Genomic DNA, 144179 nt, shown 5'->3' on the forward strand with positions numbered 1-144179 from the left:
CACAATTTAACGTCAAGACATCACACTGGGGTTATTAGGGCCTTTCTGTGGCCCCAGTCCTATAAACTCATGCATGTGCCTAACTTTACCAAGGTGAGTAGTCCCATGGGAGTCAAAGGGCAGAAAGTTAAGCACTAAAGTGTTCGCAGGATCAGGGCCTTGGATAATTAGCACCACTCTCCCAGGCAAAATCTTACTGTCAGAGGCCCAGTTTAATCCAATTTTCCTTTTCTTTTTTCTTTATGCCACAGTAACTTCATTTGTTTCCACAGCTGGTTGGTGGATTTTGCAGCAACTTTGCTTTTGATGCAAAACTTCTCACAGCTCCATAGGCTTTGAGATGGGGCAAGGAACCAGACTATATATCTGTCTTGCAGTCAAGAGTGTCCTGGATGCCTCAGACATACAAGGAAAACATGTCCCTGACCAAAATGGTTACAGCATACATGGGAACACACAGGAAAGGTCAGCTGGGCTACCTTTCCCTGCCCCTCCCTTTCTCCTGTCCCCATGTTATGTTCATCTCTCTGTCTTGTTAGCAAACCTTAGCTGTTTTCTTATCTTCCCTACTCTCCAACCCCAGTAGAAACTTTTATCATTCCCTCAAACTTACCCACCTCATGCCCTGAACCTTCCTCCCAGCAAATCCCCTTCCTCAGAGTCATTGTCTTCAACTCCCAGACTGTGCAGTTTCCATGAGAAAGTCACAAATTCCATACAGGGAACAAGGAAAGCAATCTGTGACTGCAAGCCACTGCTGCATTAGCTTCCTCAATGCATTTGCTAAAACTTAAGCCCATCACAGGGCCTAATAACATCAGCCACACTATCAGAGGCTTGTTCACCTGCACATCCACCAATGTGATATATGCCATCATGTGCCAGCAATGCCCCTCTGCCATGTACATTGGTCAAACTGGACCGTCTCTACATAAAAGAATAAATGGACACAAATCAGATGTCAAGAATTATAACATTCATAAACCAGTAAGAGAACACTTCAATCTCTCTGGTCACACGATTACAGACATGAAAGTTGCGATATTACAACAGAAAAACTTCAAATTCAGACTCCAGCGAGAGACTGTTGAATTGGAATTCATTTGCAAATTGGATACAATTAACTTAGGCTTGAATAGAGACTGGGAGTGGCTAAGTCATTATGCAAGGTAACCTATTTCCCCTTGTTTTTTCCTACCCCCCCCCCCCAGACGTTCTTGTTAAACCCTGGATTTGTACTGGAAATGGCCCACCTTGATTATCATACACATTGTAAGGAGAGTGATCACTTTAGATAAGCTATTACCAGCAGGAGAGTGGGGTGGGGAGAGAGAAAACCTTTTGTAGTGGTAAACACCCATTTTTTCATGGTTTGTGTGTATAAAAAGATCTTCTGTACTTTCCACAGTATGCATCCGATGAAGTGAGCTGTAGCTCATGAAAGCTTATGCTCAAATAAATTGGTTAGTCTCTAAGGTGCCACAAGTACTCCTTTTCTTTTTAAGCCCTTATGTTTGCCAAGTTGTAGTGGTGACAGATACTGGGAATGGGGGCTGTTAATGTGTGCTGGACATTTGCATGAACAGTAGATGCAAGCAGGGTGATAATGGTGGTGACCACTGGTCATATTTGGAATATTGCTTGCCTCTGTTGGCTCTTAGTAAAATATCTAATGATTAGCGTCTTTGAGCAGGAGACATTTGGCTCAGTATCTGCTAATTTAATTTTCTGGGAATTAAGAAATGGATAGATTTCCTATTTAGTGCTAATTTAGCTAGCTCAGGGGGATTTGGTATTCTACTATTGGCTTGATGGTATAGCAGGGACTATTGTCACAGCTATATTCAAATAGGTGACTCACTCAGCTTTAAAATAACAGAAAAGAAAAACGACAGGGTAAAGCATTACACTAGCACGTCCTCAAAAATGCTGGGAGCTCGGATATTTGAAGACAACTTGATTAGCATCCCCTGGGATTCTGCAAATAGAGGCACAGTATATCAGAGGCTGATAAGGATGAGCCAAGTTTGAGTGTCATCACACAGTCAGAAGTATCCTATCCTTATAATTCAATGGGTAGATGAGACTCATTCAAATGCTCAGCTCATTACTAGTACATCTGCCTGGCTCCATATTACTCACAGGACAAAATGTGAGCCTCAGCTGCCAAGTCATTTGGGCCTAACGGTTTCCTTCTGCGCCAGATAAGTAAGGTCTCGATGTTCATGGTAAATACATAGAGAGGTCAGTTTACTGAACACTGTATACAAGAAGCTGAGCAACCTTATTAAACAGGGGCAATTGGTGCCATTTAGGCACTGGAATTTGATTCTCAGAGGAGACAAAGGGCACCCAAAGGCCACTGAATTTCACGGGGTGCCTAACTCTCTTAGGTTCCTTGGAAAATCCCAGCCCGGCTGTCTTGGGAGCGGTGTGGAGCTGCCCTACTACAGCAGAAGCCAGAGAAATCAACTCCCACCCTGAGCATCACAGTGGGCAGCAGGCGGGACTGCACAAACTGAGCCATGCTTTACCTCTTTGGGGCAGGGACTGCCTTTGTTCGGCACCTAGCGCAACAAGGCCCTGACCCTGACTGGGGCGGTGAGGTGCTAACCCAACAACAATAATAACCCTGTGGGCTGAGGCTGCCTGCTCCCAGCTAATGTCATAGACTGGTGTGGAGGTGGGGGCCATGGATTTGCCTTTCCCCCAGGGGCGCTGGAACAATTTGTATGGTGGGGGTGCTGAGAGCCATGGAACCAAACTGGAAACCCTGCGTGTAATGGAAACCACTTCAAGCCAGGGGATGCAGCAGCACCCCTAGTTCCAGCACCTATGCTCTCCCCAAACCCCTTGTGCCCTTATTCACACAAAGATAGGGACTGCAGTCATGGCAGGAGGTTGTGTGGTCCCACCCTCAGTGCACCTCACCAGAACCAGTCACACTATAGCCTATTATCTGTGCATACTCTGGGGCAAATCTTCATACGGGCAGGGGGAAACCCAATGACTGCACTGTGCTCTGTTGCCCTTTACATGAATCTCCAATGGGGCTAGGATGGAAGGATCTGTGCAGTAACAGATCCCCAGCCATTTCTCCGGTGCATCCATGCCTTGTCCCCCTTGCACAGACATGCAGGGGGACCCTAACTCCATACCCCACAGGGGATGGGTATCCTTTGTGTGGCCTAGGGGACTCATGCAGCAGAACCACACCTGTCCCTCTGCAAAGAGAATCCCTGCAGCCTTGGAAACAGGGCAGGATTTGCCTCCAGGTGGCAGCATGGTTCAGAGAGGTGTAGTTGGCACACAGGACTCAGGAGCAGGTACAAGCCTCTAAAGCAGGGGTCTCAAACTCAATTTACCTTAGGGCCAGTGCCAGTCCTCAAATCCTCCCAGCAGGCCAATAATGTCACTCATGCCACTCAGAACCCGCCCCCCCCAACTCTACCCCCCCAAAACCCCCACCCCCCACCTGCCTAAGGCTCTGGGAAGGAGTTTGGGTGGGGGAGGAGGTCTGGGGTAGGGCATTGGGGTGCAGGCTCTGGGAGGAAGTTTGGGTGCTGGGTGCAGGCTCTGAGCTGGGGCGGGAGGGGTGGTGGTGCAGGAAGAGGGGGTGGGGTTGCAGGCTCTGGGAGGGAGTTTGGGGGCAGGAGGGAGTGTGTGGGAAGGGGGAGGGGGTGCAGGCTCTTGGAGGGAGTTTGGGGGCTGGGGGTGTGTAGGGAGGGTGTGCAGGCTCTGGGAGGGAGTTGGGGGTGGGAGGAGTATGCGGGGAGGGGGTGAGGGTGCGGCGCTTACCTGGGGCTCCAAGGCGGGGCAGGCCAGGGGGGCATCTGCACGCTGCTGCTCCCAGGCACCACCCCCACAGCTTCCCATTGGCTGCAGGGGCGCTTGGGGTGGGGGCAGTGTGCAGAGGCACAGCCCCACCCCGCCCCGGGGTCGCAGGGTGGGGCCGGCAGCCACTGGAGTGAGCAGGCTGACGTCGCTCAGCTCCGCTGCGCTGCCTGGACCCCTGGGTGGGAGCACCCAGGGGCGGCAGGTGGGGCCAAGAGAAAGACCCGATCCCAAAACTGCTGAAGCCCCGCGGGCCACATTGGGGAGGTTAGCGGGCTACAATGGCCCGCAGGCCGGGAGTTTGAGACCCCTGCTCTAAAGTGTCTTTTCCCTTCTGCAGCTTGAACCCATATACACAATCTACACAGCAATCTATAAACGTATCTGCCTCCCCATTAATTTCATGCATATTGACAAATGGATTTGCACAATTCCGTTTGAGAAGACATGAATCTTCTCCCCCAAACAATAAGCCCCATTTTAGAAAGTCTCCCACTGAGCATAATTTTCCTATAAATGCATTAGCATGTAAAGATTGTGGCAGAGGAGAAATGGAAGCTGATGATATTAAAAAAGTGATTATGAAAGAATCTAAAGGGGATCAGTGCCTCTTCAGAGACATCCTAGTGTTAGACTTTTCACTTTGACATTCACTTTATAACCTTCTTCTAAAGATTACTATCCACATACACACACTTATTTATAACTGCATCCATTAATCACTGTTAAACACGGCATGCAGCTCAAATCATGGGCACATAAAGTTCTGTCTCTGCTCTCACAGATGGTTGTTAACCAGCGGGAAGCAAGCTTTTAGTTAAACAAGTGATGCTCATAATATGTAACATGATGAAGTAATAGTAGACACTCCATTTAAAGTCACATTTAACATTTTAATTAGCCTCACCTCAGGTGGCAAATGCTCATTTACATTATTCATGGGAACGGTCTGATATAAAGAGAACTGATCGGAGGAGGAAAAACCCCACGTTTTGTTTCGTAAAATACAGAGGCAGCTGGTAGATTTTTTGGTGCAAATATTTTTTCTTGCAGGCTATGTATGTTTTACCCCTTTTATTTAAAACATAACTTGAGGGGGTTTCTTGCTTATGTGTTAACCATCTCCAGAGCTAAATAAACTCCACCCAGCTGCCCACAACCTGGGACTATGTCGGGATTCCCACCATCCCACCCTCCACCCCATATTTGCCTCATGCCCTTGAACCTTTCTGTGAAGATCTGAGCTCTCTGATGACCTACTTGTGACTGCTGCTTTTCTGCTAAACTCTTTTCATTTTACAGTTACTTCATCTTCCCAACTACCCCTTCACCTTTCAGGCACCTGCTATGTTGTGTTTGCCATGCAGACCGGGAGCTCTGGGGACAGACTTCTTTGTTATTTGCCCCACGTGTGGCTCTGAAGCAGGATTAGGGTTCTTAGGCCAAGACTATAACAAATGATACCAATCATGATGACTAGCAGTCCATTGAGGATGGGTTGGTGGAATGCATGGGTATGTTTACACTAGGCGCTGAGGATGTGATCCCAGCTCAAGGAGGTATCCTCCTCGCACTAGCTCTCAGTGTTTAGTGCACTGAAAAAATAGAGCACAGCTGGGCCACCACAGGAGGTGAGACGACAGGCTAGCTGTCTCGATTGCTTAGCCTTGGAGTCTATAGGGCCCTACTTGAGGTAGCTAGTGCATTCCACTGCCACAGCTACACTTTAGCATGCTAGCTTGATGACAGTGAGTGTGAGTATGTCTCCAGCTCCAAGTGTAAACGTACCCTTCATGTTCAGGAGCCTTCGGTACCTAAAGCCCTACACCACTGCAGAGGCCGAAGATCAGCACTGCCTCTCAGTCTCCATGACGATACACAATACATCTCAGCTAATTGGACTTCCACAATATTCTGATCAGAGAGCGAATCTCACGAAAAAATCTCCAGGAAGGAAATCTGGTCCTGTTGTTAAGAGCACAAGGGACTTAGGCAACGTGGGTTCAATTCCTGGCTCTGCCACAGATTCCTTGTGTGATCCTGGGAATGTCAGTAAATCTTCCTGTGTTCCCCTGCTGTAAAATGGGAATAATACTTCCCTAACACCATGAGTTGTTGCGAAGACAAGGATTCTATGGTGATGGGACCTGGATAGAAATATTCTCATGCTACACACACGTGTGTCAATGAACACTGACCATGGGACTGCAATGGAAGTGATTTCAAGAGACACAGGGCCAAACCCTCATTCTGTTGGTGGCATGAACATAGTCTGAGCTCAACAGTGTGGCCGGAAGCATCAACTGTGGAATCCTGAGGGGGAAGTCACCCCCTCAGCATAGAAGTTGATGGTTGACCTGGTCAACATTTTTTTTTACAAGTCTTTTCTCCCCTTTGAGAACATAGCTTGTGAGAAAAGATTTAATTCATTTTGACTTTTCAAAAAATGCAAAGTTTTGAAAATAATCAAAAACGTGCACTTAACTTTTTGTCCCCCCCGCCCGGCCCCCCACTGGGAAAGTGTGAAAGTTAAAAAAAACCCAACAAATTAAGAGTAAGAAAATAAATGTTAAACCCTTTCCCACACTCTGGGTGTGTGTGTGTGTGCACACGTACTTGTACGTGTGTACTACAGAGGAGACTACCCCAAAATTCAAAACAAAATGTTTCTAAACAAAGGTTTTCAATTTGAAAAATAATTGTTTCAAGTTTTCTCTTCATAAAATGTGAAAATTATCTAATGTGGTGAAGACTTTTCCCAGTAAGTCTTCAGGGAAAAACGATTGTCCTTTTAACAAGCTTGGTACAGCCTCCAAGATAAGGGACCTGGGGTGAAACCTGGACACTTAAGTCAATGGAAGTTTTGTGCTAGACTTCAACAGGGCCAGGATTTCACCTCAGGTCCTTTACCTCAAGCAGTCCCATGTTCAATTCCACAAATGAGCCAAGGACCTGGGTTCAGTACCCATAAGTGATCTTCCCCTCCCCAAGGACAATGTGTATGTGTGTGTGTGTGTGTATACACACACACACAATACCCTTGAAATTCATTTGCACATCACAGAATCTGGCAGTCTGACTGCTCCAAGACCTTGAAAACCTGGTGATTCCAATGCCCCACAAACCTGTTATTCAATGAGTGCACTTCAGCATCTCTCTATTGGTGTAGTAGTAAAGATATGAAAGAGGCTGAAAACTTAAATACAAGTACAAGCCCTTGTCTAGATTAAGGAACTCAATATTGTTAACCCCAAGCATTTAAAAATCATGTCAGGCCTCAAGAAATCATGAGACTGGACTAAACTCCATGCGATTATTTTAAAATGGTACGTTTGGGGTTGTTTGTGTTTATCTGCTGGTTTCTGAGCCTCTAGAGTGCATTCAGGTCACATTTTCAAGCTTCTTTGCAGCCTCGAGGGCTAACATTTAAAAAAAATTAAAGCTGAGATTCTCAGAGAAACTGCACTGATGTAGTTATATCTCTGCAACCCCCTACTGTAGGTGTGCTGTACTGGTGCAGAAGAGGGTTTCCATCAGTTACTTGATTACACTGTGACAGTGTAAGCCCGCACATTAGTTTGGCATACCCCCTTCCTAGCTCCTCAGTTTTCCTTCTTTCTACCAAACCACTGCCACCCAACTAGTGCCTCCAACTAAATCTCCCCTTCGGAGTCCAGTTTATTTACATGTTTACAGTTCCACTCAACGTAAATCATCCAGCCCTCTCCCCATGCCTTCACGGTCCTTCCAAACCTCCGTGTATATGGGGGCCAGACCAGACCACATTCTCTGCACCAACTTCTTTGGCTAAGTCCCTCCCCGGATCCATTCACAGGCCTCCTACTGAGCCACTGGGGAGAGCCACTTCTAATGCCTTACCCCAACATTGATCTCTCCCAGGCAAAGCCAAGAACTTTGCCTTAGATAGTTGTGACACAGAGGTATAGGAAAACTAGTAACTCACTGATCATTAATATTCTCACATGATGTATGTACAGTAAACCCACAAAGAACTATAGACTGTAGTGTGTGTAGAGATGTGCTGGAAAGATGTTCCTAAAATGTATTTGGCAAGGAGTGTCTAAATCATGCCTGTGGCTTGCTCCAGACAAAGAAAGGAGGTTCCACCTGCTTGAATGTGTTTTTGATGTAAGTTAGGCAAGGTGTGACCACATAAAGAAAAGCATATTTACAGACAAGGTAAACAAAACCATCAGGAGAGCAAGTAGGAAAGGTGGCTACTTAATCTCGACAGGGGATGGAGACTGCCCCCCCAGGAAGCCCTCTAGAAGCAGGGTCAATGAACTTTGGGACAAGATAAGCAGAGAGGAAAAGCCATTTTGACATACAACTCTGGAGGGACTACAGGGGCCAGAGCTCTTGAAATCACAGAACATTCCATTCTTCAGTCAAGGGATTTTAGGTCTCTGGGAACTGAATATAGGTGAGAAATCTGCTTAGACAGATTGTAACTTGCTGAAATTAAGTTTTAGTCTTAGGGTATGTCTACACTACAAAATTAGGTCTAATTTATAGAAGTCAGTTTTTTAGAAATCGTTTTTATATAGTCGATTGTGTGTGTCCTCACACAAAATGCTCTAAGTGCATTAACTCAGCAGAGTGCTTCCACAGTACTGAGGCTAGCGTCAACTTCTGGAGCATTGCACTGTGGGTAGCTATCCCACAGTTCCCGCAGTCTCCGCCGCCCACTGGAATTCTGGGTTGAGATCCCAATGCCTAATGGGGCAAAAACATTGTTGTGGGTGGTTCTGGGTACGTGTCGTCAGGCCCTCCCTCTCTCCCTCTGTGAAAGCAAAGGCAGACAATCGTTTCGCGCCTTTTTTCCTGGGTTACCTGTGCAGATGCCATAACACGGCAAGCATGGATCCCGCTCAGCTCACTGTCACCGTACGTCTCCTGGGTGCTGGCAGACGTGGTACTGCATTGCTACACAGCAGCAACCCATTGCATTGTGGCAGCAGACAGTGCAATAGGCCTGATAACCATCGTCATCATGTCCTAGGTGCTCTTGGCCACCTCAGTAAGGTCGGTGAGGAGCGCCTGGGCAGACATGGGTGCAGGGACTGAAATAGGAGTCACTCAACCAGGTCATTCTCTTTAGTCCTGCCGGCAGTCGTATTGCACCGTCTTCTGGCGAGCAGCCAGGAGATGAGGATGGCTAGCAGTCCTACTGCACCATCTGCTGCCAGCCAAAGATGTAAAAGATAGATGGAGTGCATCAAAACAAGAAATAGACCAGATTTGTTTTCTATTCATTTGCTCCCCCCCCCTCCCTCCGTGAAATCAATGGCTGACAATCATTTAGATTAAGTCTGTCAGGGACACCTTGAAAAGTTTAATGGAGATTCAGTCCTACTTGGACTACCAGGAGGAGGGATAGCACAGTGGGTTGAGCATTGGCCTGCTAAACCCAGGGTTTTGAGTTCAATCCTTGAGGGGGCCATTCTGTGTGACAGTTGTTTTTGTTTCTCCTTGATGTAAAGCCACCCCCCCTTTGTTGATTTTAATTCCCTGTAAGCCAACCCTGTAAGCCATGTCGTCAGTCACCCCTCCCTCCATCAGAGATTCAATGGCAGACAATCGTTCCATGCCTTTTTTCTGTACAGACGTCATACCAAGCATGGAGCCTGCTCAGATCACTTTGGCAATTAGGAGCACATTAAACACCACACGCATTATCCAGCCATATATGCAGCACCAGAACCTGCCAAAGCAAAACCGGGCGAGTAGGTGACATCAGCAATGAGGACATGGACACAGATTTCTCTCCAAGTACAGGCCCTGGCAATTTGGACATCCTGGTGGCAAGGGGGCAGGCTCATGCCATGAAATGCCGATTCTGGGCCTGGAAAACAAGCACAGACTGATGGGACCGCATAGTGTTGCGGGTCTGGGATGATTCCCAGTAGCTGCGAAAATTTCGCATGCGTAAGGGCACTTTCATGGAACTTTGTGACTTGCTTTCCCCTGCCCTGAAGCACCAGAATACCAAGATGAGAGCAGCCCTCACAGTTGAGAAGTGAGTGGCAATAGCCCTGTTGTAGCTTGCAACGCCAGACAGCTACCAGTCAGTTGGGAATCAATTTGGAGTGGGTACATGACGCTCGCATCTTCAGGAACTCTGGTCTGTTTCAAAAGCTGCAGGAAGGGACTTTCTTTCCAGACCAGAAAATAAGCATTGGGGATGTTGAAATGCCTATAGTTATCCTTGGGGACCCAGCCTACCCCTTAATGCCATGGCTCATGAAGCCATACAAAGGCAGCCTGGACAGTAGTTAGGAGTAGTTCAACTATAGGCTGAGCAAGTGCAGAATGGTGGTAGAATGTGCATTTGGACATTTAAAAGTGCACTGGCGCAGTTTACTGACCCACTTAGACCTCAGCGAAACCAATATTCCCATTCTTATTACTGCTTGCTGTGTGCTCCACAATATCTATGTTAGGGGGCTGTGCTGCATTGGAATAACTATATCAGTAAAGTTCCTTAATGCAGATAGGACATTGGAAGGGTCAGTTGTTCCCTAATGGATTATGCCCACTCCTTATTGGTATTTACAGAAAGCCAATAGCTGCCTTTAAAGTTGGCTGGAGCGTGTGTATATGGAGGCAGCATTTTTGATCTGACTGCAGGAACATGGCAAAACAGCCAGAGCACTGTGAAAGGGAGGAGGTGAAGGCAGTCACAGGAGTTGGGACAGGACTTTATGTGACACAAACTGCTAGCTAGATAACTGTTCAAGTACAACTGCTTGCAACTTCTGAACAGTAAACTTTGCTGCTCCTCTAGCTGTTGAGCATCCAGTCCCATTCATAGGAGGAGCTATGTCTATATTGTAAGGATTAGGAGGCAGACAGATTCAGTGATTTGCTGGAAGGTCTGTGACAGAACTGGGAATGGAGTCCGGAGTCACAGTCAAGGCCTTAAACATAACACCAGCCTTCTCAGTCCTAACCCATGAGGAGGTGAGGAAGAAAGATTTTTCCCATTAGATGGTTACACTGCAGGCCAGACTCTGGTCTCACCTACACCCATCTACATCCCAGCTGATTCCATCACTTGTCTTACACAGAAGTGGGAGAGCAGATTTTATGCCTGATGATGCTGGAATGCTCTTCTCATTAACCTATGCCAAAGTGAGTCTTGTGATACAGTACAAGATTTAATTATATTTTTAATTCTGCTCTTGGGGTACTTGGTTTTTTAATGGTATGTTTTTGAGCGAATTACTAGCTAAATTGGAAAAGATGGGGATCAATATGAAAACTGAAAGGTGGATAAGGAACTGGCCGTTAGGAGTGGCCATCACGGACTGCACCAGACCCCTGCCAAAAGGGGTTAGACTTTGGGGTATGGTTGGCCACTTGCGGCGAAGAGAAGAACTGCTGATAACACCCGCCCCCCCCAAAGGAGGGGGAGCGTGGACTAGGGGGCACTGCTGAACAGCAGTGTCCTGAAGAGGACCCTGCGAGAAGGGAGCAATGTGGGTCCAGATGCCAGAGGGTGAGAGATGGATGGGACACCACCAGCGGAGGGCGCTCCACATGGACTGAGCTAATTCCCAGAGTGACCAACAGGAGGCACTGCGGTGGTGAGTCCCAACCCTGTCACAGCTGGCAAAATATAAATTCATTTTCTATACAAAAAACACATTAAAAGACTGAAGTTGCAAACTCAAGTGAGGAAATGCTGGAAGTAAGGTTGCCTTCTACATATGCATTATGTTACCCTCTTTAATTACATGATCACATTGTCTCTTTACTACTCAACTCCTAGCTCATCCTGAGCACAGGATGGATGGTACATACTTACTAAGCAGGTATTCAGTATTGGCAACTACCATAATGTGGTACACAGGAGGGCTGAATTAAGTTACACTTATGTCCACACTCAGTCTCTACTCCTCAGACTTCTCATCCCAATCCCAGTCTACTTGCCCAGTTAGTCTGTCTTTCCAAGCCATGATTCCTTGCCCTCGTCTCCTTGTTCAGCCAGACGCGCCTGTCCCTTTCCCCCAGATCCTCATCCAATTTCAGTGTTCTCTCCATCCAGTCTCCTTGCCCAGCCTCTCCTCCCCACCCCCCAATCACAGTTTCTCTTCCTCCTTCATTCCCACTCTTACACACATACACACCTTTGGTCCAGCTCTTGTCCCCTCTGCATTTGAGTCATAAATCGTCCTCCTCCTTGCTGCTTGGGTGCCATCGGAGGGTCACTGAGAGCACAGGAGAGCCAGGCTCCTTGATCTCACTTCCAGTGCCTGCCCCAATCCTAGCCTGGAGCAGCTGAGAACTGCAGTTGCAGGGAAAGCCCAGCTTTTCTTCCATATCCCTGGCCTGGAACATGCTCAGTCACTCTGTGAGGATAGTGCATCCCAGTCCAGTCAGCACTAGGAGCTGTGAGAGACTCGGGCATACCCACTGAAGAGGAAATCTTCTCATATTTTAGCTCTAAAGTCCCAAAGGTATCTACTGAATGTGTGTGACCTACGATTCCCTTCCCCTCCCCACCCCCATCCCCCACAAAGGCTTAGAACTTTCCAAAATAATTCAGGCTGAAGCTCAGACATGCAGTGTGGAAAATTTCAGCCCAAACAGTTAGTTTAGCAAAGTTATAAGCAACTGAATGTTGGTAACAATTATCGACTATTGGCCAGAAGCCTGTGCCCCAGCCAGGGTCATCTGCAGGCTAGCCTACCAATGCATGCTAGTTGCTATACGTGAGGCGGATCATGAAAGCCCTCCTGGAAACTGAAGCATCTATTTCATGGAGCAAACTATCAGACCATTGAGATTGCCTTGCACCATTGCGTCATGCTGCAGTGGTCTCTGCCCGCTTCCAAGTTCAGAACAAAGGCCTTGTCTGTCTTTACAATTCCCTAAGTAGGCTGGGCCCTGGCTACCCCACTGTGCTCCCTGGAACGGCAACTTTGTTCAAACCAGACACGTCGGAAGGCGGAGCTTTGGACCTCGACTGACATTCCCTTCCCCTGTATGTTGTCTGCTTAGGGTATTGATTTCTTGGGGCAAGTACCTTGTTGTCTGAACATGCCCATGGCGTTCTATAATATGCCAGGCAAAGGAGGAGGTGGAATACAGCTGTGGGTCTGTAAAATCCACCTGATATTAGGCAGTCTTCATATAGTCAGAGCTCAATGCAAGACTCATCTTTTTCTTTAGGTGTTTTTCTCAGCATAGGCCTGACAATCAATATTAAATTCCAAAGAAAGGCCATTGCTCTGTTCAAGCAAAAAGACTCATCTGCCACCAGACCTGCAAAAGGATTCCAGTCAAGTTAACATTTATCAAAGGAGTGTCTTTTCTTGACTACAGTTAATGCTCTATTATAATGGCTGTTCAAGAGCCTTATCCTCAACAACAGTACCCCATATTTTCCTTAATGCTGCAGGTGATACCTGAGCCAGGCTCAGGGCAATTGAAATCCCCACTAAAATAATGTTAACCACATTAAAACAGTGTTAACTTATACATTCTACCATGTGCCTTTCCATGCTGGGTGGAAGAAGATAGTCACCCTTACACAGTCTCTCTAGAGACAGACCTGAACCTAAATTCCAGACCCTTCAATTTCTTTTGGTAGAGGAAGGGAGAGACTTGGGAATTTAAGATCTGGATTGCAATCTGTTTGCCAATACAGAGAGGGACCAGGATATCATACAGGAAGATCTGGATGACCTTGTAAACTGGAGTAATAGTAATAGGATGAAATTTAATAGTGAAAAGTCATGCATTTAGGGATTAACAACAAGAATTTTTGTTATAAACTGGGGACGCATCACTTGGAAGTAACAGAGGATGACGACCTCGGAGTATTGGTTGATCACAGGATGACTATGAGCTGCCAATATGATATGGCTGTGAGAAAAGCTAATGTGGTCTTGGGATACGTCAGGTGAGGTATTGCCAGTAGAGATAAGGAGGTGCTAGTACAGTTATACAAGGCACTGGTGAGACCTCATCTGGAATATTGTGTGCAGTTCTGGTCTCCCATGTTTAAGAAGGATGAATTCAAACTGGAACAGGTACAGAGAAGGGCTACTAGGATGCAGGGCCGTCCCTAGCTATTTTGGTGCCCTATGCAGCCCCCCCATGGGGGGTGGGGGGAGAGGCCCAGGCCTCCACAGGGGACAGTGGGGGGGAGGGGGCTGGCCCCAGGCCTCCGTGGGGGACAGGGGCTGGCCACTTCCTGTGGGAAGTGGAGTGACCCAGACCCAGCCTGCTCCGCTCCCCTGGCTCCCAGCTGCACTGCGCAGCTAGCGAGTGCTGTGGGGCAGTTCCCCCCTGCCCCCAAGCCTGGGAGCCAGGGGAGCAGAGCAGGCTGGGGCCAGGTCACTCCATTTCCCACAGGAAGTGGCCAGCCCCCCTGCTCCTGCAGAGGCCTGGGGCCAGCTCCCCCCCACTCCCACCCACAGAGGCCTGGGGCCCCAGGCTTCTCTGCTCCCCTGGCTCCCAGGCTTGGGTGGGAGGAGGGAATCTTTATTAGCACATTCCCACTTTTTGTGCCAAGGTCAGTGTGACAGGGTTGGGACTCACCACTGCAGCACCTCCTTCTGTTCACTCTGGGAATTAGCTCAGTTCATATGGAGCGCCCTCTGCAGTGGTGTCCCATCTGTCTCTCGCCCTAGATTGGCATCTCAACACTCATTGCTCCCAGCATCCTTTTCAGGACACTGCCCTCCAGCAATGCCCACTGCTCCGGTCTCACCCCCTTCCAGGGGTTTGGCGTTATCAGCAGTCCTTCTCTTCACCCCAGCCACAATGGCCAGCCACACCCCAAAGTCTAACCCCATTTGGCAGGGGTCTGGTGCAGTCCGTGATGGCCACTCCAATTGGCCAGGTGGAAGTGTAAGGGGATGACCCAGGCCTGCCCTCTACTCTGGGTCCCAACCCAGGGACCCTTTGGCGGCAGCCTTCCTGCCTGCCCTCTTTCTCTTCCTTTGTCCGTCTCTGTCCCTGGGCCGTTTTCCCTTTGGCCCCTTTGCACCAGCTAGGCCCTTTTTCTCAGGGCCCACATCCCAGCAGGTACCAGGCAGGAGTTCCCTTCTGCCTGTGCTGTGCTGTGCTGTGCTGTGCTGTGCTGTGCTGTGCTGTGCTGTGCTGTGCTGTGCTGTGCTGTGCTGTGCTGTGCTGTGCTGTGCTGTGCTGTGCTGTGCTGTGCTGTGCTGCTCACACAGGAGACAGACCTTCACCCTCTGAAAGCCTAGGAGAGAGTACCTGCTCCCTTCCTGGGCAGCCTTTATATAGGGCCTAGCCTAGCCCTGATTGGCTGGCTGTAATACTGGCCCTGATTGGCTCTCTAACAGGCCCTCCCTGATTGGCTGCTGCCTTGTGCAGCTGCTCTGGTCTGTTGTAGCCCAGGTGGCACCGCCCCACCACAGACAGTCATAAAAAGATTAAATAAGATTGGTCCCAAAACCAATCTTTTGAGGAACTCCACTAGTAACCTCTTTCCAGCCTGACAGTTCACCTTTCAGTATGACCCGTTGTAATCTCCCCTTTAACCAGTTCCTTATCCACCTTTCCATTTTCATATTGATCCACATCTTTTCCAATTTAGCTAATGATTCCCCATGTGGAACCATATCAAATGCCTTATTAAAAATCTGTTACCTTCTCAAAGAAGGAGATCAGGTTGGTTTGGCAAGCTCTACCTTTTGTAAAACCATAGTGTATTTTGTCCCAATTTCCATTGACCTCAATGTCCTTAACTACTTTCTCCTTCAAATTTTTTTCCAAGATCTTGCATACTACAGATGTCAAAGTAACAGGCCTGTAGTTGCCTGGATCACTTTCCCCCACTTTTTTAAAAACAGGAACTATGTTAGCAATTCTCCAGTCATACGGTACAACCCCTGAGTTTACAGAGTCAAAAAATTCTTGCTAATGGACTTGCAATTTCATGTGCCAGTTCCTTTAATATTCTTGGATGAAGATTATCTGGGCCCCCTGATTTAGTCCCATTAAGCTGTTCGAGTTTGGCTTCTACCCCAGATGTGGTAATATCTACCTCCATATCCTCATTCCCATTTGTCATCCTACCATTATCCCTAAGCTCCTCATTAAAGACTGAGGCAAAGCTCTAGTTCCTCCATTTTGTTACCTAGGCTCCTTGTGTTGGTATACAAACATCTTAATTTTTGCTGTTTGGCTTCGCTCACATTCTTTACCCAATTAGGCACAGACATTCTACCGCCAGTATCACCTATTAGACTGGTATCCACGCTTCCCTTCCTCCTTATGTAGATTCTCCTACCCACGGCAGTATCCTTTCTTACTTTGTTTTCTTCCCTCTCAATGTTAAAATCCGGTGTGGAGATTACCTGGACATCTCCCAACCATCTCCCTCAAATTCCTAGTTTAAAGCTCTCTTAATCAGTTGTGCCAGTCTCCAGGAGGCTAAGGAAAAGCCAGCGGTGCTTCTGCTGTCATGCCAATTCATTTTCCAGTGCTGCTAGTTAAGCACCTTCATCAAATCTGGTGCCCAATACAAAGCCTCCCATTGATGTCAAAGAGGGTTGGACCAGGACTCAAATTCACTAAGAATCAGTGTAAAAGGATAACAACAACATTCATTAATGGATTGTCTTCATGAGGATTCCTCCTTTCTTAATTAGATTCCTTTGTATAGTGTCAGGGCAGCACGTAGCAGAGCTTTCTGTAATTAGATACAAGCAGAGAACATGTGTCAGTTTTTACTCTGTAAAATATATGAATTTCTTATGACAATGCTGTAAGAACTGGATATTCCTTTTTTTTTTTTAAAGCTGGTTATTTTGGAATAAAAGAACAGAATATTTTTCCTTTTAGATAAATGTATCCGAAGGTACAAACCCTGCTGAAAGCTATCAAGTCCTGCCAACACACTCAAACCAATTACTGATAAAGCTAGAATGAAGTAGTATGGATTAGTGAAAGCTTGGAGAAACCTGCTTGGTGCCTAAACTCTCCCTTTTTTTCCTCTTTCAAAGTTTGCCAAGCAAATGAAACCACAGAGATGCAATTAAAAGCAATAGAAAAATCTTCAAGAAAAAAAAGCATTTAAATCTGCCGTTTTGCCCAAGTTTTAAAAGTCGACTGGTCTCACTCTCAGATAAACAACTGAATCAAAAGTAGGTTTCAGAGTAACAGCCGTGTTAGTCTGTATTCGCAAAAAGAAAAGGAGTACTTGTGGTACCTTAGAGACTAACCAATTTATTTGAGCATAAGCTTTCGTGAGCTACAGCTCACTTCATCGGATGCATACTGTGGAAAATACAGATGATGTTTTTATACACACAAACCATGAAAAAATGGGTGTTTATCACTACAAAAGGTTTTCTCTCTCCCCACCCCACTCTCCTGCTGGTAATAGCTTATCTAAAGTGATCACTCTCCTTACAATGTGTATGATAATCAAGGTGGGCCATTTCCAGTACAAATCCAGGGTTTAACAAGAACGTCTGGGGGGGGTAGGAAAAAACAAGGGGAAATAGGTTACCTTGCATAATGACTTAGCCACTCCCAGTCTCTATTCAAGCCTAAGTTAATTGTATCCAATTTGCAAATGAATTCCAATTCAGCAGGCTCCCTCTGGAGTCTGGTTTTGAAGTTTTTCTGTTGTGATATCGCAACTTTCATGTCTGTAATCGTGTGACCAGAGAGATTGAAGTGTTCTCTTACTGGTTTATGAATGTTATAATTCTTGACATCTGATTTGTGTCCATTTATTCTTTTACGTAGAGACTGTCCAGTTTGACCAATGTACATGGCAGAGGGGCATTGCTGGCACATGTTGGCATATATCACATTGGTAGATGTGCAGGTGAACGAGCCTCTGATAGTGTGGCTGATGTTATTAGGCCCTGTGATGGTGTGCCCTGAATAGATATGTGGGCACAGTTGGCAACGGGCTTTGTTGCAAGGTTAGGTTCCTGGGTTAGTGCTTCTGTTGTGTGGTAGAAATATCAGCAGTTTTCAGATTTGTATTTCATTCCAAAGTTCAAGAGACGAATGACTTCATAAGATTTTCCGTGCCAGTCTAAAGAGGTTTATTCACCATTTTGAATCTCTGCTTAATAACTTGCTGGAGATCTATAAAAAATATGACTTTCCCATTTTTCAAATGGCATCAGGCATTTAATTCTAGCACTGGCAGGTGACGTTAGAATAGAGCTTAAAATCATATATCTGATTTCCATATATTGTTTTAGTCTCATAAGTTTAGTTAGTGATTGTTCCCTTGAGCTCTGCTAGAGTTAGCAACTAATGCTTTATATCATCTGAAAATTTGGGATCTTGGCATAACATTTATCCCTCAGTCTAGTGGTACATGATCTATTAGCTGATAAATTCATATTAGAATTGAAATGAGAGAAAAAAAGCAAGGTGGTAATCAGAATGATATGATTGTAAGATTTGATATCTCCTGCCTATATATACCAAGAGCTGTAGAAACACAGTACACTTCTGCAGATCTGTACAAAAGCTTTCAGGATGCCGATATTTTATAAATGCTAGTCCTGAAACAGTGATCAGAAAAACAAAGCAAACAATGTTGCTGTCTGCACTACATATATCTGGATTGGTGTATGCAGTGTTGTTGTAGCCATGTTGGTCCCAGGATATTAGAGACAATGAGATAATGTCTTGTATTGGACCAACTCCTGTTGGTTAGAGAGACATGCTTTGGAGCTTACACAGAGCTGGGAAACTCACATAGCTTACCCACACTCACACAGCTTACACAGGTCTGGGAAACTCAAAGCGTCACTGCTAAATACAAGATTTGAAGAGATTGTTTAGCATAAGTAGTTAACACATATTTCAAGGGACCATTCAACGTGAAGTGGCCTGTTAACACCCCTCCAGTCATAGGGAAGAAAGGAGGAGAGGAAACAGCAGGGGTGGAGGGGTGGGGGTGAAGAAGGGGCGGGCATTGTTAGTTGGTTACAGATTGTCCTAACAAGCCATAAATCCCGGCTCTATATTCAGTCCGTGATTTTAGTTTTCACCCACAGGTGACAGGGTGTTTCTGTCTTTTATCATTTTCCTGTGAGAGTTCATTCAAAGCATAGTGATTGTCTGGTTTCACCCACATAGTTATTAGAGTTGTATACTCGATGGGGACCCCATCCTGAAAGAAATCTTTCCTCAACCCCCTCTTCTGGCCTTCAAACAACCATCCAACCTCTCCAAGCTCCCCACAGATCAAGACACAATTCAAACAGCACCAGACCCTGCCAGAACAACAGATGCAAAACCTGCAGACCTATCTCCACTGCTGCAATGATCAACACCCCCCCACGATACAGCTTTCAAGATCCATGGGTCCTACACATGTCTATCACAACATGTAGTGTACCTCCTCCAGTGCACTAAATGCCCCAGTAACAACTATGTGGGTGATTCTGGTATTTGAAGGCAGGTTCATCCCTGCCTCATTCACTACCATCCATCCTGACCACTGAGGACCAAATTCTACTGGTGTAAGTTCCACGTAATTGTCAGTGACAATGAATTTACTCCTGACTTACACTGTTGCATGGAGCCCAGAGATGAGGGCAGCAAAGGGCTAGGCAGGGATTTGATGTTCCAAATTTTGCAATCAAGGGACATATTCCAGAATAAAATTGCCATCAATAAAGTAAAAGGCTGCAGGACTGCAATCTTATTTCACCTGATAACATAGTTATATAGGTCTCCGCAGCAGGGGCCATTAGACCAAGGTTAGTGGGCAATTGAACATCAGTGTTCGATGCATCACTTGCTGGGTGCCTAAAGGAGAGCAGTAGAAATCAGCTAATTATTACAAACATCTGTCTGCTGAACACTTACACACAGCAGGGTGCCTGCAGAACAGGCTGAAGTGCCATCTGGAGCAAGCAAATGCAAATAAAGTGTTGGAGTGGGTACCCAGGGTGGGCGAATGCACTGCTACCTTGGTTTGCTATGTACTCAAGAGAATGAATCCACATTCCTTCTGTCACGCATAAAAGGTTAATCTTTGCTGTAAGTCACACAGAGTTATCATCTATAGAAATAACTGCACATGTAAAAATGGGGTTGATGGGGTCATAATGTGGGTGATTTAAAATTTTTTACATATCTGTATTTTTTTTCAGTTTGTTCATTATAAACACACATGTAGATCCACACATCTCCAGTGAAATCTGAATTTTCATGCTCAAGCTCATCTCAGATGCAGGTGGATGAAAGCACTACCTGTTGACAGCCCAGAATACATAGATGTGGAAGGAGGGCAGGGGATTATGTTAAATCATCTGGTTTACTGGTGTTGGTTTATTTCAAATTGCACTTTGGATGTATATCTAAGGGCTTGTCCACATGTGGACACTCAGGAAAATTAATCTGAATTAGCTACTGTTGTGAATTGGAAAATCTACTTTATGAGAAAAGACTCAGAGAGCTTGGCTTGTTTAGCCTAACCAAAAGAAGGCTGAGCGGAGATAAGATTTCTCTTTATAAATACATAAGAGGGTGTCACAGAGCATACTCACCACTGATGGCACCTCCTACTGGACATCCTGGGATTAGTTCTGGCCAGGCGTTGTGCCCTCCTCTGCGGTATCTCTCCCATCCTTCTCACATCCTGTGGCCCCTCTTGCTCCAGGAACCACATTCTCCTTTTTGTGACTCAGCCCTCTGGCCACTTCACAATGTGGTTTCCCCTCCAGGGGAGAAGGGGGGCAGGGGGAGTGCAACAAAGTCTTTCCCAGACCAAATCATCCCAGGCAGTCCACTGTCCTCTGCCTGGTATTTGCCAAATCCCCAGGGGCTGATAGGGGAACCTGGGCCTGCCCTCTACTCTGGGTTCCAGCTCAGGGGCCCTCTGGTTAGCAGCCAAGGCCTGCATTGCTATTCTCCTGAGCCTTCTCCTATCTTCCTGGCTCCCTGGGACTAGGGAGCTGGGCAGCTAGCAAACCCAGGTTTCAGAGTAACAGCCGTGTTAGTCTGTATTCGCAAAAAGAAAAGGAGTACTTGTGGCACCTTAGAGACTAACCAATTTATTTGAGCATAAGCTTTCGTGAGCTACAGCTCACTTCATCGGATGCACAGTATGCATCCGATGAAGTGAGCTGTAGCTCACGAAAGCTTATGCTCAAATAAATTGGTTAGTCTCTAAGGTGCCACAAGTACTCCTTTAGCAAACCCAGGGAGCAACAGTGCATTATCCTCTGTAGTCCCAACACACCTCCTTATCACCCCCTTCTGTTGCCCACTTCCTGGTTTATATACACCCCGCCTGTCCCTGCCCAGCTGAGCCTCATGTCTAATTAATGAATCCCTGCTCCCTGGCTCCTCCTCCAGGTGCAGCCTGGGCAGTTATTGGGCCTAATTTACCCTCTCAGGGCCAGTGTGGGGAGTACACCCCATCACAGAGGGATAAATACTAGGGAGGGAGAGGAGTTATTTAAGTTAAGCACCAATGCAGACACAAGAACAAATGGCTATAAACTGGCCATCAACAAGTTTAGGCTTGACATTAGATGAAGGTTTCTAACCTTCAGAAGGGTGAAGTTCTGGAACAGCCTTCCTAGGGGAGCAGTGGGGGGCCAAAAACCTAACTGGCTTCAAGAGTGAGCCTTTTAAGTTTATACAGGGAATGGCACATAGCTGATCTGTGACTGCTTGCAGCAAATATTTCCAAAGGCTGGTAATGGGACATTAAATGGGGAGGACTCTAAGTTACTACAGAGAATTCTTTCCCAGGTGTCTGGCTGGTGGGTCTTGCCCACATGCTTAGGGTCTAACTGATTGCCATATTTGGGGTCAGGAAGGAATTTTCCCCCAGGTCAGATTGGCAGAGACAATAGGGCTTTTCTGCCTTCTCTGCAGCATGGGGCACAGGTCACTTGCAGATTTAAACAAAAGTAAATGGAGGATTCTCGCTTTCTTGAAGTTTTTAAATCATGATTTGAGGTCTTCAGTAACTTAGCCAGAGGTTAGGTGTCCAATACAGGAGTGAGTGATTGCGGTTCTGTGACCTGCAATGTGCAGGAGATCAGACTAGATGATCATGGTGGTCCCTTCTGGCCTAAAAGTCTGAGTCTATGAATTTAAAGTGGTTTGGTTAAACTGCATTAAGCCTCTGCATTAAAGCTCTTACTTAGGGCTTATCTTCATGTACAGTGCTATAGCACTTTAGTGAAGATGCTCCTACATTGATGCAAGAGTTTCTCCTGCTGGAGTAGTTAATCCACCTCCCCAAGTGGCGGTAGCTATGTCGATTAGAGAAACTCATCCATTGACTTTGCACTGGCTACACAAGGGGTTAGGTCGGTATAACTACGTCGCTCAGGCACTGGAAATTTTCACACCCCTTAACAACATAGTTATACTGATATAGGTCTGTAGTGTAGACCTGACCTCACAATTAAAGTGGCCTTAATTCAGTTAAGATTAAGAGCTTGGCTACACTTGCAGATGTAGAGCTCTGGGAGTTAAACCAGCCTTCGGAGACCGCAGCAGGGAAAATGCTGCCATATGTTTACACTGTCAGCTGCAAGTGTAGCCAAGCCAAATTAGCAGCTCTTGCAATCCCACAAAGAGCAGTGCATTGTGGTAGCTATCACAGCATGCAAGTGGCTGCAACATGCTTTTCAAATGGGGGGTGGTGGAGTGTGACAGGGAGTGTAATGTGTGTATGTGGGGGGAGAGACAGCATGTTTTGAGGGGGGCTGAGTGTGTGTCAGCATGCTGTCTTGTAAGTTCAGACAGCGGCAGACTACCCTCCCCCAACCCTCTCTCACACACACTCACAACAACAGCATGCCACATTAATGGTTTGCTTTGTCCTGGAGCAGATAAGCATGCCGGCTGTCAGAAATGGAGCTTTGAAAGGGGATATCCACACGCCTGTAGCTGAGTTCAAAACAATGAGAAGAGTGGCCGCTTGACTTCAGGGGATTATGGGATGTTTCCGGACACCAATCACAGCGCAGTAATGCAACACCTCATCCACACTGATGCCTGGGCGTTTCAGCAGGGGCGCAGCAAGCTTTATGCTTCTCATGGAGGTGGATTACCAGGAGAGCTCCAGCTCCAGAGTCCAGGCGCTCTACGTGCCTTGCCAGTGAGGACACTTTAGGAGTTAGGGCGCCCGGGGCTGTTTTAATGCGCTCTAACTTGCAAGTGTAGCCAAGCCCTTTTTCACTTTCAGAGTGAATTAAAATAAACTGAATTAAGGCCACTTTAATTCTGAATAAGAGCATCCACACAGGTGTTTAAATGTGGTTTTACTAATCCACTTTGATCAGTAATTCAGATTAATTATCCTGAGTATCCCTGGGTAGAAAAGCCCTTAGTTATGTCAAGTATAGCTGGAGTATATAGACAGGTGCCTTTTTTTTAAAAGCACTTCTACATGTCTAAATACTGACCCTTAAACATGCAAGGAAAAAATGCATACTTCATTTTTATTACATTTACTTTATTGCACCTGTACACATTTTTGTAACTCGAAATATATTCATCTCTGTTATCGTATGTGCCCAAATGGGACAAGAAGAAACTAGATACTGTTGAGTTTTAATAAAATTAGCAGTAATAATAGATAATTAACACCTAGCACATCTTCCACTTATTGTTCACAACACTCTATTATATAGTAACATTTGAACTGATCAAAAATGATCCAATGGAACTTTATTTTAGTCAAAAAATGCCATTTTGTCGAAACCGAGAAGCTTTCTGTGGGAACATGTCTATTTCTACAAAATTTTGTAAAGGATAAACCCATGACATGAAGCATGTTGATGATACTGACATGTCCTGTTTTGACATTTCTGGTGAAACATTTTGATTAACCCAAAGTGAAATTAAGAAAATGTTGGTTTCATTCCAATTTGTAACAAAACCAAATTTTGAAATCGTAAAGTTTCTCGTAAAACAGAAGTTTTGGCTCCCACACACCCCTGATCAATATGTGGGCAACATGGTGGCCTCAGCTGAGTGGGGCTCATTTAAAAAATGGTTACTGTTTTAGGCCCTGGTTCAGCAAAGCCCTTAAGCCAAATTCAGGTACTTTAGCACAAGTTTAAATTTAAGCAAGTATGAGCTAAGTGCTTTGCTGAATAGAGATGGACATAAGCACATTCAAGTTAAACCTGTATACACATGCTTTGCTGAATTGAAGTTTATGATCTGATCCAGAGCCCAGTGAAGTCAATGGGAGTTTTTTTTCCAGTGAATTTTGGATCAAGCCTTAAAGCAAGCAACTATCTTTCATTCCCTTCAGAAATTGTTCCCTTTTTCTCATTAAGGATGGTATAAAGTATTAGCACCATAATTATTATGTTTAAGAAGCAATATAATATACTTTCTTAGTATTTTTCATATTAGGCATCTATTGGGTTTTTTAATTAAAATTATCTACATTCAGAATGTCCATAGAGGATAAGAAGCAATTGAGTCAAAATGATAAGTTATGAAATGTAAATTTTAATTAAAAAATCGCTTTTGTTCACGAAAACAGCAAAGTAATTACATAACTCAGTCTATCGCCTATTTAGCCAACCTATTCCTTTTTGGTTCCCAACAGGTTTCACAAACTGTACACTGAAGGAATCACATGGTCCTTCCAAAAAGTAGTTAATGCCCAATTCAGCAGCATATGCTAATACTCCACAGCAAGAGAAAGACTGAGAACAAGAGTTTCCCAGTGATAGTAGTGTTGGTGTTAGAGACAATACAGTAAGCACCAGGCCAGAAGTGTGCCTAAATCAGGTGTGAGTCTGTGAGATCAGAAAGGTTATTTTGCCCTATTAATCTGATGATGAAGTCATCATAAACATACACAAATGCGTATGGAGAAATAGAGTAATAGAAGATCTTATGGAAGCATGAAGATTATCGACTGCCCAGGAAGGAGGTATAATTTAAAATGGTTTTGATAGCTACATTTTGTGAGTAGCAGTGTTGTTGTCACTTCTTTACATCATATAGGTATAACAAATCTTTCTGGATATTAAGAAATTATGGATAGTTAACCATAAGTAACTCTGAATTACAAATTACATATACCTGGACAACAGTTATTGCTGATACACAGTAACAACTGCACTAATCAGGACTGTTAGAACAATAAATTGTAGAGAAAACACACAAGAATCTAATCAGTATTGAGTGATTGAGGGTCTTCAAACCCATATAATATATTAATAATCCACTGGCAATATTGGCTAGCAACCCTCTAACATCTTTTAGTTAGAACCTGCTGACTCTACTTAAGCATTAATATCAAGGCATGTGAAAAAAAATTGGGGAATGAGGCCATATGATCAAAAGTAGATAAAAATGAACTATTGGAACAGTTGAGTCATCTCCTGTATCTCACCACCCTTCAATGATCTATAATTTTCTCTTAGAGTACAGAATGAAAGTGCCCATTCTGTTAAAGAACACAGTATAAATGACATTTTCAATACTGCTTAGCATTGGCTTAACTCTGCACCCATTAATGTCAATGCTAACGGCCATCCTATATGGAGAAAAATCCTGCAATTCAGTGGTTCAGATGAGGAGTGTACCTACAGATACAGAGCAAGCTACATGGCTACATTAGCAAGTTACATAGCTATTTTACCTCCAATTGTTATGGTTTATTCTAAACAGTTACACTGGATACCAGTATAATTTATTAAATTAAGAGAATAAGATTGAGAGAGAATAGTCTGCTGAAGGAGAATAGGACACACAGGCACATATTCCGGAGTTGCCCAAGATCTATAAAATTCATAATTAATACCATAACAACAATACATTTTATAGATCTTAAAGGCCAGAACGGACTGTTATGATAATCTAATCTGAGTTCCTGCATAACACAGGCCATAGAATTTAATCTGGTGATATCATAAAGTTGTCAAACTAAATATTCGATCATTTTACACTATGCTGGTAGGTTTCAGAGTAGCAGCCGTGTTAGTCTGTATTCGCAAAAAGAAAAGGAGTACTTGTGGCACTTTAGAGACTAACAAATTTATTTGAGCATAAGCTTTCAGGAGCTACAGCTCACTTCGTCGGATGCATACTATGCTGGTAGACTACTCTGTATCTTCAGACTTGATATGCAAAATCCAAAGGGATTTCACTGAATTCAGAGACGGCAATAAATTATCCTGTCAACAGGAAAGATATACCAGAAACAGCAGCAAAGGAAGGCATCTCTGATCTCACTCCAGTCACATGTAATAGGAAAGCAATAAAAGATATGAGTGTCAAATGGAACATTTCAATGGGAGTCACTCTGATGTTAGTCAAGAGAAGAGGGTGAATATAGACAAAATAAACTACCATATATTTGAGAAACAGGCATGCAGATAAAACAGTTGTTTACTTTATAGTAATTATGGTTCTTTGCACTGCTCCAGGAAGGACTTGTTTGTCCAGATCCAAGGCAGGTCTCATGCATTTATCTAAAAGAAAGAGTTCCAGGCAAGCTTCCCTCACTTTGTGCATTTGTTTTGAAAATGACCTGAAGGAGAACACTTCAGTGATATGCCTCTCACCCAGACAAAATAAATATCTGTCATGCCCATCAGTGAGGGACATGGCCACCTCACAGGAGGGCTAATAGTTAAAGCCAGGGCATGTGTGCTTAGTCATTATGGCTGTAGGGGTATAAAAAGGGAAATACCCAGATAAAAACCTACAAAAAAACTCTATCAAGGAAGTACTTTCCACTAATCAATTACTATGTACGCTAAGATAAGCTATATACAAACAAAGCTAGCCAAGTGCAAGAGATAAAGATACTGCTCACAGTTCCATCTCACAGGTGTGGGTGATAAGAAGGAATGGTTGGCCTCATTCTGCCCTTTATGCCCTTGGCATGGGCAGGCATGAAGGCAAACAGGGGACAGGTGCAGCCTACTGGGCACTGCTGGCTAAAGGATATTGCATGCGCTCCAAGAGTGGAGTACATATGGACAGGTTTCAGAGTAGCAGCTGTGTTAGTCTGTATCAGCAAAAAGACCAGGAGTACTTGTGGCATCTTAGAGACTAATAAATTTATCTGAGCATAAACTTTCATGGGCTACAGCCCACTTCATCGGGTGCATAGAATGGAACATATAGTAAGAAGATATTTATACATACAGAGAACATGAAAAGGTGGAAGTACCCATACCAACTGTAAGAGGCTAATTAATTAAGAGGAGCTATTATCAGCAGGGGGAAAAAAACTTTTGAAGTGATAATCAAGATGGCCCATTTCGGACCATTGACATGAAGGTGTGAGGATACTTAACATGCGGATTCAAATACTGTAATGACCGAGCCATTCCCAGTCTCTGTTCAAACCTAAGTTAATGGTATCTAGTTTGCATATTAATTCAAGTTCAGCAGCTTCTCGTTGAAGTCTGTTTTTGAAGCTTTTCTGTTGCAAAATTGCCACCTTTAAGTCTGCCACTGAGTGATTAGAGAAGTTGAAGTGTTCTCCTACTGCTTTTTCAATGTTATGATTCCTGATGTCAGATTTGTGTCCATTTATTTTTTTGAGTAGAGACTGTCTGATTTGGCCAATGTACATGGCAGAGGGGCATTGCTGGCACATGATGGCACATATCACATGGGTAGATGTGCAGGTGAACGAGCCCCTGATGGCGTGGCTTATGTGATTAGGTCCTATGATGGTGTCACTTGAATAGATATCTGGACACAGTTGGCATCCATCCTCTTACAGTTGGTACGGGTACTTAAAAACCTTTTCATGTTCTCTGTATGCATAAATATCTTCTTACTATATGTTCCATTCTATGCATCCGATGAAGTGGGCTGTAGCCCATGAAAGCTTATGCTCAAATACATTTGTTAGTCTCTAAGGTGCAACAAGTACTCCTGTTCTTTTTGTACATATGGACAGTCACTTCAAGAACATCCAGTTCCTTGTCACTGCCTCTTTCCTATATTTTAAAGTTAAATCAAATTAAAAAAAAGTGTAATATTTTTGGTATTATCTTAACATTTCAATATCAACCAACCCCCCAAACATTTTATGAGATCTATCTACTCTCTCTGATAAATAGGTACAATATTTTTTAATGTTAACTGGGAGATACAAGAGTGAATTATAGAAAAAAATAGACCCTGATGATTAAACCAAATAGGAAAAAGGTAAGTTAAAATTTAGAGCAATTTCAGAAGCAGACAAACCCTCTTTTGTGACAAGTATGACAGTGTAATATTAGAGAAGCATGAAAGAAACACAGTAGGTGTTGAAATACAGGATCTCTTTATACAGGGCCATAGCTTTCCCTGTAGCAGTCAGTGCTGTCCTTAGGGTTTCTGGTGCCCAAGGTGAAATGGAAGATATATACCTCTCACAGGCCATATCAACTCACCTAAATAAAAGCATATTTTGCTGTTCTTGCAATACCTACCTGTTCTATTCATATGTTAGAGTTGGCGTTCAGTACAGTGAAGGACCCAATCACTATACAGGCTCAAAGGTCCTCTGTCTGCATTGTTACAAATTCCCACCTCACTTCTTAGATCAGCTTTATTCAAAGAGTTGCACTTCTATGATTCAGTGAACAGCTGAAAACAAAGACTAGTGAAGGCAAGAGCAGTGTTCCAGAGGGAGCAATTTCAATGGGATGACAGATGGAAGAACAAAGTGGGGATTTGGGTGACTGACTGAAAATAAACACTAGCTTTAGAGTGGTGGTTCTGTACGTGCTCAGGATCTCTGTGTGAGGGCTTGGTGTGTAGCAGGGAACAGCAAACCAGAACTGAGAAGTGAAGGGGTGGACCTGAGGCTGGCATAAGCTGCGACTCAGTGTGAAATATGAACAGCAAACCACATACTGTAAGAATTCCTGAAGAAGTTCTGAGAGGAAGAGGCCAACACTGACAAGTCCCAACAAGTGAACAGAATATGATATGAAATGGATACCAAGGAAACCAGAGTCCTTTGATGTGGAAGGTGTGAAATGTTAGCTGTTCTGAATGAAGTCCAGAGGGCAGCAGTATAATACTTGATAAAATCTCCAGGAACATCTAATACCAAAGATTGAAGGGTCATATGCAACTGTGATAATGAGAGTGCATGCCCACAACTAGGCAGAGTTAAGGCTGCACATTAACCATTAACTTTGGTGGTTCCCAACATCAGAGTGCTTCACTGGGCAACTTCAATGCTGGTCTTAATGAAATTTTTTGTATGGATTTGTGTCAAGCTGATGGCCTTTCTGGGGGGAAATATACAAGGCCTTTAGTTGCTTATGAAATGGGTGGGAGAAAGCAAGCAAGCAAAATCAATTGGAACACAGAGGAAGGACTCAGACATATCACAAGTTAAAACGGTAGATAGTATAGTTGTAGAGAAGCAAGAAAGTTAGATGTGGCAAGTAGGCACAGTAGAACAAGGAGTGTAGGGAAGGGCAGTGACCTTTCCAACCCTTGGCAGTCACCAGCAGTAAATATTCTTCCCCGGAGGAGCCAGCAGATGAGGAATAGAATGAGAACAGGTCAAGACAGAAGCTCCTCAGAACAGTGAACAAGATGGAAGAAGAGCAAAGGGAGCTGCCAGTATTCCTGATCAGTGATACCATGATGACCAAGGAACCAAGACTCTGTATTCTAGACTGTTCTTTTCTGAAGCACAACCCTTCTTGGTATTCCCACTGGGTCAGTTCAGTGCAGTTCCTACCGCAGAAGCAAACTTTAATGGCACAAAATACTCCCACAGCCATATTAGCCTGTGCAATCATCTCCCAGGGAAAGTGGAGGGAGAACTCTCCTTGGTACATTTTTAAAACAGAATGGAGAAAAGTCCCACTAAAATCCATATAGTAGAGAATAAACCTCCTTTGGATAGAGTGGATGACCTAATAGGCCTTTTCCTCTTATCATTTCTGCAGGTCTATGGTTCTTATCTTGATGGAAGACCCAGAGGAAGCCAAGCAAGGGTAGTGTCAGGAAACAATCAAAGGAGCAGGGGGCATCTCCATAATTCCTAGTGTCGTTTTTAAAATTAAAACTATTACACAAGCTTTCCTCCTCCCCGTCCTCTATCACTTGTTAAGGTGCATTTGGCCTATTTAGTGTTCATATCGGTGTGCCAATAGGATTCAGCAGCTGGGCTCAAGACTGAAAGAGGCATTTCAAGTCATAGAATCATAGAATATTAGGATTGGAAGAGACCTCAGGAGGTCATCTAGTCCAATCCCCTGCTCAAAGCAGGACCGACACCAACTGAATCATCCCAGCCAGGGCTTTGTCAAGCCGGGCCTTAAAAACCTCTAAGGATGGAGATTCCACCACTTCCCTAGGTAACCCATTCCAGTGCTTCACCACCCTCCTAGTGAAATAGTGTTTCCTAATATCCAACCTAGACCTCCCCCACTGCAACTTGAGACCATTGCTCCTTGTTCTGTCATCTGCCACCACTGAGAACAGCCGAGCTCCATCCTCTTTGGACCCCCCCTTCAGGTAGTTGAAGGCTGCTATCAAATGTCAGGCCTTATAAGGAAGAGAGATATTAAACCTGAAAGAAAATATGTAAGAAGCCTTTTCCACCCTTACTTCACTGAGAGAAGAAAGGAGCAAATAGCTCTAAAACATGTTGTCTTTATCTGTAATTTCATTCCTCTAAAGTCTAAAGGAAACAGCACTGGGAGTTCAAGGAGTTGTTTTTCAAATGTGCATAGGAATGTTTCTTGTGATATCTTGGCAGCATCCATTTTGTTCTAAGTGTACATTCTTTGAATGCAGAAACTTTACATGGGGCTACTCATTGTATTTCTGTGTTGTGAGCTCTGCATTTTTAGTGATCTGTTAGGGAACACACGCAGTCAATAGGAACAAAGAAACTTGTTTTGGAACATACTGAAGCTGCAACTTTCAAAGCTGCCTAAGGGATGCTCAATTCCTATTAAAAATTAACAGGAACGATCAGGGCTGGCTCTAGGTTTTTTGCCGCCCCAGGGAAAAATCCTCAGGGCTGTACATCCCGCCCGTGGGCCCTCAGCCCGATCTCAGACCTGGCTCCACCCCCGCAAAGGGGACAGTAACCAACAGAGTGGCTGGGGGGCAGGTCAGCCGCAGGGAGGGGGGCGGACCAGGGGCGCCTGCCCAGCGCCGAGCCGCCCGGGGCAGTGGGTCCCTTACTGGCCGCGGGTCCTGCCACGATCCCAGGCTCCACTCTGCTCAGCTCTGGCTCCTCCGCCGCTTGTGACACGTGTGGCAGGGGCGGACAGGGGGGAGGAGCCGCATCGCCTCGGTCCCCCAGCGGCGGGGGGCCAGAGCAGGGATTGCCCCCAGGCCAGGACCCCCGCGCTAAGCACACTGCCCCACCCCACGCAGGGGCTCATTGGTTGACTGAGCAGGGCCGGAGGGGGAAAAAGGATGGCCGGAATGCCACCCCTGGAAATGTGCCGCCCCAAGCATGTGCTTGCTTTGCTGGTGCTTAGAGCCGGTCCTGGGAACTAGATGCCCAATTCCAGTTAAAATTAATTGAAACTGGGTGTCCAAATCTCCTATGGAGATTTGAAAATCCCATACAGTACTTAATATCTTAGTGAAATCTATCAGTATTGTGCAATACTTTTGCTGACCAAACCCGACTTGGCATGGTTTGAGGTTCACAGGAAAGTCAGAGAGAGAAGGATTATCTACCCATCTCTGTACAAAACTATTGCCTTGGATTTGGAAACGTGTACACGAATAGCATCCCACTCTCTCGCCCATGGTTTTGTTGGCTCTGCAGTGCTGCGTAAAAAGAAGTAAATACATGTTGGACATTAGCGGCAGATGTTGCTGCAAACACACATAGGGAGCAAGCAGATCTGCTGATTAAAGACATGCCATATTTACACAGTAAAAGGTGCCTATTTGGCAGGGTGTAGCCACTCCTAAAGGCCCTTGGATTTCCAGTTACTAATATTTCTTCACAGCTTTGTTTTCTCCTGGATCTTTTATCATATTAGTAACTCACTGGTTTCCTCTAAATGTTAATTGCATTTAGTGCTTCCAAGTTTCCAGCTTGTAGACTGGTAGACACAAAGGACTTCAAAGAGGTACAACAAGCATCTCTCACTGCCCTGGGAAAATGCTTCAATCCTGATTTCTAAAAACCACTGCTTAGGGGGAAAGCTCAATTTGCAGGCCCATTCAAGTCCATTTTTCTGTCTCCAGCCCATTCACTACTTTTCCACTCTGCTGATGCTCATATTTTTGGCCCTCTTCTGAATGGCAACAGATTCTGGGACCTTGTGAAGGTTCGTTTTGTGTTGGGAGTGAAATCCCAGTATTTTCTTACGGCTATTACATTAGATACACCAGTTCTTGAACAGAGGGGGTGACAAACACGAGACAGGCAATCTCTTCTTTCAGAAATCAAAGCCCAAACACCAATGCACAGTTCTCAGGAAGCAACTATGCCTCAAGAATTGACTAAGTCAGAGGGCAACTCACCTTAAAGAATCTGCACCACAAAAACTAACACCACTATATATAGCATCTCCTCAAAGACCATATAATGCTCACACACTAAAGAGAAGGACTTTTAAGACTGAGTGTAACAACATTATTTGGTGACTCCTGCCATAACTATATCTTTCTTCTGTGACAAAGTTCCTGCTCTACCTGGGTGGGTTTTGCGCTTATTGGCGGATTTGCTCGCCTTGGAGCTTCACGGCAGCACTCAGCTTCGCCGTTTTTCTGAACCCACAGTCCAGGTCGACTCCTCCTGTGTCAGATCAGGAGTTGGGAGGATTTGGGGGGAACCCAGGCCCGCCCTCTACTCCGGGTTCCAGCCCAGGGCCCTGTGGAATGCAGCTGTCTAGAGTGCCTCCTGGAACAGCGACAGCTACAACTCCCTGGGCTACTTCCCCATGGCCTCCTCCCAACACCTTCTTTATCCTCACCATAGGACCTTCCTCCTGGTGTCTGATAATGCTTGTACACCTCAGTCCTCCAACAGTATGCGTTCTCAGTCTCAGCTCCTAGTGCCTCTTGCTCCCAGCTCCTCACACGCACCACAAACTGAAGTGAGCTCCTTTTTAAACCCAGGTGCCCTGATTAGCCTGCTTTAATTGATTCTAGCAGCTTCTTGATTGGCTGCAGGTGTTCCAATCAGCCTGTCTTAATTGTCTCCAGAAGGTTCCTGATTGTTCTGGAACCTTCCCGTTACCTTACCCAGGGAAAAGGGACCTACTTAGCCTGGGGCTAATATATCTGCCTTCTATTACTCGCCTATAGCCATCTGGCCTGACCCTGTCACACTTCTTTTAAAATGAACACCGTGGGCAACATGTAGTAATGGCCATGTACAATGTGGTATTACGCTTTACTGTAGTATTTATGATTTCCCCTAGTCTTGGAATCATGAATACTGCTATTATAGTAAATAGCATGTCAACTTGTAGAACTTGTTGCCAGGACATGCTGTGAAGGCCAAAACTATAACTGGGCTCAAAAAGAATTAGATAAGTTCATGGAGGATAGGTCCATGAATGGCCATTAGCCAAGATGGTCAGGGATTCAGCCCCATGCTCTAAGCCTCTGACTGCAGAAGCTGGGACTGGATCACTTGATAATTGCCATGTTCTGTTCATTCCTGCTGAAGCATCTGGCACCAGCCACTGTTGGAAGACAGGATACTGGGCTAGATGGCCCTTCTTATGTTTAAAATACAGTAACTCCTCACTTAATGTCATCTCGGTTAACGTTATTTTGTTGTTACGTTGCTGATCAATTAGGGAACATGCTCGTTTAAAGTTACACAATGCTCCCTTATAATGTTGTTTGGCAGCAGCCTGCTTTGTCCACTGCTTGCAGGAAGAGCAGCCCATTGGAGCTAGTTGGTGGGTGCTTGGAATTAGGGTAGACCGGCAGCTGCTGTCTCAACTTGCTGATCTACTTAAAAAGGCAATGTACTTAGAGTGGTGTCAGCGTACTTAAAGGGGCAATGCGCGTCTCTCTCTCTCACACACAGGGTGTGTGTCTCTGTTTCTGTCTGTCATGCTGTCTCCCCTCCTTCCATTTATGCTGCCTTGTAGAGTGCGAGGCTACATTAACAACGTGTTAATCCTTGAGGGCTCAGCCGAGTGCTAGTTCATCATTTAGCAGTAAGGCATTCCCTGGGGAATATCCCATCCTCTTCCACCCTCTGACTCTACCACCTCAACCAAGCATCATAATCATCATTGCTGTGTATAGTATTACATTGTTTGTTTAAAACTTATACTGTGTATACACACACACACATAAATATAGTCTTTTGTCTGGTGAAAAACATTTTCCTGGAACCTCCCCCCCCCCATTTACATTAACTCTTATGGGGAAATTGGATTCGCTTAACATCGTTTCGCTTAAAGTCACATTTTTCAGGAACATAACTACAACGTTAAACGAGGAGTTACTGTACTGTAACTTTACTAGGACTTGAAAATGTCCATGGTACACATTTAAAAAAAACCCATCTCCCTCATTTAAGCACATTTTCTCCTTTTATAATATATGTAGATTTTATTTTGTGTGGGCTCAGACATATTCAGTTCCATCAAATAAAGGGTAATTCATGAATGGAAGTTAAAAAAATCCAGTAAGAAAGGTAAACCAGTAATTTTAAAAGGCAATAGCTTACCAAATAAATACATAAAATAAAGCACCCTAGCTAGAGAAGAAAGCAGATAGAAAATCTTCAAGATCCTCTTTTCTATTCCAGGAGTTCCAAAGTCTCTACATATTGAGCTTGTCTCTCTCAACTCCCAACTGAAACCATCCTCTGTTAGTGGGTATGAGGATGCTTTCCCAGAACTGCCTCCAAAGCCTCCTCTGAAGCATCTGGTACTCACTACCCTAGGAGACAGGACAATTGAAGAGAGAGAGACCATGGGTCAGATCCTATGTTCCTATCCTATTTGCAGTTTCATGATTCCTGTTAGGAAATATTCTCATTAAGAGGCTTCTAAGTGATGGAGACATCGATTGATTCTTTTGCAGCATATCAGTGGCAGTAAAATCAGGGAACAGCTGTGGGAACAGATTCCAGCTGGCATTCATCTTCCTCTACGAGCAGCCTTTTCCAAAGGGGACAAAACCTGGGGTCATCTGCTCTGTCATATAGGAGGAGTTGTTTGGTAGGTCTTTACTGTACTAGCCCGACAGTGTTTTTCCACTTTTCCTGGTTCTCCATTGCCTTGTATCTTATGTAGTGATTTGTCCTTGTGCAAAATGGGTGTTAAGATGCAACTGTGATGTAAACCACACTAGCACAGTGTGGGTCTTTGCCACCTCGGGGGGCTGATCCTCATCAGGGTAAATGCCTACTACAACTACAGCTAAGGGAACTACTCCTTTAGCCTATGCAGTAGAGGCTGAGTTTTAGTGCTACAGGGCCTGGGTTGAAATTCCACTGTTTGCTCAAGCAGAGTCCATTCCAAGGACATTAGTACAGGTGTTAGCTTTATAAAGGAGGTGCCCGCAAACACAGAGGAGTGAGATGAGGCTGTGTCAGCTGACTGTCATGCTAGCTCTGGTGTCGACATTACAGTAGGAGTTGCAGGCCGGGCACAAGTTCTCATGAGACCAGCACAGAGCTTTGGTCTGAGGGGGATTCGTGTGAAAAGAGATGTAATAAACTGGGCTGAAGTGTTATAACACTACATTTTCTGCATGATTAAGTTCAAATTCTTATAGTCCAGGTTGTCCCAGCCCACGTGCTTGACCATGCAGGGGGAGTAATTGGAAGCAAGCTGCCCAGACTGCAGCTCCAGCAATGGGCGGGGAGATGAGGAAGGTGCTTCCCTGCTAAGCAAGTGAGAGAGATGGAGATAGAGAGCAGTGGGGAATGGGAGAGCCTTGGCTCCACCCCTGCTTATTGCCTAGAGTAGCCAGCTGAGTGGAAGGGGAGCACCCCAGAAAGGAGTTAAGTAACATATCTCCCTCCCCCCTGCATAGGGCAAGACAGGTCATGGGAGAAATTGTTACTCAGACATAATTCCTTCCCAGAGCTGCTTTGCTGTGGCTACACAGGACCTAGACCAGGTTGAAGTTTGGAATTTTCATCCCTTGGGAAATTACAATATCTTGAAATTTGGTGTCATCCCAATTTGGGATGAAATTCTAAATGTCAGAATTTTTTGCACCACAAAAATATTCCAAAAATATTTTGTTTTGATGAGGTCCAAACTGTTTGTTTAGACATTATTGTTGCAATATTTGTATTATAATAATGTTAAAATAAAGTGATTAAACATTTGATAATTTCCCATAAAAATTGACAAACATCAATCCTATCCACAAAAATGTTATGATTTTGGTGAATCAGCATTTTCCAGTGGCAAATGGTTCAATTGGAAAGTATGTGATCAATTCCAGCACTCCTCCTTGCTTTTGGGCTGAGCCTAATGACTCATCTAGCCCTAGTTAAATAACCCCAATAAGTGGGTTTCACTGAACTTGTCTGATGGGAGAATAGAGCTATTTCATCAGGGAAAAAGCCAACACTTCTAAACAGATGCTAATTTGAACATATTGCCTGCCCAGATGAATGCCCAGAAGCAGGAACAAAATCTAAACTCTGAGCTAGCAGATAATCACTTTACACATTACCAGAAAATTGTTGCTCACTTGGATTTCATTCAGCCATACCACTTTTATTCTCATGATTTATGGCACTGCAAAATCTCCACAGAGTTCTTCTCCCTATACCCTTTGGTTTAAATATAATATAGCTGAAGCTGAGCAGAGAAATTGGGAAAGCAGTTTACTTTGCTAATATTAAACCAAAGGGGAAAAAATCCATGTTTTTATTCCTGACCAAGAAAAAGAAGATCTAACTGTCCTTGCATCTCAACTGCTAACTGAATAAATCCATTCCAGGTGAGTGCTATCAACAATACGGCTATAATTTCCCAGACTTTGGGAAGGTGTAGTTGTTAGGAGAGTGGTCACAGAAACAGCAATATCCATTAGCACAAGAATATGACAGGAAAATTCCTTCTGATATTTTTTTAATTGAACAAGCAAAATATTCCAGGACAAATCTCTCCTACATAGGAATTAACTATGAGACAGAAAGCTCTGTTTCTCTTCATGGAGTTTCCTTAGCATCAGCCACCTGTGTCTAAGGGGTTGTCATGCAAAACTAGTAGATTCATTTGGGATTCACATTGTCCTTGGGGAATCCATAAAGGCTCAAGCCATCCAGATGAACCCTTTGCCTTCGTGCTGGCTCTGTGCCTCTCTCCCAATGCTCTGGCAATATGGCTCAAAGAGATCTGGGCTGCTAGGGACTCTCCCATCATCCAGTGCTCCCAAAACACTCTTAAGGGCATCCCATGGCACAGAGAAGGCAAGTGCTTAAGTGAAAGCTATCCTAGGCAGCATTAATTTGGCAGGGAAACCTCCAATTGGTAGGCTGATGATGTTCCCTCATTCCAGGCTCACACCATCTTCAGACTGTGATCCAGAGCCCCACAAAGAGTCTATATCAGGTTTAGGGGTGGGGAAGAGGATTCTAGAGAGATACCATTCCCCACTTCCATAGTCTCCCCTAACAGAGATTCACTGAGTTTTCATCCTCTCTGCCCACAGAAGGGCAATAGTAAAGTCTTATTGGAGTGAAATTCTGCATGCATGTAGAGCTTTGTATTAACTAAGAAGAGCAGGGGCAGACCTCTAGTTGATTTTGTAATAATTATTTCCTTGTACTTCTCAATATCATAGCATTCAGGGCTTGAGCCCAAGCTTACTGGGGTCAGTGGGAACAGGTTTTGGATCAAGCTATGAGAGAAAAGCAGAGAGGCAAAGTGAATTCAAATACTAATGAAGTTACACTTCAATTATCTCTTTTATTGTCTTAGTGGCAGTTAGTACTTTTAACAATATACCCTTACCCTCTGCCCATGTGATGATAGATTAATTACACCAAATCTGAGTTCCAAACAGTCCACATGTTATAAAAATCAAGGTAGAAAAAGAACAAATTCAGCTATAAAGATGTGATGCTTGTTTTTTAAAAAAGCTACTTTAGGGGAAAGCATTAGACATTTAAATGATCAAGTTTAAATTTATATAGTTAAGGCTACCTAGATCTCCCTTCCAGAGCACATTTACCCACACATGGGTATTCTGCACTGGGAAGTGGGATCAAGTTAGCCTAAATTGGGCTAAGTTTCCAATTGTGTCACTCACACAACTGGGGCCAGATTTTTAGAATAGCTCAGTTCTCATTTATACATCTAAATAAGGGTGAGATTTTACAAAACTACTCATCACCCCACAGCTTCTACTGTGATTCATAGACTTGAAGGCCAGAAGGGACCATCATGATTATTTAGTTGGACCTCCTGCACATTGCAGGCCACAGAACCTCACCCATTCACTCCTGTAATAGACCCATGGCTCAGTTACTGAAATCCTAAAATCATGATTTAAAGAACTCAAGTGACACTTATGGCTAGATTTTCCCAATGTGCTGAACTCTTTTGAAAATCTGGTGGTTTTGTGTCTTAATTTGAACATTTAAATGTCTAGCCCTATGCATGCCGTGTACAAAGATATTAGCCCTTTCAGTGACAATTATTCTAATTTTCAGCTTCCCAACATGTAGAATGTTGAGGCTCCAATCATGTGAAAAATGCATATTGGCTTGGTTTGGGGTACAGAGGATGTACAGTGTGTGCTGTGTCAGGACTTTCTCAAATCAAAATTTGATGTCTCCTTTCAGTTGCTGGGTTATTCATTTTTTTTTCATGACCGCTACTGGCTCTGAGGGGCTTGGAAAAGTTTTCTGCTCCAGAAGAGAAAGGCTAATGCAGCTGTGAATAACGCAGGTTAATAACAATGTCCATCAATCCAGCAAGCAATAGAGGCTTGATGGTTTTCTTCTGTTAAGACCTGGAGCTGTGCTTTTCAAGTGAGCAAGACAAAGCTGGCATGGTTAAGGAGGGAGAAGAGGGAGGCAGGCCAATAGCAGCATGGGCAGGGGACAAAGAACAAATATGGACAAGAAGGAGGAGATAAAAGTCAATCAATTTATCTCTGGATTTCCTCTCTAGTTCTGAGCTAGGATGGCCACCTGAATATTCTATTAATGAAAGGATTGGAGCTGAATGATACCTATGATCAAAGAGGTGTGGACACATAGTTCATTTCTCCTGGGTGCTTTGGTTCACACTTTGACATTGGCCTTACTTTGCAGTCACTATTACTGTCACCCCTCTCTACACCATTATCCTGGACACTGTGCAAGAGCACTCCCGAGCTGACTGGCTGTTGTTGCAGCCACTTCCTGGCAACAGGACTATATTCTTGAAACCCCACTAAGTGATTTAAAACAGACACAGACATGATCATAGATGTATACATTTACACTGAGGTTGATACAGGAGTAGAAGGCAGGCCTGCTAAAAGTCTCTGGGTAAGGATAAAAGGGGTAAAAAACAAGGGTGATGTCATGGTAAGGGGTCTACTACAGACCACGTAACCAAGAAGAAGAGGTGGATAAGGATTTTTTAAAACAACAAAATCATCCAAAGCACAAAGTACATCCAAAGACTTGGTGGTGATGGGGGACTTCAACCACCCAGATATCTGTTGGGAAAAGCTAGCAGGGCACAGATTATCCAACAAGTTCTCGGAATTGGAGACATGTTTTTATTGCAGAGGATAGAGAAAACAACTTGACAAATAGGAAGGAACTGGTTGAGAAGTTGAAGGTAGAAGGCAGTTTGAGTGAAAGTGATCATGAAATGGTGAGTTCATGACTCTAAATGATAGGATGGAAAACAGCAAAATAAAGTCAATGGCCTTCAAGACGACAGACTTCAGAAAATTCAGGAAATTGGTTGGGAGAGATCCCATGGGAAGCAGGTCTTAGGGAAAAGAGAGTTCAGGAGAGTTGACAGTTTTTTGTTTTTTAAAAAGAGACACTATTAATGGCACAAGAGCAAAACTATCCCAAGACATAGGAAAGATAAGAAATATGATAAGCTACCACACTGGCTTAACCAGGAGATCTTCAATGGCCTGAAACTCAAAAGAGAGTAATACAAAAAGGGGAAACTATAAAGGATGAAAATAAAAAAAAACAACAACACAGGAGCATCGGGACAAAATTAGAAAGGCCAAGGTACAAAATGAGATTAAACTAGCTAGGGACTTAAAAGGTAACAAGAAGACATTTTACAAATACATTAGAAGCAAGAGAAAGATCAAGGATAGGATAGACCCATTACGCAATGAGCAGGCAAAGACAAAGATAAAACATAACAATGGCCAAAGTATTAAATGCCTTTTTTGTTTTCAGTTTTCACCAAAAAGCTTAGCAGTGATTGTATGACTAACATAGGAATAGTGTAAATGGTGTAGGATTGGAGGCTAAAATGGGCATAAAAGTGAAGAATTAGTTAGACAAGTTAGATGTCTTCAGATTGGCAGGGCCTAACAAAATACATCCTAGAACACTTGAGGAACTGGTTGAAGAGATCTGAGCCATTAGCAAACATCTTTGAGAACTTGTGGAGGATGGGAGAGATCCCAGACGGCTGGAAAAGGGCATATTATATAGCACCTTTCTGTAAAAAGGGGAATAAGGACTACCCAGGGAATTATAGACCAGTCAACTTAACTTTTGTACCCAGAAAGATAATGGAGCAAACAATCAGTTTGTAAACACCTAGAAGATAATAAGGTGACAAGTAACAGTCAACAAGGATTTGTCAAGAATAAATCATGTCAAACCAACCTAATGTCCTTCTCTGACAGAGAAACAAGCCTTCCGTATGGTATATTTCAACTTTAGTAGGGCTTTTGATACTGTCCCACATGACCTACTTATAAGCAAACTAGGGAAATTTAGTCTAGATGAACCTACTATAAAGTGGGCGACTGGAAAGCCGCACTCAGAAAGTAGTTATCAAAAGTTATTAATTTTGTCCCTACGCTCCATGTTGTTGTTTTTATATTCTCATCCTTTATAGTTTCCCCTTTTTGTATGACTCTCTTTTGAGTTTCAGGCCATTGAAGATCTCCTGGTTAACACAGAGTATTAAACCCCAGTCAAGCTGGAAGGGCATATCGAGTGGGGTCCTGCAGGGAACTACCCTGGGTCTGGGTCTCTTCAATAGCTTCATCCATTATTTGGTTAATGGAATAGAGAGTACAGTTATAAATTTTGTGGACAATACCAAGCTGAGAGGGGTTGCAAGTGCTTTGAAGGACAAGATTAGAATCCAAAATGATCTTGATAAACTGGAGAAATGGTCTGAAGTAAATAGGATGAAATTCAATAAGGACAAATGCAAAGTACGATACTTAGGAAGGAACAATCAGTTGCACACATACAAAATGGAAAATGACTGCCTAGGAAGGCGTACTGCGGAAAGGGATTGTGATGCTGTATGGAATCTGGGGGACACTTGAGGATATTATGAATATTAATATTGTAAAATTGTAATGAGTTATGTCAGATATGCCATGTAAGGTATCTGCAAAAATGTTATAATTTGCCAGATATGATCATCTCATTTATGTATTTGTATCACCTTTGTTTTATGAGTTATAGATATGTAACCCTTGTGTCAGGTGGAGCCAGCAGGAACATGGACCTGGTTCAGTATCTAGGGGTTCCTTTTCAACAATACAACACAAAAGTGGCTTGAGCCCCCACCCAGTGACCTGGGACAATTACACACCACTCCCTGGGTGCCTCTAAGAGGCAATACTTCCCCTCTCACAAGCAAGGAGTCTCAGTGTAGCAAAAACTTTTAATAAAAGGAGGGAATTAACTCAGCATTAATTTGGGAAACCACCACCACAAGGGTTCATAAACACAAACCATGAGCAAAAGCCCCACCCCCCAAGTAAGTTGGGCAGTGTCCTTTTCCCCTCAGGGTCTTAAGTCCAGCAACCCAAAAGTCTCTTTAACATGTCTTTCCCTTCTCTGTACCCCACTCACAGTTGCTGTCCTTGGCCAGTGCAGCCCCAGAGTTCAGAGGTTCATCCACAGAGTTCACCTCCCACCCTGAGGCACCTTACATGCTGCACTGCTCGGGCACTCGCTCGCCGGCCCAACGGCTGGATTGCCACACTTCTGTGGGGCTCGGCTCTGGCCCTCTCCACCAGCTTCTCCTCTGGCCACTTGCCACGCCTCTCCACCAGCCACCCAGCTGGCCGCTCGCCCAGATGTCTTCAGCTCCCACCCCACACACACACTTAACACTTAACACTGTCAGTGATTTCAGCTCTCAGTGATTTCAGCTGTTAGTGGGAGAGCCTCACTGCTGGTGCACACTGGGTAGTCTCTTGCAATAGAGACACCATCCTTAAAGCTAGTGTGACAGGGTCGGGCCAGATGGCTACAGGAGAGTAATTTTTTTTTTAAGTAAAAGATTTTTTTTTTATTTGCATAACACACTTACAAAGTAAAAACAGCAGCATATGCAATGTGTGACACAGCAACCAATCACAATTGTTTTCTCATTAGCTTCAGGGGAGGGAAGTGTTCAAGCTTGCCTGGGCCCAGAGCGGGGGGCTTCCTCGACTCTCGTGGTCTTCCACCCTTCCGAGTTACGTGGTGGCCCAGAGCGAGGGGGCTTCATCAACTCTCGTGGTCTTCCACCCCTTCGAGTTACCTGGCACCACGCCCGAGCGTCACCAACAATTCCCTCCTCTGAAAGCACCAAACAAGAGGGGCAGGCTGTGGGGTGGACAATCCGGGGGGAGGCACATACACCCACGTGTGAAAGGACCCCTCTAAGGTGGTGGTGTCCACAGCAGCAATGGCTGGGGCTGGGGTCCCTTACTCTCTCCCCCAGTCAAAAGGTCAGACAAAGGGACCCGGACAGGGACACCGAGCAGAGAACCTCGGACAGAGCCCACCGCTCCTCAAACGCATCAAGGGAGTTGGTGGACGCCGCCCAGAGGAACTCCGCCCGGATACGTGAACGGACCGAGGATCGGAAAACGGCCCCACAGTCACAGGAAATTCCATCGGCCAACCTCCTCTCTCTGGTTTTATAGATGGCCATGTTAGCCAGGAGGAAGAGGTTAACTAGGAGATCCCGCGACTTTGTGAGGCCACGGATGGGGAGTGCATAAATAAAAAGGTGAGGGGAACGATGCAACCAAAAACATAATAGGAGATGTGTGAGGAGCTGGAACAGGGGCTGCAGCCTGGCGCACTCCAAATATACGTGTGCCAGGGTTTTCCTCACACCACAAAAGGGACAAGAATCTGGGATGGGGGTGAACCACGCCAAGTAAGTGCCCGTGCTCACAGCTCCATGAAGAAGCCGCCAACTGATGTCCCTGACGGGCCTCAGAACCAAGGTGGAATATAGGCTGGCCCACCGGGGCTGCTCACCCTCCAAAGGTGGCAGAAGGTCTCGCCACTTTGAGTCGGGGCGGGATACTAGGGTGAGGGCGTGAAGGGTGTGGAGCACGAGCGTGTATAGATGTTTCCTTGGCGCAGTTTGGAAGCGTACCGGCTGCAGTTCATGCAGCCGGCTCGCAGTGAAGGGGTGAGGGGGTCGATTGGGTCTGCAGGGCAGGGATCCAATTAAAAGGTCCGGCGGGCCTGGGGTAGAGGGAGGGCGGGGAGTGCCCTCGAGCAGGACCCGGTCGAGGTAAGCTCGAGCAGTGGGTGGCAAAGCAGCCTTCACCTCCTGAAGTACGCGCCGGGGGGTGCGAGGTCTGGAGAGCCCCATGCGCCGGGCGAGCGTCAGGGGATCCAGCCAGTCTCCCCGGTTGTAGTCCAGGAGGTCTCCGACTCTTGTGACTTCTGCCAGGATCAAGCTCTGGTGCACTGAGCGGGACTCCGCCACCTGCACACGGAGCTGGTGGTTGTGTAGCAGGGACTCTGCGAGGAGATCTACCCCCTCGGTGGCCACCACGGACCTGGTCGTTAAAAACAGTTTCCAAGTGTGGAGGAGGTCCTGGTAGAAGACCGGCAGCCCCGAGAGGTCTCGCAGAAGACCTCCCGGATGGAGATAAAAGAGCTGCCGGTCATATCGGAGCCCTCGGATGCGGCACAGGATGGCCGAACTGCCTGCACCATAGAGGAGTCTCTGTAGGGCCTGGAGGCGGAAGACACGGACCTGAGTGTGTAGACACTTCAGGCCCTGTCCTCCTTCCTTCAGGGGTAGATGAAGAACCCCTACAGGGGCCCAGTGTGTTCCTGACCAAAAGAACCCCAGAATCGATGTCCGGAGGTGGGTCAGGGAAACCCGGGGCCGGGACCAGGGTGTTGAGCCGGTACCAGAGCATGGACAGGACTAGATGATTAAGCACCAGCGCTCTCCCTTGGAGGGAGAGACATTGGAGTAGTCCCATCCATTTCCGGAGCCGCTCTATCACCCCGCCCTCTACACTTTCCCAGTTTTCTGGCGGAGAGGGATGCGTGGCAGAAAGGTAAACGCCGAGGTAGAGCAGCGGACCCGCGCTCCATCGGATGGTCTGAAGCGCGGGTGGGAGGGAGCTCGCCTGCCACCAGTCTCCTACCGCCAAGCTAGAGCTCTTGACCCAGTTGACCCGGGTGGAGGAGGCTGCCGAATAGATGGCCTGGCAAGCCTCCACCCGCGCCAAGTCACCAGTGTCCTGGATCACGAGGAGCACGTCATCAGTGTACGCTGACAGGACCAGCTGCAGCTCCGGCTCCCGCAGCACCAACCCTGTCAACCTCCTGTGGAGGAGAGAGAGGAAGGGTTCGATCGCCAGAGCGTACAGCTGGCCTGAGAGGGGGCACCCCTGCCGTACTCCTTGCCTGAAGCTGACTGGTTCAGTCCGGGTCCAGTTGAGCTTAACCAGACACTCTGCGGAAGTGTACAGCACTCGGAGAAACCCCACAAACTGGGGTCCGATGCCAAACGCCTGCAGAGTGCTCAGGAGGTACCCGTGGTCCACGCTATCGAATGCCTTCTCCTGATCTAGGGACAGGAGGGCGAACGACAGACCATCTCTACGCCCGAATTCCAAAAGGTCCCGAACCATAAATAGGTTATCAAAGATACTGCGGTCCAGGACGGTGTAGGTCTGGTCTGGGTGGATCACGTCCACCAGCACAGACCCTAGCCGCAGCGAGATTGCTTTCGCTACGATTTTGTAGTCCGTGCTGAGGAGCGAGACGGGACGCCAATTTCGTAAATTGCGGAGGTCCCCCTTCTTCGGCAATAAGACGAGCACAGCTCGCCTGCACGACAGAGGGAGGACCCCGCTCTGCAGAGACTCGGCCCAGACGGTGACTAGGTCTGGGCTGAGGACGTCCTAAAACACGCGGTAGAACTCCACGGTCAGCCCGTCCATGCCTGGAGACTTATTAGTGGGCATACGATGGAGGGCTTCTGAGAACTCGGCCAGAGTGAGAGGCAATTCTAGCCGGTCTCGGTCGCTCGCGCTGACCGTAGGGAGCTCCTCCCAAAGCACTCTGCAAGCGCTAGGTCGGTCGGATCCGGGGAGAAAAGACTTGCATAGAAGGCTCGGGCCCTCCCGCACATCTCCGCCGGTTCCGTGAGGGGGGTGCCGTCTTCTGCCAGGAGGCAGGTGACGTGTTTCTTAGCCCCCCTCGTTTTCTCCAGGGCATAGAAGAAGCGGGAGCCACAATCCATCTCCCGAAGGAGGTGGATGCGGGATCGAACAAAGGCGCCCTGGGCCCGATGGTCCTCGAGGGCCCGGAGCTCCTCCTGCTTCTCCCGGCACACTCCGCAGAGGAGCGGGTCTTCGGGGCTGGCAGCCAAATGCCTCTCCAGCTCTAAGACCTCCCATTCCAACTGGTCTATCGCTGCATTTCTCCGTCGGCTGGTGCCCTGGGTGTAGTCGCGGCAGAAAAGCCAGATGCTCACCTTCCCCAAGTCCCACCATCGCCGCGCCGAGGGAAAGGCACGCCGCTGCCCTCGCCAGGCCAGCCAGAATTCCCGGAAGGATGTCACGAAGCCTTCATCCTCCAACAGGCTGTGGTTAAAATGCCAATAGGCCGGAAGTGTCATCTGGGTGGTTTAGGGAGTGATGTTCAACTATCTCCTGGAGGGTGTCTGTGGTGGCCGGGCTCTGCTCGGTCCCCGAGCAGTCTCGCTCCTCGAGGGTGGTATTAAAATCCCCTCCCAGGACCAGGCACTTGTGAGAATCTAAGGTGCCAAGGAAGGCGGATGCCTGCTGATAAAATTGCAGCCGCTCCGGGCCCAATGTTGGGGCATAGACGTTAATGAGGTTAACCACGAGCCCCTCTATATGGACCCAGAGATGCAGCAGGCGACCCGGCATGGCCTCGGTGACCCCTAGCACCTCGGGCCGTAGGTCAGGGGAGAACAGGGTCGCCACTCCAGCCTGCCAAATCGTGGAATGGCTAAAGTAGACCCTGTCCCCCCACTCCAGCCGCCAACTGTCTTCGGCGGTCGGATCCGTATGGGTCTCCTGCAGGAAAATTACAGAGTACCCTCCCTCCCGAAGGAAGGAGAGCACCTGGGACCTGCGGAGACGCATCCTACAACCCCGGGTGTTCAACGTTACGATGGTGAGAGGTGTCATGGGGGGGGCTGGGGCGGGATCCTCCCTGGCAGGGACGCTCGCATCCCCCAGCGGGCCGTGCAACAGTCCTTGACCCATCCCGTAGGTGAGTAATTGGTCACGGAAGATGTGGACCCGCCAGTAGGCCACGGCATCCTGCTTTCCCGCCCCTTTACCTTCCCCCATGAGGGCCCTTGTGGCCCGGAGGATTTGAAAAAAATCCCCCCATCGCTGAAGAGCAAGCTGTACCTTGTTGTGGGAGCCACGGACATCCTCTAAAAACTTCCGCAGCTCTCCTAGCAGCTCATGGAGGGGTGGGGTTACGGTTTCCCGGTTGTTCCCCGGCGGGGACCTTGGTGCAGCCCCATGGTCCACTAAAACGGACAAGCAGGGTGCGGACCCCCGACGGGGTGCCTGATGGGCTGGAGCTTCTAGGCCCGCCTCAAGCTCTGGGGCGATAGGGGGCGGTGGAGGGAAGATAGCAGCTCCTAATGGGTCGGGGCAGGAGAACACAAAGGCCACTCCCTGGGGGTCATCAGTTGGGAAAGGGAAGGAGACAGCCCCGGTGGCGGCAATAACATTGCAGGAGGTAAATTGGATAGGGGTAGGGGCAGGGGCAGGGGCAGAGGCAAGGTTCTGGGTTTTGGGAGGGAAGCAGCTGGATTGTGGCGCCTCCCGATCAGACTCGAGGGTTAAGGGGGTGGGGAGGGAGCTCTCAGTGATACCAGGCGCGGGCTCTATGGTGGATTTAGCGGCCACAGCATCAGGAGGTGGATTATCTTCTGTTGGGCCCCTGCCCGGGAAGGAAATCGATTGCTCCGCACCAACGGGGGATGCCCCTGGCGACTCATGTCCCGGCCGCGTGGCGCTGGCTGTCACCTGAGCAGGTTCAGTGGTCGTCAGCGGGATGCCATCAGCGGTTGGTCGATGGAGGAGTCCAGGGGCTCCTCGGAGGTGGGAGCAGAAGCAGCAGTTATGGGGAGGGAGCATGGGGAAAAGGGGTGGAGAGAGGTCGCCCAAATCGAGGTTTGCTGGCAAAAGGTCGTCCTCCCCCTGGGCGACCGGGGTCAGATCTAGGGCCTCGATCTCCTTGAACATGGAGGAGAAGACACTTTCCGTCGCCCCGGGGTTCTCCCCGCTGGCACCCGCCACGACGGTTCCCTCGGGGTTCATGGGGGCTTTGGGTAGTGTCAGGACAGAAGGGGCTTCCTCGAGGGTCTCGGAGGGGAGGGTCTCCCGTGGAGAGGAGACACTACCTTCCGGTGCTACCACGTCTTTCCCGGCTGACATCGGTGGATGGGACGCACTCGTGGGCAAAGCGGAAGGTTCGGCATCGGTGCCCCCCTTCCTGGTCTTCCAGGGGGCCTCCGCCTTGGGTAGATGAGGTGGAGCTCGAGCCTTCCGCTTGCCTCGCTTCCCCTGGACTAGGGCCCAGACCTCCATGGCATCATCTCGGGGCTGGTTAGCAGGGGTCGTGTCAGGGGGTAAAGGCGAGGGCTCAGGGACTTGGGGGGCATAAGGGAGGGAGGATTCTCCCTGGGGCAGGCTCTCTCCCATGCCTGGTGGTATCTCTGCCACACCCTCCTCCATAGGCCTCGCCAGATTGTCAGCAGCGAGGACAGGGCTCTCCCGCTCATCTGGGCGTTGTAGGGGAGGTGCCCCTTGGGCCTGAGCGGGAGAAGTGGTGGTCCGAAGAGGAGGGGGGGTGGGTTCGGGTATCGGGCAGCCAGGGGTGTCGGCAATGATGGGGCCGATGTCCTGCCGGGTCTCGGGGATCCCAGATGCCCCTCCTTGCCGGGCTAAGGGGTAGTCCCTCCAGACATGCCCTGACGCCTGGCAGAGGTAGCACCAGGCTTCCCCCATGGAGAAATACACCTGGTAATGGGCCCCTGGTGGGGGACTAGGAAGGACCCCTCGAGCGCCTCTCTGTCACGTGCCACCGACAGCAGTAGAAGCTGCACTTGCCAGTGGAAGGAAAAGATGTGACAGAGGGTGGGGTCCTTGCAGCCCAACGGGAGAGGGCTGATGACAGAAACAGGTTTCCCCAGGGTGGAAAGGGCGGGTAACAGGGCAGCACTGGGGAGAAAAGGAGGGACAGAGGTCAGGACCAGGTGGACGCCCAGGTCCTCTAGTGGCTCTAGGGGGCCAAACACCCCACCCCCCCCACCGCCAGGCCCCTCTCCACCACCTCCTGGGCAGCAGCCTCCGATGCTAAGAAGAAGACGACCTTCCCATACATTTTGGAGGCCGCCACAATGGCCGAGGGCCCCACCACCCTCGCCAACACCCGCACGTAGGTCTCCACCTGGGGCGAGGCAGGCACCAGGAGGCATCGGACACCATGCTTCCTTGTCATGATGGGGAAGGGGCCCTGGCCGCTGTTGATGTTGATGGCAGAGGCGGTGGGCGGGAAAGATGACGAGGCGGCAGGCGGGGGGGCTGCCGCCACCTGGGCATACGCCCTGGGGGGTGAGGAAGGGACACCTGCAGAGCTGGTGAAGGGGGCAGCGGGAAGGGATGCCATGGTTGGTGGCAGGGCTGCAGCAGTGGGGGTGGCCCCTGCCACGGAGGGCCTGGTGGTTTTAGCAGGGCCCTTCCCCTTCTTCTTGCCCTGGACTTTCCCGCCAGCTGGGGGGGCTCCCCTAGAGTCTGGGGAGGCGGTGGGCATGGCAGCGGCGGAGGTCACCCCGGTGCCCTCCATTGCCGATGCCCCAGAGGGGGCGGTGGCAGGTGGTTAACAGAAGTTGGGGTCAGGTAAAAAGGGACAGGCTGTGGGATGGGCAGTTCAGGGGCGGGGGGCACATGAACCATCGTACACTTGTCCAGAGAGTCCTGTTTGGTTGGCTGGTGCTTCTGGCCCACACGATGGAATCAGGGCGAGCAGCTAAGTCCAGAGGCAGATGTTAAACAGCCAGCAATGACGGTGGAGGAGGCAGTTGTGAAGATGGTAGTGTGGGGGTTGGGAGAACACAGATGGATCGGGGGGCAGCTTCATGCCACACCCCCTGTGTCCCTACAAACACAGTCACGACACAGTCAAAGCCTACCCCGACACGAGAGCACAGTTCGAAAGTTACTCAGTCTTGGGCCCCCTCCATGGTGATTTGTAAGTTCCCCGGGCGGTGTTCCTCTGGTAGATGGCTGTTTCTCTGTTCTGGGTTTTCTTTTTTGCATTCCAGAAATGCCGGAGCAAGTGATAAGATTCCTCTCAACCGGAGATGGGTCCGCAGACAAACAGCAAGCGGCTGGGTCTGGGGGCTGGGTCCTTCCACTCCCCCACTCCGGGGAGCGGGTCAGCAGGCCCCCCCTCTCTCATGGGGGGGGGTTTCACCTGGAGCGGCAGCAGCGTCCGAGGGTGGGCGGGGGGTGGGGGCTAACAGCTGGCCGGCAGCCGGCCAGCACTCTAGCAACAGCGGAGAAAAAAAAAAACAACGAAAGAAAAGAAAGGGGGAGAGCGTCTGGCCCGGTCGGGGGCGGGGGAAGCCGAAAGCAGGGGCAAAAAGCAAGAAAAGCCCAGGCCAGAGGGTAGCAGTAGGAGAGCAGGCTAAGTAGGTCTCTTTTCCCTGGGTAAGGTAACAGGGAAGTTTTTTTTTTTTTTGAAACAGAAAAGAATTTTATTGTGTAACACTTGCAAAAAGTTACCAAAGAAAACAAAACAAACTATGCAACAAAACAACGCAAACAGAAGGTATAACACAGCAGCTTTCAGGAGGGAGAAGTGTTCAGGCTAGCCTGGGCCCAGAGCGGGGGGGCTTCCTCGACACTCGTGGTCTTCCACCCTCCTGAGTTACCTGGTGGCCTACAGCGGGGGGGCTTCCTCGACACTCATGGTCTTCCACCCCCTCGAGTTACCTAGTGCCGCGCCCAGTGTCACCGATTATCCCTCTCCTGAGAGTGCCCGGCAAGATGGGCACGGCTGCAGGGTGGGCGGTTTGGGGGTGGGGGGGGGTAGACACCCATGTATTATAGGACTCCTCCTAGATGACAGTAATGATGGTATCCACAGCGGCAACGGATGGGGTTGGTGTCTCTCGCTCTTCCCCTCAATCAAAGGGTCAGACGGAGGGAACCGGACGGGGTCACCGAGCAGAGAACCCCGGACAGCGCCCACCGCTCCTCGAAGACATCAAGGGAGTCGGTGGACGCCACCCAGAGGAACTCCGCCCGGCTACGTGAATGTACTGAGGATCGGAAAAAGGCCCTACAATCGCAGGTCGTTTCATGGGCCAACCTCCTCTCTCTGGTTTTATAAATGGCTGTTTTTGCCAAAGCTAGGAGGAGGTTAACCAGGAGATCCCGCAATTTTGTGGGGCCACGGATGGGGAGTGTATAGATAAAAAGGTGAGGGGAGAAATGAAGCCAAAAGCGCACTAGAATATTTGTGAGGAGCCGGAAAAGGAGCTGCAATCTGGCACACTCTAAATATATGTGCGCCAGGGTTTCCCTCACATTACAAAAAGGGCAAGTATCCGGGATGGGGGTAAACCGTGTCAGAAACACGCCTGCGCTCACAGTTCCGTGAAGGAGCCGCCAGCTGATGTCCCCGACAGGCCTCGGGACCAAGGTGGAATACAGGCTGGCCCACCGAGGTTGCTCACCCTCCAAAGGTGGCAGGAGGTCCCGCCACTTTATATCGGGGCGGGACACCAGGGTGTGGACGTGAAGGGTGTGAAGCGTGAGTGTGTATAAATATTTCCGTGGTGCAATTTGAAAACTGACCAGCTGCAGTTCATGCAGCCGGCTTGCAGTGAAAGGGCGAGGGGTTTGTTGGGATCGGCAGGGTAAGGGCCCAATGGAAAGGTCTGGCGGGCCTGGGGTACAGGATGGGCTGGGTGCGCCCTCGCACAAGGCTCGGTTGACATAAGCCCGAGCAGCGGGGGGTCAAGGCGGCCTTCACCTCCTGAAGTATGTGCCGGGGGGTACGAGGGCTGGAGAGCCCCATGCGCCGAGCGAGCGTCAGGGGATCCAGCCAGTCTCTCCAGTCGTAGTCCAGGAGGTCTCCGACCCTCGTGACTTCCGCCAGGACCAACCTCTGGCGCACCGAGCGGGACTCCGCCACCTGCACACGGAGTTGGGGATTGTGTAGCAGGGGCTCCGTGAGGAGATCTGCTCCCACGGTGGCCGCCACGGACCTGGTCGTTAGAAACAGTTTCCAGGTCCGGAGGAGGTCCTGGTAGAAGACCGGCAGCCCGGAGAGGTCTCGCGGAAAACCTCTCGGACAAAGATAAAAGAGCTGCCGGTCGTATCGGAGCCCTTGGAAGTGGCGCAGAAAGGCGTGCACCAATATGCTCCACGTCGAACTACATGCACAATAAAGGAGCCTCTGCAGGGTCTGGAGGCGGAAAACGCGGACCTGAGTGTACAGACACTTCAGGCCCTGCCCTCCTTCCTTCAGGGGTAAATGAAGAACTCCGACAGGGGCCCAGTGTATTCCTGACCAAAAGAACTCTAGAATCAATCTCTGGAGGTGGGTCAGGAAACCCGGGGCCGGGGCCAGGGTGTTGAGCCGGTACCAGAGCGTGGACAGGACTAGTTGGTTAAGCACCAGTGCTTTCCCTCGGAGGGAGAGACATCGGAGTAGCCTCGTCCATTTCCGGATCCACTCTATCACCCTGCCCTCTAAATTTTGCCAGTTCTCCGGCGGGGAAGGGTGCGTGGCGGAAAGGTAAACGCCGAGATAGAGCAGTGGACCCGCACTCCACCGGATGGTCTGAGCGCGGGTGGGAGGGAGCTTACCTGCCGCCAGTCCTCCACCGCCAAGCCAGAGCTCTTGACCCAGTTGACTCGGGCGGAGGAGGCTGCCGAATAGATGGCCTGGCATGCCTCCACTCGAGCCAAGTCGCCCAGGTCCTGGACCATGAGGAGTACGTCATCGGCGTACGCCGACAGGAGCAGCCGCAGCTCCGGCTCCCGCAGCACCAACCCTGTCAACCTCCTGCAGAGGAGACAGAGGAAAGGGTCGATCGCCAGAGTGTACAGCTGGCCCGAGAGGGGGCACCCCTGCCGCACTCCTCGCCCAAAGCTGACCGGTTCGGTCAGGGTCCAGTTGAGCCTAACCAAACACTCCGCGGAGGCATACAGCACCCGGAGAAAACTCACAAACTGAGGTCCGAATCCAAACGCCTGCAGAGTGCTCAGGAGGTACCCATGGTCTACTCTATCTAATCTGCTTCCCCCTCTAATAATATCAGTTGTCCCTTCCCCACCTACCCCCCCTGCCCAACGCACAGGAGGAGTTGACCTGGACTGTGGGTTCATGAAAACAGCCAAACTGAGGGCTGCCGTGAAGCTCCAAGGCGAGCAGATCCGCCAATAAGCTCAAGACTCACCAAGGTAGAGGAGGAATTTTGTCACACTAGGTATCAGTGATTTCAGCTCTGCAGCGTGTAACAAGATTCTTAACTGAGTCTAAGTTAGCTCTTTTATTATACATGGAGAGAGGAAGGGTCAAATGGTGTCTAGGATCCACACCACTAGGCAGAAGTACCTGTCCCCACCCTTTCTCAACTCACTGGGCTTGGGAACCCATGTCCCCTGCCTAGCGAGTGCTGTTCAGTTGAGGGTGAGTCACTCCATTGGGGTATGCCGGGTAAAGTTCTGCTATCCTCGGTTCACACAACAAGGATAACAAAGCTTTATTACTCCTGCACCAATAACAAGGAGACTGGGGATCCAACACCAGCCACAAGCAATGACTGGGGCAAGCAATCCCATCATGCTGAGCACCTAGGCAGGGTGGATGTGTCCATGCAAACGAGATCAGCTTCTGAAGTCTTTTTCCACAGATCAGCACTAGATATCAGGGGAGAGCAAACCCAGACTCTGCTTACAGATATGTATGTCTCTGTATTTCAAACTTGTGCTATGCTTCTGGGTGTCACCACCAGACAGTTTGACATCAGCACTGGCTAGCCTGCTTGATGGCCCACTGAGAACCATCAACTATACAACTGACCCATTGAGAGAAGGCAGATACATCTTATGACTCAGCAAGGCATAGAGGGCCATGCCTATGGACAGGACTCTAAGGCTTTCAGACCATGTGCTGGGCAGCTTCAAGTTTGAAACACGAAGCACAGGTTGCATGGCAAAAGACTATAAAAGGCAGCTGCATCTTCTCCATTTTGTCTTCAGTCCTGCTTCTTACCTCTGGATGAACTTTACTACAAACTGAAGCTCTGAACACAGCACTGAATGACCCTTCCAAACTGTAGATGTATTCCAGAGGGACTTTCAAGCCATAAAACTCACCAATACTGCTAGGAACCTGATATATGGACTTTGATGTTTTTGTATGTATGTGACTGCTTTACCATTTAGCATCTTTCTTCTTGTTCTTCCTTTTCTCTTTATAATAACCCTTTAGTTTCACAAAAAGAAAAGGAGTACTTGTGGCACCTTAGAGACCAACAAATTTATTTGAGCATAAGCTTTCGTGAGCTACAGCTCACTTCATCGGATGCACTGTATTCTTCACTGAATGCATCCGATGAAGTGAGCTGTAGCTCACAAAAGCTTATGCTCAAATACATTTGTTAGTCTCTAAGGTGCCACAAGTACTCCTTTTCTTTTTGCGGATACAGACTAACATGGCTGCTACTCTGAAACCTTTAGTTTCAGACACTAAAAGATTGGTTGGCAGCGTGGTATTTTGGGTAAAATCCAAACCTATACTGACCTGGTAATGTGGCTGACCCTTTGAGGTCAGAAGAACATTTTGTATATGTGAGCAGAGTTTAAAATAACTTCTCACTGTACCGGACGTAGCTGCTGATTTGGGGCCAGAGACTGGAATGCAACAAAGGGGGCTGTGTGATTTGTTTTTTTGCTTCTTGAGTACCAGTGTGGCAGATCAGAAGCACTGTCTGTGACTGGTTGGGAGGTTTAACTTCAGTGTTACCCACCAGTCTTGGGAGTATCTGCTCTCCCTTTTGCAGCCTGCCCTGACCTTGGCATTACCAGTGAGGGCTGCCCCAGGCACCACAGGTCACAGGGATCTGCGGGTCATACTGGATCACAAGCTAAATATGAGTCAGCAGTGTAACGCTGTTGCAAACATCAATCTGGGATGTATTAGCAGGAGTGTTGTGAGCAAGACACAAGTAGCAATTCTGCCACACTACTCAGCACTGATAAGGCATTAACTGGAGTACTGTGCCAGCTCTGTCACCACACTTTGGGAAAGATGGAGACAAACTGGAGAAAATCCAGAGGAGGGCAAAAAAATGATGAAAGGTCTAGAAAACATGATCTATGTGGAAAGATTGAAAAAATTTAGTTTAGTCTGGAGAGGAGAAAACTGAAGAGGGCCACGATAACAGTCTTCAAGTATGTAAAGGTTGTTAGAAAGAGGAGGGTAATAAATTGTTCTCCTGAAACAATGGGGACAGGACAAGAAGCACGGGGCTTAAGTTGCAACAAGGGAGATTTAGGTTGGACATTAGGAAAAACTTCCTAATTGTAAGGGTATCTAAGCAGTGGAACAAATTACCTAGGGAGGTTATGGCATCTCCATCACTAGAGATTTTTAAGAACAAGATAGTCCAAAGTGCAGGCAATGCGATGTTTATTCGCGTTAATTAAGCAAGCACATCCGTAGCTCTGTACGCCAGTAGATCTTTTCTGTGTCCTCCTCCTCTTTCTTAGCAGGCTTAATTATATCTGTAGTGCACGTCCTTAGTCCCACCCCTTACAATTTATGGTCATGTTCCATTCTGGGGGGTCGTGAGTCTGAGGGCTGCAGTACCACGTCTTTTGTACCCCGATGAGAGGGCCAGGGAATGAGGTTTCAGCCAGGGTCACCGTTTCCTGGCATTTTAGTGTTTCTTATGCCTCCCCCGACATCCCTCCTGACTGGTTCTTGACCTTGCCTTGAGAAAGGAGTCGAGGCAGTCGGGTTTTAAACTCCCACCAAAATCAGCAACACTAACTCTCTTCCTTATCTTTTCTCATTGTGCTATAAACCCCATCCGGTTGTGAGCAGATGCAACACACAGTGTCTTTGTTCTTTGTTCACACGTTAGTAAGAATATAAGAATATCATAAGTCAAACGGGCAAACAAACCCCAAGATTCTATCTCAGGCAAATATACAGGCTGGAATACTATCTTAACATCACTGACACTCCTGTCAGGAATGGTCTAGATCAGCGGTGCTCAAACTGAGGGGCACTCACCTTTTAGAGAGGGCATGGATGAACACGCAGGGGGATGCATGGTAGGGCCCAGGCCAGCCCTCACAGGGAGCAGGAGCACCACACTTCTAGCCCACTCCACCCCCAGACCAGCTCCACCCCAGGCCTGTTCTGCCCCCAGGCCCAGCGCCACTTCATCCCCGCTTCACCCCCATCCCAGTCCTGCCCTCTTTCCCTCTCTTCACCCAAACCAGCTCCACTTCTAGCCCCAGATCCTGCCGCATCCTCCATTCTTCCCCCCCGCTCCACCGTCAGCCCAAGCTCTGCTGCAGAGGAAGCCTTGGCTGTGCAATAGGAGGGGTGTAGCAGAAAGGCCTGTGCACCACTGATCTAGATAATAGTTAGAGTTGCCTCACGGTAGGGGACTGGATTAGAGGACCTATCAAGGTCCTTTCCAGTCCTACATTTCTACGATCTATGAATAAATCAAAGGCTTATAATGAACTTTGTGGTGACGGGCTGCACTAACTACATTGATATCAATAATATTGCAACGAAGTTAGATTCAATATACCAGTGAATGAAAACAGCCTCTGAGGCTTTGCTCTTATCTGCTTCTGTCATCTTCAAAAAATGATGACTTGGATACCTCTTGAACTTTGCTCTGCTATGATGGAGTCAGCACTTTCCTGTAGTCTCATCACAGTGCACTTTTCCTGGTCTGGTAGATTTGCACTAAGCAAGTTTTTAGCAGAAGAAGTGCATACTTGCCAGGCATTCCTCCCGACACTCAGGAAGATGTCTTGTTCCTGGAGTAGGTCCATATTCTGAATACCTATGTCCGGCTGAGCACGAGCTACAGCAAGCTCCAAGTCCCAGCATTAGTAATCAGATTGTTTCCATTCTATCTCAGCTGGGCAGTTAGTTCTCTCAGGCTATGTCTTCAATGGGGCTGGAGGTATAATTTCCAGCTCATGTAGACATATTCATTCGAGCTCTGATCTCAAGCTAGCCACCCAAGTATGATCCCATCTGAATCCACAGGTATGTACTCAGGCCTTCCCAATATTTATGTCAAGGCAGCTACATTTCTATTTTTAGTGCAATAGCTTCATCAAAGCTAGCGCAGACCTAGGTTCCCTGAAGCTGCATGGCCATGCAGGTCCCCTGGCCAGGCCCGTTCCCACCGCAGTCAGGGAGAGGAGCCCCTTCCCCATCCCATCCCAGCCCAGCCCTGCTGGAGTGGTCGCAGCCAGGGAGAGGCACCCTCCCCCCAGCCTGGCCCGGCTCAGCCCAGCCGGAACTGCCGCGGTTGGGGAGAGGAGCCTTTCCCCAGCCCAGCCCGGCCCAGCCACGCTGAAACTGCCATGGCAGGGAGAGGCTCCCCTCCTCCCAGCCCAGGTGCTGCTGCGCGGAGAGAGAGCTGGGGGAGTCCTCTCTCTCCACCATAGTCCCCAGGCAGCCTGCACCCCAAACACCTCATTCCCAGCCCTGCCCCAGAGCCTGCACCCCCAGCTAGAGCCCTCACCCCCTGCACCCCACCCTCTGCCCCAGCCCTGAGCCCCTCCCACACTCCAAACCCCTCCACATGAATTTTGTTTTGTGTACCAATATGTGTCACAAATCACCTCCACACTGGTGCACATAACAAAACTCATTCAGCACATGGGTGGGAAAAATTAGAGGAAACATTAGAGCAGGCAGGTCTATCTGAGCTGGAAGTTACATCTCCAGCTCCAGTGTAGACATACCCTCAGAGTACTTGGCAGATACAGGATAGGGAAGGGGATGGGAAAGGAAGCACCAGCTTTAGAAGTGGTACTTGAGCCCTGCATGAGAATTTAAAATGGATTCTTCTGATAGTTTAGCAGAGGATTGCATCACTGTAAAATTCATAAGATATACTGGTAGGTTTAGTCCTCAAAGGGAAGGCTTAGGGTTAAGGAAAGGGAGAAAAGTCTGAAAAGGAAGGGGAGAGGCAGATACCCAAAGGGAAAAAGAAGAGACTACATCAGGGAAGGGGAGACTGGGACAGTGATGTGAATGATGCTAACAACCTACAGTTCCATGAAGCCTTCTCATCCAGCACTGTCCAATAGAAATGTAGGGCTGGAAGGGACCTCGAGAGGTGATCTAGTCCAACCCCCTGCTTTGAGAGAGTTAGGACAGCACTGACAAAGACCCATCTGGTTGAAACCAAATTGAGAAGACTGAAGTAAAGGTAATAGAAGAGAGAACCACTTGGAATGGGTTGGTAAGCACCACCAACAGTCTCTCATGCAAGGGCATATTCCCTCTATACCAGATTTTCCATGCACCCCAAAGAGAACCAAGCTGCAGTGCTCTAAAAGAATCATCTTCCACCCCCTGCTCTCCATTTAAGTACATTCGGTCACATGCTTATCATCTTGGCTAGTTTACCTCAACTTTCTCTACTCTGACCAAGGTAAGAAATACATGCAGAAGTCACAGCTGATGCAATGATGTATCCCTTAAATGGCGCAAGCAGAAGAGCATATATTAGGGTTCTGCAACCTACACTGGCTTCCAGTGCCCTACTGCAACATTAATTCTGGCATTTCCTAACTCTTAAGTGCTTGACTTTGCAACTATAATAATGTTATTTTAAAATAATCTATTTTGTTTTGTACACAGAAGACTGAGCTCTAAGTACTGAGCTCACTGTAAGGCCAGTTTTCCAGACCTCAGATCATTCTTGTAGCTCTTTTCTGAACTCTTTCCAATTTTTCAGCATCCTTTATAAAGAGTGAACACTAGATAAGTAGAACACACGAGGCCTATAGTAAGTGTCTGGTGATAACGTTTCAAACCAACTCTCCTGCGTCAGTAGTTCTTAAACTTTTCCACACCTTGACACCATGTAACACCAGCAAAAAGTTGTGGGACCTCTTTCCCATCTAGCTGTAAAGGAAGGGAGGGTGGTCATGATGAGAGCTGAGTTAATAACTGATTTTTAATTATTTATTCAAAGCAGAACAGTTTCAACCGGATAGTTCAAGCAGGAGCCAGTGCAGAACAAACTGGTGGTCTAGAAAGAAAGGGACCTGGGTTCAAATCCCTGCTGCAGAGCAGCGATTAAAACCTGGATCTCCCAAGTGAATGCCCTGACCACTGAGCCACTGGGTGTAAGGTGGCAGCATCACCACCTGTTTTGTGAATGATGGCTAAATCCTCTTGTGAATCTACCCTGAAAAACTGAAACATTTTGTTTCGATAATGTTGAAATGAATCATCCTGACATTTCCAACATTTTCTTCTTTTGTGTTTCAGCTGAAACAAGTTGCTGAAATAGACATGAATTCACAAAACGTTTTGGTCAACCCATTTTGCAGAGGAAACATAGTTTTGGCCAAAAAATTTCACTCAGTCCTAGTCATGGCCCCCTGAAATCCATTTGTGATCCCCAAGTTGAGAACCTGGGATATAAATGACCTTGTGCCAATACAGTTAGTTGGCACATTCTCTTCCTCTTCCATAAATCTTATGGAAATTTGAAAAAAAGAGAGAGCAACACTTTCTATAAAGACATGTACAAAACTTACTCAGATAGTAAATTATTATAACTACTCTGTGCACTGGTAAATCTTACTAATCTCAGGAGGTTTTGAAATCTCCCTCATGTCTGGAAGGTATGTGTATTTGACAACCTGAGTGGAGATAGCTTGTCATTTTTTAACCTCTTAATTTCTGACAACAGTAGCAGCTGTGGTGGAGACAGTAATCTTATTATGCAACATTCCACTAGAAGTGGGGAAGGAACCAAATGGGTCTAGTACAGCTGGTGTGTAGGTGATTAGATATCTTTATTTTTGAAGAGGTAACAAAGAAAGCCTGTCATCTCTTTCTGAATTACCCAAGGGGTTGAATTTTCAGGGCAGATGCAAGCACGGAAGCCAGTGGAAATAGAACATCCATTATAAAGGAGAAAAGAGCCACAAGAACAAATGAGAGCATTTTATCAGTGCTTACAGTAAACTTCAAAGGAGCGCAAGTCATCTCAGCACCATGGTACTTATCGAGTCACTATGCATCCATGACTTGGAAAGGTCATCCATTTATCAAAGAATCCAAAACAGGGGCCATAAATTTCCTCTAGCATTTTATCTGTTAAGTGAAATTTAGTTGTGACTAGACACAAAATTACATAAGCATCAGATACTCAGGATTGCCCTAAGGCCTTGGGTACATTATACAGTTGCAGTTGCCATGGAAATAATGATTCTGATTTAAAAAGTGATAGACAACAACCTGTCACTGTGTCATTCTTAAATGTCCCCAGGGAAGTTAGCAATGAATGTTAGGCTGAGGGGGCCTCACGCTGATTCTTGTGAAATCTTTATCTGTCGCAATGAGTTTGCCTGCATTTTTTCAGGCCCTTGCCAGAGAATTTTGATGTGATTGCAGGTCTCTGGATAACTTTTCTGGAGCTGTTTATATTATTGTTCTGTACTGCAGTTTGCATCTGGGATTCATTGCCACATGGATCAAGAAATAAAACACACGTTGTATGCCAAACAAAACATTGCCTTATATTCTACAGTACAACTTGCACGCTTCTTTGCCGCTAGTATGGGGATGTTATCGCAAGCCTTGGTAGGTGTAGCAGTGGAAAATGCACCAGCACTTTTTTCATATAACAGTGAGGTATGATCCCTGCTTCAAGTGCAACACACAACTCTGCATTAATTATTGGCACTGCCACAATCCAATGAAATGTTAAGCATTAAGCTATTGTGGGCAGAAGTTGCTAAGATTGCTTCACCTGCCAAATTTTTATGCCCCCATTTAATGCACAAGCCCGGCATTTGTGTACTCGGGTGTCACTGCCCATTGGTTCACGCTTTTACATATCTTGGGCCTAATGCTCTGCTAGTGTAAATGGGTGCAGCTCCATTGACATTGGTCACGTTTTGGCCATTTGCAACAGCAGGGAACTTAGCTTTTTTATGAGGAAAAAACATAGGTTTTGTGCAAGCCACATTTATGGACACATTTTACTGATGCAACGTAGGTGCCAGTCTTTGAAATTTTTTTTCTTAATGTTCATTATTATTCCAGCATCCTACAGATCACTGCAAGAGCCGCAAGGATGTCCCCACTTTTTTTCTGCTATCCAATGTTCTCCCTCATTCAAGGCTCAGTACTGTACCCACCATGCTTCTAGGCAAAGCAAAGTCACATGACTCCCCTTGAGACCCTAACGCCACTCACTGACTGGCTAGAAGTTGAGACTGGGAGAAGTTTTCTCCCTCCCAAGAGCTTAGCATGCTCAATCTGTAGCACCCCCAGGACCTGTTGGTTCAGTTAAAAAAAAAAAAAAAAGAGCCTGTGGGCTTAATGTGTCCCTGCTGAACATTTTCTGAGAGAGCAAGCTATCTGCACGCCCCGGAGCTGCTTTGTTGGCGAGGGTGGAGACCAGGATACCCCAAGAGGGAGCAGAGTAGTGGTCATGCAGAAGCATAGGGGGTGCTGTAAATGGCAAGTTACTTATTCCTTGTATGACTGTGGATATTTTTTCCTTGCCATCCTAAGGCTTTATTGTATGTATTCTAGGTCAGACAGAAAGGGTTTAGGGATTTTAAGCCAAGCAGATGTCAAGTTTTTGCATCATTTCCACAACAAGCAATAATGGGCTGGATACCCCCTCCTGCACCAGCATTGCACTGCACTCTCAAAGATTATTGAGACACACTCTGCTCTAAAGAGCATGTGTTACACTATGGTCACGGCATGTGAATGAGGTGGGAGGGATAGTTCAGTGGCTTGAGCATTGGCTTGCTAAACCCAGGGTTGTGAGTTCAATCCTTGAGGGGGCCATTTAGGGATCTGGGGCAAAAATTGGGGATTGGTCCTGCTTTGAGGAGGGGATTGGACTAGATGACCTCCTGAGGTCCCTTCCAATCATGATATTCTATGAAGTTCAGTAAGGAGTAAAAGCAAAAAAAGTCATATGTGTATTAAAGATATAGACAAATAAATGGCAATGTAAGATCCCATGGGAAGATGCAAAATTGAATTTAAAAATTAAGAAAGCTTCATAAGAAATAAACATCCTTGATAAGTCCCCTCATCAAGGGTGAGAGGGTATGCACCTGAAACCCTTAACCATCAGCTCAAAGGAGCAGAGTAAGGGTTTAAAGCTAAAGCAAGCTTCTGAACTGAACTAGACTCCCAGGCTAGACTGAGATTTTAAGTTATGTCACATTCCTAGCTAATGTAGTCACTGGGCAGTAACTAAACTTCCAGACTGGAGCAAGTTTCTCACCAGACTGGACACTCAGATTCTCAGGGCTGGAGCAGGCTTTATAGTCCCGTAGTTCCACCCCTAAGAGGTTCTGGCCAATTAGCCCCCTCCATCTAATCCAAAATAGAACCTCAAAGCTAGCAGCATACATTGCAGCCTCTCTCAGAAAATATTAATACAGGTGGTATATTACCCATTCAGTCCTTTCACAAATCAGTCCTCTGTGACTCCCTGCTCTATGTCACAGACTGGCTCCATCACAGTTACTATCTAGAGGCTCACTACTCCAAGTACTTAGTACAGGGCTTGCTGCTTACCACAGTGTACCCAGCACTGTACAACAGCAAGCTTGTCTTCTGCTGACTCCATAGCTTTAAATGACTACCTTTTTGTCTGTAGGCTTGGAAGGAATTGATTTTTATTGGTAAATGTTGATTTTACGGTACACACACAAACCCACAAAAATTCTCCATCAATAACAATTAAAATTTACAGATAGGCAAAGTAAGAAAAATGCTGCTTGAGAACTTAGGAGAGTTTGATTTAAGCACACAATAGAACCTCAGAGTTACAAACACCTCAGGAATGGAGGTTCTTCGTAACTCTGAAACGTTCATAACTCTGAACAAAACATTATGTTTTTTCTTTCAAAAGTTTACAACTGAACATTGACATAATACAGCTTTGAAACTTTACTATGCAGAAGAAAAATACTGCTTTTTTTCAGTAGTTTACATTTAACACAGTACTGTTCTGTGTTTGCTTTTTTTGGTTTTGTCTCTGCTGCTGCCTGATCGCATACTTCGGGTTCCAAATGAGGTGTGTGGTTGACTGGTCAGTTTGTAACTCTCAGGTTCTACTCTATGTATTCTGTATATTTTGATATGTGATATTGTTTTAACAGCTATAAAGCTTTAACTTTTTTAATCTCAGAGTCTACTATCATTAAATAATTATTGCCTGATCCTCTCCCAGTTTCCTGCAACTGTAAACATTTAAATAGATAAAAATTTAAAAGCTTAAAACCCATAATTTTGTGCAATTGTGAAATGTAAATTGATAAAAATTGAAAAAATGCTTAAAAATAAGCATCAATATTATCAGTTGACACTATAAAAAAATAAAAAAAATCAAACTCTGCCAAGCCCATTTATTTGTAACAAGCAAGACAACTGAAAATAATATTTAAAACAGATTATAGGAAGGGATTCAAGTGTGCTACTGAAAGATCTTATAAAATATAATGCATCTTGCTTTAGTCTGCCTGGGAAATGTATAATGAATAAGATCTTGCTTCATTCTTACCCTAGGGTGAGCAAAACGAGACGACTGAACATTTCGGAAAGGAACACTATTTGTAATATCTGATGATCAAATCCCTTTCCTGTACACCTTCATAAATAAATGTAAGCCAAGCATTTCATTTTATTTTTGTTAATTTATAATCAGTTAATAATAGAACATGGTACAAATGTTCCACTTCACTGAGTGACCCAAACATTCCAGGTGTAAGAGAAAAGGCTCAGTAGAAAAATTCAGCCCTAGCAAAACAGGTATAATAGATTAAAGATATATTACTTTCATACACCACTTTTCCTGCAATGATTTCAATTTGTCACGTGAGTAAGAAGATTGTTTTATTTTATACAGTGTGTATTGCAGCCTCTGTTTTGCATATTGAAGAGGTATTTTAAGACTGAGTGAAATGTATTTTAATTTGGTGGAACTCATAGACCTACTGAATTATTCATGTAATAAGTCATTTATTTATTAATTTAGAGTCTGACAGCTCTGAAATTAATATTTCAAATAAACTTTCCATTTAGATACAACATGACTATCCTTAGTTTTATCCCAACTTCCAAGTAGTCAGGATAGAATGAGTGGGCTTCAAAACCAGTTTATTTCCTGTCTGGGGAGAGGAACAAGTTAACACAAACAGAGGATACTTTATTTCTTGTCTAACTTATTGACAAGTGTGTGCTCTATTATGCAGGGTTATTAGAGAGGAAAAGCCGAATAAAGGTTATAACTTGCAAATAGTCCTATACTTTGTCCTGACAAAAGAATACTGTATCTGTTTTAGCTTACTTGTTTAGAAATAACTTCTGCCTTTCAGACAATAGGTGAGACAATGTGGTCATGACAGCTTACATTCTGCTCCTATATATCTTTATGCATTCTGGGGAAATTCATTCCATGAACAAGACCAGCCTAAAGACCAAGTGTTGTGGCTTTTGCTCTTTACCCAGGGAACCACATGGCCACAGTGGCATCCAAATAATCAGACTTATTAATTATACATTACACAACAGGTCTAGCTACACATATCCACTGCTGTTTAGGCTATTCTTTGAGCAGTACACACACTTAGGCAGATCTCATTGTGGCAATACAAACCTCCCCACTGAGTTCAACGCATTATTATATATGTAGAACTCAAACCCAACCCAAGCCATAATTTAGTTGGGGGAAATCCTGAACTGTCTGTTTGAGATGTACCCATCACTTCCAGTCAGTAGCCTGGTGAATCAGGATACATTTCAGCCCTGATCTATGCCTTGTCCAAGTGGTTAAAATAAGGCTGCTCTTACTCAGATACTCAGCTGGCGTAATTTGATGAAAATGCACCAACGTCCATGGAATTCCACTGATTAACAGCAGCTGAGGCTCTGGCCCCATCATTAACTAGAACGAGAGTCCTGTTCTGACTTGGAGCTCTAATTGCCCTCTAAAATAGAGGACACACTGAGGCAGAATAATGCTTCTCTACCAGAAGATTTTTAACATCTCTCCCAAAATAGAACTCCGAATAATACCTTTCACAAAAACTGTAGCCTTTGGAGCTTCCTTTTCAGTTTTTGCCAATGTCGTTAATTTCAGCTTGTTGCCTTTGGAAAACTAATCATGTGTCACTGCTGTGCTAAAAACAACTTCCTCCCCTTTGCAGAGCAAACAAAGCAGTGTGTTCCTTATATTGTTACAGAGTGAAAAGACTTGGGGCTAAACTGTCAAGTTTAATTTGTACCATGAAATAAATGGGCTGTTTATATATAGGGCTCCAATTCAGGAAAGCACATGAGCACATGCTTAAATCTACCCCTATTTAGGAAAACACTTACGCACATGCTTACCTTTAAGCATGTGCTATAAATGCTTTCCTAAATAGGAATGTTTGCATCTTTGCTCTTTTCACAACTTTAAGAATATGAGGAAACCACAGGGACATGCCAGTGTTCTAAATAACCATATTTACTCACTATATATAAACCTACAAGGCCTAGCTACATATATACTTGTGCTCTGTTAGATTCTGCTGGCTTCCACACTGGAAGACAGGATCCCACTACAGAGCTTACAAACTCACTTAAAGAAAAGGTGAAGGGGTGACTTGATCACAGTCTAAAAAGCACCTACAAAAGGAAGAAAAACCTGGAAACCAAGGACTCTTCAGTTTAGCAGGAAAAGACCTAACAAGATCCAATGGCTGGAAGTTGAACCTACACAAGCTGAGACTAGAAATAAAGTGCAAACTTTAACAGTGAAGGTAATTAGCCATAGGAACAATTAACAGTGAAATCCTTGCTGATCTGAAACACAAAAAAGAACCTTACAAGAAGTGGAACATTGGACAAATGACCAGGGAGGAGTATACAAATATTGCTCAGGCATGCAGGAGTGAAATCAGGAAGGCCAAATCACACTTGGAGTTGCAGCTAGCAAGAGATGTTAAGAGGGTTTCTTCAGGTATGTTAGCAACAAGAAGAAAGTCAAGGAAAGTGTGGGCCTCTTGCAGAATGAACGAGGCAACCTAGTGACAGATGATGTGGAAAAAGCTAATGAACTCAATGCTTCTTTTGCCTCTGTCTTCACGAACAAGGTCAGCTCCCAGACTACTGCACTGGGCAGCACAGCATGGGGAGGAGGTGACCAGCCCTCTGTGGAGAAAGAAGTAGTTCAGGACTATTTAGAAAAGCTAGACTAGCACAAGTCCATGGGACCTGAGGTGCTGCATCCAAGGGTGCTAAAGGAGTTGGCGGATGTGACTGCAGAGCCATTGGCCATTATCTTTGAAAACTCATGGTGATTGGGGGAGGTCCCCGATGACTGGAAAAAGTCTAATGCAGTGCCCATCTTTAAAAAAGGGAAGAAGGAGGATCCGGGGAACTACAGGCCAGCCAGCCTCACCTCAGTCCCTGGAAAAATCATGGAGCAGGTCCTCAAGGAATCAATTCTGAAGCACGTAGAGGAGAGGAAAGTGATCAGGAACAGTCAGCATGGATTCACCAAGGGCAAGTCGTGCCTGACTAACCTAATTGCCGTCTATGATGAGATAACTGGCTCTGTGGATGAGGGGAAAGCAGTGGATGTGATATATCTTGACTTTAGCAAAGCTTTTGACATGGTCTCCCACAGTATTCTTATCAGCAAGTTAAAGAAGTATGGGCTGGATGAATGGACTTTAAGGTGGATAGAAAACTGGCTAGATCGTCGGGCTCAACAGGTAGTGATCAATGGCTCCATGTCTAGTTGGCAGCCAGTATCAAGTGGAGTGCCCCAAGGGTTGGTCCTGGGGCCGGTTTTGTTCAATATCTTCATTAATGATCTGGAGGATGGCGTGGACTGCACCCTCAGCAAGTTTGCAGATGACACTAAACTGGGAGGAGTGGTAGATATGCTGGAGAGTAGGGATAGGATACAGAGGGACCTAGACAAATTAGAGGGTTGGGCCACAAGAAATCTGATGAGGTTCAACAAGGACAAGTGCAGAGTCCTGCACTTAGTACGGAAGAATCCCATGCTCTGCTACAGATGAGGGACCGAATGGCTAGGCAGCAGTTCTGCAGAAAAGGACCTAGCAGTTACAGTGGACGAGAAGCTGGATATGAGTCAACAGTGTGTCCTTGTTGCCAAGAAGGCTAACGGCATTTTGGGCTGTATAAGTAGGGGCATTGCCAGCAGATCGAGGGACGTGATCATTCCCCTCTATTTGACATTGGTGAGGACTCATCTGGAGTACTGTGTCCAGTTTTGGGCCCCACACTACAAGAAGGATGTGGAAAAATTGGAAAGAGTCCACTGGAGGGGAACAAAAATGATTTGGGGGCTGGAGCACATGACTTATGAGGAGAGGCTGAGGGAACTGGGATTGTTTAGTTTGGAGAAGAGAAGAATGAGGGGGGATTTGATTGTTGCTTTCAACTACCTGAAAGGGACTTCCAAAGAGGATGGATCTAGACTGTTCTCAGTGGTAGTAGATGACAGAACAAGGAGTGATGGTCTCAAGTTGCAGTGGGGGAGGTTTAGGTTGGATGTTAGGAGAAACTTTTTCACTAGTAGGGTGGTGAAGCACTGGAATGGGTTACCTAGGGAGGTGGTATGATTTAGTTGGGGATTGGTCCTGCTTTGAACAGGAGGTTGGACTAGATGGCCCTCTGAGGTCCCTTCCAACCCTGATATTCTGTGATTCTATGAACCAAGGGTTGTGGTGGATTCTCTATCACTGGCAATTTAAAAATCAATATTCAATGTTTTTCTAATAGAAATTAATACAGAGAAGTCCTGTGGCCTGCATTATATAGGAGGACAAACTAGTTGATGACAGTAGTTCCTTCTGGCCTTACAATCTAGGACTCTACTGACTACAATATATTACCCAGTTCCTCTTCACTACAGAGCTGCTTTCCCGAATCAAGGCCTAAATGTACAGAATATACCTGAGCAGAAATTATTAGTTATTTTAGGCATGCAATACTGCATTTGTTACCATGCCTACCTTACAGAGATTCTTTAATAATGCAAAACTCAGCAACTAACTTCCCTCGTTTACTGTTTGTTGTGTTTACAAGCAGTTTGTGATCATCCAAAAACAATTCACTGAAAATATTCCAAATTTCAAATGTGCAATGTGTTAGTTACTTACACAAGTTACTTCATATGGTCGCTCTTTTGTGTTGGATGACTTGCATAACTAACCAAAAGCAATGAGAATTTCAAATGCTATAGTCAAGTGTAAAATCTGTCATTTGAAAAACAGTCAGTTTTGGGTGCAATTCAAATCAGGATTTTTGGTTAAATTCACCAAATGCAATGGACCAGCACAATGCCTATGCATCCCTTTGTTTCACTAAAATTCTACTTTGAGGTTAAGTTGGTTTTAAGCAGGGCATAGGCCTTGCAAGGGCCTTCTGCACTGGGGAATTTACATCCTCAGGGTATGTCTTTGCTACAGAATTAACTCAGGTGATCAGCACCCAGTATTCAGCACCTGGGTTAGCCTAGCCTGGCTGTGATACAGTAGGGAGCGGTGTTGACCTGGGAATGTGGCAGGGGAGTTTCACTGGAGATGGGATACCTGAGAGCCTATAACCTGAGACAGGAGGTGGATGGGGGAGGTAACACCTCTGTCTGGGAAATTGGACAAAGGCTGCAGGAGAGAGCCTGCTGGAGGGTTTTTGGTTTCAGTTTTGTGCTGCGTGGTGAAATGCAGGGAACCCCAAGGCTGGGGTCTAAGCTCCCTGCCCCCCAGAAGGACTTGACCGAGGGGTCCTGGTTGTACCCACAAGCTCTGTTTTAGACTGTGTTCCTATTGTTCAATAAACTTTCTGTTTTACTGGCTGGCTGAGAGTCACAGTGAATCCCAGGAAGAGGGGTGCAGGGCCCGGACTCCCCCACACCCCATGACACTGGCATGAACAGCCACATGGTAAAACCCTACCCGAGTCACTGGACCCTCACTGGTGCTGTGTTCACCTGTACGAGGCACCATGGTTCTTTGGGTTGTGGTAAGCAGAGTTGCTCTGATTCTTTCCCAGCCAATTGCTGGGCACCTGGGGAGAATTGTGGGAAGGCACAAGAGGACTATCAGCACTTGAATGATTTCTCCTGCATCCTCACTGCAAAGTGGGCAAGTTAGCAGCCCAAGTGAAAGTGTCACTCAGACTCTAGTCTATATCTCAGCTGGGACAGCTAGCCCAGGTTTAAAGCACCACCAAACTCAGGTGGGAAGGTTGTGGGTAGATGGGAAGGGGAATAAAAGCAACACCAAAGAGCGTGAATTAACTCTAGAGTAAAGACAGACCCTTAGTGAATATTTGATCTTAAAATTGCCCTCTCCCAGGTATTCAGTTTAATAAAGTTTGTTCATTAAAATGTTCATGGAAACTGAACTCAAATAAGGCATGAACACAATCAATGTGAATTCATTTCATGGTCATATCCATGCAGCCCTATTTCAGATATTGAGATTATTCACCGTTGTTGGATCAAATTTGATAGTTCTCTCTGCTGGGAGACGTAACCTTCAGTGGATCTATGAAAAGTTCAGTTTTTGTGATTGTGTCTCTTTTAAATGGTTTTATTTAGATTTGTTTCCATCTATGTCCATCAAAATTCTCTAGGCACAGAACCATCTGTGCTGCTCTGAATGAGGCAAAGAGCTGAAATAAATGGGAGTAGAGGATGCTATTTGACTCACAAGAGATGCTAGCAGGACCAGGAACTTAAACTGTATAAGCAAATAAGCAATAGTTGTAATCACATTTTGACTGCCTGGATTTCTAGGTTTCTCTACCCTCTGATTTCTTGAAGACATTCTCAGGAGTGTCTCGTTAATTTCTCTCTGTTTATTCATTAAGAAGCCAGACTTACAGCCTTGAGATCTTTCAACATTATCTTGTGTCATGGACTTAGAACATCTAGCTGAGTGTCTGTAAGTAGACTTACTAAGCGCATTAAGTTTACACTCCTAAAAGATTATTAACTCAGTCCCTTTGGAATAGTTTGGAAGGACCTAATCGAAAGATCATTGAATACAATGGAAAGATTCCCATAGACCTCACTAGGTATTGGATTGGGCCTAAGGAGAGATTAGATATTTGTCCTTCGGGCCCACTAACTGGATTCACAAGTCCAGTTAGTACCTGTAGATATGATTGCTAAAGAGGGATGGGGAATGAAGGAACGCTCAATAACCAGGGGAAGAGCTCACCTCATTATTTCTGTTTTCTATTTTGTCCTCCATTTACTTCTTTTCTTCTATCCATTTTCTCTGACTTTGTTCCAGAATTAGGGCTCAATTTTGGCTTTATCACAAGCCCTGACTATGGAGCAGCATGTAGCTGTGCTGCCTCAGACTAGGAACCAGATTGGACTCAGAGCGGTGTCTGGTTGCCCCTTGCACCAAGGAGAGAAGATGTACCAGCTGCATACCTGGTGCAGGCTACTTCCCCAACTGGCTCAGCAGCCCTGGCTGGCGCAACAGGGAGGGTGGAGCCAAAACTCTGCCCATTCCCAACCTGTGCCTGCCCACTCCCTGTCTATCGCCACAGGAGGTGAAGTGGCAAAACCCTTCCCCACGCTAGTACCCATGAGATGGGTAACTAGTGCAGGGAAGTAAGTGAGCACCTCACATAAATTGCACATGCAGGTGCATTGCGAGGTTTGGAATCTTGCCCTTAATTATTGTAACTGTATAAATAGCTTGATGGAAATTTTACTCTAAATTGTGACAGGTTATATAGGCGAATGTTTGTATCCTCAAGCACATGCATCAAGATCTCAGCATCTAAATAATCTGTGCCTAGAGTACACTGAAGCTGCTAGATGATCTAAATTTACTGTCTAGTTAAAGTACATCCCATCAACATGGAAGCAAACAAAACAATACACCATTATGTTGCGTTTCCTCCCACAATGATTTAATCCTTTGGTTGCCATCAATTTTTAATCTGTCACTGATTATAGTAAACAAGTAGAAAAAAAGATGAAAAATATCAAAAGAAAGGAAATATAAACAAGGAACAAATAGGAATGGGCCAGGGGGCTGGATGGGGCCCAAGAGATCTCAGCACTGTTGCTTACAATTGGAAAGGGATTACTGAACTAAAGAGAAGAAGGTTATTAAGCAAGGTTCTGGTTATTAGTGTTTTTTGGCACATAAGGTTTAGGGCTTTCAGGAACAAAATAAAGATGCATTTGAAAAGCCACAACTGCTACTTTTTTGCATCTCTGATAACTAACAAAGCATACCACCAATTTTGTTAAATAAATAAATCTCTTCTGCGTGAATGTTTTTATGTCAAGTCTTTTCAGGATATTATATAAATCCTTGAAATCAGAGGTTTGTAATGGAAATGCGATCAGACTCTTAACTACAGCATTGTGACTGGGGCAGCTGGGAGGAAGAAATTCTATCTACTTTATATCCCTCTTGGAATGAAATAAACATCTCTCTGAGAACCTCAATGTGGAAAAGGCTATAAAAATAAAATCTGTGAATAGATTCCACAGGGAGGGTGTAGCGGGGTGAGCACCCGCTCCATCCCTGAAGGGGTCGGAAAAGCCCTGCAGAGGGCTGGGGCTGGGGAAGGGGAAGGGAGCAAAACCCCGGCTGATTGGGGAAAGTGGCGGCAGCTGGGGGCCATGCCCCAATCAGGGCCCAGCTGGCTCTATAAAGGCTTTAAGCCAGAAGCTCTAGTAGAGATTCTCTGTAGTTTAGAGAGAAAGTACCCAGATTGGGAACAGGGCTGGGGAAGGCCAAGGGAGCCTGGGCCTAGGAAAGCACCAGGCTGCAGGCCTGGGAATGCCTATTAGGTACGGGGGTTGCAGGGGCAGCTGTGGGTAGGTGGAGGCAGCAGGTCCAAACCCCCTTGCCTGTGATGAGTGGTTTATACTGTAGTCTGCCCCAGGGAGTGGGGGTAGTTGGTGGCTGGCAGTAGTCTAAGACTGAGGTGAGGTGGGGATAGTGGGTGGGGGTTCCCCTGGGAGGGGGAGACCCAGAACTGTGGGGATACTGCTAGGGGGCAGCACCCAAGACAAGGGCACCAGGGTCTGGGAGAGACACTGGGGCCAGGGGTGGTGAGGCACTGGCCTGAAGGAGGTGCTCTGGAGGCTGGATGCTAATTCCCTGAGACGACCAGCAGGAGGTGCTGTTGGGTGAGTCTGTGCCCCATGACAGAGGGCGAAGACAGAGTTAAAATGGAGGGATTACAATAGGAAAGACCTAGACTTCACAGCTATTACAAATATATATTGTGCCATGTACTGCTATTTGTATTATAGGGCGTCTCATCTTTGTTTCTTGCTCTGGGACGTGCAACAGCAAAGCTATGGTGAGTGGTTTTATTCTGGATCATCTGTGAATGGGATACTATCAAACATTCAAGGCACCATGTAGATTCGATATAAAGCAATAACGTAAGAATGAGAGATGTGTTGATGAATGGTGGTTTGGTGCCCATCGCTGCCTCCCTTCTTGAGCTATTCTGGGGGAATGCCAGATGGCCTCTCCCAGCTATGAGGTTTTTGGAGATGGGGCACTGCTAGAGAGGTCTATTACTCCCACTCCAATACTTAGGGACATATGGATGATGTGATAGGTGGCTTCCCACCTGTCTCTGCATTCACACACACAGGGCAGTAGGTACTAGCTGACTCCACTCCCTACTGCAGCAAACACTAGCTCTAACTAAGTTTTTGGGTCAAGGCAAGAACTGTACAGATGGGATGGGTTAGCTGGGACCAAGAAGGGAGGTTGGAGAAATTGAGGTCTTGGAGACTATTAGGGTAGCAGGAAGCTATGAGTAGCTGGGAGTTGGTTGGCAGAGCTGGCGAAGGAGGCTTAGGGGAATCCTGGGATTGGACGAAACTGGGCACTGGATGAGGGCAGAATGAAGAAATACTAGTAGTTGGGGCTCAGGATCACACGCAGCAAAGACAAAGTGGCAGCCAGTGCCTCCAGGGCAGTGAGCAAATCCAGCGTCTGGGTACCTAGGATTGCGGGAAGACAGGAGGGCTATCTACCCATTTGCTCCTCCAGCAGCAGGAGTGGGTGGAAAGGCATGGGGAGCTGCATGGGTGGAAAAGAGATGTGTGGGTGGCGGCATAGGGAACTTCTAGCTGGAAGGGAGGGAGCAATAGAAGGATGAGGCCTTAAAAGCTTCACTGGGAAGTCAAAAGCCAGTCAGACATGTGCGTTAAGTGATGGCAGGATCGGGGCTTCAGATAGGTACAGTGGCATCTCAGACAGCCCTTGGAGACTCTTAAGGCATCTAGTCCCCCTTAAGGGATTTTCCCCACTTGCATCTGGAAATCTGACCCAGACTCCTTTTCAGTGGCAGACTCTGGCTAGCTTCAGTCTTGTTGAAAATTATGTATAGGCTTGCATATTACATCTTATTACTCCTGTGTGCGGTTTGTGGCCCTTTTTATGGGATGTGGGTGACATGACATGTTTCTTTAATAAAAAAGAAATTTGAAATATGTTTGGAAATATTTGCAAGCACGGCAGCTCAGGCTCCCAGCTCAGTCTGTCACTAATACAGGCATAGGGGTGAAAACTGATGATTTTTGTTAGAAACACATTGTTTAACTTCACCATCAGGTTCTGCACTCTAGAAGGGCCAATTAGAAGAACACTTAATAGCCATAAAATCATGCATTCATAGAAGAAAAATCTTAACAAAGGATCATCTTTATTATAAACTAATTATAGACAGATAAATAACGAATGGATTGCCAACTAAATTGGGGCTTTGCCACAAGCCCAGTGTAAGGGGAGGTGTGTGGCTCCACTGAGCTGGGAAGGGACCTGTACCTCTAGGGGGGCACAATTCACCTCTTGCCTTCCCTCTTGTTCTCAGGGCAAACATAATAGTGCCTGCTTGCTCCTGTACACAAGATCAGGCAGCCCCAAAGAAGTGAAAGCTTTTCCCTCATGCTCCTGCAGGAATGCACAGTCCAAGGGACACCATTTCACAGGTGCCTCTTGCTGTCCCATTGCTTATTGGCATTTCTCATTTTAACTGTCCCAACATTCAATTTTAACAGATTTAGCTCATGCTAAAGCCCTGTCCAGGACTCTTTCAGAGTGCCCAGGAACTAGTTGACCTATGAAACTAAAACCAGACAATCCTCTGAACTTGCGTGGCTGCCCTCATGTCTTTTTGCCTGGTGAAGAATTTGGTGCAGTTCAGTTGTGTTCAGATTTGCAGATAACATCATAAAGGGAGGGGTAGCGAACAATGCAGTACAAAATGACCTGGAGAGATTTGAACAATGGGGGCTAGCACACACAAGCTGAGCATTCCTGAAGAGCTTCTGGGGGTTGGGTGCCCAACTCAACGTGGAACTTTAATGTGATTCGGACACCTAACTACCTTAGGCGTTAAGAATCCCAGCCAAAGTCCCCAACTCAGGAAAGCATCCCTCTTAGGTCAGTACTTCAAGCGGTGCCAGGAATGAGGGGAAACTCACTACTTGTTCAATATAAACTTCCACAACTAGGGAGAAGAACTAAATAGCCCAGGTACTCTGTGGGGAGGGGATCTAATCAAACAACCCAAACCATTCCACTCTAGTTGCTACAGGGAAGGTGAGGGATCAGGGCACAAGGGGATCCCTGTCTTATGAAGTGGCCTCCAAGAAGAATATATTTAAGTGGAGGAAGATCTATAGGGAAACACTCATTAGTAACAAGCGAGAATAGTCTCTATAAATAAGAAATGGGCTCAAACTTATACTTTCTTATTCATTTAATTGGTTTTTTAAAGATAAAATTGATTGTCTTGCTTGCCCAAGATAAATTGTTTGGGATATGAATTTCATTAATAAAGTTAATTAAAAGCTCATATCATCTGGAAAAGGTTGCACTTCTGGCTGCACTTGCACTTTATAAATAGTTGATAATTTGTTAAATGATGAAAATTATATAAGATGCTTCTTTGCAGTGTGTTACGCTTTGCTTCCCTTTAAGCAACCAGTTCAATACTGAAATTACAAACAGGGCACAGCAGTTAAAACTGCATTTGCTACACTGTTGTGTGAACGCATTTCTGCAAATGTTTACAAAGATGGAATGCATTCACCCACCCACAAAGGACCTGCTCTTGCAAACATTTAGGCATCAGCTTTAAGCATGTGAGAAGTCCCATTGAAATCAATAGGCCTACTCATGTGTTAAAGTTAAGCACATGGTTTGAGGAACAGGGTCAGAGAGCGTAAGCTTTTTGCTGGAAAATAAATAGGGTCTGGGGTTTATGGAACCCCCCCCACCCCAATCTCAAGGCAGCATATGGAGCAGCTCTGCGGCCACTACTCCAAAGCTTATGTTGCAATAAGAACAGCCATACTGGATCAGACCAAAGGTCCATCCAGCCCAGTATCCTGTCTAATGACAGTGGCCAATGCCAGGTGCCCCAGAGGGAGTGAACCTAACACGTAATGATCAAGTGATCTCTCTCCTGCCATCCGTCTCCACCCTCTGTCAAACAGAGGCTAGGGACACCATTCCTTACCCATCCTGGCTAATAGCCATTAATGGACTTAACCTCCATGAATTTATCCAGTTCTCTTTTAAACCTGTTATAGTCCTAGCCTTCACAACCTCCTCAGGCAAGGAGTTCCACAGGTTGACTGTGTGCTGAGTGAAGAACTTCCTTTTATTTGTGTTAAACCTGCTACCCATTAACTTCATTTTGTGGCCCCTAGTTCTTATATAATGGGAACAAGTAAATAACTTTTCCTTATTCACTTTCTTCACACCACTCATGATTTTATATACCTCTATCATATCCCCCCTTAGTCTCCTCTTTTCCAAGCTGAAAAGTCCTAGCCTCTTTAATCTCTCCTCATTTGGGACCCGTTCCACACTCCTCATCATTTTAGTTGCCCTTTTCTGAACCTTTTCTAATGCCAGTATATCTTTTTTGAGATGAGGGGACCACATCTGTACACAGTATTCAAGATGTGGGCATACCATGGATTTATATAAGGGCAATAAGATATTCTCCGTCTTATTCTCTATCCCTTTTTTAATGATTCCTCACATCCCGTTTGCTTTTTTGACTACCGCTGCACACTGCGTGGATGTCTTCAGAGAACTACCCATGATGACTCCAAGATCTTTCTCCTGATTAGTTGTAGATAAATTAGCCCCCATCATATTGTGTATATATAGTTGGGGTTATTTTTTCCAATGTGCATTACTTTACATTTATCCACATTAAATTTCATTTACCATTTTGTTGCCCAATCACTTAGTTTTGTGAGATCTTCTTGAAGTTCTTCAGTCTTCGGTCTTGACTATCTTGAGCAGTTTAGTATCATCTGCAAACTTTGCCACCTCACTGTTTACCCCTTTCTCCAGATCATTTATGAATAAGTTGAATAGGATTGGTCCTAGGACTGACCCTTGGGGAACACCATTAGTTACTCCTGAAAATTTACCATTTATTCCTACCCTTTATTCCTGTCTTTTAACCAGTTCTCAATCCATGAAAGAATCTTCCCTCTTATCCCATGACAACTTAATTTACGTAAGAGCCTTTGGTGAGTGACCTTGTCAAAGGCTTTCTGGAAATCTAAGTACACTATGTCAACTGGACCCCCCCCCCCCCGTCCACATGTTGACCCCCCCTCAAAGAACTCTAATAGATTAGTAAGACGTAATCTCCCTTTACAGAAACCATGTTGACTTTTGCACAACAATTTGTTCTTCTATGTGTCTGACAATTTTATTCTTTACTATTGTTTCAACTAATTTGCCTGGTACTGACAGACTTACAGGCCTATAATTGCCAGGATCACCTCTAGAGCCCTTCTTAAATATTGGCGTTACATTAGCTATCTTTACTGGGTACAGTAGCAAACAATAGTTACAAGGACAGGTTACAAACCATAGTTAATAGTTCTGCAATTTCACATTTTGAGTTCTTTCAGAACTCTTGGGTGAATGCCATCTGGTCCCGGTGACTTATTACTGTTAAGTTTCTCAATTAATTCCAAAACCTCCTTGATTGATACTTCAATCTGTGACAATTCCTCAGATTTGTCACCTACAAAAGACAGATCAGGTTTGGGAATCTCCCTGACATCCTCAGCCATGAAGACTGAAGCAAAGAATTCATTTAGTTTCTCCGCAATGACTTTATCGTTGCTTTTGTATCTCGATCGTCCAGGGGCCCCACTGGTTGTTTAGCAGGCTTCCTGCTTCTGATGTACTTAAACATTTTTTATTACCTTTTGAGTTTTTGGCTAGCTGTTCTTCAAACTCCTTTTTGGCTTTATTACATTTTTACATTTAATTTGGCAGTGTTTATACTCCTTTGTATTTACCTCACTGTTGTATCAACCAAGCAAGGTACTAACAAGCTTCAACAGGACTTTATTTTCAAAGTGGAAACTTCTTTACCAAGCTGCTGCTGCACCCTCTGTAGCTTTCTCCCAGCCTCTCAACTCCTCCCCCCTCCTTCCTTTTTCCTGTCCTTTCAGACTCCCAACAGCCAGTGCTCCCAATTTTAATAATTACAAGCAACAGCTAAACACCACACTCACTAGGATTTGACTTCCACTTTTTAAAAGATGCCTTTTTCTCTCTCACTACTTCTTTTACATGGTTGTTAAGCCACGGTGGCTCTTTTTTTTAGTTTTTACTATGTTTTTTAATTTGGGGTTTACATTTAAGTTGAGCCTCTATTATGGTGTCTTTGAAAAGTGTCCATGCAGCTTGCAGGGATTTCACTCTAGTCACTGTACCTTTTAATTTCTGTTTAACCTCCTCATTTTTGCATAGTTCCCCTTTCTGAAATTAAATGCCACAGTGTTGGGCTGTCGAGGTGTTCTTCCCACCACAGGAATGTTAAATGTTATATTATGGTCACTATTTCCAAGTGGTCCTGTTATAATTACCTCTTGGACCAGATCCTGCCCTCCACTCAGGACTAGATCGAGAGTTGTCTCTCCCCTTGTGGGTTCCTGTACCAGCTGCTCCAAGAAGCAGTCATTTAAAGTATCAAGATATTTTGTCTCTGCATTTTCATCCTGAGGTGACATGTACCCAGTCAATATGGAGATAATTGAAATGCCCCACTATTGAGTTCTTTATCTTGATAGCCTCTCTAGTCTCCCTTAGCATTTCATCGTCAGGACTACAATCCTTGTACAGTTGTGTCCCCACAGACAATTCTTTTCCCAGGCTGCCTGCAGAGCATCCAGATACTAAGCAATTAAGTATCAGAGGGGTAGCTGTGTTAGTCTGGATCCGTAAAAGCGGCAAAGAGTCCTGTGGCACCTTATAGACTAACAGACGTATTGGAGCATAAGCTTTCGTGGGTGAATACATCAGACAAAGCGGGTACTATGTCTAACCGTCTGCAATTTATACCCATGCTAGCCCAGGGGCAGTGTCTGTACCATACACACCACTGTAAATGCAAAGACCACCTGTAAGCAAGCACCTGTACTTGTGTGTATTCATCCCAGCTCGTACACAAGCAGTGGAGAAGTCAGTCCTATATTAGAAGCCATTGGCTGCCTCTGCTGTGGACCCAGATCCTGCCATGGTATTTTGTCACAGACTTTAATGGGTAGATTTCACTCATTATTAACATTGATGGTCAAATTCTGGATTAAAGTTGGTTGGGAAATGTATTGTATTTTTCAGTAGAAGTTTAAAAGAAAAAGGTTGTTTTTATCAAAAGTTTGTGGAATTTTGGGGGGAGGGGCTGTCAAAAACCCCAAAACCTTAACCCTTGTTGTTTTCATCAAAAGTTTTTCCAGGAAATTTTGGGGGCTTTGACAACCACAAGCACTGGGGATTTTTGACAGCCATCCATGCTGAATTACTAGACAGTTTATTCGGACATGTGGAAAAAATTAATAAAGTTGAGTGACAATTCTTCCCTTGAGTTTCTAATATTTGAGAGGTAGCATGTGCAAGAGGAAGGGAAGGGAAACAAAGATTTGTTTAAGGGATGCTGATCATTCAGAGCAGTGTCACTATCAACAGTTGAATAGCATCCTGCTTGACATTAAAATTACTGTATCTACCAACAGGAACTGACTCAGAGCTAGCAGGAGCAATATGTCGCCCCCAAGGCTTTAACAAATGTGGATCAGATAACTGTGGATGCTTATGCAGGTGTGAATTTTATAGTTTCCTGCTGTGAAATTGCCTTCCTCCTTCCATGAGCCACATTCTGATGCCAGGACAGAAATTAAAAGAAATAAGGGTGAAGAAAACTTTTGTGGCCTCCTCTTTCTCCTTGAAGTTATTTTAATTTAGTGAGTATGGCTAATAATGAAATTCTAAATTCCATCACTGTAAAGCTGCCCTATTCCCACTTTCTCCAGTCACAGGAGGATTAGCTACCATAGGGGACACGGCAAGGGAGAAAAAGGGCAATTCCAATCCATCGTCGTAGCCCACTGGTCACCTGCGCAAGTTAGAGCAGCCTTTGGGATTCTCTAATCTGGCACAATGCTTGTAATAATAGGTGGTCAAGAGTTCTCCTTCAGCTCAGGTTGTATAGGCCTGTGATTTTGGAGCTGAACTAGGTGCCGAGTCTTAGTTCCTTGTGCACAGAATATGTGGTTGTTGCCTGTAGCAGATTTATGTTATAGGCTGGCTCCCAAACAGTAACGCTCTTAACAATAGATGGAGATGGACTTCTTTACAGACTGGTTTCCAGCTCCAGGGAACTTAGATGCTCAGGGTGAACCTGGCCCAATGGAGAAGAAACTATGTAATACATTGGCTCAGAGTGCACGAATGAGCAGGGCTGCCTTCTAGTGGCTAGCTTACAGAAAGGCTAACAACTGCAAATGTAAGATAAATAAGTTCTCCTATAGCTCGAATGACTCATCCTTTTAGCCCAGAAGGGTCAAGCTTCAGGTCCCAACTCTGTGTGTGTAATTCATGATTATCTGCCTGCAGCACGTCAACTCACTTGTTCCTCATACCCAAGCTAACTGACTTAAAACGCATTGGCATGCATAAATAAGTACTGTTTTTGTAAACACACTTATTTTGGGTATCCAATAACTGTTTGCATGAGCAGATTTTGCAGACACAAGTTAGGCTCCTATGTTTGACAGTGTCTGGGCTCACCTATGCCTAGCTGCTTTAGTTGAAGGTACACACCCACAACTGGTCAATTCAGTCCAGAGTTTAGGAATACTCTTGGATTGTTTGTTGATGCTTAGCTCTCAGAGTGTGTTACTTGCAGATGCTGCTATCCTATCCAATTGGCGAGAAGATGCTGTCCCATCCTGGTGGATGATGACCTAGCCTCAGTTATTCACAACTTCATCACCTCTCAGCTGGACTACAGCAATGAAATATACCTGGGCATGAAGCCTTCAGCGATTAAGAAACATCGACTAGTACAGCACAACTAGCACATCTTCTCAACAACCATAGGCTACCATGAGCACATCAAAGCCGTTCTCTACAATGATTTTCCAATACTGAATCAAAGTCAAGGCACTCGCTCCATGACTGGGCCAATGATATCTAATGATCTGGATGATGGGATGGACTGCACCCTCAGCAAGTTTGCAGATGACACTAAGCTAATGGGAGAGGTAGAGATGCTGGAGGGTAGAGATAGGGTCCAGAGTGACCTAGACAAATTGGAGGATTGGGCCAAAAGAAATCTGATGAGGTTCAACAAGGACAAGTACAGAGTCTTGCACTTAGGATGAAAGAATCCCATGTATTGCTACAGACTGGGGACCAATTGGCTAAGTGGAAGTTCTGCAGAGAAGGACCTGGCGATTATAGTGGATGAGAAGCTGGATATGAGAAAAGAGTGTGCCCTTGTTGCCAAGAAGGCTAACTGCATATTAGGCTGCATTAGTAGGAGCATTGTCAGCAGATCAAGGGAAGTGATTATTCCCCTCTACTCCCAGTTTTGGGCCCCCCACTACAGAAAGGATGTGGACAAATGGGAGAGTGTCCAGTGGAGGGCAACAAAAATGATCAAGGGGCTGGGGCACATGACTTACGAGGAGAGGCTGAGGTAACTGGGGGTCTTTAGTCTGCAGAAGAGAAGATTGAGGGGGCATTTGATAGCATCCTTCAACTACCCAAAGGGGGTTTGTAGGGAGCCAGGGTGGCTTCCCTCCGAACTAGAGGGTAAAGAGCCACCCTCTCAGCCTGAGTGGGCGGGGCCAGACCAAGCTTACGCCAATCCCCAGAAGGGGAGGGGTGGGACAGGAAGTACAAAGGGCGGGGCCCTTTGCCCAGTGAGGGGAGCACCAGGGAGGGAGACAGACACAGGCTGCTCCCTCGCGATCCTGCTGCCGACCCAGGGGAGGCCCTGGGCCAGGAGGAACCTGACCGGGAGGAAGGCCTGTGGCGACCAGGACTGCCAGCCACTGAGTACCCAGAGGACCTGGAGGGGCCTGGCTGTAGCCCAGGCCAGCGTGAGTCTGACACAGAGGGGGAGCTGGAGCTGGAGCTGGAGCTGCCAGCAGCGGAATACCCGGACGAGCTGGAGGGACCGGAGAGACCCGCTTGAGAGACCGGGTAGGAAGTAGCCCAGGGGCAGAACTGCACCGTGGGGTGGGTGTGTTTGGTCAGCGGGCATGGATGGCCCCCTGCTGACCGAGCAGCGGGACCGTCACCTCCTGCCACTGTCAGGGCCCTGGGCTGGAACGCAGTGGAGCTGGGTGGGCCTGCATTCCCCTACCCTGGCCAACCTGCCTTGGGTAGCAAAACTGTGTGCTACCAACCCATACCAGCCCTCCCCCGCCTGGGGGGGGGGCGCGCTGCAGGCTCGGGCTGGGGCTCCCCCGCCTGGGGGGGGGGGGGCGCGCTGCAGGCTCGGGCCGGCACACCTTTACCGCTAATTCCCCAGTGCCCGAAAGGTGTGACTAAGGCCTGCCAGTGGAACCATAGCTCTCCATCGCCCCCTAGGGGCTCGGAGGACCAACTGAAACTTGTCACAAGGTTCCAAAAAAGGATGGAGCTAGACTGTTCTTGGTGGTGACAGATGACAAGGAGCAATGGTCTCAAGTTGCAGTGGGGGAGGTCTAGGTTGGATATTAGGAAACACTATTTCACTAGGAGGGTGGAGAAGCACTGGAATGGGTTACCTAGGGAGGTGGTAAAATCTCCATCCTTAGAGGTTTTTCAGGCCTGGCTTGACAAAGCCTTGGCTGGGATGACTTAGTTGGGGTTGGTCCTGCTTTGAGCAGTGGGTTGGACTCTACGACCTCCTGAGGTCTCTTCCAACCCAAATCTTCTATGATCTAAAAGATGCCGTGAAGCTTGGGGATGAAGATCAGGTTGATGACTTCACTCCTGTGGCACAATGGAACTCTCGACAATAAGGGTAAAGCTCATCTGTGCAAGAGACAGAATTTTCCTGGGGGCCGGTCACAAGCAATAGAATGAACTGCCCTGGGAACTAAGGGTGATCACAAACCTCACTATCTTCCACTCCAAGTGCCAGGAGCACTTCTTTGACCTGGCTTTCTCTAACATAAATACATAGCCACATGTGTGTCTATATTAAACCTGCTCCCAAACCAAGACACTTTGTTGCACACACTTCTCCCCCTGTGGAGGGGATCAGAGAACAAACAAACAATGACAGAAGTTAGTCAAGTCACTTAATGCAGTACTGGAAGACTCAGATGCTTCAGTGATGAGCATGGTTTAGAAACATGTATAGAATAGAACAGATTGCAGGGGGAAATCTCTGGGTATAACTGAGAGTAGAATCGAACATTTAAAGTGTAGTTCTACTTTGAAAAGGGACTCTAAAAATGACAATATGGGGTTCCATGTTTATTATTCCTCAATTATTTCCAGATCAAGTGTGTTCAGTTTAAAAGGTATTTTAGCCTAGCCACCAGCCCTGCAAACTCAGCCCGGGCTGAGACATAGGTTGGGTTTTTTTTTCCTCTCCCATCTCACGTACATCATCTATGATAAAAGGTTCTGCAGGCTAAACTAAGCACTCAGTTACACTTCTGCAAACCAGCGGTCTCCAGTGGCCTTGCCCGGGGTAATTGACTGGAACTTAGCAGGTTTGGTTGCTAATGTGCAAGATGGGATAGAATCCAACTCCTCTGCCTTAGCTGTGTTGTCTGTGCAGTACTCAGAGGCATAGAGACCAGTAAAAGCTTCACCACAAAGGTCAGCAGACATGTCTGATTACAGGGAGCAAATCCACTGAGTATTAAAGTGCCATTTTCACATGTAACTTACATAAAGTGCAACATTTCACAGTGTCGAGTTAGTTCATTTGAATTCCTTTTGTCTTTGGATAAATATTACCTTTTTTATGCCAAAATGCCACTTTAGGGAAGTTTTCTTCCAAGCTTTGGAGAACTATTTATGCTCAGCAATGAACTTGAACCCTAGAGTCATTAATATTTACTTTCTACATCTATTGCATGCAGAGGATGCACCAATTCAACTTTCAATTTTATTTTTCATACATTTCTCCCATTGCTCACTAGTCAGAAAGGTACAGTTCATGCCTGAGGCATGTTGACAGAAGGCTCAGATCACTGTAGGCCAGGAGACTGCTCCCAATCTTTGAAGAAATTAACCCAAACAAGTACATGTTGAAAAGCACACCAGTAGTTCAGTGCAGCCATCAGTCAGCTCAGTATATATACTGATTCTATGGGTGAAGTTATGGCACAAGAAGCGATACACACATTCTACACAGATTGCCTTACCTAGCCTGAAACTTGATGAGAGGAGAAACTTGCAAAATGTTTTCTTCCCTTTTGCTCGAGTTAAACCTTTACTATTTACAGTCAAAATCTTCACTGCTTCAGGATTCAAGCCCGCCAGCATCACAACCAGTCAGGCCGTTTCATACTTTATCTCTGGCATTCAAATGGGAGCCCTCTACATCAGTTTATTTTCCTAACATGGGTAAATCCTAACCTCAAGCTGACCAACAGTTACTTCTGAATGCCAAGCAAACAGCTTCAGTAGGAAAGCTGCTCACAATCAATCCACTGTGTCAACTGAATTGGTAAGCAGCCAGCCATGCCAAGGCCTGCTCAATCTATAGAAGACAAGTTCTGTTCTGTTCCGTATTTCAGTCTCTATGGCTCTTGCCTTCTGCTACTGCTTTCACTTGAGACCACTTCAAGAGTATCCAGCAAGACGCTAATTAGAACATTTCTCTTCATCAAACCAAAGCATGAATCTCCTAAAAATGAACACCTGATAAGTGGATAAACTTGTTAAGAATACATTTCTGGTGCAGTTAGGCCTTGATTTTCAGATGCGCTGAGCACCTGCTGAAGCAAATGAGAGTTGCAGGTGCTTGGCCGTTCTAAAAACCAGGCCCCTAAATGTTGTTAGGAATACACTGAGAAATTGGTCTGCTGGAGAAATACCATTTGTTTAGTCCACTTTTTTTTTTGTTTACCAAACCAAAATATTGATTAAAACTATGATACTCATGTAAATGAAGAGTGAAAATATTTTTGTCCAATTAGAACAAAAGTCTACTGAGAAGTTTACATTTATCAAAAGTTTTCTGCCTGTATTATCTCTGATAGCAGTGCCTTGCCTGCCCTCTGCTTACAACAGGAAAATTACTGCTGTCATTAGATGTGGTCATAGCAATTGTCTGCAATGGTTGCTTTTTCCCCTCCACGATTGTCACTGAAGTTAACATTTGTACTTTGACTCCCACCTCAACTTTTGTTATACAAAATGAACAGGCAATCTCCCAAAGACGACCTGGGGGGAAAAAGAAAACCCTTCACCTATAGGAAGTGAAGAATAGTCTATGAAAAGAAAGAATTGACAGCTTGATTCCCTATAACACCAAAGCTGTGGAGCGGAATGCAGACACCTTCCCCTTGCAGAGCAGGAGGCAACGAATGCCAGATGGAAGCTAAATAATTGGTATCAACATCAATAGCAGCTCTGTTGGTTTCAGAATGCCTTTTTCTGAATCCAGTGATAACAGTTCTTGCCTTGAGGAAGCGGACTGTCACACCTCTAACTCTGCTACGAATGCTTACAATAACAGCAGGTCTGCCACTGTCATTTTCAGTGGAAAGTATTGCAATTATTACAGACAGTCATAATGCTAGACCTTTGAAATAAGTGATGCTTAACTACACTCTGGAGCACTCCCAGCAAAAATAAGGGGCTGTCCAACATTTTCAGCTATCAACATCTTTATCAAAAGTGCTGGAAGTTCTTTGGGGCCAAAGGTGAGATGGGTGAGAGGAAAGGTGAAAATGCTGTATAATTTCAGGATCAAACATGAGAATAAGCCTACCAAGTGGTCACATTTTACCATACTTATGAGTACTCTTTTGATGAGCATATTTAACCTGAGCCTTTGTCTTATGAAACTGGAAATATTGACTTGCATCTTAGGTTACTTAAACCACTTCATAAAACTGCATTTACTTAGGCGGGAATAGCGTAGCTGAAGTTGACATATCTTAGATCGACTTAGAATCACTTACTTCGCATCCTCGCGATGAGGGATCAACAGCCGCCGCTCCCCTGTCGACTCTGCTTCTACCTCTTGCCGTGGTGGAGTTCCGGGGTCGACCGCAGAGCGATTGGGGATCGATTTATCACGTCTACACTAGACGCGATAAATTGATCCCGAATAGGTCGATCAGTACCCGCTGATCCGGCTGGTAGTGTAGACGTGGCCTTACTGTTAGAGCTGTTCGACATTTTCTGAAGCTGGCAGTTTTGATTAAATTTGATCAATGTTTTGAACTGCAGCTTTCAGTGGCAGTAATCACAAATCACAGAACTATAGGCATATAGGACTAGAAGGCAACTGCATTCACTGGGAACTACGTAATAACTAAACCATTCCTGACTGGTGTTTGTCTAACCTGTTCTTAAAAACCTCCAATGATGGAGGTCCCACAAACTCCATAGGCAATTTGCTCTAGTACTTAACTACCTTGACAGGAAGTTTTTCCTAATGTCCAACCTAAACCACCCTTGTTGCAATTTAAGTCCACTGCTTCTTGTCTTATTCTCAGGCGTTAACAAGAACAAATTTTCACTCTCCTCCTTGTAACAACCTTTTCCGTACTTGGAAACTGTTGTCATGTCCACCCTCACTTTTCTCTTCTCCAGATTAAATAAACCCAATTTTTTAAGATCTTCCCTCATAGGTCACATTTTCTTGACCTTTAATTATTTTTGTTGCTCTTCTTTGGACTTTCTCCAATTTGTCCACAACTTTCCTGAAATGTGGTGCCCAGAACAGGGCTTTAGCTGGAGTATTTTGTCCTATCTGTGCAGAGTAGAGCAGAAGAATTACTTCTCGTGTGTTGCTTACAACACTCCTGGTAATACATCCCAGAACAATGTTTACCTTTTTTGCAAAAGTATTACTCTGTTGACTCACATTTAGCTTGTGATCCACTATAACCCACAGATCCCTTTCCACAGTACTTCTTCCTAGGCAGTCATTTCCTATTTTTCATTACATTCTTTTGACCTGCTACAGAACTAGTCAACAAACAGAGAGACAATATTTTCATGAAAACTTTTGCAAAAGTTATGTACTGTTTTTCAAGCAGTTCTATTTGCCATTGAAGAGATGCATTTGGATAAATGAGGGCAGAATTGAGCACTATATAATTATGGCTGCTAAAGTATGGTATTAGCAGCCACACGTGGTTTGTTTTCTAGCACATAACTACAGTCAGACACACTGTGTAAAGATATGAGGGCATAAAAAAATTACAGTGGAAGCATTTGGTTGGGAAAATGTAAGGTTGTTTGGAAGTGGGAATACTGACCAAGGGGCTGTTGGGTCAGATATTTCAGATTACCTTCAAACTTAATATATAGAACCTGGTCCAACCCCAGTGAAGTCAATTAAAGGACTCCAGTGAGCTCTGTCCTGGGCCCAGAGTTACAAAGGTTTCTCTGAGCTGTTTGTATGCTACTCTCATGGGAGAGAGGAGTCGTCAGTTTTATTTCAATTCTCTCTCTTCCCCGGGTTCTTTCAACCTATTGTGTGACATGGCTCCGCATATGAGCCATTTGCTGTTGCTACGTAATGTAAATGGCTCCTACTGAATTCAAAGAGACTTCTATGGAGAGGTTTTTGTTCACCACTTAAGTTGGATACTCCTTACTAGGTCAGACTCTTTATCCAGGTAAGAGTTTCACTGGCCCAAGAACTGAGGAAGATAGCCATAAATCTGCCTTCTGAGGACCCCCTCAAAAGCCCTACTGTAGGAGGTGTTTGCAGGGCAGGGCCCTATCATGCAGGCTCTGGAGATACAGGGCAACCCTGTAGCCTATAAACAGCTGTGGACAGGCTGTCGCAACTTAGGGCATGTCTATACTGCAATCCTGGGATGTGACTGCCGCTTCCAAAACTAGCTCTAAATCTAGCTCACTCTGATACCAGAGCAGTGAAACTGAGCGCACATGCTTCAGCGTGGGCTGTCTGAGCCTGTCTGGAATGCTGGGTAGTTACTCACAGGACTAACCTGCATTGAAGTATTTGTTGCTCCTGCTGCAGCTTGACTCCTCCAGTACCCAAGCTAGCTAGACTAAAGCTAGCTCAGATATTAGGGTTGCCTAATGAGGATTGTCCTGGAGTCTCCAAGAATTAAAGATGTCATGTGATGAAACCTCCAGGAATACATCCAACCAAAACTGGCAATCCAATATAGATACATCAGCCTGAGCTGCAGTCACACCCCATGACTGCACTATAGACATTGTGATGGGTTCGGTCACAGAGACCCCCTTGGGACTGTCACCTGATGTGCTGGAATTACCTCTGAGCCCGTTTTCCCTGCCAGCTTGGGACTCCAGAACTGTGCCTTGTTGAGCCAGACACACTAGACTGCTGCAACACAGACCTAGGTCTGGTCTATGCCCCCAGAGCTGCAGACTTTGACCAAAAACTTCTTAGCAGGTCACCTATCTCCAGCACCCAGACACCCAGCTCCCAATGGGATCCAAACCCCAAATAAATCAGTTTTACTCTGTATAAAGCTTATACAGGGTAAATTCATAAATTGTCCATCCTCTAACACTGATAGAGAGTTATGCACAGCTGTTTGCTCCCCTAGATATTAATCACTTACTCTGGGTTTATTAATAAAAGTGATTTTATTAAGTATAAAAATAGGATTTAAGTGGTTTCAAGTAATAACAGACAGAACAAAGTACGTCACCAAGCAAAAACATGCAAGGCTAAGCCTAATACATTAAGAAACTGTTTACAGGTAAAATCTCACCCTCAGAGATGTTCAAATAAGCTTCTTTCACAGACTAGGCTTCTTCCTAGTCTGGGCCCAATCCTTTGCCCTGGTACAGTCCTTGTTAGCAGACATCTTAGGTGGCAACTAGGGGTTTTCTCATGACTGGGCGCCCCTTTGTTCTGTTCCACCCTCTTTTATAGCTTTGGCACATGGCAGGAATCTTTTGTTTCTCTACGTCCCCACCCCTCCTTCTAAATGGAAAAGTACCAGATTTAACATGGATTCCAGTACCAGGTAACATGGTTACATGTCCTGTGAGACCCCAGCCTCCATTCTTCCTGAGCTGGCCCACACATACCCAGGAAGGTTTGCAAGTAAATGGATCATTTACAACCAATTGTCCTAGTTAATGGGAGGCCATCAAGCTTCCAAACCACCATTAATGGCCCACCCTTTGCATAATTACAATAGGACCTCAGAGTTATACTTCATATTCCTGGTTTCAGATACAAGAATGATATATTCATACAAATAGGATGAACACACTCAGTAGCTTATAAGCTTTGTAATGATACCTTACAAGAGACCTTTTGCACAAAGCATATTCCAGTTACATCATATTCACACTCATAAGCATATTTCCATAAAAATTATGGAGTGCAATGTCACAGACATACTCTTAGACAGGCTCTCAGGGCAGTCTAAATTATGCTGGGAACAGCAGAGTGCAAAGGTGGCTTGAAGTCACTTTACCAACCGCTCCCTGCCTCCCAACTTCTCTGAAATTCTGTGCTATGGCTTCTTAGAGGCACAGCCCTGAATCTCACTCTTAATTCTCTGGGACATTCAATACCGAGAGCCCAGAAATATACAGCGTGGTAAAAGAGCAACTTTTTTGAACTGTCCTCAGCTTGTTGTTCCATAATTTTAAGTGGAATAAATTTTACTTTCATTGCTTTTCTAAATGACAAAGCACTAGGCTTTTTCTCCCCATGTTTCCATTTGTACTTGAAGCAGGCATCTTCCTATTTGGGACCAGAGAGACTGTGATTTCAGAATACCAGGAGAAATGCTTTGTCATGTACTGAAGTTACTTGGTGTTATCATATTGCTCTTGCAGTATGGCCTCTGTACCAAAGATTAAATGATTTATTACACTTGCAAGAGTGGTTCAGCACAAAGTTTATTCTATATATTCACTAGTGAATTAAAACGAAGGTGCTTAGCAACAGAAGGTGATATGGCAACCCATATAAAAGAGCCAATAACTACATGCAAACTTTGGCAGTCTACATCAAGGGTGTCTTTGTAAAAAAGAGTAGGTGGGCTTAAATGTGCACTCCTGCCTTGATCTTGATCATTTCCACAGGATTTTACATTCTCAGGTGTGTCCTGCTCTGTTGTTCCTGGATGAAAGGCATACGAATGTGAATCACAACCTACTAGGGCCGCGGTGCTTCATGAAGTACCCTGGATAGCAAATATTTGAGCAATATTACAAGCTGTCCTGTATTTCTAAATTGAAGATAGTGCTTGTGGAAGGTGCCCTGCTGACCAAGTCCCTATTTACCGGGTGCAGCACAGGCAGCATCAGTCAGAGGTTCCCTACACTACCCCACCAGCAGACCTCAATCCAGGAATAGCTTGAGGGCTCATGGGTGGTCAGGCCTCATACCCAGGCATTCTTTAATTTCTCTACTGAAGCTGCCTACAAGGGTGCAAATCAGACCTAGCTGTAATGTGGATACCGCTCTGTTAGGAACAAGATTCAGATTACAACTCCCTTTAGATAGCTCTTCAGATGATGACACTTTTCAGTCATTACTCATCTGCCAGGGAGATGAAAGGTATCTGATCCTTGGTTGTCTGAATATAAACATTTTAAAGGTTCAGAGGCAGTGATGCCTAGTGGATAGAGCACCAGGTTCTATTCCAAGCTTGTCTACTCCTGCTGAGTAACGTGGTGCAAGAGTCTTTGCCTTCCTGTGCCTCAGTTTCTCCCATCTGTACAATGGGCATAATGATGCTTATCTCTCCTGGGAAACGTGTTGAAGTCTCTGGCTGAAAAGTATTGATGAGAAGAGCTAGGTATTTTTATTAGAATTCCTGCGTAATTGAGAATCCATATAGGTGAGGAACACTGCAGAATGATATTTCCATCAAGAGGGTTTCTCCAGGTAAACGTCACAATGAAAAAGAAAGTCTAAAAGTCTGATCCAAAGTCCATCCCAGTCAGTGCAAAGATTTCCATTGACTAATAGGCTTTGGATCAGACCCTACTCTAGCACCAGTATAGTCAATCAATTATACAGCCATCTGCAGTACTGAACCAGAGCTGCTTTTCTTGTGTATAATTCATTAGCATTGTAATCCTTCTGAGGAGCATGACTGATTTCTGGAAACGCCCCTATTATTACTACCTCCTTTAAATGTTATTGGAGACATAGTGACTGAACAGGCTTGGGGTGCCTTGGGATTGAATTCTGAAAGTGCACCTCTTATTATAACAGTCTCAGTGACAGTGGATATATGGATACTAAATGGGCTGGGCCTCCGATGGGAAAGTGTGTTTATTAATCATGTTAGAATTAGGAGCATAATGAGGCTCAGCTTTACACTTCCAACACTCCCAGGATATGAGTGAACAGGAATTCTTCTGAGATGGTCTGGCAGCATCTCACTTTTCCTTGTGCATTTGCATTTCCAGTAGAACTGGGGAAAAATATTCACAATTCCCTCCACCCCCAAAAATATGCTTGTGCTTGAGATTGCAGAGCGGGAGGCAATGTTAGGAAAATTTGACAGTCAGTGAAAGTATATGTGTGGTTCTCCTTCACCCCAAACATAGTGGCAAAAGGTTCCCATTACTTTTTAAGTGTCTAGCTCGGTTGATTGGATTTAGTAGCATGTCACATGGTAATGGCTCTGGTTTCCTGACTGATTAGCTTTGCCTCATGCAGTTGGGACTGTTGCCACAAACCTTGCCTCATTTGCTAAGGGATGGCCAAATAAGAAAAATAGGATGATAGGAAGCAACGTTGTTCTGGCTCTTGACACACGTATTACCCTCCTGAAGGTCTCCAAAGGACAGAAAAGAGACAGCATATCTGCCTGAATACATTGAAAGAGACCAGTCCATTTACCAGTGATACCAGAGAAGACAGCAGGCCAACAGTCTTTCCCTGCAAGAACGCCAAACCTCTATGAGCCCTGTAGATTAGACCTCAGTGGATATGTTAGGGACTTGTCCAGTGGGATCATTCAAATTACAAAGCCAGAAATCATCATAGGAGGGGAGCAGTTGGCCTCATCCTCTATGTATCCCTCCCTGCACACAAATGCAGGGGGAGGTGCCCTGGCTTGCAACAACTTTTTGGCTTAGGTTTCCATCTGCCAACCCTGCAACACTGGAGCACAACTGCCTGCAACTTGATCTGAGGTATCAGACAAAAACTTGGAGCTCGTAGGCAAGCTTCACTGTATCTAGGTTCAACCAAACTCAAAGCAAAATTCAGTGGGTGCAAGAACACACTAAATTAATCACCACCTTCCCTTGAAGCTCCTGCAACATCAGCTTTTCCACAATTCCAGCCTCTCGCCCTCATCTTCAAAGTGCTGCACAACTCCACTTCTGGTGTCACCATGTTCTACATTACCTCTGAGATTGCTCTCTTCTGTATGGGCCTGATCCAAGCTTAGTGAAGTCAGTTGGAAGATTCCTATTGGCTTCAATGGCTCAGTGAGACCCTATTCTACTCAAACTGCTTCTTTTGTCCCCTTCCCAGCTTTGTGCTTTCATTTGTGGTCCCTGTTCTTCATGAGAGCTGACTGCCTTTCTGCTCCTCTTCCAAGGGCCTTTGAAACCCACTTTTTGCAGAGCTTTTCTACATTGTTCACAGCGGTGATGTCTCCATGCCTTCTTGTGTGTGTATTTGGATGGTTAACAAACCATGTATCTCTGAATTATCTTGTAGAGGCAGAGCCTTTTAAAGAGTCTTTTGTAAAACACCATGTTTGTTGGAAACTATCAATCAATTTGCATTAACTCCTACAAACCCAAATGTTGGTGTTTCACATAGTTCTAACAGATGCAAATGTTTTCTGCAGCCTTAATTTTGAAATTTAGGGGTAAATGATTTTTAAATATCCAACTACATACTTTAGATAAGTGAAAATTGATGCTAAAGATTCAGTAAGACAATCACTGGTCTGTATTTGTCCTACAGCAAACCCAAGTGTCATCTAGGGTCCTAAAGTTTTATTACAGCAATTTAGTGCTGCATTTCCTAATATGAGCCATTTATATAGGCATACTAATGACAGTTGTGCTTGGGACTTTTTTAAATGTCTCAACAATAGTATTTTTTTTTCTGCTATTAGTATTATCTGGTGGTCAAAGTGGCTTGAAAGAGGCAGTAGGGTTCTAACATGACAGGATAGAAATGCCATAAAGAGGGTCCAGAGGCCACCTTTTCCCAGGACAGTGCTTGAGTTGCAGTCTGAAAAGAATCAGAGGGGTCGCCGTGTTAGTCTGCATCTGTAAAAGCAGCAAAGAGTCCTGTGGCACATTATAGACTAACAGACGTATTGGAGCATAAGCTTTCGTGGGTGAATCCGACGAAGTGGGTATTCACCCACGAAAGCTTATGCTCCAATACATCTGTTAGTCTATAAGGTGCCACAGGACTCTTGGCCACTTTTAGTCTGAAAAGAGGATTCCTGTGAAGACTGATCTATTTTGATTACAGTGATAATGACTGAAATTTTCTGTGCTTGGCATGAAGCCTCCAACAGTTTCTGTCCAATTATCTGCACTGTGACAGAAAATGAAGTTGAGAGTCCACAGTGGCTTCACAGCATTGTGTTGAAGGTGTCAACAGCTAATTTCATTGCAGCTCGCAAAGGTCTGGGCCTTGATTCAGCAAGATACTTGAGTACATGTCTATCTTAAACATGTGAGTAGTCCTATCAGGATGTTGCTTTGAGTTAGCATATAAAAGGGTAGGCACCTATCTGAACCTTAAACCAAACATCTTTTTTTTTTTTTTTTGAGGTTTATCAAAAGTGTTTTGTTTTTTTTTAAAACCCTTCTGCAGCCCTCTGCCTGGCAACACACTGTCCCTGACTATTTGTGATAAACCCTCACTGAACCATCCCCCCATAGCTTTGGTCACCCTTCAGTAGTAGCTTCCAGTCTGTATGGTGATAGGCATGGGCCTCTCTCCCTCCAGTGCTCACAGCTCCTTCATGCATGAGACATAAATTAGTCCTCTTCTTTTATGAAAGATGCTTTCAGAGGGGCCATGAGTCACTTTGTTCCATTTAGTGACAGCAGCTGACCAGAATGCCACTGTGGCCCTATTTCAATTACCCAGTATAGTGTCATCTCTGTTAGTCATATCCTGATCTGGAGCCCTACACAACCTATTCCACTGGTTTCAATAGACATGGATCGGCGGATGAAGTTAAGGGAATAATTATGCCCACTGCACGTATTATGGTTTATGTAGTCTGACCATTACAATGAAAAACAAAGAACTACAGATTATTTCATTAATATCACAACATTATTACGTGTTCTTGCCTCCTGAGCATCTATTGCCTCGGTTTCCCTTGAGGTGTCTTCCGTGGGCTTGGGGGCTGCTGTTGTGTGCTTTTACAGGAGATTTTTTTGTGCTTTGGTGGCACTTCAGCTAAGTCACAAAGATTGCCCCTTCTGCAGTATAAAGAAAACCCAAATAAACTACCTTCCACACCAGACAATGACCTGTCCCTTCTATAGTCTTTACATTAAAATGGAGTTAAAGGTGAAAGTACATATCAGTATCTTAGTGGTAAAACACATTACAGGGCTGCCATAATTATCCTAAAACTAAGTATTATAAACACAGGAAAATCAGAGTTAAAGTTACATGAAATGTTATGGTATGAAAAAACACAGTTGAGGCACCAACCAACCTGAACTCTGCCTTGTAGCAATACCAAAAATATGAAAATCAAATGCATCTTTGACAGTCAATTTTCCTCCAATCTGAGACCACAAACATTTAAATAGCTTAATCATAATTGTGTGATTACATGGTGTCATGAATGGGCAGAATTAAGGTTGTTGATTCCTACAGTATGGGGTTGGAAATTAGTCCCCCCTCCCCCCAGAAATTTCATTAAGGGCAACAGATATCACTGTCATGCCCTTCCCAGGTATTCAGTCTTTGACATCATGTGGCTCATCTCATCAACATCTGTGAGAGACGTTATCTTATTTCTGTCTGCAAAGCTATGAAAAGGACAACAGAAGTGCCCCTCTACTATAGGTCTGATTTCGTAACTATCCAGCTTGCATCTAATGCTAGATTTAAATATAAACATTATGAGCCTGATTCTTCCATCACGTGAATTTCATACCAGGGTACTTCCAGAATTACTTCCGCATTTACACCAGATAAAATGAATGCAGAATCAGGTGCATGGTGTCTCCTCATAGCAAAACCATCTGAAGCCGAAAAATCATGAATCAATCCTTTGGGACCACTGGCCTGAGATTGTACAGTGGCTGCAGTTTAAAAGCTGAAGAGATGACTACTACTAGTGGTATGGCTAGTCTAAGTCTAATGAATACCAATCCAAAGGCAGGAAGGGGAGACACAGACTGTTAATCCAGTCCCTATGCTCGCTATTGCCTAAATCTGAAAGGCAAGATGGCCGGGAGCCTCTCAGCGCTGATGGTGATATCAACCCAGCAGCACAAAGCCTCGGAGGTCAGCACCGAGGCCAGTGCTGTGCCTCAGTGAGAGACGAAGCCTAATGCCTTTCCAGAGGGAACAGGGGATCACTGTTGGGTTTTTTTAAGGGGTGGGATAGGAGGTAATGGCACAGGTCATGTTCGGAGCTTGACTAAGTCTCCTAATGTTCCACTAAGCCTCTGCATCTCACAGCCACATTACTCAGAGCTCCCCTTCCAGCCATGACGCAGGAATTCAAGCACCTTCAACCTGAAGAGAACTATATTCTATCTGCACACAGTTATCAGACAGAGACCCTGGGGGAGTGTAAGGGACGGATCCTAGCTGAGTCCAAGCCCACAAAAAACACTGGGCGGAAGCATCCTATAGAAATTCCTAGAGTGAGTAATATTAACCTGAGCTGACAACAAAAAAATTCTGAATCGGAATCAACTATAAGCCTCACTATATTCCATGACTCTCCAAATTCTCTTGTATAAGAGACTGCAAGTAAAAATAGTAGGTAAAGGCCGAGTTTTGTGGGTAAAACCCCTCTCATACCTCATGTGAGTTATAGGTGAAGGCTTCTCACTGGGGCTAGTTGCTCTGTTGAATCTAGACAGCCAAGTTCACCCTCTATAGTGACTGTCCAGTCTGTACCAGCAAGTCCACTTTAAGGGGTGGGGAGTGAGAGCATATCCCCTTACAGAGGACAAACAGCAGTGCCTGGTCAGAGCAAGTGCCTAGGGAGTGGCCACGCTATGTATTACCAAGGTCCTAGTCCTTTGATGGCCAGGTCCCAGCAGGGCTCTTTTTCTCTAAGGGTGCCTCAGCTCAGTGCACTGAGTGGAAGAGGAGCAATATTTGTAGAAGTTGCTCCATACTCCTAGAGGGAAACACTCAAGCTATTAAATATACTCCAAAATATATATCACTTAGTAAATCACTAGTGTGGCATTGCTCTCCCCCAGCAGATCATTTCTATCTCTTTGAAACAAAACACACATCCCCAAGATTTAATAAGAAACAATGAAATGACAGTACCCTTGCAAAACTCGGAATACAGAATCCTCCTGAGAAAGTCCAGAAGACCTGGATGCATCATCTGTATAACATGCATCCAAGGCTGGAAAATCACCCATAACACTTGAATTGTCCGGTAACTTAAAGCACCCAGTGGTTACCTGGTTCCTTGACCACTCACTTGTCCATTGCTGCCCTGCACTAGTGTGAGGGGAGGGGACAAAGCTAGCAGGATTGGCCTGCGGGAAATCAGCAGTACCCCAGGAGATTCTCCTTTATGCTGGTCTCATACAGTCCCACCCCTCTCCTGCAGGGTTGGGGCCCCTGGTCCCAATGGGATGAGTTGGGATCATATGAGCAGCTGAATTCATATGGTGTGCTGTATTCAAACTGCACAGACATCCCAGTAGATGTGTATGAATTAATGCTTGTCCAGCAGCATTAATATTTACCCTGTACTTGGAATCCCAGCCACGGCAGATGCCAAATGAGAAGCCAAATGGCAGCTAACAGCCACGCCACCAAGGAAAAAAGAGATCAGGCCATGTGTATGGAGAGAAGACTGCATGTTGCAGTTTCCTATCTCTGTGGATCCCCAGGACACATAGGGACTGGAGGTAACACAACTATCTCTCTCCTCTACAGCCAAAAGAAACAGATATGAACCTTGTGGAGTTTCCTGGTCCCTCTAGCCCACTTTTATGAGTACCTGTAATGGGCTAGGATGTGGCTGTGTATTTGTACATCAAGATGAACTGATGCATCCAATTTATGGTGATTTTTTTGCTAGACTGACACTAGATACAAATAAGAATCTCATGAATGACTGAAACTTAGAGCACAGCTCCTCACCATTACTACTCAATGCAAACTGATGAATAAATTATACAATGTGAGTCCTATCTGAGCATCCTGCATGTCATTGTTCATGTTGTCCGAAGTACAATAGAATAGGATTATCTGACTGCCATCCTCCTGGGACTCTCTCAGAAATTAGATTTCTCATGCAGCTATTTCAGCGAGTAACATTTCCAATAAACAAATTCAATAACTCAGCATAGCAAAGAGTATGAAGCTAGAGAGTTTGGAAACGTGTCCTTCAACTAGCTATCAGCCTATCTGCGTCATCACCCCTGACACATGAATTTCAGTCTGAATTAGAAGTGGGTTTAAACTGCAACCCCAGCTCCAAGTACCCCTCTGAATCCTGGGGAAACGTGGATGAGCACTTTGCAGTGGGTCCCTCTTCATACTGTATTGAAGCCAAAATCCCAGATTCCAAACACTTACAATGTTTTGGGAAGTACAGAAACATATCCAAACCTTGCACCTCATCCCTCGTTGTAATCCATGTCTCGAGCACCTGAACACATTCCGGTCAGCATTGATTTACAAAATAACTCATCTAGGTAAAACACATTCATAGATCTGGAAACAGGTCACTGAAGAGTGTAGGTATTTTAGAATCATCAGCAATATGATTTCATAAGACCCCCTCACAGAACTCAGTAGATCATGTGCTTTGGCTTCCAGAAGAAAGCATGGGTTATGTCATCTACACATATGCAACATGAATATTTTCTTCAGCTGACACCTATTGGTTTCTTTTTTTTAAACTTGGAGCTTTATTTTTGTTTTCCAGCAGCTGATTATTTCCCTCCCACTGGAGCTGTTAAAACTCCAGAAATCATTCTTGCTTAAAACTAAAGAGGCCATGTTGTATCTGCGGCAGCATTTCATAACAGGAAGCAGGTAGTGAATGCATTCAAGCAAAGTGCAGAAAGCCTTGGCATGACTCTGCTCAGAAGACGGAGAGGCAAGTTTGCAAGAGGGCTGTCAGTCAGTTGGGGCTAACAGGTGAAAACTCTGACAAAAGGAAATTTGAAACAAATGAAAGTTTGACTTTGAGAATTATTTCCTCCATTTTCTGACCAGCTCCTCTTAATAGGTAATTTAATGAACACGGTGAGACCTTACCACAAATGTTCCATGCGGTACCAGTTGTGATTCATGGATCACTGGTTTGTAGAGACGGCTGGTCACATGACACAGGCTACTCCTCCTCATTCCCAGCTACTACAGATCCCTAAAACACTAGCCCATTGAATACTTTCCCCACTACCATTTTTCCATAGAAGTGATTACTGTAGTTGCCACAGGAAGATATGAGACTGAACGAGGGATAGCCTGGTCTGTGTGATCACAAATAGGAGGGAAATTTGAGACACCTGATTAAGGTGTGGCCCACACTGGATAGGTCTCTGCTGCAATAAGAGGCGTGACTGCAGCACCAGTAGACATACACAAACTAGCTTTGATCTAGCTCCAACAATAGCAGTGAAGCTGTGGTAGCATGGGCTAGCTGTCTGAGTACATATGGAGGGTACCAGGTGGCCTTGTACAGCCCATGCTGCTGCGGCTTCACTGTAATTATTATTTGAGGTAGCTAGATCAAAGCTAGCTTGGGTGTATCTGGACATGCTGTTGCAGTATAAGACATCCCTCCCTTACTGTAAACTCTATTGCTCAACCACCTTCTGACCTCATTTTTCTTTTAAAGAAAATACTTCCCCACAAGGAAAAGTGGAATATTAATGAGCACAGCATGATCAAGCTGTGATCTTTCCAACTTAACAAGGAAGTGTGCTGTCCTTAATAAACTCGCTGTCTCTGGATGCTTATTGCCTTTTATCCCTTCAAGTTATCCAGCTTTTGATGCTTAAAAGTGTCTTCAGCAACTAGGCGTATTTCGTTTCCCATTTTATTATGTTGCTGGTTTCATATATTCTCCTTTTGATTTGAATTAATATTGCAAGAGGTCCTCAGAGGAGTTGGATAAACATCCTATGCTTGCTGGAGATTCAAATTACTAATGCTAAGGCACTTTTCACACCTTGAAGGATCCTTGTTTATAAGTAGTCAGCATTTTGTTTTTTGTCCATAAACTTTTCAAATTATATTGGACAAGATAGGACAAGAATTACAAAGCCATAGCCATATGTTAGTGCATATTTGTGCAAGCCAAATTCTGCTCTCAGTTACCCCATTGTAGCCCAGCAGAATTCGGCCCACACTATCCTTGAAGTGCCTTGATCCATGCCATTACTGACACTCTCAGATGCATATACGCACAAAGAGACATACACCCATATATACGTCATGTGCCAATGAATATTTTGGTGTATTTGGGATCACAATACTTAGCAGAATTCCAAAAAAAAAAAAAAAAAATTAAGGTGATGTGAGCCCATGGAAAAAATTCTGCACCAGTCTAGTGCAGGTTACGCAGATGATCACTTCTTTTGTATGGCTGAAGATCAGCAATGTTAAATATCCAAGTCTATGACAGAGATACAATTGATTGCTTCAGAGACACAGAATGGAAGGCAGAAATATCACCAGGATATGATCATCTGGGACATTGGTTAATGAGCATTGTGTCTCAGTCCCCATTTATGCAGAAGGTAGGTATAGTAGAGAGATTTCAGAGTAACAGCCGTGTTAGTCTGTATTCGCAAAAAGAAAAGGAGTACTTGTGGCACCTTAAAGACTAACCAATTTATCTGAGCATAAGCTTTCGTGAGCTACAGCTCACTTCATCAGTATGCATCCGATGAAGTGAGCTGTAGCTCATGAAAGCTTATGCTCAAATAAATTGGTTAGTCTCTAAGGTGCCACAAGTCCTCCTTTTATTTTTATAGTAGAGAGAGCGAGCCTGGGGCCTGGTGCAACGCCTGAGTCCTGAGCCACAGTCAGCAAAGCCAGGCTATGCTATGAGCAAAAGTCAGGCCCTGTCATAAAGCAGAAGCTTGCTTACAGGTTCACTGTCTGGTATATGAACTTGGCAAAGATACAGCTAGTGTTGCTAAAACATAGGCACTCCTAAGTACTACAGGATGTTGAGTATTCATGTGGACACATTCCAGAAGGCTAGCACAGGTACACCCCAACCTAGAGTTCTCAAGTAAAGGCATGAACACAATCCTTGGAGATGGTAGCGGAACACATCTGCCCCCAGTAAGATAAGGATGGGATGACAGAATAATGAATGGGGATGTTGTGTTCAAACCAGCAGGTACAAGGTATAGGGTTGGTAGCTAATCACGTCTGTAGTGTTATAGGTAACTTGTTTGTATCAATGTATAAAAGGAGAAGTCATAGAAGAGGCACCTTTGTCCAGCCTAGGGGGCAGCAGAAACTCCACTGCTGACTGAGCTGGTCTATTGTCAGAGGCATACTTGTGTTATTGTACCTGTAACCACAGAGCCAGGGTGCTAGGACTGTGCTTTGTCAATAGTAAACCTGGCCAAGCACCTTCACCACCACATTGAGCTTGTGGTCTTTCTTTATAAGAAACATCCAGGTCTGCTGAACTAGCAGGCTGCACTCTCTGCCAGTGGTGATAACACCGGAGCTCCGAGAACAGGAGCACTGAGCAGCTGTAACAGCTTAGGAGCCTGCACAGCGCTGCCGCAGCAGCAACATTCCACAGCACTTAACAACAATAGGCACATCTGCCATGTGATGTGCAGATTTGGTTCAAAGTGGACCGTATTTCTGTGGGAGTGAAAAACAACTGGGTTCTTTGGTTGGATCCTTAATGAGGTCTTTGTTCAGGACACTGGCCTCCTTCCATTTTGCTCATCATTGATCTTCGGCAGGGGGGAAGGGAAGGACCCAGTCTTCAAACTATAGGTGATCACTGAAACTGACAGATAAAGTGCCCGCATTCGTAGATTTAGCAGCACAGGACCATACATCTGTGACTTCCTTACATATCATGCCTATAACATAGAGAAGTAAATGGAAAGCGGGAGGGATTAATTTATAGATGTCTGTTTGAGATAGCTTCTTAAGTTAAAGTGAAGCTTACAGTGATTCAGTTTAACACTTTATCAATGGAGAGTAAGGTCATCTTGTGGCAAAGGAGGAAGATACAGGTTTTAAGCAAGGCCATCTTTATTTATCTGGGGGCAGGCTGAGTTCTCTGGGTCACCCATGACACACAATTCAAGTATTTGTTCTCAAGTCAATTTTTAATATTATATGCAGGTCCAAATCCACAGAGTTTCTGACCTGATCCTGTTCACAGACCTCCCAGAGATATCAATACCATGATGTATGTGGAAGGATTACAACACTGGCCCTTCTGGCTGTAAATTATTCCTCTGACACTGTTTCTGTGGGAACAATGTAACTTTCTCCTGCTCTGATCAGACAGCTAAATTGGTTACACAGCAGTATCGCGCATCTGAAAGGCTAAAGGAGGAAGTGTTAACTTATTCAGACAAACTAGCATGAAAGGGAATTTGAGAAAGACAGCTGCTGCGTACAAACATTTATCTTCAGTAGCAATAGCATTTAGAGATGGAAATAGCAATAAGTATACAAGCCATAAATTGCCCTTGGTCCAAATCTGCTTCTAGAGTTTAGTTGTACATGATGACAGTTCATCTATAAGCATAGTTTGTATTCCAGAAATCTCTCTTTAGAGAAAAATGAAATATTCACATGGAGCTGCAATGCAGTTTTGATTATATCTAATCAGGAAGTGTATTAGAATCAATTTTGGATTCTGCTTCCTAAGTTTCTATTACTTCTGGTTATAAATCTCATTGTCCTTGTCTATACCGTGATGTCCATACAAGATAAATGAATGCAGATTTTGTCTAGAGATGCATCAGTTTCCCACCTTTCCTCCTTCTTACCCCACGGCGTGACTGATTCTACACACATTGTGAAGAGGTGAAATATTTTTAGGGTTGACCTGAAGGGATGGGATCAGATGCTCTAGAAATAAGACTTCTTTACTGTTATGAAAAGTTTAGAAGGGGAGGGGGAAGGGGTGAAACAGCAGGGCCATCAACAGCCCTGAATAAATCAGCAATGCTGCTGCTAGCACAGCCATACCTACAGCAAACAGCATGCTGTAGCCTAGAAAGGCGTAATCCAAACATGCCGGTTGTCTGTGTAGGAGCAATGATCCTGGCTTGTAAGGGTCAAGGCTGATTCCCCACTCTGGCACTTCGAGTGCAGAAGGTGGGGGCCTGAGAGGATTCTAAAAATTAATAGTGGCCACTCCAGGCTTGTATTAAACTCTCAAGATTACAGCTTCTCTCTGACCTTGGATGGGGAGATGCTGCCACCACCCAAGTGCAGAACCCCTTTGAGAGCCCAGGAAGGCGCACTCGGGAATTTCTTCCTGTGGGGTGCTCTCAAGTCCTTTCGTCGTCCCCCCCGCCACTCCGGGGAAGAGCTGAGAAAGAACAAAAAAAATCAGCTGTTGCCACCAGCTAATTAAACGACATGTGCACAAACCCCTTAGGACACCAAAAATCCAATCCTGGTCTTAGAAAAGGTAAATTTTAATAATAATAATAATAATCAAAAGAAAATACATCTGGGAATTTAGACATTTGCTAGATTAAAAAAAACAAACTACAAGGATTAAACATCAAGAATAGCTTTCTTGAGGTCCATCTTAAAGGTCACAAGCAAAACAAAAAGCACCTGGGGTTAGCACAGAGGAATCCACAAGCCATAAGGAAATAAAAGGAATAAACCTAATCACACCTTCCTAGACATTTCCTGAGCTACTTATGCATCTGGGGTTTTAAACGAGTCATTTCTAGGGATGATACTGATGATTTTTTTCATACCTGGCCCAAGCTCTTACAGCATAGCTCTGTCCTGTCTGCCTCTCCCCAGAGAACACCGGACAGACAAAAGGGGAGTCTTGTTTCAATTTTAAAAAGTTCTAGCCTTCCCATTGGCTCTTTTGGCCAGGTGCCCACTCACTTCTTTTTGCCTATGCCTGCAGTCAGACTTTTTAACCCTTTACAGGCAGAGCAATTAGAGAACAGCTACTAAGAGGGATTTTACAGCTATTGGCTGGCTGGGTGTCCATAAAAGTGAGCTCCCTCCTGCCCCCCCCCCATCACAGTAAGCAAAACGGAAATGAATTTTCTGTCCACCCCTGAGCCCTCATCTCTGCATGCAAATTCTTCTAGTCATAATTCATTACAATGAGGCAACAGGTTTCTCATTATTCTCTTTGTGCCCTCCCAGGACTCCCCCAAACATCCTTATAAGCAACTTTCAAGTAGAAATTCCAGAAGCAGATAGAACTTAGCTCCTTCAAAGTGACTGATGGCTCCAATGCGCTGTTAAGGCACCAGCTGGCACTGGCGGGGTGAGGAACTGCATCACTTGAGCCAGAGCTCCAGGTGGCGCTGCATCTGACTCAGGCACAGTGAGCTCTGGAGACCTCTGCTGCTGCACACCTCCAGGGAGTTTAACAGGTTCTCCCCCAATTGTAACACTCTAGCTTTGCTAACCCGTGCAAAAGTGGATGGGGCTCAGTGCAGTTTGGTCCTGATTTTGGCCCAGAGTCAGGGTTGGGTCTGTTGTGGGACTTTCATATAAAAGACAGACAGTGATGCATGTAGATTGTTCATATATAGAGCACCCTCAAATGGCACTTATGAACACATAGCATTGTTCTTAAGTGTGTATGACCAATAAAGTTAGTTATGCTCTGCAAATGGCTTCCTTGGTGCAGCTCTTAACAAGAAGGCAGGACTGTAAGGCAGCCTCCATACTCAGTCTAGAGAGATGAGGGAAGAGACAAAACCTGGTGTGGGGCTAATTGCAGAGTTAGCCAGAGAGGTGAAACGGGAGTCAAACCAACAGTGAAAAGGAAAGAAAAAGTTCTCATCTATTTCCTCCCCCATCCTCCACCACTTGGGGGCTTGAGGTATGTCAAAAAACAGCACTGGAAAACTCCTAGGTCAACCTAAAGAGAGATGGAGCCCCAGCAGTAAGATGAAATTAGGCAGCTTAATGAGAATGCAGTTTTACTACATCCAGGAATAATAAAACCATTTTTTGCATGGTCTAAACCCTTTAGAACTGGCAGGTGCTTCAGTTAAGTCCCAGAAGACACAGCTGTTGAGCTCATACCACAAGCCTGTTTCTTTGCAAAGTTTTAGTTAAACGTATACCACACCCTGTATATCAAATACAGAGAACAGCAGGAGAGAGACTAGAAACAGATATAGCCAAAATTCATATAATTTGTGCCATATAATTTCTGTATACACCTTCTAGTTGTTCGTCTAAGCTGATAACCTGTCTCCACCAGTGAGTTAGTTGTACCAGAAGTTTAGAAGGGGGGAGGGGAATGCAAAACAAAAAACAAAAACCCCAGCCCCCCTCCCCCACACCTTGAAACAAAACAGAACATAACATGGATGGTCAATTATGGAATGCTATATCATATGCTGAAACCTCTACCTGTCCCCAGGTGATGATCATACCATGGGCATGAGAAAGGATAGCGCCTTAATGTTTATTAGTAACTGCACATACTATCATCAGCATCATAAGTAACACACCTAATACTAGAAGGAAGTATCTAGGTGTGTAAGTATGGGGGCAACCTTCTCTCTTTTCTGTAGTTTAGTCCAAAATGTACAGACTGGCTAAAGATTGCGGTTGACCTAAAGTCTCAAACTGGACACCTGACACCCAAACACCTTCCTTCCCGCAACAGCCACATTTGAAAATATGGGCTTCAGGGAGCATGTTTCATTGTTTTGGAAATACACCAAGAATCCTTTGAAGTAGGTGGATGGCGTGCCAACTTCTTGACAGATCTACATCTCAATTTTTCCTGACTCACTTCTCAGGTAGAATGAAAACAGTGGAAGTCCTGGCTTTCCGACAGAACTGAGAGATGGTTTGGTGATGTGTGTAAATAGAGACTAAGATTCTCAATGAGCTCACTAAATTTATCTTAATTTGAGATGCAATTAGATTTAAACTTGCATCTTTAAAAGATGCCTTCCACTGAGCAACCTGAAATGCTTTCCAGACTCTTCCTCTGTTCTTTCCTCATGTGTCTATTCTTCTCGACTTTTCTCCAGACTAGAACATAAACTGTTACAGACCAACATTTCTAACACCTTGTCAAGAGTTCCAAGTGATTTACAAATCCTAACACAAATACTCGCCTTTAATTTTTTATGGTTCATTCCCAGCCATCCATTTCACTTTTCTCTGTGGGTTCTATTTTGAAAGAGTGGCTGCAGATCCATTGATTGTGCTTTGCCTCCCAGACAAAGGATACACACAAAAAAGAGCAGGCATCATCTCTGCATTTTAATTTCAGTGGTCTGTTTTCCAATGCCTGTTTGTAACTACATCCAAATACATCCTGACAAGAACATTCATTTATTCCATAGCTGCAAGTTTCATTGATATAAGTGATAATTTAGAGATTTCACAGCCACAAATCATCCAACTGGAGGCATGCGGGAAGAGCAGAATTGTCACTTTCCTGACAATACAGAAGTAGTTTGCAGAAGATAATTTGATCAGCTAAAAATAAATGTTATTTTTCTACCGATAACCCTGAGACAGCCAGGGGCAGATTTTCAAAAGAGTGGGTGGGGTTGGTTGTGCTGCTTCTCCTGTTATTAGTGGAGTCATGTGGCTGTATCCCCGCACACGGCTTTGAAAATAAAGCAGCTAGTGTGCTACTACAGGAGAGGACTAATGGTGGAAGGAAATCTCAACACCAGATGCCGCATTTCTCAAGGGCCAGAGGAGTCCTTTGATGATCAAAAACTCTATCCTGAGCCATAGAAAGGATGGAAAATTCAGACTTCTTTATAGGAGCAGGTCTAAAGCGCTTTGCCAGACCAGTCACTCAGTCCTGCTTTTAACAGCCTCATGTCTCTCAAGAAGAGTTGGGTGAAACCAAAAGAGACTGACAACTAGGGCTAGATTGTGGTAGTCAGCTCCATCCCTGAGCAGGGACCACTGCGGAGCACAGCATCCCCAAAGGCATACCGCAGCAGCTGTGCCTCAGAGAGGCACATTCCCTCCCACAGTTAGTGCATGCACATGCCAGGAGAGCCCCTGCTACATGCAGTGGAATGGAGCAGATTGCTCCCCCCTCCTTTGTGCTCCCCCTGTCCTGGGGCCAGTGCGGATGGAGGGTAGAGCTGTATTTGTACCTATTCAGCACCCTCTTTTGGGGGATTTGCCTCACCAGAAGTGGGGGGGAAATGGGGAGACTTGGGTGAGCAGTTCCTGCAAACAGAGCAGAGGTAATACCGACATGAAAAGCACCTGGGGGCAGCCCCTTAATTCCAGCATTTCCTGCTGCAATCCTCTTTTCTGGCCTCTCAGCAAGGAGGAGACTGATTCTAAGGCACTGGGATGAGGTTGAGCCATGTTACCTCAGCTGCAGCTCTGGCAGGGCTGGATTAAGGCATCTCCATACTGCGGAGGGAGCATGCAGGCTGCACCATTCAATAGGATGTTGCCACCTGTTCCTCCTGCACCCAAAGGTGCTGTGAGGAGGAGGAGCAGCAGAAGCAAGGCCGGATTAAAGCATTGGCACGAGAGACCTGTGCATAAGGCCCCAACTGCTGAGTCCCATGATGAGGCCAAAATCTTAGCTCTCATTTGAAAAATGGTGTGTAGCCTCATGGATGCAAACCAAAAGCTTGAGCACATGAGCAGAGTCTAACTGATGCCTACCTGAGTCTGCAGAGAGTCTGAAGCAATAGCTCCAAGAGATGTGAACTATCCCCTTGGTAGAACTATGGCCCCGCTTTCTCCCTAGCTCACTTGGGGTGGTTTGCTCCTCCAAGGGAGCAGTCCCTGCACTCCCAAGCCCAGGAACTGGGGCTGCTCTTGGGGTTTGTGAGAAAAAGCCTCTGGATTCACCCCTCCCAGGATACAGACTGACACAGCCGGACGCAGTGTAAACTACACTGGCAATTTAGAGTCTCTCCTTTACCAACATAAAACTTACACCACTTCACAAAGCCTCTGAATTTGTCCTCCCCCAAAATCCTATCCCAGCATGCATCAGGCTCCCTGTAAAATATGGGATGGGTTATCTGAGGGCAGCCTCTTTGGTTATACCCAAATCCTGGTCAGGAGTAGAGAAGGGTGCTACAGGGTAAGAAATCCAACAGGAAATAAAGAGGAGATGGCAGCACTGGCAAGCAGTTATTAACCTGGAAACAGTAATCGCCATGCAGATGGTAGGCACCAAGAACGTTAGAGCTGCCAACATTTATGACAACCCTGCTGATAAACTGTTCTGCTATAGGGGGGCCCCCAAGCCAATGGGACTCTGTGCAGATGCGGAGCCTGGCAACACGGCGCTCATTGCAGGATTGGGGCATGTCCTGGAAGTTACACAAGAACAGGTAGAAACATCCTATTTAGAAACCATTTTGCTTGTAAGTTAAATCTGAGTCACTGCCTGCCCCTAAATTTCTCAATTTTAAAGTCTCTACTGGATAGTAAGGAAGCAGACCAGATCAGCAACTGAATCATGAGGATGACACCTTAAGTTTCTAGTGACACCCCAATCCACTTGTCTGTCCTTAGAGAGCGTCCATCCTTATTGAGTGTTTGGAAAGTCCCTAGCACATTGCAGGTGCTGCCAGAAATAAATACAAATATGCATCAATCATTAATTACGTGGAAAAAACTCTTGGGATTTGCAGAGTCATCAGAACCAGAATGTGGATTTTTTTCATTACACCTGAGTTATATACTGTACTTAGACATACCATAAATATTCTAACAGGAAAACCCCAGCAATACTATAACACCAACTGCATAATTAAATTTTAGGCTAGATTTGTCACACTTTATGCATATAAGACTATCAAAACCAAATAAAGAGGGTGGGGATTTTCAAAACCTCTCCATGTCATCCTAACTCTGCTCCCATTGAAGACAATGGGAGTTTTACCCAGTCAATAGAAACTGAGTTAGGCCAACACAGAATAATTCACCAAAGAGGAGAAATTTAGTGGCTGCCAGAAGCTCCAAAAAGAAAGAAAATGCCCAAATGCATCACATTAAAGTGCTCTAGGAAGAGGTTTTTTCTCCCAATAAGTTAGAAGTGTTCAAACAAATGGCAGTGTAGATTGCATTAAGCATCAAACCCCAAATTCATCCATAATAACTACTTGGTATACGAACACCTAAGAACACTGTTTACATAAATACAGTAAAGACTGAGTTTTCACTGCATCCAATTTGCATTAATGAATATAATTTTACTAATACAGTCAAACTTTAACATTTACAAGTGTAAATAGCTTAACAGATCAGGTACATCTGCAGAACAGCTGCTTAATTAAAACAATATTTGGAATATATAAGTTGTTCTCAAATAAAAAAAAGGGTTGCCTCCCACAGAATTCAAGATAAGCCTTGTTAGTTTAATTGCTGACTTAATTTGCATGCTATGAGTTCCTACCTTGGCTTTGATATATTCATGTGTATAAGCTGATAATCTGAACTTGGTTAGCAATGGTTTGAAAGAAGGTCAGTTTCAATTCTTCACATTTACTGATTGTGATTATTTAGGACATAGAAATGCACTCAGACTAATGAGGAGGGGACGACAACATTCCAAAATGGAATTTTAAACATACAATACACTCTGCAAAACACCAGGCAATATATGAAACAGTTTTAGTTATGAATAGGAACTTAATGAAAAATTAACAGAGTTGAAAATGAAAAACGTAACATAATATTCATCTTAATTAAAGACAAGCTGAAACTCTGAATAACATGGAATGGGGATGCTTGCCCACCTAAACTTTTCCAGGGTAGACATTATATGGATATTTAGTTAAAAACAGCAACTGAGCACCAAATGAAGTGTATTTACTGATAGACTGCATACAAGAGGAACTGTGCTAATACATCCCCATAAGAATTATCCTGTAGTTCAAAAGCTTATACTCCCTAAAGAGGTGGATAGCACTTCAGACATCAGCCAGCCTTCATTTTTATGGAATGATGTTGCTTATTAATAACACCAAAACCAACAAGACTCACTCTGGGTCTGATGCAAAGCCCATTAAAACTCATAGGTTGTAATTGACTTCAATGGGCTTTATATCAGGCCCTCTCTGGCAAAACAACTGGCTCAGCTGTTGGCACTCAGGTGGTAGGGAGACTCAGGTGGACCAGACACCATCACTGGCAGCCTGGGTAATGCTGTCCCTCCCCATCATAAGCTAACCCGAGGCCTTCCCCAAAACAGCAATACTCATGTCCATGGCTTTCAAAGGCACTCTCATACCAGGGTGATGGGTGGTCTTCCAAAAGCCTTTAGAGACAGGGTACAAGTAATTGTGATCTTTAGGAAGAGTCAGTGGCAAACTTTTGTCATTTAGTCATCAGTTTAATTTTGTCCAAGAGTCATTTTACAATAGAAAGGGTTGGTTTTGTACACAGGAATTGGGTAGTAACAGGAAAACTATTTAGTGGTGCCCTGCAAGTCTGCCAGAGCAGCAGTCTCTCCCCATAGCTAGGCCTTGCCTGTTGTGCGTAGTTAATGCACACAGTTACCTGCACCCCACTGTGCCTGGTCCTTCATATTACATTTGTTGAGTAAAGAGCAAGAGCCACCAGCTGGAAATATACTTGTATTTTAATGAAAGTGGATATTAACATTTACATTTCTAGGAGCCCATATTGTGTGGGAGGGGGAGGAGCACAGACTTATTGGTTGCCAGCTACCCCTGGGAACCCATGAAGCAGTCATCGACAGGGCAGAGGAGGAGGATCTGGGTAAAACATTCTACAGGCTGTGGCTATCTTATTCTGCTCTGTATAGGTTCTTATATCACTCTCATGACAGTAGAATCTGAGCACCTTCCAGGAATGCATTAAGCAACATAACTAACATCTGTCACCTGTTTGTTCTTTCATCCTTCTACAGGGAAGTGCGTGCATGCAGGGGAGTGTTCTTATTTTTAAATACAAATAGTTTACGCACATTGCTAGGTTTATGTTAGCGAAGGCAGATGGTGAGGCTTGTGAAGATCCCTTAGATCCTGTGGGGAGTTCATTCTACAGCCTTGGACCAGCTCCCAAGAAAGCGCTGTGTTGATTTCCTGAGCATAAGTTGAGATGGAACAATGCATATCCATCTTGCCCTACTGATCTATCCCTTCAACTCTAGAGAGCCCTTTGAGGGTGGGAGGATAGAGGGCTGGCCTGCAGAGTCCACCCATCCCCACGTTCTGCATGGATCATGGCAGGAAAGATTGAAGTTCCTTATAAGTATTGAGATGTAGAAAAGAATGCTGCTTCACTTCTCTGTCCTGTACAAACTGATGGAGAGTGACTAACTGACCTTCGAAGAAATGGGAGAGAAGTACCAGCCCACATTCTCTGCCCGTGTAAATTACGTAGTTCAGTTGAAGTCAGTAGAGGGTTGCCAATACTAGAGCTGGTCAGGAATTTTGACAAAAGGTTTTGTCACTGGAAAATTCCAATTTGTCAAACCCAAGGCTTCCTACAGGAATGCATTGTATTTCAGGGATATTTTATTTCAAAAAACAATGGAAAAATGTGAAAACTTTAAAACAGACAATTTCAACGTATTAATTCCCTCTCCCCCATTAAAATAGAAACACATTTCAAATTTGTCACAATGAAACATTTCAATTAACCCCCAATGAAAGTTCAGATTTTCCATTTGTGAAAAATTGAGATTTTTTTTCTGTTTGTTCTAATTCAGGACAATACATTTTTAGAGTAACAGCCGTGTTAGTCTGTATTTGCAAAAAGAAAAGGAGTACTTGTGGCACCTTAGAGACTAACCAATTTATTTGAGCATGAGCTTTCGTGAGCTACAGCTCACTTCATCGGATGCATACTGTGGAAACTGCAGAAGACATTATATACACAGAGACCATGAAAGTAAGGCAAGTGGTCACTTTGGATAGGCTATTACCAGCAGGAGAGTGAGTGTGTGTGTGTATGGGGGTGGGGGGGGGTGAGAAAACCTGGATTTGTGCTGGAAATGGCCCACCTTGATTATCATGCACATTGTAGGGAGAGTGGTCACTTTGGATAAGCTATTACCAGCAGGAGAGTGAGTTTGTGTGTGTGTGTTTTTTGGAAAAAAAAGGGGGGGGGTGAGAACCTGTATTTGTGCTGGAAATGGCCCACCTTGATTTTCATGCACGTTGTAAGGAGAGTGGTCGCTTTGGATAGGCTATTACCAGCAGGAGAGTGAGTTTGTGTGTGTGGTTTTTGGAGGGGGGTGAGGGGGTTAGAGAACCTGGATTTGTGCAGGAAATGGCCCACCTTGATTATCATACACATTGTGAAGAGAGTGGTCACTTTGGATGGGCTATTACCAGCAGGAGAGTGAGTTTGTGTGTGGGGGAGCGGAGGGTGAGAAAACCTGGATTTGTGCTGGAAATGGCCCAACTTGATGATCGCTTTAGATAAGCTATTACCAGCAGGAGAGTGGGGTGGGAGGAGGTATTGTTTCATGGTCTCTGTGTATATAATGTCTTCTGCAGTTTCCACAGTATGCATCCGATGAAGTGAGCTGTAGCTCACGAAAGCTCATGCTCAAATAAATTGGTTAGTCTCTAAGGTGCCACAAGTCCTCCTTTTCTTTTTGCGAATACATTTTTAATTGGTTTTCCCACAGGACATCCATTTCCTGACCAGCTGTAGCCAATACGCATCAGCTGAGAATCTGGACCAACCTTTTTAAGATAGCCCTGAAATGATGGGTTAGAGAACATCATGTTAAAACTGCCTGGCCTCAAATATGCAAAATAGAAGTTGAATTTAAACTTGTAGTCTAACTACACTGGGTCTAAGTCTTCTCATGGTATTCAAGCGCATTGACTTCCGTGGAGTTAGAATAGGATTGAATTTGGTCAATTATATTTTAAACCTTTTTTTCTCTGAAAGGGGCAATGTTGACTGAGTCAAAAGGACATGGGTTTTATTCTGAGCTTTGACTCAACCTACTCTGTGACCTTGGCCAAGTCTCTTCATTTCTTTGCCTGTTTCCCCTCCAGCCCTTTGTCTATCTTCACTATTTAGAATGAAGGCTCTTCAGGGCAGGGACTGTCTTACTGTGTGTACATACAGGGCCTAACACAACAGGGCTCTGATTTCAGCGGGAGCTTCTTGTCTTCCCCATTTCCAATACATGTGATTAGGGAGAGTTATAAAGCAGTGGAGGTAACTATTCCTGTTTGCTCCACAGTCTGAACTTGATTAATGGTACTTCGAGTAATTACTACGCTTTTGGCTTGTACATCAGGAAAAGTCTTACAGTATAAGGATATCTCATGCCATTTAGCTGTGATAACACCTACTTATTTCCACAAAGCTTAATGATTCTGCAAGACTGAAACTCATCTATAGAGTCACAGCTTGTAAATATGAAAAATATCTAGATACAAGTTTCAGATCTACACTGATATGCAGTGTATGCATATGCAGGATAGTGTGAACAGTATATTCACATTATACAGTAGACAAACTGTGCATGCGGCACCGTATTTAAATGGATGCCTTCAAAACCATCCTGATCCCTAGATGGTTCTATTTTCCGCAGTAACAATACAATTACTGTTCATTACCTGCACAGACACCGATTCAGGGACAAAAGTTACTTCTTTTTTCAAAAGAATATATCTAAAGTTGAATAAAAATATGAATTATACTATTGTACATTGTATTTGTTTAGCATAAATTTAGAATCTGGTTCTGATCTTGTTTATACTGGTATACAGTAACAGCAGAAGTAACAAGCAAAAGTGGTGCAAGTGAAATCAGAGTCAGGGTTGAATGGAGCCTCAGGGTGGGTGTGTGTGTGTGTGTGAGAAAAAGAGATCATCCAGGAACAAAGAGAGTTCAGACATAGACCCTCTATGCAGGAAGCATCCAGGTTTATAAGGCAGGCCTCAGGACTTATTCTTGGTGGGGGAAATCAACCCAGACTTGGATCTCTCTCCCATAGTGATTTGGGTCAATGCTTTTCTGTAATTTAAGATTGTAGGTGTTGCTGTGTAATGGAAGTCAGTGAGTCAAATTCTGTCATCTGTTACACTGGTGTCAGATAGAGAATCACTCCCCTGTAGTCAATAGAGCCACTCAGGATTTAACCTATGTAACTCAGATCAGAATGCTTTCAAATCCAAATCTGGTGGGAAACAATACTGAGGCTAAGGCACTGAACTGGGACCCAGGAGATTGGGATTGTGTTCCCGACTCCAACACAGACTTCCTGCATGACTCTGGGCAAGCCACCTACTCTCTGGGCTGATCCAAAGGGGACTGAAGAAAGTGGGAAAAACTCCAACAGACTTTGGATCAGGCCTTCTGTTCCTCAGCTCCCTCGCTGTATCATGGGGCTACTACGATGATGACTAGAGAGGATAAAGGGTAAAGCGATTCACATTTGTAAGGTTCTCGGCAGCATGGGGATGAATGCCATAGAAAACTCTATAAAAAGATACTCAATAGTCTATATTTTTCTGGTTCCTTGCCTTTATAAATGGTGAAGGAATTAGATGCCTAACTGCCAGAGTACTTATATGACCCTTTCCCCACCCTTCCTGGAACCCCTCACAAAAATTGCTGGGTTGGTTTGTTTTAAAAAAAGCCATGTGGTTTCGTCTTTAGTGCTCTTGAAAATCATACGCCAACATTATCATCAACTAGTGTCGGCCATAGTACAAACCAGTGCATTGTAAGTCACCTCAGATACCTCTTCCAATACACTTCCCCTTGGCTGTTCCAGTCCTGAATATTTCTTCTATAGAGAATGTCAACAGCAATGATGCATGCAAAGAGTTTTAGGTGGTTTTGTGATAAACCAAAGTTCACTGGGGCCTAACTGCCAAACTCAATGTACCGATGACAGTCTAGCTTTGAAATCTAAGGGCAGGTGTACACTAGAAGCACTACATTGGCACAAATGCTTTAGTGCAGCTGTGGCACTGTAGTGCTTCTGGTGAAGACGCTCTATGCCAACGGGAAAGCGCTCTCCCATTACTCCATTGCTGAGAGAGGCAGAAGATGTGTCAGTCAGAGAGTGTCTTCTGACGAATCATAGAATTGTAGGACTGGAAGGGACCTCAAGAGGTCATCTAGCCCAGTCCCCTGCACTCAAGGCAGGACTAAGTATTAGCTAGACTGCCCCTCACAGGTGTTTGTCTAACCTGTTCTTAAAAATCTCCAATGATGGCGATTTCACAACCTCCGAGGCAATTTATTCCAGTGCTTAACCACACTGACAGTTAGGACTTTTTCCTAATGTCCAACCTAAACCGCCCTTGCTGCAATTTAAGCCCATGGCTTCTTATCCTATCTTCAGAGATTAAGGAGAACAAGTTTTCCTCCCTTCTCCTTGTAACAATCTTTTATGTACTTGAAAACTGTTATATCCTTCCTCAGTCTTCTCTTCTCCAGACTAAACCAAACCCAATTTTTTTCCTCAGAAGTCCTATTTTCTAGACCTTTAATCATTTTTGTTGCTCTTCTCTGGACTTTCTCCAATTTGTCCACATCTTTCCTGAAATGTGGTGCCCAGAACTGGACACAACACTCCAGTTGAGGCCTAATCAGCCCGGAGAAGAGTGGAAGAATTACTTCTCGTGTCTTGCTTACAACACTCCTGCTAATACATCACAGAAGGATGTTTGCTTTTTTTTGCAAAGTGTTACACTGTTGACTCACATTTAGCTCGGGGTCCACTATGACCCCCAGTTCCCTTTCTGCAGTACTCCTTCCTATGCAGTCATTTCCCATTTTGTATGTGTGCAACTGATTAGTGCTGGTGTAGACAGTGCTTATGTTGCTGTAACTTGCGTCACACAGGAGGGTGTGTTTTTTTCAAACCCCTGAGTGATGTAAGTTAGATCGACTTAAGCGGTAGTGTAGACCTACCCTAATAAAGGTAAGAAATGAGTACTTTAATGCACTGAGCTATATAATGATGCTTCCTAGAACTATAATTATGTTGTGTCTTCTACTCAGGTACATAAACATATCTACATGTTTTGGCATTCATAAGAATCTAGGATAGAATTTTCAAAGCTGCCTGAAGACTTTCAATGGGAGGTGGGCACCTACCTCCTTAGACAAAAACTAGGATTTTCAAGTATGCCTATCTTTAATAAAATGTTGGTAACTAAGTTTTTACTTCACTATTAAGAGAAGGGCGCCAGATGTAAGATTTAAGGGAATACAGCACAACTAAATAATTTAAATGAGACACAAAGTTTTATATTTAAATAGTGGTGTGTTGTGGTGGATGGATTGCGGATAGATGAAAATAGGTAAATGAATGCATAGAACTACAGTAGTTGCTTATTTTCCTGCTGTTGGAGAGTGTTACGTCATTGCTGCCTATCAAAACAGGTGTATGGGTCAAAATTCACCTCCACTGCTGTCTCATGTACCTAGTGAAGTGCCAGCATTTGGCAGTGCTTAAATGAAAGCTTCTACATTCTATGGAGGCTGAGCAGCTAGAGCAGAGCACAGAAGTGAAGGGGTTTGTCAAGGTTCCTCCCCCACTCTGAACTCTAGGGTACAGATGTGGGGACCTGCATGAAAAACCTCCTAAGCTTATCTTTACCAGCTTAGGTCAAAACTTCCCCAAGGTACAAAATATTCCACCCTTTTGTCCTTGGATTGGCCGCTACCACCAAACAAATACTGGTTACTGGGGAAGAGCTGTTTGGACACGTCTTTCCCCCCAAAATACTTCCCAAAAACCTTGCACCCTACTTCCTGGACAAGGTTTGGTAAAAAGACTCACCAATTTGCCTAGGTGACTACAGACCCAGACCCTTGGATCTTAAGAACAATGAACAATCCTCCCAACACTTGCACCCTCCCTTTCCTGGGAAATGTTGGATAAAAAGCCTCACCAATTTGCATAGGTGACCACAGACCCAAACCCCTGGATCTGAGAACAATGAAAAAGCATTCAGTTTTCTTACAAGAAGACTTTTAATAAAAATAGAATTAGAAATAAGAAATCCCCCCTGTAAAATCAGGATGGTAAATACCTTACAGGGTAATTAGATTCAAAACATAGAGAACCCCTCTAGGCAAAAACCTTAAGTTACAAAAAAGATACACAGACAGAAATAGTTATTCTATTCAGCACAATTCTTTTCTCAGCCATTTAAAGAAATCATAATCTAACACATACCTAGCTAGATTACTTACTAAAAGTTCTAAGGCTTCATTCCTGGTCTATCTCCGGCAAAGACAAAATGTAGACAGAAACACAAACCCTTTGTTTCTCTCCCTCCTCCCAGCTTTTGAAAGTATCTTGTCTCCTCATTGGTCATTTTGGTCAGGTGCCAGCGAGGTTACCTTTAGCTTCTTAACCCTTTACAGGTGAGAGGAGATTTCCTCTGGCCAGGAGGGATTTTAAAGGGGTTTACCCTTCCCTTTATATTTATGACACGCCCCCCAAATCTCAGCTAGGGTGAAACACTGGCTGGGATTTCTTCCTGGAGCTCTAGGAAAACAGAGTTAATAGACACATGCATCTCTAAATATACTACCAAGTACATAAAGACTAACAATATTTTCCACATCTCAAGGACGATTTTAACCAGTTGATTCTGGGAAACTTTCACGTGAGAGTGCATCAGCCACTTTGTTAGAAGCTCCTGAGATGTGTTGGATGTCGAAATCAAAATCTTGGAGAGCTAAACTCCACCGAAGAAGTTTTTTGTTAGTTTCTTTGACGGTGTGAAGCCACTTCAGTGCAGCATGGTCGGTTTGCAGGTGGAAACGCCGTCCCCAAACATATGGGCGTAGCTTTTCCAGAGCGTAGACAATGGCGTAACATTCTTTTTCAGTGATTGACCAGTTGCTTTCCCTCTCAGACAGTTTTTTGCTGAGAAACACTACAGGGTGGAATTCTTGATCAGGTCCTTTCTGCATTAAAACTGCTCCCACACCACGCTCGGACGCATCTGTGGTTACTAGGAACGGATTGTCAAATTCTGGGGCCCTTAGTACAGGGTCAGACATGAGTGTCGCTTTAAGCTTGTTAAAGGCCTTCTGACACTTTTCGGTCCACTGCACAGCATTTGGCTGTTTCTTTTTGGTTAGGTCTGTCAGTGGGGCGGCGATTTGGCTGTAGTGCGGTACAAATCGTCTGTAATAACCGGCCAAGCCTAAAAAGGATTGAACCTGTTTCTTTGACTTTGGGACAGGCCACTTTTGGATAGCATCCACTTTGGCCTGTAGGGGGCTGATAGTTCCTTGACCCACCTGGTGTCCAAGGTAAGTCACTCTGTTTAGGCCTATTTGACACTTCTTAGCCTTAACAGTTAGTCCTGCCTCCCTTATGCACTCAAGGACTTTTTGTAGATGTTCCAGGTGGTCTGCCCAGGAATCCGAAAATATGGCCACATCGTCAAGGTAGGCGACTGCATATTCTCCTAATCCCGCTAGGAGACCATCTACAAGTCTTTGGAAGGTGGCGGGTGCATTTCGCAGCCCGAAAGGGAGTACATTAAATTCATACAGCCCGAGATGTGTGGTGAAGGCTGACCTTTCCTTGGCAGACTCATCTAGCGGTACCTGCCAGTACCCCTTGGTTAAGTCCAAGGTAGAGATGAACTGGGCCCGTCCCAGTTTCTCTAATAGTTCATCTGTGCGTGGCATTGGATAGTTGTCTGGGCGAGTTACAGCATTTAGCTTACGGTAGTCCACGCAAAAACGTATTTCCCCATCTGGTTTGGGAACTAGAACCACTGGAGATGCCCATGCACTTTCAGAGGGGCGGATTACACCCATCTGTAACATATCCTGGATCTCCCGTTCTATAGCAGTTTTAGCTTGAGGAGACACTTGGTAAGGTTGGACTCTAATTGGGCGAGCATTACCTGTGTCAATGGAGTGGTATGCCCGTTCAGTCAGTCCTGGGGTGGCTGAGAACGTTGGCGCGTAGCTAGTGCACAGCTCCTGGATCTGCTGTCGCTGCATACGCCCAAGGGTCATGGAGAGGTTCACCTCTTCCACACCACCAGCACATTTCCCTTCGTAGTAGACACCTTCAGGCCACTCAGCGTCGTCTCCTCCCTGGGCTGCAAACTGACAAACCTTTAATTCTCTGGAATAAAAGGGCTTTAGAGAATTAATATGGTACACCTTAGGCTTTCGGTTGGAGGTGGGGAATGCTATGAGATAATTAACAGCTCCCAGGTGCTCCTGGACCGTGAATGGCCCTTCCCACGATGCTTCCATTTTATGGGCCTGGAGCGCCTTTAAGACCATGACCTGGTCCCCTACTTTGAAGGAACGCTCTCTGGCATGTTTATCATACCAGGCTTTTTGCTCTTTTTGAGCATCCTGTAAGTTTTCTTTAGCAAGGGCTAAAGAGGTTCGGAGGGTGTTTTGTAGGTTGGTTACAAAGTCCAGAATGTTAGTTCCTGGAGAAGGTGTAAATCCCTCCCATTGCTGCTTCACCAACTGCAATGGCCCCTTAACCTCACGGCCATATACAAGTTCAAATGGGGAAAACCCTAAACTGGGGTGTGGTACAGCTCTGTAGGCAAAGAGCAACTGCTGCAACACTAGGTCCCAATCATTGGAGTGCTCATTTACGAATTTACGTATCATGGCCCCCAAAGTTCCATTAAACTTCTCCACCATGCCATTTGTTTGATGGTGGTAAGGAGTGGCAACCAAGTGATTTACCCCATGAGCTTCCCAAAGGTTTTTCATAGTTCCTGCCAGGAAATTAGTCCCTGCATCTGTGAGGATGTCGGAGGGCCAACCTACCCTGGCAAAAATGTCTGCTAGTGCCTGGCACACACTTTTAGCCCTGGTGTTGCTTAGAGCTACTGCTTCCGGCCATCGGGTGGCAAAATCCATGAAAGTCAGTATGTACTGCTTTCCTCTGGGTGTCTTTTTCGGAAAAGGACCCAGAATATCCACAGCTACTCGCTGAAATGGAACTTCAATGATGGGGAGTGGCTGGAGAGGGGCTTTGACCTGGTCTTGGGGTTTTCCCACTCTTTGGCACACCTCACAAGACTGGACATAGGTAGAAACATCCTTGCCCATCCCCTCCCAGTGGAATGACCCCCCCAAACGGTCTTTGGTCCTGTTCACCCCAGCATGGCCACTAGGGTGATCATGGGCTAAGCTCAAGAGCTTGGCCCGGTATTTAGTTGGAACTACCAACTGTCTCTGAGGATGCCAGTCTTCCTGGTGTCCACCAGAAAGAGTTTCCTTGTATAAAAGTCCTCTTTCTACAACAAACCTGGATCGATTAGAAGAGCTGAGAGGCGGTGGGCTGCTCCGTGCTGCCGTCCAAGCTCTCTGGAGGCTTTCATCTGCTTCCTGTTCGGTCTGGAACTGTTCCCTTGATGCTGGAGACATCAGTTCCTCATTGGATTGTGGACCTAGGCTTGGTCCCTCTGGAAGCGATATAGGGGATGGAGCTGTTTCTGTTGACTGTGAACCGCTCTCCGCTGGTGCACTATGTTGGGATTCAGGCTCCGGCTGAGCCTCTTGTGTCGGGTTATCGGCTGCTGCCAGTTCAGGGTCGGTGGGGCCCTCTGGTGTTGAGGTTGCAAGTACTGGATTCAGTGCTGACAATGGGTCTGGTGTTGGTTGTTCGGCTGGTTCCGGTTCTGGGACTGGTTCCGTCTGGGTCTCTGGGACTGGATCCACTACTGCTGTTGCAGACATTGGCCTGGGGTCCGGGTCCATCACCTCTGACCGGGTCCTGATAGAAGTTTCCGGAACAGAGCTAGGCCTCACGGCTTGTTTAGCCTGGCTGCGGGTGACCGTTCCCACCCTCTTGGCCTGCTTCACATGATTGGCCAAGTCTTCCCCCAACAGCATGGGGATGGGATAATCATCATAGACTGCAAAAGTCCACATTCCTGACCAGCCCTTGTACTGCACAGGCAACTTGGCTGTAGGCAAATCGAAAGAGTTGGACTTGAAGGGTTGAATCGTCACTTGGATCTCTGGGTTGATTAAATTGGGGTCCACTAAGGAAGCATGGATAGCTGACACTTGTGCTCCGGTGTCCCTCCACGCGGTGACCTTCTTCCCGCCCACACTCACAGTTTCCCTCCGCTCCAAGGGTATCTGGGAGGTATCTGGGCCTGTGGACCTCTGGTGCGATTCCGGTGCAATGAACTGTAATCTGTTGGGGTTCTTGGGGCAGTTGGCCTTTACATGCCCCAGCTCGTTACATTTAAAACATCGTCCAGCTGACGGGTCACTGGGGCGAGGAGGGTTGCTGGAGAACGGGGTGGTGGGACGATAAGGGGTCTGGAGGGTTCTTTGGGAGGTAGGTGGGGCTTTGGGCGGCCCCCGGTAATAGGGTGTGGTCTGGGGTTGTCCCTTCTGGTCTCCGCTCCAACTGCGACCAGTTTTCTTCTTCTCTGCCACCTCCACCCATCTGGCTCCAATCTCTCCTGCCTCGATTACAGTTTTGGGCTTCCCATCTAGGATGTATCTTTCTATTTCCTCAGGAACACCCTCTAAGAATTGTTCCATTTGCATTAGGAAGGGCAAATTTACTGGAGATTCAACACTTGCTCCGGATATCCAGGCATCCCAATGTTTCACAATGTGGTAGGCATGTCGGGTAAATGACACGTCTGGTTTCCACCTTAGGGCTCTGAACCTCCGACGAGACTGCTCGGGTGTTATCCCCATTCTGACTCTCGCCTTGGATTTAAACAGTTCATACTTGTTCATGTGTTCTTTAGGCATTTCAGCTGCCACCTCAGCTAAGGGTCCACTGAGCTGCGGCCTCAGCTCTACCATGTATTGGTCAGTAGAGATGTTGTACCCAAGGCAGGCCCTTTCGAAGTTTTCTAAGGCGGCCTCAGTATCATCACCTGCCTTGTAGGTGGGGAACTTTCTGGGATGGGGAGTGGTACCTGGAGAAGGATTGCTAGGGTTTGTTGGTATATTCTGCTGAGCCTTTACCTTCTCCATCTCCAGTGCATGCTTCCTCTCTTTTTCCTTCTCCTCCTCCACATGCTTCCTCTCTTTTTCCTTCTCCTCCTCCACATGCTTCCTTGCCTCCATTTCCCTCCTGTGGGCAGCCTCCTGTACCTCCTTTTCCAGCCGCATGAGTTCTATCTGTCTTTCATGTTCCTTTTGTTTTTCCTCAGCCTGAAATCTGGCTAATTCCATCTTTTGTTGTGCTGTGGATTCTGTCATCCTAACCTCTCTGTTTTTAACTAACTTTACACCCGAGGTTTAGAAATAAACAAACAAAACTTGGCTGTAAAATTTTGCTGTGCTGGAATAGAATACCTATTCTCTGATAGTGATTGTCAGCCTACAGAAAAAGACAATTCCCTTGTCTCTGCTCTGGGCCCAAATCAAAGCAAAAACTTCCAACTACTTTGAAACCTGTTTACCCAGCCCAAAGAAAAAGCAAATGGGTAGAACACACCCCCCCTATTTACTTTTAGGGAAAAAAAAACCTCTGGGTTGGAAGACTGTGAATTTCCCTGCAGGAGTTAAGTACCCTGCCTCCAGGCAAAGAAAACCTGCAATTCACAAAGATAATCCCCTTTTGTCTCTGCTTGGCCACAAAGCAGAGAAAAAACAAGCTGCTTTCAGTTCCAGCTGCTTTTTGGACTTCCTTTCCAAAGGAAAAAAAAAATTTCCTTTTTAAAATCTGTATTTCTAGTTCAAAAAAGTCTCAACTGGATCTCAAAATGATTTCAGGTTAATCCCACCGCTATGCCACCATGTCAAGGTTCCTCCCCCACTCTGAACTCTAGGGTACAGATGTGGGGACCTGCATGAAAAACCTCCTAAGCTTATCTTTACCAGCTTAGGTCAAAACTTCCCCAAGGTACAAAATATTCCACCCTTTTGTCCTTGGATTGGCCGCTACCACCACCAAACAAATACTGGTTACTGGGGAAGAGCTGTTTGGACACGTCTTTCCCCCCAAAATACTTCCCAAAAACCTTGCACCCTACTTCCTGGACAAGGTTTGGTAAAAAGACTCACCAATTTGCCTAGGTGACTACAGACCCAGACCCTTGGATCTTAAGAACAATGAACAATCCTCCCAACACTTGCACCCTCCCTTTCCTGGGAAATGTTGGATAAAAAGCCTCACCAATTTGCATAGGTGACCACAGACCCAAACCCCTGGATCTGAGAACAATGAAAAAGCATTCAGTTTTCTTACAAGAAGACTTTTAATAAAAATAGAATTAGAAATAAGAAATCCCCCCTGTAAAATCAGGATGGTAAATACCTTACAGGGTAATTAGATTCAAAACATAGAGAACCCCTCTAGGCAAAAACCTTAAGTTACAAAAAAGATACACAGACAGAAATAGTTATTCTATTCAGCACAATTCTTTTCTCAGCCATTTAAAGAAATCATAATCTAACACATACCTAGCTAGATTACTTACTAAAAGTTCTAAGGCTTCATTCCTGGTCTATCTCCGGCAAAGACAAAATGTAGACAGAAACACAAACCCTTTGTTTCTCTCCCTCCTCCCAGCTTTTGAAAGTATCTTGTCTCCTCATTGGTCATTTTGGTCAGGTGCCAGCGAGGTTACCTTTAGCTTCTTAACCCTTTACAGGTGAGAGGAGATTTCCTCTGGCCAGGAGGGATTTTAAAGGGGTTTACCCTTCCCTTTATATTTATGACAGGGTTTAATATGCATAACATGGATTTTGTTTTTAAAAAAGTTTGCTACTCATGAATGAGGGACACACATTATTCCACATATTATATTTAAATACTTGGTTTTGGATGAATTAGAGATCTGATTTTCTGACTTCAGACAGCTGCCTAATCTTCTTACACTGATTGCCATTAAAATGACAACATTCATATTTTGACAGTAGTTAGGCCTGGTTGCTAACAGCACAGGTATCAGGAGACCTGGGTTGTACTCTTGACTCTGCCACAGACCAGCTGGGAAACCCCCAGCAAGTCACCTTGCCTCTGTCCTCCCATATAAGAACTATGTACTGTTAGAGCCAGTCAGAAAGCACTTAATGTTTTCTACTGAAAAATTCAGAAAGGACTCTAATTTTAGAGTTTTATCTGTTGTTGTTTTTATTAGAAAAAACCAGAACACTAAGATTGTATGCAGTGTTGTTGTAGCCATGTTGGTCCCAGAATATTGCCTCACCCACCTTGTGTGTCTAATATCTTTGACTGGACCAACTCCTGTTAGTGACAGACAAGCTTTCAAGCTTCTTCAGGCCTGGGAAATGTAGCTGTGACACTGAGTACCTCTCTCAGACCTGACAAAGAACTCTGCATAAGCTTGAAAACTGTCTGTCACCAACAGGAGTTGGTCCAATAAGTGATATTACTTCACCTACCCTTGTGTCTCAGAAAGTTAAGATGAAAGTTAATTACTACTGCACGCTCTGGGTGCCCCTAAACCTCTGACTGCTAGATGCTGGGACTGGACAACAGGGGATGGATCACTTGATAATTACCCTGTTCGGTGCCAGGTGCTTCAGAGGGAGCGAACAGGTCACTGTTGGAAGACAGGATACCAGGCTAGATGGACCATTGGTCTGACCTACTATGGCCGTTCTTATGTTCTTAAAGTTTTGTCTTCCTAAAAAAGCAAGACATTTTTCACCACAGTTTTCTCATCTACATCTATTACAGAAAGTAAGGCCAACACACATCACTCATATGGAGAAACCACTGGAGCAAAGAGGGGAAGGAAGAAAGAAGGATCTTTGATCCTTCATCTCTGTCTGGAGGTGGGTAATGAGATTTGGAAGGCACACCTCTTCCCAGCCCAGTGGAACTCAGACCTGCAGGGAGGGGATCTGTGGAACCTGCCCAACTGCTGCCCCCTAACATCTGGCAGCATGGTTCCAGTAAAGGGGACACTGTCCTGAGCTGCATGCTTCTGTGGCTGATCTCAATATCTGCAGCTGGCAGATATTGGCTCCCAGTCACAGAAATTCCTGAACTATTAAGAGATGGAGCTGTAGTGAACAGAAAGGCCCTGCTCCTCCACCCTCCTGCCACTCTGAACTTTACTGAGCTCTGTTCATGCATAGGCAAGGAATAAGGGACGGGGGTGATGTGGCTGAAGAAACCATACTTATCCCTCTCACACTGGTCCTGATGTGACTAGATCTTCTCCGCTCACGGATCCACATGGAAGGATCCTGCCCAAGAGTTTAAGGGTATTAAAACTGAAACAAATAACATTCAGTAATATGGAATATGGGTAATACTTATATTGGATGAAATCCATATTTTGCAGGAGCTCTTCATGTACTTTTACCCATGATTAATTAGGCATGGGGAAAACTTTTTTCAAAATTCCTCTTTTTGAAATCTGAAAATGGAAATATTGAAAATTTCTACTAACTCTATAGTTGGTGGAAAGATTCAGGGGGAGGGAGGATTTGTGAAAACTAATTTTTTCCATTAATTTCAGAATTAAAACCATCAAATTCTACTGCTAATATAGGTCTGAAGAAACAATGACTTTCGATTCACCGTCTTTTATAGGGCAGTCACAGAACAAGGCCCATGATTATATATGCAATTGTATACTGAAACCTAAGTTAAAAAAAAAAAACTTTATTAAGGTAGCAAAGTCAAGCACCCAAGAGTTAGGAAATGGAAGAATTAATGTTCCCTAGGCAACCCTAATTTGGCCCCCTTGTGTGCATGCATTAGGATCCAGTTATTAATTACATGCTATTTTTTCCCACAGGACCTCTACCTCATTCAGTGCATAGGATGGACCTGCCCTAGGTAGGCATCAGAGTTGTGCTGTCTGTGTCATTTGTTGCAGAAGTTGAAAAGCGGGCAGTAAATGAGGCAGGAGGCTGCTGAAAGGAAAAAGGGCAGTTTCACAGTTAAGGCAGTTGAATGCTGCTCTGGGGAACTGAATTCTATTCCTGCCTCCACCCAGGAGCAGCAGAAGGTCCCTAAAAGTGGGGGAGGGGGGGGCACACACGGGTGCCTGAACCATGGTCCTGTCCCTGTGCCACCCCTTCCTCCAAGGTCCCATCCCCTGCTTGATCCTCTCCACCGCTTCCCACCGGCGCTTGCCCTTACGGCTGGTAAAAAGTGTGTGTGAGGGGGCATGGCCCTCTGCCCCACCCCCATCCTGGTATCGCTGCCTCCACCACAGAGTTTGTGTGTTGTTGGGCAAGTCACTTGAACCAAACTTTTCCCAGGTGGTCACCAGTTGTGAAAGAGTGCAGAGTACTCAAAGCAGCAAAGGACGTCACTGGAAGCTGGGCTTTGAACATATGAAGTGCTATATAGTGCTAAGTACTCTGAAAAATCAGGTCCCAGATATCTCAAATTGGGCAACCAAATGAGTGGATAATTTTGGCTTATGTTTGTGCTTCTGTTCCCCATGGGGGTACCACCACCCTCCCACACCTCACAGAGATGCTGTGAAGATGGCTTCATAAGTAAGTGAATTTCTCTCATACTTTAGTGATGAGCACCATTGATAAATTCCGTGCTTCCTCCCTCCACCCCACCCCCAAACCAGAACACTGTTGACTAGTGTGCAGTAAATGAGGCCTGGGGCCATACATTGAACAATGAGGAGAAAACAAAATATTGAATAACTGCTCATTGGGTGAGCACCAGCCATCTGGTGCACTGAATGAGGCAGGGGTTCTATGGAAAAATATAGAAGGTGATCATGTAATCAGACCTAATTTGCACAAAGGGAGCAAGTTAAGGCTGCCCAGGCAACCTTAATTCTGGCATTTCCTAACTATTGAGTGCCTGACTTTGCAAGCTTAAGGGTTGGAATCTTTAGACCCACTGCACAGACCTCTGCCACTAATGGAGTAACTTTTAGCAAAAGTAGGTGTAATCCTCTATGCAGACCAGCTGTAGAGGGGGATGAGAAAGACATGCTAATAGTGGGTTTCACAGATATTTGCTGACAGAAGAGACATGGTGAGACTCGGGCATCTTGGGTTCCATTCCAGGCTCTGGATGGGAGTGTGCTCTAGTGGGCACACCATCTTCTGTCTATTCCTCCTGAAACTTGACTCCTACTTCCCAGTCTCCTATAACCTGTCCATATCCTAGTTCCATCTCTTTCCCAATCCTGGCTTTTTGTTCCAGTCTCATTCTCCTCACCTAGCCAGTCCCAGTCTTCACTCCTTGCATTTCTCATCCCAGTCTCATTGCCAAGCAAGTCCTGCTTTCAATTCTTTGGATTCCTCATACCAGCCTCACCACCCAGCCATTCTCAGTTCCCTATTCCAATAGCCATTCCCTGTTCCCACTGATTCTCAGTTCCAGTAGGTTCCCTGTTCTCAATTCAAGTGCCTGGACCTAGTACAGTAGCCCAGAGCTGCAACTGAAGGAAAAGTCCTACTTAGCACCAAGCTAGAACATGAAAAATTGAAAAGTTTAGTTGCTAAAATTTAAGAAGTCTTTACAATCTGCAATTTTTCAAAGGCCAAATTTGGGTGAATTTTCACAGGGGGCAAACAAAAGACACATCCCTGCCACAAAGGCCTTCTCCCTACCAAATTTCGTATCCGGGTTCCAGACATGGATGAGCTAGAGCTTTTCAAAGAAAACATTGCCAGAATTAAAAACAAACAAACAAAAACAAAAAACCCAACATGGGCAAGAAAAGGGTATTTTTTTCCCCTTGCCTCATTCTCAGAAATGTCTCAAATCTTTGCAAAAAACTTCAGCCTGAAGCAGATACCCAACATGGAAAGTTAAACATAAACAGCTGAAGTGTGATAAAAAGTTATAAAGCAACTAAAAATAGGGCCTTATAATGGAAAATACCAGCCATGCCTATACTATGCCACAGGGGTGAATTAGCAGGGCATTAGGAACTGTATATACTACACACATTCAGACAGATAATTCATACACACTTCAAGACACTCCTGTTCCCTCAAAAGCTTTGAATTGCTCTCGATTCTCTCTTGATAATGAAAAGACAAATGTTCTGACATCATACTGAACAAATGCACATGGAAAAAGATTTCAAATGGGTCCAAGTCATTAGGCGTCTAAGTCTTTTGAAAGTGGGAGTTGGACTATTTGAACACGTTGCCCCTACAGCACAGTTAGCCGATGCAAACTTTACATTGGCAATCAGGGAGAAAACAGCAGCAACCAGGCAGAAAACAGTAAGTTTCCCTCTGATTAAGAAAAGGAAATGAAATATTTCCCAGTTTGCTCCTTTTCCCAAGAATTATTTTAGATGCTTGCTGTTCTGTGTATGCTTTGGGGAAATTTCTAACTTTAAAGTAATGCTCTGTTGGTTCATTACTAAAGGACAGTGGAATTACATACCATGTGCATTCATATTAATACCAGATAGCTTTATTAGGGCTGTTAGTGTAATGAATACCAAATACAAAGTGTGGGTCCAGAGATCATTTTCCTAATCAGAAGTATCAGACCCCAGGAACCTTTAGAGAATAGGGCTATTAAAACATAAATAGCTTCTTTGAAATATAAATTGCCATTTTCAAAAAAACAGATGCTCCTCTTGATCATTCTCTGCTTGGATTTCCAAAAATTATATTCATGATTGCTAACTGAAAGCCACATGGATATTAGCCTCAGAAACTCTCCTTAATTTACATGAATAGTCTCATTAGACTATACTGACCAGCTCATCCAGTTCCAAAGGGCAAAACTAGACAATGGTCATGGAAGACTATGAGGCATTTTAAAAATCAAGAAATCAGAACATAATGCACATGAATGATAAATTTTCTAACTAACAGAAGGCTATATACAGTTTTGTGTGGTGGAGTAGGAAGGAGTTTGTTGCAACCTAGAAGCATTGTACAATCTCCTTAGATGAAAATTATGCCCATATCTGTTTAAAACATTGGACTGGAATAATACATGACAATCATGTTATTTGGGTCATAGACAGTCTTTGGCAAGGTGGGAGGAGTCATGCAGACACAAATTGCCCAATGATACAACAGAAACCCAGCTCAAGGTTATTGTAGAAGAGACAACATAGCTTCCCAAACACCCCCTTTCGCAGCTGAGTGCAGCTCTGCTATGGCATGCCTCAGTTTCCCCTCCTTAATAGGGAAACGAGGGGGTCACAAACAGCTTGGTGAAGAGGAAGCCAAAGCAGTCTATCTCCCTTTAATAAAGCCTTCTGAAAGCAGCACTAGAATGAGGGTTAAAGGCTCTTACCTCAGAGCCCAGGTGAAACTTAACAGTCCCAAAACAGAAGTCTCTAGGTTCCAGCAGCAGCTCTTTCTGCTGTACAGCCTCAGGCTTTGCTGCTGCCTACAAAGCTCTGTGGTCTTTCCCCTCTGTGTACAAGGTCTCCCCCAGGCCTCCCTACATAGAAACCTTGTGCCTAGTTCAGGCTCCCTAAAAACTCCTCTCTCCTCCAGAGTTCCTGTCAGTTGAGCTCTCCTAAGCCTTTTATCAGCCCTAGGTGCTCCTTACTTTATCAACTGCCTTGTAGCTATTTAGGCTATTAACTATCCCCAGGTGGAGTTGGGTTGGCTCCCTCCCTTCAGTGGAGCCCATCACAGGTAGGCTGGCTCTGACTCCTTTAAAGGGCCCAGCCCTGTGACAGTTACCATAACTGACTCACACGCTCTGTGGCTGAGGCAGGCATAACACACTGACCAATGTAGGCACCAGTTTCAGCGGGAGGTGGATTAGATGTCATGTGTTTACTAAATCTTATGACCAGATGACATATTCTTAAAATCCCAAAACACTGAACTGGGAATTGTTGCTTTAAGGAGTTCTGGAACAAGCATAAGAAGGCCTGGCTCAGGCACTCTGTAGGTCACAATGAGACCATTCACTCCTGGCTGCTCTCAGTACGTTGTCCAGCTCCTGTACATGTACTTGATCAACATCTGCACAGCAAAGCCTTTTCCAAGTTTGCAATCAGCTAGTTCCCCATCTTGCCTCTCCTTGGACACTGGTAACTATATTCACAATTTAGTGAGGCAGTTAATCAGATTTAGATTTTTATTGCTTTGCTGCTTCCAAGGGTACCAACTGAGCTTCCACCAGCCTTTCATTCAGTCCTTAATATCCCTGCTTATTACAGCATAGAGGCTTCTGCAAATCAGAGAACGGGGTCCTCACTGCATTACATTCTTTGAGGGGGAAGGGGGGGGAGGTTTCAAAAAAGCATCCATTATCCCTAGGTTTGATAGAATTCAATTTTTTTATATATATAATTTCAGTGGATAATATCAATGTTTATTTCTCAATTTTTTTTAGATTTTTATCGACTTAAATTTTTCACAGTTATACAAAATTATGGGGTTAAGGCTTTTTTAATTTTTATTAGTTACATTTTCACAGTTGTGAGAAATAATGGGGTGGGGGTGTCAGACAATTATTTAATATAGTAGACTTTGAGATCAAAACGTTAAAACATCATAACCATTAAAACACAAATAGTCAACATCACATGTCAAAATATACATATAAATATCTTTGAATCAAACACTAAGAAGTTCCCAAGCAGTATTTTTCTCATTTTGCCTATGTGGACATTTCAATTATTATCAGTGGAAGTGTATTTTCTCAGTGGTTTGTGTTTGTAGGGTGAAATTGACATTTACCAACATTTATCAATAAAATTCTAATCCTACTAAAGCCTAATGATCTCTTAGGATAACTCAAAGAAAGATTCATCTGTACCCTAAAAATAATTTGAACGCAAATCTCCATGGTAATCCATTACACCACAGAACCCTTGTAAGTTTTGGCTATTTTTACTGATGAGCTGAACAGAAACCACCATGCTCCAGTGAAATTTCTCATTACTGTTAGTCTTACACCCTCTTTAATCTTCAGCTAATGGTGTGTGGTAGATGGTGTGATGCCCACAGAGAGTTGTGTTTAAACACTCAGATCCTTCCTGTGCTTTCATATTATAGTGCTGAAAATACTAAAACCAATTCCTCTAAATCTTACATGCCATTGAAAATCTACACAGGCTTGCTTCCGACTATCATCCAGTGTTACAGATTTTAAATCAAGACTATAAATCTCCATGACTTGTTAGATTTGATGCCACCTTGCTGTTTCATATGCACAGTTGCATATGTATCAGATATATAACCAGAATGGCTAAACAAGATCTAGTTATGAGACTTGCAAGGGATCCCCAACATTAAATCCAAGTTGCATTGTTCTGAAAAACTTCATTATAATCTGGACAGCTGCCCTCCTGATTTATAACTGGCCCCTGACTACCTCATCCGAGCCTTAGGGCTGGGGCCTGGCAGACTGCGTAGCATCCTGATGATTGGCACCCAAAACATATGCCCACACCTTTGCTGCTCTTCCATACTTCTCAACATCTAGAGAGTGTCACACTGAGCAAAAATTGGCAACAAACACTGTCATCCCATTTTAGGGTTTTTGTAATGGTGGGGTTTCCCAACCCTCTCATGGGGTTGGCTCCTTCTCTCACTTTATCTCAAAGGCTCACCACTTGCCCTAGCCCTCTCTATAAATGCTTCATGTTAGAGATCTTTCCTCGAATTGGCTGGGCAATCTTTCACCTCTCAAATCAGTTATGAATGCTACTCTCACAGCAGCCAGCACTGAAAGTGGAGATCGCTCACTGTTTTCTCCCACTAGTTGCAGAACCCAAGGGCTTCACACTGACCTGCACGCTCCCGGACAGTGAAAATCTCAAAGTCATTGATCCAAAATGATTGGCCTGAATTCTATGATCTGCGCTGCCTTCTACCGAGACCAGAGAGGAGGAGTACAGTGGGTCAGTACCTACTGTTAGCTAGAACAGGCATGAAATTGTTTTAACTTGATACCCAGCTTCCCTCTTTTCCAACCATGGCCCCTTCTGTTGGAAGATGGTATAGAGGTGGTATGATAGCTCTAGGTCAACCCGGGATCCCTCCTCAGTGGGATGTATCCACCAGTTTTGCAGTTGCTCTTTGTTTCCAAAGTGGCAGAGGAAGAGGGTCTTGGGCATCCTTTTTGGAACACTAAGTATCCCCTTGTTTTGTTGCCCTTTTACACCTTTGAGGCTCTCCAGACAGAGGAGAACTGGAGAGGATTCTTTCCAGAGGCCAATTTCTCATCAGTCCAAGCAATGCACAGCAGTCTATCCCTCACTCTTTAAGTCAGATTAAGATTCACCAGGCTACTGAGCTGCAGTCTAAATCTTTTACTCCTCCAGATATAATATAAGAGCGTCTTTACTAGGAGCACACCTCAGTTGTTTCCATCATGGTTCAGAACATTTTTGACAATCTTTTATAATACAGATATCGCTCTCAGCACTTTGGAAAACTAGGAACCAAAAACGAAAGGTTGGGCTAGAGAAAGAGATGTTTCCTGTTTTTTAAATTAAATATACTATCAATAACTGCAGGTTTGAGATTTAAATGAGAAAAATATTGCTAACCCTGAAGTCACATGAGTGTAGTTAATTACTGTCATGTGTGTAAATATTAATCCATTCATGCCAATACATTTTTTCCAAGTGGCCCTCAGTGATTTTGGCTTATTTGTTATATGCTGTGCCCTGTTCTGTGCATGGCACTATGTTTCCTGCTTCTGTGGGAAGCGGCCTTCTTCCCTCAGATAGTGGAATGAAAGGACATCAGCTATCTATCCCATTCTGGGAACCTTGTACCACTACAGTCACCTTCCAGAAGGACTCTCCACAACTGAGTGCCCTGGGCCTGTGATTACACTCATGGGCAGTCTTTCGGGGAGACTAGCCCACTGGCCCCACCCCTTCTTCCCAAAGCCCCACCCCCTTCCACCAGAGCTCCGAGGTCCCCCCTGCAACCAGAGGAGCCCTGAGACACCTGCCCTGTAACCAGAGGAGCTCTAGCCTGCCAGCCCCAGTGCTGCACTGAACCATCCCCCCACACAAGTGCCAGGCCAGCCCCAGCACCAGGACAAGCCATCAGCCACCCCAAGCACTGCGTCCCCCAAGTACTGCCCCCCTCCATCATCAGGCCGGGCCATCCTCCCCAGTGCCAGGCCAAACCACCCGCCCAGCACTGGGCCAGCCCCAACACCACCCCTGGCTGATGGCAGGCTCAGGCTCCAGGCCGCCGATGGGAGCTCAGCCCCCGCCGGCTTCAAAGTAGATGGGGAGGGAGGGCAGGGCCACGGCCTGAGTCAGGGGAGGCTTAGTCTGCCCTGGCCTTTGATACCCACTTCCCATGATTGCACTGTTGTAGCCTGGAGTAAACACATCACTGCAAGTAGCCATGAGATATTTGCCCCTGGGATGAAAGCTATGGCTTATATCAGTGGTTCTCTACCTGTGGCCCATATGCTGCTTGCGGCCCAATCAGCACACAGCTGCAGCTCATGTGATATCCTCAAGGCCATACAGGTAGTATTGGATGTGGCCCACATAGCACACCGTGAGCCACATATGCGGCCCACTATGGTAAATAGGTTGAGAACCACTGGCTTATATTGATCATGAGATAGAGACTTTCAGTTGTAGATCCCCAGTTCAAGTTCAACAAAGATCTGTCAGTATGCAAAATAAATAGGTAGTTTCAGTCCAATCGATAGTGGACAGGGAGTCCAGTTTCACAATGGGAAAGCTCCTACTGACTTCAATGGTGCAGGATTAAGCCCTAACAGAATGAACCCTTTAGCTGTCAGACAGGAGATGCTACACTGGGTAACAGTTTTGGGGGGAAGGGAACTGAGATGTTCAAGATTTCCTGAGGCATCAAGAACTCTTCAAAAATGTCTAGGAGTTTTGAAAAAAAACTTAAAAAAATAAAAAACCCAGATTTTTCAACATAAAAAATGCTCGCCCTTCCATATGGAACAAACCATGCAAAGATCTATGAGACTTTACTTTCTTGAACTGTAGTGTTTGCCTATCTTGGGGTTTTTTTTTTAATATAAGCTCTCCACGACCATAGGAATATCACCATAAACATGACCATTGGACCGTGACTACCACCTTACATTGATGTTCAGTGTGCTTCTGGCTTCTGCTACTTTTTCCCCTTACGTTCTTTAGAATCTGAAACCCAGGAACTGAGTAACCAGTAGGAAAGTTTTTTTAATTTTCACCAATTAAAGCCTTCTGCAATAGCAACCAGGGGGAATTAGATGTGACATTTGTTAAGAGCATCCCTCCATGGTTAAGTTATAATGTGTGGAGAAGGGTGTGACCCTCAGAGCACCCCAATTCCTGATGGCAAGGGACACCCTGGTACATAGCAGTGGGCTTCAGCTGGTCTGTCCAGCTCAAGGTACCCCAACTGACTGTTGTCATAATCTGTATCTAAAATGGACTATGTAAGGCGTCATATGCAAACTGGTGACACACTGCTGATTAATATCATTGTGAAATGTATGTATTAACACTATTGAGTAAGTATGGATCCTCATTGATATTATATTTTAAAGTCTTTGACCAGAGGGAGGAAAACAGGTTTTCTCCCAGACAGGAGGGAAGGCAGCTATCTGCCTGTCTCCTATGTAAATTAAGCAGGGTGGAATCAAAATAATAGAAGCCCTATTACCATACTAATCAGCAGGGGGATGGGAAGCCCACAGAAAGGGGAAACCAGCATGAAGTTATCCTGAATCTTGGGACTAACAGTGAATTTGGGGACATATAAGGAGCAAGAAGAAGCCATCTTTGTATCCATCACTAGATGACACAAGGGGCCAGAACTTTTGCAAGCTGAGAAAGATGGGTCCATAGGTACTGGAGGTAGGAGTGCAGAGGGTGCTGCCGCATCCTCTGGCTTGAAGTGGTTTACAGTTTGGTTCAATGGCTCTCAGCACCCCCACTACACAAATTGTCCCAGCACCTCTGGATGGGTCCTACAACCAAGGGGACTGAAGTCTCTAGGAACTGAATATAGGTGAGAAACCTGCTCATGCAAAGATCTTCCACCTGGGAAGACACGGAAAACTAGCACCGTGTACTTCTGTGGAAGGTCCTGATTGAGAGAAGATAGCCATGGCTAGAAAGAAAGACAGGTAAGAAATCTACCTTGAACCAAGGCTGTATCTTGTTAAGTCTTAGCCACTAGAAAGGGTATTTTACTTTTATTTGCTTGTAACCATTTTGTTTTTGTCCCTTCTACTAGGTATCACTTAACCTATGTCCTTTTGTTAATAAACTTGTTTTATTTTACTATATGCTAACCCAGTGCTGGGTTTGAATTGAAAGGCTTGTTACCTCCAGTTAAAGTGATAAGATCTACTTTTGTCTCTTTAACAGAGCAACAACTGTTACTAATTCTGAGTGTTACAGGGGAGGTCTGGGCAGATGGCTCGGGGGAAAATTGGGACTGGGTATGTTGGGGTGGGTGTATGTATGGTGGGGGGGGGGAGGAGCTGTTGTGTTGTAGGCAGGCTGCTGGGGTCACAGTGCTGAACTAGAGCTGCTCAACACACAGACCCTGTGCATGCTTGTTTCCTGGCTGGCAGCATCCAGACAGGGAACTATGCCAGTAGAGCCTTTTAAGGCTCAGTGAAGGCAGTGACACAACCTCTCTCCTGCCTGGATTGCATCCCAGAACATCATAAAGGGTCGTCATATTGGTTGCAAGTATTTTAATGATGAGCAAAGTCAGTTCTACAGATCAGAATTCAATGAGTGATGGCTTACATGGTCTTCAATCTCACTGCCTCATTCATCATTTTTCAGTTATTTGGAGGTGCAGTCAAAAGGAGTGAAGAGGTGTCATTAAAGCAGATGTGTTCTATATAGTCTCTTTAATATATGTTCAGTTCATTAACTTTGATTGGTGTCCTAGTATGGGTCTGTTTCAAAGATTAATAGTCTTCTAGCATGACCCATACCCTTGTTCCCTTTTTTATATTACTGTTTATCTGACTGCAAGTTATGCATGGATGATTATTTTAAAAAATCCCCTCTTAATCTTCAACTATGATCTCTTTGTAAGAAAATGGCAGTATTTACCAAAAATGGTACATTCAATGGAATGTACCATTTCAAACTAGGCACCCGCAAGGCATTTTGATCATATTTTAAAATGAGAATTTGGCTAGAAGAATGTCCACTGGAAGTCCTAGAATGAAACTGCACCAATAAAGTCATGCTGAGTACTTTTTACGTTGGCCCACCTGCAAAGAAAACAGGCACTTCTGTGTTCTAGAAGTAGTTTCTGACACACTCCTTCTTGCCTCATTAATTTGTATAGTCAGTGGTGCAACCAGTGCCACCTTCTGTTAAGGCTACCGGATCCATTCCATTATATAAGTAGTGTTCTGAGCCTGATGAGTAGGGCTTCGTGTGTGTCACAGAGGTCACAGAAGTCATGGATTCCGTGACTTTCTGTGACCTCTGCAACTTCTGCAGAAGCCAGTGTGGCTGACCTCAGGGCCGCCCAAGCAGCTGGCCTGAGGAGCCAGCTGCTCGGGCGGCCCTGGTGCCAGCAACACCAGCCGCTGCTGAAGCAGCCCTGGGGTATACAGTAAAAGTCATGGACAGGTCAAGGGCTGTGAATTTTTGTTTATTGTCCGTGATCTGCCCATGACTTTTACTAAAAATACCTATGACTAAATCATAGCCTTATGGATGAGTCATGCCTGATCCTAATGAGTCTTATGAGACAATTACCTGGGAGTCCTAAGCATCCAGCTAATGCATAAGCAAGGGTTTAACTGGGTGACCCCAAGGCAGGTATATAGATTCCTAAAGACAGCAGCCGCTCCAGACTGCTCTATGTTGCTACCTTGCTGGGGATGCTACTGGTAGTTCTGACAGCCTACTCCTGTTCCAGTTTGCTCCTGCTCAAGTCGTCACCCCTCATTTTCAGTTACCTATAACTTTCACAAACTAACAATTCAGGGTGAAATTTTCCATATTGGGTCTACGTCAGGTAAAAATTTTTGGCAAGTTTTTTCAGAAAGGGCTTAGCACTCTGCAAGAATTAATTCAGTGAAAAACAGATCGTTTTACCGATTTGCATTAAATAGTCCAAGCACTCTTTGAACAGCGCTAGCACCTCTGAAGGGTGGGGTATGACCCTGAAATTTGGCAGGGAGATAGTGCTTAGGTCAGAGAAGTGTTTTTCATTGGACCTGTAAAGATCCATCCAGATTTTACCATGCTATAGCTTATGAGAAAAATCATAATTTGTACAAATGTAGTAGCACTTGTTACACATTTAACAATTATTTCAGAAAGTTCACATTCTTGCTATGAGTTTGTAGGCTCCTAGGTGTAGGTGAATCTCCCGCTTCATTTCTGAGTGATCACACAAGATTTTTCTCCAAGACTGCTGAAGTGTTTGCATTATCTTTGCAACAGCAGTGATTGTTTGTATGTCACCAATTTTTAGTGAAAATCACTTTCAGGTTCTTTCACACTAATTATCTCTTCTGAACACCCAACCTGAGAGAATTACAAGAAGTGGACCAATAGTAATATGGAAGTGTAAATTAGAGATTTAGGGTCCAATTTTCAGCCCGTCGTAAACAGACCCTCCATTTTTGTGCCTGACATTTTTCAGGCCCAGTTTATCATTCTGAGGGGTAAGAACCTGATTGTGCTCACAAATCTCACATTCACACATCTAAATTATTCAATTTGTGCCCAGACAACCAAGGATCACAGAGCAATTGTTGGCACACAGGCTACCATACCTCAGCCTGGCCCTAAATTTTTTTTCAGATTTAATCATCTGAGGCGATGTAACATGAACAAGAAATTCCAGATATCACCATTGAGAGACATGTTCTTTAGCCTGACAAGCATCCCTTTAATTTAAAATTGTATTTATTTTTAACAACAACATCTGAAATGAAAGAGAATGGATCTTGATGAGGGCAGGATGAATGTTCTCAGTAAAATAAAAGGAAGATAAGGACTTTCCTTCTCGTTTTCTCCAAATACATACATAAAAATGGTTTCTGATTAGAGCTTTAGTCAAACATTCCTTGGTGTGTGACTCATTTGTAGTGTGAAGACTGTGGTGTATTGAAAACTGTTGAAACTGTAAGCTGTCACGTTAAATTTTCTGGCATTTTCCTGGTTCTGCTTTCAGGCTAGGGGGCTTTTTAAGGAAGCAGGCAATGAAACCAAGCTGCTGCAGTCAGTTTGCAGTCAGCCACACTACAGTGAGGTTGGCTGATTTGTGCCTTTCTGTTCTGGGGAGCAGCCTGCTTTGTCTCTCTCTGTTCTGGAGTTCTTGTATGTTATCATAGACTCATAGAAGATTAGGGTTGGAAGAGACCTCAAGAGGTCATCAAGTCCAACTCCCTGCTCAAAGCAGGACCAACACCAGCTAAATCATCCCAGCCAGGGCTTTGTCAAGCCAGTCCTTAAAAACCTCGAAGGGTGGAGATTCACCTCCTCCCTAGGTAACCCATTCCAGTGCTTCACCACCCTCCTAGTGAAATAGTGTTTCCTAATATCCAACCTAGACCTCCCCCACTGAAACTTGAGACCATTGTTCCTTGTTCTGTCATCTGCCACCACTGAGAACAGCTGAGCTCCATCCTCTTTCGAACCCCGCTTCAGGTACTTGAAGGCTGCTATCAAATCCCCCCTCACTCTTCTCTTCTGCAAACTAAACAAGCCCAGTTCCCTCAGCCTCTCCTCATACATCATGTGCCCCCAACCCCCTGATCATTTTCATTGCCCTCTGCTGGACTCTCTCCAATTTGTCCACATCCTTTCTGTAGTGGGGGGTCCAAAACTGGATGCAATACTCCAGATGTGGCCTTACCAGTGCCAAATAGAGGGGAATAATCACTTCTCTCGATCTGCTGGCAATGCTCCTACTAACACAGCCCAATATGCTGTTAGTCTTTTTGGCAACAAAGGCACACTGCTTACTCATATCCAGCTTCTCATCCACTGTAATCCTGAGGTCCTTTTCTGCAGAACTGCTGCTTAGCCAGTCAGTCCTCAGTCTGTAGCGGTGCAGGGGATTCTTTCGTCCTAAGTGCAGGACTCTGTACTTGTCCTTGTTGAACCTCATCAGATTTCTTTTGGCCCAATCCTCCAATTTGTCTAGGTCACTCTGGACCCTATCCCTACCCTCCAGCCTATCTACCTCTCCCTCCAGCTTAGTGTCATCTGTGAACTTGCTGAGGATGTAATCCATCTCATCATCCAGATCATTAATAAAGATGTTGAACAAAACTGGCCCCAGGACTGACCCCTGGGGTACTCTGCTTGATACCAGCTGCCAACTAGACGTCGAGCTGTTGATCACTACCTGTTGAGCCTGACAATCTAGCCAGCTTTCTGTCCACTTTATAGTCCATTCATCCAATCCATAATTTTTTAACTTGCTGGCAAAAATACTGTGGGAGACCATATCAAAAGCTTTGCTAAAGTCAAGATATATCACATCCACTACTTTCCCCATATCCACAGAGCCAGTTATTTCATCATAGAAGGCAATCAGGTTGGTCAGGCATAACTTGCCCTTGGTGAATCCATGTTGACTGTTCCTGATCACCTTCCTCTCCTCCAAGTGCTTCGAAATGGTTTCTTTGAGGACCTGCTCCATGAATTTTCCAGTGACTGAAGTGAGGCTGACCAGTCTGTAGTTCCCCAGGTTCTCCTTCTTCCCTTTTTAAAAGATGGGCACTATATTTGCCATTCTGCATTCTAAGACATAAAGTAGCACTACATTGCAACCTTCCAGCAAGAGTATTTTATGCTTTTATGTAACGTCTGTTTGTATGCCATGAACACAACAAGAAGGCAATCTAATTTTCACTCTTCCAAGTCCCATAGCATGGACTACTGGGGACCAATAGCAAGGGAAACATTCTATAGAGCTTATTCTCTTTCCTCATTACTTTAGTAACACAATGGAAGTGAAGTCTGAACCAATAATGCTCTTTCCTAGTATCTATTATCAGAGATTTATGGGCCACACAGTTATTTGTTCAGGGAGATGGCTCCCTCATCCAGTCATGAGTTTGCCCCATCCAAGGCTGGATTTGCTCTCCCTCTCATACACAGGTACCTAGTTAGTAAGGCTACACCTTAACTAGCTACCATGGCATCATGTCACTACAACAACACTGGGTTAAAAGAGACAGAGGCATATTTTTCCCCATAGAAAAGATATTTACCCTTTGTGGGTGCCCATGCAGGATACAGCTGTGTAAATTATTTGGAATATAACATAGAACCTTTGATTTCTGCCTTTTTTGCCAGTTTTATAAAGAGATTAGAATCCTGTCTTTCTGACACGCAGTTTTAAGCAGTTTCAGCATTGTTAAATCCCTGACCACATGGAAAACAACCATAGGCCTGGGGCTTGTAGTAGATCATACCCACATAACCCACAAGGGGCATCTAAAAATTGTCCCTCTAAGGCATACTGGGACAAATTCAGCCTAGATCAGGAGGGTACAACAACAGTGGAAGTATCTGGCCCAGATTCTGTTGTCATAGAAACAGCAATGTAATTTACATGCCAGGAATAGTTTGTTAGGAAATGGGTCTGAGTGGTAAAACAGTGCAACATGCCCCAAACGTGTGCACAAAAGCTGCAATCAGTTGCACAGGGGTAAAGCCAGAGTAGCTCCATTAACTGCAGTGGAGCTTTCCCACGTTTGTGGATAGCAAAATTTGGCCCTCTTGATGTGCAAAATGGATGCGGTTTATATGCTGAGGGGACAGAACTAACAGGAGGGTGTAAGACAGATATGCCTTCCCTTGCCTTTATCTTGCAGTCTCCTGCTAACTGCTTTTCTTACTACACAGTACTGTATTCCCGTTTTGTATTTCATTTAGAAGCTTTACTTTTCCTTCCATCTCAAATAAATATTGAAATAAATGTTTTATTAAAATGCATCTCTCTAGCCACCAGAAGAAGCATTTGAGTGTGAACACTGAATTGTAGGGCAGAAATCATCTTCACTGCAGAGTTTTAAAAAAAGCATATTCTGATCATTTGTTAGAACTCTGTGCCAAAAATGTATGTGAAGTCAGTGCATGAATTATGCAAATTGTACTAATCTTTTTCTGTAAAAATGCTGCAATGCTTCTAGATGATCTATTATCTTTTATGATTGAAAAGGCAATTGATGGCTTTTATGCTTCAATTGCTAGCCTACAGGATCATGTGAGTAAATATTAATCAGCAGAAATTGGCTTCTAGTGAAGTAGGCATGAAGAGTTCTTGACTCAAGATGTAGATGGCAACTGAAATGACAACCTTGACGTTCACTGAAACTAGAATTTGAATATATAATCTCATTACAAAACAGTATCCCCATTTCTAATGGCTGGATGAGAGTTGTATGCCTGTTTTGACTGGATGCTATCAAGGATGACATAGGTGGCATATGATCAAACGAGAGAGGGATATTGATAGAAAAAATTACCCCAAAGAGTAAATTTAAAAAGGTGCCTAAATGATTTAGGCGCTTAAGTCCCATTTTCAAAAGTGACTTGGGCACTTAGGATCTAAACTCTTCACCCTCCCTCCCCCCGGATTTTCATGAGACTTAGGTGATTTTGAAAAATTGCAAGCTTTGTCTAAATGCTGTCTAAATCTCCTAGACTGCTTTGAAAACTTAAGTTTTCAGGTCATAAGTATTCTTTTGGGGCTAAGTGCTGAAATCATTGCCAAGACAAGGACAGTAATGTATGTAGTGGAAGCATAAAGAGGTCTCACGTAGTGGAGATATTTCAATCAGCTTTTAGCAGGGTTTGCACTATGTCATTGAGTGAGTATGTTGCAAATGCGAGTGTTTCAGATCCAGAGGATGTGTATGAGGCATGTTTGTGTCAGAACATCTCCCAGCAGGACTGCAGATTCCTGTCAGCCTCTAGTTTCACACCAGTAACTAAGTTGTAAGAATTGTGCTGTGATGGAGGCTCAAATACCTGAGAATCCAGTGTCATTTGAATTTATAATTGTAAATTGAAACATCCACGTTTTAGGGCAGAATAATCCCCAAAGACAATATTCTGCACTCTACTTTCTTGTTGATTGTGTTAATAGGAAATTCTCTTAGTAGGAAAGAATAGGCTTTGCAAAGAACAAACAGTCCACATTAATGGTCTAATGTAAATACTATGGAATGACAGTCTCGGTAGAAAAACAACTTAAAGAAAGTTTGTTATTGACCTGAAGATGGTAGGTTCTTTTATTGCAAGTCCAATTCTAAACATAACCTTAAGCAATAACCAAACCTGGCTGCTTCTCAGCATAAAACCCTCATGACCATTAAACTCAAACATAGCCTCCATGCTGGATAAGATGATCTTTTATTCACTGTATAATTGCACAGCACTTTCTAATCCAGATCCCCAAGTGGTGTAAATCAGTATGACATTATTGAAGTCATTGAAGCTTTGCTGATTTAAACCTGCTGAGGGGCTGGCCCTCTCTGTATAGTACATTCACAATTGATACTATATTTGCCATGTGTAAACATGAAAGTAAAGAGTACAGTACTTGATATACCTGATACTTACACAAATGTTGGAAACAAAGCTTACTTTTGATAAAAACGTGAAAGAAAAACAATGTCCCAATTCGGCCTCTCCAAAAGGCTGAATTTAAAGATAGATGACAAAACCTGAGAAATACTTAATTAAATGGTGATTAAACTTAAAATAAACCTCTCTGTTCTGAAGACTACCTGAGCTTGTGCTTATGGGGAAGTTAATTTCCTAAAATTTATGGCCCTATATAAAACCTATAGTTGTACAGCATGACTTAATAGATTAATCTTATTTCTGAGTGGTACTGTGCACAACCAAGGGACTGGAATCCTACTAATATATTTTGGGCTTTGTGCTCAACATTGCACAGATTTTATGGAAAGGACCTAGTAGTTAACATATTAAATGTTGAGCCACTCGTCTTCCCCTCAGTGCCTGTTCTAAACCAAAATGATTTTTAATAATGTTTTTAAAAACCATCAACTGACAAAGAAATAAAGCCACGTGTGTTTTTTTAATTTTCCCTTCTAGCTGCAATTTATGGCAGCTACACAATGGCAGGCTCTCCCTCATTGAGTTGAAGTCTCCTATTATTCTTATGTGTCTCCCTTCTCCAGGAAATATACTGCTCTAATCTGCAATGAAAAGTCCAATCAACTTCCCACATCTTTAGTGTTGTCTGTAAAATATGCAAAGCTCAACTTGCCACTAAGGCAGTCTCACCAGCGTTGGCATGGAAATACCCTTTTCTGCAGCTATTGCCATTCCAGAACCTATGGGCCTCAGTGATCCTATTTCCCCCTTCTTTTATCTATACCTGCAGATGTCATTCTGTTGACCAGCTCTGATGCATTCACCAGGCAACAAGACATGTCCTTAGAGGTACTGAGCACCTGCAGCTCTCTTTGAAGTCAGTCTCATTGAAGCGCGTAGGAGTCTGGGTACTCAGATTTTTGGAATGTGGCCCAGTTATTAAATTTATACCTCACACCCCTTTGTGGTATTTTACTCTAGAAAGGCATTGTGAGACACATTTGCCATGACAGACAGTAAATATAACATGGGCAACAGAGTTCTCTGAAATCCATATGGTCAATTTGAACTCTAATAGTCAACTGTCAGTAAAAAGATTGGGAGTGAAATCTTGGCTCCATTGAATTTCAGAATCATAGGATTGGGAGTAGGAGTGGAAGGGACCTCAAGAAGTCATCTAGTCCAGTCCCCTGTGCTCGTGGCAGGACTAAGTATTACTTAGAGTCTTCCAGACCATTCCTGACAGGTGTTTATTTAACCTGCTCTTTAAAATCCCCAATGATGAAGATTCCACAACCTCCCTAGGCAATTTACTCCAGGGCTTAAACACCCTGATCGTTAGGAAATTTTTACTAATGTCCAACCTAAACCATCATTTCGGCAATTTAAACCCATTGCTTCTTGTCTTATCCTCAAAAGTTAAGGAGAACAATTTTTCTCCCTCCTCCTTGTAACAACCTTTTATGTACTTGAAAACTGTTATCATATCCCCCCTCAGTCTTCTCTTTTCCAGACTAAACAAACCCAGTTTTTTCAATCTTCCCTCAGAGGTCATGTTTTCTAGACCTTTAATCATTTTTGTTGCTCTTCTCTGGACTTTCTCCAATTTGTCCACATCTTTCCTGAAATGTGACGCCCAGAACTGGACACAATACTTCAGCTGAGGCCTAATCAGCGCAGAGTAGAGCGGAAGAATTACTTCTCGTGTCTTGCTTACAACACTACTGCTAATATATCCGAGAAGGATGTTCACTTTTTTTGCAACAGCCTTACCCTGTTGACTCATATTTAGCTTGTGATCCACTATGACCCCCCAGATCCCTTTCTGCAGTACTCCTTCCTAGGCAGCCATTTCCCATTTTGTATGTGTGCAACTGATTGTTCCTTCCTAAGTGGAGTACTTTGCATTTGTCCTTATTGAATTTTATCCTACCTACTTCAGACCATTTCTCCAGTTTGCCCAGATCATTTTGAATTTGAATCCTGTCCTCCAAAGCGCTTGCAACCCCTCTCAGCTTGGTATCATCCACAAACTTTGTAAGTACTGTTTTCCTCTCTATGCCATTATCTAAATCATTGATGATGATATTGAACAGAACCAGACCCCAAACTGATCCCTAAAGCACCCCACTCGATATGCCCTTCCAACTTGACTGTGAACCACTGATAACTGCTCTCTGGGAATGGTTTTCCAACCAGTTATGTACCCACCTTTACTAGCTCCATCTAGGTTGTATTTCCCTAGTTTGTTTATGAGGAGGTCATGCAAGACAGTATCAAAAGTCTTACTAAAGTCAAGATATATCACATCTATCGCTTCCCTCCTGTCAATGGGAGTTTTGTCACTGACTTCAGTGGAGCCAAGATTTCAACCTGGATCTCCTGATAGCCACATGTGGGTGGTATTTATTTAGGGAGAGAAAAATATTGAAGTTAAGCCCTGCCACATGGCTTTGAAAACTTTCTTGCTCTAAAGTTGCTGTACTGATTCAGTGTGATTACTACACTGAGACTCTGGCTATTCCCTCAGGCAGGGGAGTGAAGAGTCCCCTTATTCCTCTACACAGGCTGCATTTCCTAACTTCTTGGTAGATTAAAATCTCAATGCTAATATTGCTTTCATTTGCACATTTGCATTTAAGAAATCAGCCTTTATGCACAGATGCGGCCAATAACCTAGGAGCACAAAATCGTGTGTGATAACTGCTTAAGACTTTTTAAAGGCTTTAAGGAAAATTCTACAAAAATACATCAAAGCGGAAAGCTTTCTAGATTGATGAAAAACCTGTCTGAGACACAATGAAGGATTTCCTGAGGAGTACATTGGGGGCCATTACATTAAATTATCAGGTCTCTTCCTCCTTCACTACTGACTGGCAAGCCTAAAATACCATATAAATAAACATCACTGGCTTCTGAATGGGAATATTATGACAATATTTAACAGAATAAATACAATCAATAGCAAACTCTATTACACAGCCCATGCACTTTAATTCTTTAGTAAACAAGCAGATTGCCAAATGCAGCGGTTGCATTTTTTTATATTACATCTGACCATGTTCACAATCTAGGAGTGCAATGCAGAATAGATTGGCTGACTTCACAAGGTAATGGTATGACACAGAGTGACAGAGGCTGTAGTTATTACAGCAGTGTCTTGAAACACTTTGCTTGATTGTTTCCTAATAGAGAATAATGCTGACCATTCACTTAGCTGGTGTGGGTTGGAGTATGGTCACAATGGGCTAGATCCGCTGCTGGTGTAAAGTACCATAGCTACACTGAAGTCAATTGATCTTTGTAGTTTCCCCATCAGTGAAGGGGGGCAATAGATGTATACCTCAAAGGGGTGTTGTGAGACTTAATCTAGCAACATTTGTAAAGTGCCCTGTGATCCTCAGAAGGAAGATATTACAGAGGTACGAAGTTGCCTTCAAGAACTAGCAGTCAGCATTAGCCACCTA

Source organism: Natator depressus, chromosome 9, assembly GCF_965152275.1.
Source record: "Natator depressus isolate rNatDep1 chromosome 9, rNatDep2.hap1, whole genome shotgun sequence".
Taxonomy (NCBI): domain Eukaryota; kingdom Metazoa; phylum Chordata; order Testudines; family Cheloniidae; genus Natator; species Natator depressus.